The 144,179-nt window shown below is 42.8% G+C and overlaps 4 protein-coding genes across 14 annotated transcripts; 3 read left to right on the top strand and 1 right to left on the bottom strand.

The window, feature by feature from the left end:
- Positions 1 to 46,034: 46,034 nt before the first annotated feature.
- LOC106607485 (chromobox protein homolog 1) lies at positions 46,035 to 85,124 on the top strand. Of its 2 annotated transcripts, none has more exons than XM_014204479.3 (6): positions 46,035 to 46,250; positions 48,417 to 48,569; positions 54,332 to 54,506; positions 77,143 to 77,326; positions 77,432 to 77,526; positions 77,676 to 85,124. In XM_014204479.3, exons 2-6 carry the CDS (start codon positions 48,467 to 48,469, stop codon positions 77,818 to 77,820), a joined length of 702 nt encoding a protein of 233 aa, XP_014059954.1. In that variant the 5' UTR covers positions 46,035 to 46,250; positions 48,417 to 48,466; the 3' UTR covers positions 77,821 to 85,124. The 2 variants fall into 2 exon arrangements, with proteins under 2 accessions (XP_014059954.1, XP_014059955.1); XM_014204480.3 differs by lacking the exon at positions 46,035 to 46,250 and adding an exon at positions 46,279 to 48,173.
- Positions 85,125 to 85,237: 113 nt separating this feature from the next.
- LOC106607482 (endoplasmic reticulum membrane sensor NFE2L1) lies at positions 85,238 to 99,240 on the bottom strand. The gene is made up of 6 exons (XM_014204474.3): positions 98,966 to 99,240; positions 96,664 to 97,431; positions 91,458 to 91,625; positions 88,959 to 89,048; positions 88,704 to 88,859; positions 85,238 to 88,564 (listed from the first exon to the last, which is right to left on the bottom strand). Exons 2-6 carry the CDS (start codon positions 97,180 to 97,182, stop codon positions 87,224 to 87,226), a joined length of 2,274 nt encoding a protein of 757 aa, XP_014059949.1. The 5' UTR covers positions 97,183 to 97,431; positions 98,966 to 99,240; the 3' UTR covers positions 85,238 to 87,223.
- On the top strand, positions 99,196 to 111,254 carry LOC106607483 (coatomer subunit zeta-1). 9 transcript variants are annotated; one of them, XM_014204475.3, is made up of 11 exons: positions 99,196 to 99,399; positions 99,643 to 99,838; positions 101,391 to 101,459; positions 101,615 to 101,699; positions 102,458 to 102,552; positions 105,848 to 105,903; positions 106,839 to 106,916; positions 107,222 to 107,273; positions 108,260 to 108,298; positions 109,137 to 109,169; positions 110,424 to 111,254. In XM_014204475.3, the coding sequence occupies exons 2-11, from the start codon at positions 99,779 to 99,781 to the stop codon at positions 110,469 to 110,471; spliced, it is 615 nt and encodes a 204-aa protein (XP_014059950.1). In that variant the 5' UTR covers positions 99,196 to 99,399; positions 99,643 to 99,778; the 3' UTR covers positions 110,472 to 111,254. The 9 variants fall into 9 exon arrangements, 4 of the variants coding, with proteins under 4 accessions (XP_014059950.1, XP_014059952.1, XP_014059951.1 ...); XR_001329205.3 differs by lacking the exon at positions 99,196 to 99,399 and adding an exon at positions 107,589 to 107,713 and having other exon boundaries at positions 99,715 to 99,838; XR_006770247.2 differs by lacking the exons at positions 99,196 to 99,399; positions 109,137 to 109,169 and adding an exon at positions 107,589 to 107,713 and having other exon boundaries at positions 99,715 to 99,838.
- A 24,993-nt stretch (positions 111,255 to 136,247) lies between these two features.
- Positions 136,248 to 143,022, top strand: LOC106607481 (BEN domain-containing protein 6). 2 transcript variants are annotated; one of them, XM_014204472.3, is made up of 7 exons: positions 136,248 to 136,616; positions 136,751 to 136,849; positions 137,497 to 137,556; positions 137,698 to 137,803; positions 138,010 to 138,281; positions 139,257 to 139,443; positions 142,206 to 143,022. In XM_014204472.3, exons 1-7 carry the CDS (start codon positions 136,500 to 136,502, stop codon positions 142,370 to 142,372), a joined length of 1,008 nt encoding a protein of 335 aa, XP_014059947.3. In that variant the 5' UTR covers positions 136,248 to 136,499; the 3' UTR covers positions 142,373 to 143,022. The 2 variants fall into 2 exon arrangements, with proteins under 2 accessions (XP_014059947.3, XP_014059948.3); XM_014204473.3 differs by lacking the exon at positions 136,248 to 136,616 and having other exon boundaries at positions 136,751 to 137,185.
- The last annotated feature ends 1,157 nt before the right edge of the window (positions 143,023 to 144,179 follow it).

Genomic DNA, 144,179 nt, shown 5'->3' on the forward strand with positions numbered 1-144,179 from the left:
CACCCCTGCCTCGCCCTCCCTCTGACATTTGGAGAGAGGGGGCAGGGGGAGGAGGGATTTTATGATTTCCATTTCTAATTAGAAGTAAGGAGCGAGTTCTCAGGTGGTGAAGTAGAAGAGCTTCTCATCTCCTCTGGCTCCATGGGAGAGAAGGGGAAAGTTGTCTTACGTGTGTAGACTCCCTGTCACAAATTCAAGTTACATTTGACAAAAAGGTTGTCGGTTCTCAATATGATTGAAATGTAACAACTTTTAAAAGTGCATTGCATTTACTAGATACACAGATCTACAACACAACAGCCAATCAGAATTCTGTGAGAAAAGCCAAGCCTCTCTTTCCACCAATGAGCATCTACAGTAGCTCCACATTTGATTGGCAGGTCACCTCTATGAAGAAGGTGGAGCTGAAGAACTCTTCTTTCATACACAAGTTCACCCTGCCACGTCATAGGCCCCTCCGAGGTGTCAGGGTTCTAATTTATGCATGTGGGACTGAAAGGTTCCTCCTCAGAGGGGGCAGGCCAACCGACAGTCTGCATTCCAGCGTTCCCACGGGCCAGATTTACGAGCGGAGGGATCTTGGCCTTCCCAGGTGCAGATTTTACTGAGGTCCCCATAAGACTGTCTTTCTTTCCCCCTGAAATGGCTCCCTGATTGCCCCCTCTATTCTCTCTACCCACCCACCCTCCCCACCACCATTTTGAATGCTCCCAACGTTGGGTGAATACACCAGTTTCAGATAAATACACATTCAAGGGACAAGCTGTGTTGCTATTAAAACCTCTCTTCTCCCCCTTGTGTTCCTCTCGTCTTCCTCTCTTCTTTCTCTTCTCCCTCTCTCCTCTCTTCCCTCTCTCCCCCCTCTTTGCCCTCTCTCCTCTCTCTTCTCCCTCTCTCCCAGCAGGATTTGGTGTCCCTTCAGTGGCTGTCCTGTGAGTCGATACATCAGGCCCATCGATCCAGATAAAGCTGCCATGTTGGATCCCTCAGGCTTTAACTCAGTTACTGGAAGTCCCCACATACACACATCATTTACAGTGTATTTCACGCTGCTCTGCGTTTACCGTAGGGAAGATCCCGTCTTTTAGCTGTGTATATTGGCTGCAGTACTGGCTGAGGCTAGACCAGCATACTACAGTATACACACCCTCTGAAGATCCCGCCTAATGTCAGTGTGATCTTCAGAATAGACATATGGGATCTTGGTCAAGAATAAAGGTTAGACTTTTCTGTTGTCCTCCTCACATTGAAGTGCCCTTGGTCAGTCACTACATGTGTGGTGAACATTCTGATAAAAATGGCTGCCACAAGTGAGCAGGGAGTGTAACAGCAGATATTAGCTGTGTGCTAGCTGGTGTGTAATAGGCAGTAAATCTCTCTGGCGCTCTCCTGGCAGGACCTTGCTCCGCTCATTAGATGGCTGGCCAACTGCCCCTTGGGTCGCTCAGCGACAGGTTGCCCGGGTAACAGTGCCACAGGCAGAGCCCAGAACCCTGGCCACTCCTCATTGGTTGGTTGCAGCAGGGTGAAGTCAAAATGCAGGTGCTGAGGTTAGGGACCAGTACGTTGAAGGTAAACATACACAGAATATGTTCAGAAAAGCTTTGATAATTTTCTTTCTTTTTTTGAAAAAAAAACAACAGAAAAACAATTCAAAACAGTCTATATTCTTATTAATGTAGAGAAATGACTAAGAATGGCACAAGAGGCTATACTTGCAACGTAGAGTGTGTGACTCTTTTTTTTGGCCTGTGACTCAGAATGAGAAGGGTCCCTGTGGAAGCGCATGAGAGGATCATTGTTGGACTAAATCAGAATGAGAGTGAATGAAAGTGGGCTTCTTATGTGAGTCATAATATGTAGTACTGTGAAAGAGACCGTTTGGAACAACACTCCAACGCCACTGTCTCTAACGGTCACTGCTGACACCTAGGGGCCAAACCCAGGCACTGCCTTCCATTGATACATGCTTAAACTGTAGGCCCTTTGTAAAAAAAAAGTGGGTTCATCTGATCTGTGACTGCTTCGGTTTCGCCAGTCATTATTTTCTCTGGCCGTTCTACTCAGTCTGACCCCTTGTGAGGTCAAATGGTCCAAATGGGCAAAGGAACACAGAGCCCATCATGACTGAATGCAAAAATGACAAAACAGGAAACCTCACCTTGACTTGTGTCTCTTTCACTCTGGTATGTCCTTGTTGCTATGTAGCTGGTCTTTGTTCCTATCATCACACAACACCGCTGTAGCCTATGTCAGCCAATGACCGTTAGTCAGTGGCCATGCAATACCGTTCCCCGATGGCGCATCACGCTGGCTCTGTTTCAGCAGCGCTAGTATGTGACGCGGGGCTCTCATTGTACTTAGCATGCAGCGCTGCTCACTGATCTTTCACTGTAATGGTATGCTGATTTTATATGAGGCTACTCTCCACGGTGATATTATTATGGTGTGCATTGCATTGGCATAAATCAGCATACCGTGACACAAAGTGTGACACACACACACACACATAGACGCATTCGTTTCAGTGTCATGATTAGGTTCAGGAGGTTCAAACTCCTGGCCTCAGTCTTTGTGCCCACTCTTCCAAAAAGCCCTCCGAAACACAGACTCTTATACCATAGCCTTGACAGGAAAGAGCCTACCATATTGTGCCAATGTGGTCCAATGAGGCGGCCTCGGTCAGAGGAAGTCCAGGGGTCAGAGGTCAACCCCAACTTATGGCCCAGCAGGAGGTCAGGCGATCTCTCCCTCCCTCACACTGACTCAAAGAATGGACAGAGTAAAAAAACCATGCTCTGACCTTTCACCTCAGGCTTGACTCCTTTCTCTCAAACTTCACTCTCTCTTTCTTGTGCTTTTCTCTTACTCTATCTCCGTGCCCAGTGGAGACCCAGCCTGTGGCCTTTGTGTCCCCTAGTAGACGCCCACAACTCCAAACGTCCACTTTGAGGGGTCAACCATCGGCCATGGCGACGGGGTTGAGTCTGGGGTCGCGCTGTCATCGTGGGGACAAAGATTATCTAACAGTCAGCTCCTCTACCGACCGGGTCAGCCCGGGGTCACCTGCAGGCCAACTACAGCGTCTCATTGTCCGAACACCCCCCCCCCCCCCCCTCCTGGACATAGTACCCACCACCCCTGCCATACCCGTACACCCCCCCCCCCCCACCCCACCCCTCCTCCTCCCTTCCTGGAGCGTTGGTCAGTCCCGAAGGCATGCGGTCCCATCCATCCAGGGCCTAATCATTACAAATGGAGGGGGGAGCAGCGTAAACAGCCATCGTTACAGACACTCTGCAGCGCACTCACGTCCACTTTAAACGGCCATTATGGCTAAGGGGCCATCCGTAATGCCTGCTCAGTAGGCAGGAGAGAGGGAGGGAGGGTGTGTCCAGAGGGAGGAGGAAGAAGGAGTGGGAAAGGGAGGCCTTTGTTGAGGCGTTACTGTGTCCTCTCCCGTGATGTTTTGTCATTGTATTCATGACCGCCTTTAGGCTCAGTCTCCATCTAACCTGTTGACCTGAGTGTTCCTCATTATGGTCAGAGTCCTCCAGAAGAGGGCGCTATCCCCTCAGAGAACTGGGCAAGGCACCGTGACCCGGCCTTCACCCCTCCCCTCCATTCAGGGGGCATCGGAGGAGAGGTCACCAGACGGTCGCACAGAGGCTTCAAAATGGCCTCCATCGTTTTCTTGGGAATTAACGTTGGTGTGCTTACCAAGGTCGAGGGTGCCAAATCATATTAGCCCTCCAAAAAGCTATTTGATGTGTGTTGTCAAATGTTGTCAAAGCATCACATGGACAGCACACAATATCCTAGTTAGCCAAGAAAAAGCAGACATTGTAAAACCTAGAGAGAGAGAGAGAGAGAGAGAAGAGGAGGGAGAGATGCAGGCTGTGGGTTCAACGGCAGGGCAATGACAGACTTACCATTCTCCATCACAACCCAGCCCTGGGGGCAGGCAACGCAACGCAGAGTAGCGCTACTGTTAGCAACCAACTGCTCCGTGTGTGTCGTGTGTGTGTGTGTGTGTGTGTGTGTGTGTGTGTGTGTGTGTGTGTGTGTGTGTGTGTGTGTGTGTGTGTGTGTGTGTGTGTGTGTGTGTGTGTGTGTGTGTGTGTGTGTCTTTTAAGTGTTCAGAGGTACCAAACGAGCCCCATATTGTACAACAGCCGGAACGATCGAGAGAGAACAAGATGGAGGACAGGAAGAGGCTGAATGTAGCGAATGACAAGAGAAGAGGACCAAAGAGGAAAGGAAAGGACATGAGAGTGAATGAGGGCAGAAGGGACTGAGTAAAGACAGGCAAAAAGAAAGGAGAGAGAAGGAAAGAAAGAGGAGAGAGATGGGTGACATTAGAGAGAAATGTTGGAGGGTGACAAGTCACCCTGTGATAAGTGACATCATCCCTCACCATCATCCACCTCCCTACCCTCACCCCCCCCCCCCCCCCCCCCCCCCCACACACACACACACACACACGCCATTACACTTCCAGTGACAACGCACCCCCTCGGCGGTAAATACATGACATCACAGATCCACCATTATAGGCGTTGTCTAGGCGACCGGCACCCCAACCCTCTCCCCTCCCTCTGCCCCCACACCCATCCCTTGATTTCTTCAATACATGCATGGATCCTTCCCTCTTTATACATCCCATTCCATGTCTCTCTCTCTCTCCCTCTCTTTCCACCTGCTTTTCACCCCATCAGCGGTGGGGTCGCTGCGAGGTTGGCAGGAAGAATTAGGCTCCCTTGTGGTGCTACGCTGCACTGCTCTCTGCTCCCTCCGCCGATGAAACGAAAGCCCAACCTCCCTCCCTCGCTCTCTCTCCCCTCACTCCATTTGTTCTCATTCTCCTCTTATCTCCTCCGTACATTCTTCCCCCTTCCACATTCCTCATCCCCCCCCATACTCCCTCCCTGTCTCCCTCCATCCACCCCAAAATGGAGTCACGCCTGTGATGCGGGTTGGTTCCCGTGGTGTCTGTGAGATGAAGAGCCCCTCACTGTTCTAAGAGAAAGTGTTCTGCCACAGCGGGGGGGGGGGATAGGTTTCCTCCAGACGTGACGCTTGGCATTCAGGCCAAAGAGTTAAATCTTGTGATTCCCACATATTTACCCTGATTTAAACTGAGAGAGAGGTGATTTACCACGGTCTGACACGCCATGCCAGGGGGTATCACCTTGATGTATGGTGTTGGGAGATGTGAGGGTTGGTTGACGGGATGGATCTGTCTCGATCACATCAGAAATAAGACCTTTGTAGTCTGGGCTAGTTCAGTAGAAGAGCAGAGTGAATGTTAAGATTGATTTGAATTTGGTTGCTTACGGTACATTGTTTGACTGTGTGTAATAAAGGGTATGTTTGTTTATATGTAATGATGATGTGTGTATATATTGTACACTGTATATACAGTGCATTCGGAAAGTATTCAGACCCCTTGACTCTTTCCACATTTTGTTACGTTACAACTTTATTCTAAAATTGATTGAAATAATTTTTTTCCTTATCAATCTACACACAATACCCCATAATGACAAAGCAAAAACAGGTTCACATTTACATAAGTATTCAGACCCTTTACTCAGGACCTTGTTGAAGCACCTTTGGCAGAGATTACAGCCTCGAGTCTTCTTGGGTATGACGCTACAAGCTTGGAAAACCTGTATTTGGGGAGTATCTCTCATTCCTCTCTGCAGATCCTCTAAAGCTCTGTCAGGTTGGATTGAGAGTGTTGCTGCTCAGCTATTTTCAGGTCTCTCCAGAGATGTTCGCTCGAGTTCAAGTCCACTCAAGGACATTCAGAGACTTGTCCCAAATCCACTCCTGCTTTGTCTTGGCTGTGTGCTTAGGATCGTTGTCCTGTTGGAAGGTGAACCTTCACCCCAGTCTAAGGTCCTGAGTGCTCTGGAGCAGGTTTTCATCAAGGACTTCTCTGTACTTTGCTCCGTTCATCTTTGCCTCGATCCTGACTAGTCTCCCAGTTCCTGCCGCTAAAAAATATCCCCACAGTATGATGCTGCCACCATGGATAGTGACAGGTTTCCTCCAGACGTGACGCTTGGCATTCAGGCCAAATTGTTAAATCTTGATTTCATGAAACTAGAGAATCTTGTTTCTCATGGTCTGACAGTCTTTAGGTGCATTTTGGCAAACTCCAAGCGGGCTGTCATGTGCATTTTACTGAGGAGTGGCTTCCGTCTGGCCACTCTACCATAAAGGCCTGATTGGTGGAGTGCTGCAGAGATGGTTGTCCTTCTGGAAGGTTCTCCCATTTCCACAGAGGAACACTAGAGCTCTGTCAGAGTGACCATCGAGTTCTTCTCCCTCAATTGCTCAGTTTGGCCGGCGGCCAGCTCTTAGAAGAGTCTTGGTGGTTCCAAACTTCTTCCATTTAAGAATGGTGGAGGCCACTGTTCTTGAGGACCGTCAATGCTGCGTAAATGTTTTGGTACCCTTCGCCAGATCTGTGCCTCGACACAATCTTGTCTCGGAGCTCTACAAACAATTCCTTCGACCTAATGGCTTGGTTTTTACGCTGACATGCACTGTCAACTGTGGGATCTTATATAGTCAGGTGTGTGCCTTTCCAAATAATGTCCAATCAATTGATTTTACCACAGGTGGATTCCAATCAAGTTGTAGAAACATCTCAAGGATGATCAATGGAAACAGGATGCACCTGAGCTCAATTTCGAGTCTCATAGCAAAGGGTCTGAATACTTATGTAAATAAGGTATTTGTGTTTTTTATTTCTAATACATTTGAAAAAAAATCGAAGTTTTCACTTTGTCATGATGGGGTATTGTGTGTAGATTTCTGAGGAAAATGTTTTATTTAATCAATTTTAGAATAAGGCTGTAACTTCAGAAAATGTATACAAACTAAAGAGGTCTGAATTATTTTCGGAAGGCACTGTAAATGCATTTGAGAGTATTCAAGGGTGTGTCAGTCTGTGTTTGAGTTGAAAACCATTCTTGACTCTCTTGAAGTTATGCTACGCTGTGCTAAGCCATACGGCTCAGTTTGAGAAACACCAGAGAGAGCCAAAACGTTCGTAAAGCCAGAATCCCATTCAACCCAAAGCCTGACTGATCCCTCATACATAGGTCAAGAGTTCAAGGTCAGAATTCAGCTACATCATCAACATAAAAGCTTGAATGAAGAAAATGAATCCAAAGTGTCTCCAAAAACAGACTTTTGCTTCACCTCGCCTATAGCCCTTTCAGGGAAGAGAAGCTACGGATTTCTAAGGAGGTGTACGTTTTCTCGCTCTTCAGATGATGCATCCATTTACATTCATTTACAGTGGTTCACTCCCTCTGACTGCTCCCAGCATCGAACTGCAGCAGTATTCATCACCACAGAACATTAACCCTACGATTAGCCCTCTAACATACGACATACACTACCATTCAAAAGTTTGGGCTGACTTAGAAATGTCCTTGTTTTTGAAAGAAAAGCACTTTTTTTTTGTCCATTAAAATAACATCAAATTGATCCAAAATATAGTGTAGACATTGTTCATGTTGTAAATGACTATTGTAGCTGGAAACGGCAGATGTTTAATGGAATATCTACATAGGCGTACAGAGGCTCATTATCAGCAACCATCGCTCCTGTGTTCCAATGGCACATTGTGTTAGCTAATCCAGGTTTATCATTTTAAAAGGCTAATTGATCATTAGAAAACCCTTTTGCAATTATGTTAGCACACCTGAAAACTGCTGTGCTGTTTAAAGAAGCAATAAAACTGGCCTTCTTTAGACTAGTTTGAGTATCTGGAGCATCAGCATTTGTGGTTTCAATTGCAGGCTCCAAACTTTCTTCTGAAACTCATCAGTCTATTCTTGTTCTGAGAAATGAAGGCTATTCCATGCGAGAAATTGCCAAGAAACTGAAGATCTCTTTAACAACGCTGTGTACTACTCCCTTCACAGAACAGTGCAAACTGGTTCTAACCAGAATAGAAAGAGGAGTGGGAGGCCCCGGAGCACAACTGAGCAAGATGATAAGTACATTAGAGTGTCTAGTTTGAGAAACAGACGCCTCACAAGTCCTCAACTAGCAGCTTCATTAAATAGTACCCGCAAAACACCAGTCTCAACGTAGATAGTGAAGAGGCGACTCCAGGATGCTGGCCTTTTAGGCAGAGTTGCAAAGAAAAAGCCATATCTCAGACTGGCCAATAAAAATAACAGATTAAGATGGGCAAAACAACACAGACACTGGACACAGGAACTCTGCCTAGAAGGCCAGCATCCCGGAGTCGCCTCTTCACTGTTGACGTTGAGACCTGTGTCTACACTGTATTTCTGATCAATTTGATGTTATTTTAATGGACAAAAAAATGTGCTTTTCTTTCAAAAACAAGGCAATTTCTAAGTGACCCCAAACTTTTGAACGGCAGTGTACATCCTTCTCTACACGTCAATTGCCTTCTCCTCTTGTTGTGTTATGTTTCCTAACACCATCCCCACCTCTCCCTTGACATTCCTAGAACCCCCCTCCTCCTCCCCCACCCCCCGTTGCCCCCTTAACCAAATCAACCTGTTCTCCATCGTCAGGCCCGTCACAGAGCGGCTTATAGACGGTAGTTTAAGAGTCACGCCGATCAGAAGTATTGAGCATAGCGGCAGAGTCAAAATAAGTTCAATTGAGCGGGGATGATGGGTAATGGGTTAGGATGAGGCATGGTGCCAAGGTCCTTCCCCTGGAATGGGATAGGCTGGCTTGGGCTGGAACACAGTGGGGGGGTTAACATGGTGGATAGGGAAAGGGGGGAGTGAAGAGAAGAGGAAGTGAGGGACCATAGGGGCAAGATGGAGTAGTTTTAAGTGCAGCAGGGGAGAGAGTGTGTGTGGGGGTTGGGAGGGGATGACTAGTAGTCACAAAGTGCAAACCGTATGCTCCCAAACTAACGTTGTCAATGTATGTACCCTGCGTGAACTCGCTCAGTCTCAGTGAAAAAGAGCAGGAGAGGGTGAAAGGGAGAGCGAGGGAGTGAGAGGGAGAGTGGGAACAAGAGAGAGCAAGAAAAGGAGAGAGAGGCGAGAGGGATAGAGAAAGGGCATACATCAGTGCCTGGGTGCGTTGGCTCGGTGCATCTGGTGATGTAGAAGCATATTAAAAAAGGCAGTGTTGATCATCAGAAAGCCCTTTTCTCTTGCAGCGGGGGGAATGTAGAGAGAGCAGTGCACAGATGGGCCGGGGAGATGTTAAAACCGCCTGTCACAGCAGAGAGAGGAAAGATGGAGAGAGGGAGCGAGAGAGCAGAGGAGGAGGGGGGATTTGAGAAGGAGAAAAAGAAAAGTCGAGGAGGAAAGAAGGGAACGGAAGGAACGGATTAGGAAAAAAAGGGACTGCGTGTGTGAAACTTTACTTGTGGGAAGAAAAAAACATTTTGTTGGTCCCCACAAGGTCAAATGCTATTTCTAGGGGGTTAAGGATTAAGGTTAGAATTATTGTTAGGGCTAGGTTTAGGGTTAAGGTGAGTGTTAAAGTTAGGTTTAGGGTTATGGAAAACAGGATTTGAATGGGAGTGAATTGGGTATCCCCAGAAGGTTAGTTATACAAGACCGTGTGTGTGTGTGTGTGTGTGTGTGTGTGTGTGTGTGTGTGTGTGTGTGTGTGTGTGTGTGTGTGTGTGTGTGTGTGTGTGTGTGTGTGTGTGTGTGTGTGTCTGTGAGTGTGTGTGTGTGAGGTGTGTGTGTGTGTGTGTGTGTGTGTGTGTGTGTGTCGTCATCTTTTCTGCTCTACCAGTCCCTCTCTTGGCTGCAATTGTTTAATTTGCCATCCTCCTGCTATCTCTTCTCCTCATTCCCTCCATCAGAAGAGAAGGGCAGGATCAATGGTTTGGGATGTGAGAGTTGGGGCGTTCTCTGGTGTATGTCTCTGTCATTACAGCCAGAATCCGTGTTCTGTTTGCTGCATAGGGGTGCTGGGGTTTGTAGCTACATTTATGTGCAGACATTGGGAAACAGCTTTCCCTCTCTAAGTCTTAACCTGTATCCCATACGGGTCGTGAAGTCCAAAAATGACCTTAGATCAGTGTCATGGGGCAAAACATTATATTTTTGTGACTATGTGCTCTAGCTCACACACACACACACACACACACACACACACACACACACACACACACACACACACACACACACACACACACACACACACACACCTTAGTGTTTTTGCAGAATGCTTACACACTGAAAGTGAATGTTTTGACAAAAGCATCAAAACCTTAACTTTTGGTGCCTCAAACAAAGGCACCAAAAGTACACACACGCGCACGTTGCTTCTGCGCCCTTTGCACTTTGTTTGCACTTTGTTTGCAATTCTTCAACACACTTGCAAAACACTACGCACTGTTTCTTACATTAGACACTTCGTTCAAGAATGAAATGTCTTGCAATAATTGGGAAAACAGTTCTATTCAAAATGCAAAACAGACAGAGAGAGAGAGAGGAGAGAGAGAGAGAGAGAGGACAAGAACAAAGAAAGGGACCAGGCAATAGACGGAGACATATTTCCGACGACATTAGGGCCACTTTGGTGGACCGTGTCATAAATCATGGCCTGACGATGAGGGAGGCTGGGCAGAGAGTCCAGCCCAACCTGAGTCGCTACACGGTAGAATCCATAATACAGACATTTAGACTGGAGAACAGGTATGTCTTCAACTTTCTACACTAGACTGTACCTATGGAATTGTTGCACATCATTCTGCATCACAGTACAATACAATGTAGTCCTACAATATTAGGTCTATGCTCCTCAGTGAACAAAAAAATAGGTATAGTACTATGAAGTACATGTAATACAGTTTTGATGTTACTGTGTACAGTATGCGTACAGAGAAGAACCTAACCAATGACATCATATTCTAGACATTTTCTACAGAACTGCCAGACGACCTCCTGAGGGTGGAAGGAAACGTCTGTTCACCATGAACAGGAACTGGCCATTGTCAACCTAGTGTTGGCAAACAACACCATCCACCTACATCAACTAGGAGAGCCAATCATCGCAGATCACACAACATTCCATATTATCAACCGCGTCAGTATGTCGACACTCCGCCGAGTCTTGCTTCAACACCAACCTACGATGAAGCAGCTGTCCAGGGTTCCATTTGAGAGGAACAGCGTTAGAGTCAAAGACCTTCGCTATGACGACGTGAAAGTAAATGTCACTGTACTATACTGTAATACAGTAATGGCAGTAGATTGTGTCCTATTGGAACTGCATAGATACATTCAGACAAAGCAGTACGAGACCTAGGCAGTTGTCTGTGGGGGCACCTGCAGCTTGTAGTGTTGACTGAATATGTCTGACCCAACCCAGCCCCCACCCCCATAGACATTGTTGTCCTGTGTTTTGAGTTACACCATATTCAAGGTACAATGTATGCATTTTCTGTTACAGAGTCCTGGACTTTGATGCAGCTGCACAGCCTCATGAGTTCATTTTCATTGATGAAGCTGGAATCAATCTGGCTAAAACCAGGATTCGGGGCCGAAATGTTACAGGACAAAGAGCCGTTGTGAATGTCCCTGGGCAGCGCAGGGGAAATATCACCTTGTGTGCCGCCATTAGTCTGCAAGGAGTTCTCCATCACCATGCCCCCCTAGGTCCCTACAATACTGCACACATAATCATATTTCTAGATGCACTACATAATGCAGTTGTACAGGATGGACCAGAGCAGCCCAGGTTTGTTGTCATCTGGGATAATGTTAGTTTCCACCGGGCTGCTCTGGTCTGGGACTGGTTCACCAACCACAATAACGTCACAGTTGTAAATTTGCCCCCTTACTCCCCATTTCTCAATCCGATTGAGGAATTACTTTCGGCTTGGCATTGGAAAGTGTATGACCGCCAACCACATGCCCGACTGCCTCTTCTGCAAGCAATGGAAGAGGCATGCGGAGACATTGAGGTGGGGTCAGTCCAGGGTTGGATACGGCACGCAAGGCAATATTTTCCCTGTTGCCTAGCCAGGGATGACATTGCTTTTGATGTGGATGAGGTGATGTGGCCAGACCCTAACAGAAGGTGGGATCCATAAACCATCCACCCCATCCCTTACAATACTATTTTTTGTTTACCATTGCACTGTAATTTTACTGTAATTATTTTTGTTTCTGTGAGTTTACAGTAACATATTGTATTGATTACTGTACTGTAATTCTACTTTTCTTTGTGTTTTTGGTTGTAAAAACCTGCAAGGGCCAAAAAATAAGCTGTATATATTTTTTTCTGAAGCCTTTCTATTTTTTGTGTTCATTGAAATGTGAGTAGATGTACTGTACTGGAACAATATTTCACAGAAGCCTGTATGATAAAAATTAAAGGTATACAAAGTACTAAAGACAGCAGTGTTTTGTATAAAGTACATCAGTGTGTTGTTGCTTTGAAAGAGTTAATCAAATGGTGCATGTGTGTATCATTTTGTTGCAAAAATGCCATTTTGAAAAAGGAGTGTTTGGTTTTGACTGCAGAGTTTCATTTTGACATAGAGATGTTCATCTCTTATTTGGCTTGTGTGTAGCGTTTTGACACAGTGAGCCAAATTCCACAACAAGTGTGTAAGCAATCGCAAAACACTGTAATAATCAGCACCGTCTGAAATGGTTCAGGGTAGATGACATGGCTCCTAGCAGCTGACAAAAAAACTCTGCGACCATGGTAACATTAGACAGAGGGTGTCTTCTCTTGTCTCCCTCCCTCCACCAGAATGGTTGCCACTCGTAAAAACACTGCTCCTGAAACAACTGCGATCCAAGTCATTACAGCATTTGGAGTAGAAAGAGAGGGAAAGAGGGAGAGAGAGAAAGAGAAGACCAAAGCGGAGGAAGTAGGGCGAGGAAGCATATTTTAATTAGATCTGCTACTGTTTGTCTGCATGTTCGGTTATTTCATTTGGCCCCCTTAAGTTTTATGAGAAAATCGTTTTTAATTGTTGTACATAAAATACTGTAAAAAAACACCAGTAAATCACCTCCAAGTGATAACATTTTTGTCAATCTGTTCCAAGTATTCCCACGCAGAATAGTATACAAACGTAAGCATGGTTTGAAATTATGTTTTTGTCAAATATTATATTTGTTTGGGCTTCTTGAGGTCAATTTCCAGTCTATAAAATTATTTGTAATTATGTTCTGGCCCCCGACCATATGCTCAAGACAAAATCGTCCCTCGGCTGAATCTACGTAGTTGACGATCCCTGCCTTACGGTATCGTTACAGTTCTAATCAACCTTGCTCTGAAGCACCACCTCGTGGCCAAAAACAGAAAAGCATATAGCTGTAAAGCATTCAGTATCGGACAGAGAAGGTATATTACGATCCCATTAACGCCTGGGGTGGGATATTCGTATTAAAGCTTGCTATTAGTAGTGGCTCGGGTTTATGGCTTAGACAAGCCAGCTGAGATAATAATGTATTGATTTTTCTTGTTCACTGTACCGACAGTGCAAGGACTCTACACACTAGACTAGATAGTATACTACAGGATAGGGGGAGTGAGGTCCAAAGTGATATAAACTCCCAAGGGCACATAGGCTGAGCATGCACTCTGTTCTGGTAGTGCTCTGCTTGTAAATATTGTTATGTTTGGGAAATGTTTATGTAATATTGCTGTAACTATACCAAAAAGAGGGCAGAAACATTCAGTAAATTGATTGTGTTTGGACACGTTCTCATTTACCATTACTGCTCTTGTGACCAATGCCTGATTCAGAGGGATTGGGTTAAATGCGGAAATTTCCTTTCCATGGGATCTGTACTGAGAGAGTCAGTACCTCGTTTTAACAGCTCACACAAAGGACAGTTTATATCTGTTTCAACTTGTACTTTAATTGCCACTAAGACACGTAAATCATCCAATACTACCTATTGTTACAGCAACATTTTACATGAACCCAATCTCATCAAGCTTCCTTGTTAACATGGGATAACAGCTCCCACAAGCAATCATGATATTCAATTAAAATACCCCTTTAAATCAATTGATATACATGATTACACACACTGAGTATCAAAACATTAAGAACACCTGCTCTTTCCATGACAGGCTGACCCAGATGAATACAGGTAAAAGCTATGATCCCTTATTGATGTCACTTGTTAAATCCACTTCAATCAGTGTAGATGAAGGGGAGGAGACAGGTTAAAGAAGGACTTTTAAGCCTTGAGACAATTGAGACATGATTGTGTGTGTGCCATTCAGAGGTTGAATGGCAAAGGCAAATTATTTAAGTGCCTTTGAACGGGGTATGGTAGTAGGTGCCAGGGTCACTGGTTTGTGTCAAGAACTGCAACGCTGCTGGGGTTTTCACGCTCAACAGTTTCCTGTGTGTATCAAGAATGGTCCACCAACCAAAGGACATCCACCCAACTTGACACAACTGTGGGAAGCATTGGAGTCGACATGAGCCAGCATTCCTGGGTGTGTGTGGGGGGGGGGGGGCAATATTAGGAAAGTGGTCCTAATGCACACTACTATGCAGATGACAGAAAACCCTACAGTCTGCTTTGCCTATGACAATGGTGCCACGGCTTCCCTTGGGCTGTAGTGTGCCAGAACCCTTTACTTCAGTATAATGTTCGGCGAAAAAAATCTTGACAATTTTAATTGCAAATGTTCTACATTTTATTGTGTCAGTGACCACTCTCAGTATTTGTTAAAAGAGAGCACTCAACACTTTTATCCACAAGGTGGCAGCATTGAATAACCTTTGGAACTCATCCTTCCACATTAACCGGTGTGGACAATGCAAATGGCATGTTCAGAAGATGTGCACTGTATTCCAATACTAATTCATGTGTTACTTTCCTCATCTCCTGTAGTGCCTCTTGACCCATGATGCGTACAAAGTACGGGTTTTGAGCACAAAACAGACAGAAGTGGGTGATGCCATAAAGGTATCTCAACATCATGACAACATGCAGTAATCAAAAGAAAACATAGTACTTGAATTCAAACTGAAATCATCCTAGAACGTTATATCACATACAACGTATCCCAACAACACATGGCAACACTAAACATTCTACATTCTAAGAGTGGACCAAAAACTACATTCTATGACAAATCCAACAGCTCTACGTTGCTACCAAAGAGAAAACACTCACTGCAATTTTGTGGATAAGTAAGTCTATTTTTATCATAAATTAGAGCTTCAACAGATTTGACATTTAGCCATAACTCTAGCTCCAGTCTCTAAACTACCATAGCTGACAGGTAATGTTGTGTATGCCTCTGTGTGTCAAAGGATGGGTTCATATACATCCTATCAGCTTTGGGGTCCTCTCTCTGCCTTTGAGAAGTCCCTGTGTGGAATGTGGTGGAGCTTGGCCCTGGAGGAGCCTTCAATGGACAACTCATCGGTCTGGGACCTCCATCCTGTCAACACCACTGATTGGCCAAAGAGCCAATGACCTCAGTTTTTGACCAGGTTGAGCGTGCCATGAAAAGGCCCTCGCCCCTGGCTTTCAGCAGGCCTGTAAAAGGCCTTAGGGAGATGAGCCTCTCTCTCAGCCTCCACTGCTTCAGTGACAGGGCAATACTTCCCACTGACCAGCACTATGGAGACCTTTGCTCACTGTCCCACAACCACACTCCACGAGAGCTCTATATTTAACTAAAACATATATATTCAATAAAACAGAATTGTTCTTTTTACAGTAACAACTGTTTTGTGCTTTTCATTTACTAGCTCTTACATTCAGAATGATGATATTCAGATACATTTCATTTTTATAAATTTATATTAAACAGTATTATAAACTGCGTAGTTTGAGTGCTAGATGGCGCTGCAGTGGATAGCAGCCTTCTTACGGCCCCTGACCAATTCTGCTATTTTGTGTGTTTTTTGTACACTGATCTTAACTTTTTTTTAAATGTCTACTTCAATGAGTCGGCTGCTCCGGACGTTCTGTTTACTCCGGAACAGGCCCTAATCCCAAATACTCGAAAGAGGAAGCGGCGGCGAAAAAGAGGCAGGCCAGTCGATAGCCTGATGAGACAACAATGGCGATCAAACAAGAAAATGCACATTGAAATTTTTCTCTTGGCCGTTCATTTTAATGGAGGGAAACTGAAATCCATTTTACCTCATTTTTACCTGTGCAACTAGATGTGAAAAAACTCTAGATCATCTTTATTAAACACACAGAAACTCATGCAAAGCCCTCCCTCACCATCCTTTTGGAAAATTAGACCATAATTCTATCCTCCTGCTTCCTGTTTACAAGCAAACACTCGAACAGGACGTACCAGTATCAATACGGAAGTGGTCTGATGATGGTTTCCCAAGCACAGATTCATCCGATAACATTGAAGAGTTTACCACATTAGTCACCGGCCTCATTAAAAAGTGCATTGACGACATCGTCCCCACAGTGACTGTACATATCCCAACCAGAAACCATGGACTACAGGCAACATCTGCACTAAGCTAAAGACTAAAGCTGCTGCTTTCAAGGAGTGGGACACTAATCCGCAGTAGTGGTGCGTGGGTAAAATCACTGGAGAAGCCAAGCCAGAAAAAAAGCCATATTACACCTACGTGTTGTGATAATTGCGTTGTTTGCTGTATAACGAGTTTGTTCGTAGGACTTGACACTGTGATATATAGGCCTAAGGCCGAGACTATATGAAGACACAGTGGCAGAATAAATACAACCATACCGGAGAGCAACATCTGTCCAGCTAAGTCCACAAAACATATCGCATGTAACAAACAGTTACATGACCTACAGCATGTTCAAACAAGTTAATGTGTCCAACATTTTCGGGACTACTAAACAACTATTGATTTCGAACCACGGAGAGTTACTGCAAGTCGCAAAGAAAACAGATGCTGCCTCCACTATTCACCACCATTGCAACTTCAACATAATCTAATCACCTATACTAATACAGTGACAACTCAAAGACACCAAAATGATTTAGTCCAATAAACGTAAGTTAAATATGATGTGGCTGTCTATGGTACTTATTTGTGTGTGTGTGTAAGTAGAAAAAAAACTTGTTGACTCACCCTATTTGTAGAGAAACGCCAATGCCAACCTCCTCTTTCCTGTTGCAGTACACACTTTCAGTTTTTGTTGTCCTAGGCTACCTGGCTAAAATGCTTGCTAGCTAGCCTAACTTCCTTTCATGGACAATGATGCGCCAGGCCAGCTAGTTAACATTATGTTAACTAAGCCAGCTAGTTAACATAAAAACTATGGATATTAAACATGTAGGTACAAACTATGCAGACACCTTATCTTCTGTCCACACACACAACCACAATGCACAGGCAGTCCCTGCAACATTTGTACCTCTACGATGTCAAATTAATTCTGTTTTATTTTTTAGTTAACTAGTTAACATAGTGTCATATCGGTTGAAAGCTTAAATTATTGTTAATCTAACTGCACTGTCCGATTTACAGTAGCTATTACAGCAAAAGCATGTAATGCGATTGTTTCAGGACGGCGCCCCACTTCAAAAGATTTTTCCACCAGCACAGGTTTCATAAATTCACAAATAGCGATGAAATATTCACTTACTTTTTGAAAATATTCCTCTGATTTGTCATCCAAAGGGTCCCAGCTATAACATGTAGTGTCGTTTTGTTAGCTTACATTTACATTTACATTTTAGTCATTTAGCAGACGCTCTTATCCAGAGCGACTTACATTGCATACATTTCATACATGTTTTTTTTCCCATACTTTTCCCCCCGTTTTTTTCCCGTACTGGTCCCCCGTGGGAATCGAACCCACAACCCTGGCGTTGCAAACACCATGCTCTACCAATTGAGTCTGTTTAGTTGGCGCCATCGATTTGAGTAATCCACTCATTCAACATGCATAGAAAGGAATCCGAAAATATACCCCTAAACTTTGTTTCAACAAGTCAAAATACGTTTCTATTTACTCCTCAGATACCCTAAAATGTAATCAAACTATAATATTTCTTACAGAAAGAATTATGTTCAATAGGAAAACGATTTTAGCAGGTGTGTCCTTTCTTAATGGCGCACCTAAACACGAATTTCCAAGACTTTGTCCATGTACTAAAACTGATATTTCTTATTTGTTTTGGAAGTTACAAGCTTCAAACCTTTAACAGACTGCTGACACCCTGTGGAAGCTATAGGAATTGCATCCTGGGAGCTATAACTGAGTATGCCCTTATACTTGCCATTGTAAGAACATGGTCTCTCAAAAAATGTATTCTGGTTGGTTTTTCTCCTACCATATCTATTGTGTTATATTCTCCTACATTTTCCTTCCAATGGTACCAATTATATGCATATCCTGGCTTCAGGGCCTGAGCAACAGGCAGTTTACATTGGGCATGTCGTTCTGGCGGAAATTGAGAAAAAAGGGGCCTAGCCCTAAGACGTTTGTAAGGTTTACTTTTGTAAATTACATTCCCTCAAATAAATAAACTCAGTGAGTAGATTGACGGGCGCTTCTTTTTGCTCAGGACCGCTTGCACGTGCTGTGCTCATAGCTATCAACTTCTGTACTGCTCGAGAAGTTGTGAGTGACTCGCGGGAGTTTCGTGGTGCTTGAATGAACGGCCAAACATATTGCTAAATTATAATTAGCACGATTTTTCAGCATGTAGTTTCCAATGGTAGGACTGCAACAGAGCAGGTAAATGTTAAACAGGAACGCAAAAATGCACTGAGAACTGGCCTGGTAGGTGCTGCTGCTTTGTCACCACACCAGATGGAAAAGTACTGGGGTAAATGCGGTCTTGAGCTCCCTGCCATCCAAGACCTCTATATCAAAGATTCCAGTCACTCTAGCCATAGACTGTTCTCTCTGCTACCGCATGGCAAGGGGTACCAGTGCACCATATCTGGAACCAATAGGATCCTGAACAGCTTCTACCCCCAAGCCATAAGACTGCTAAACAAGGCTGCTAAATAGCTAATCAAACGGCTGCCCCAGCTACCTGCATTGACCCTTTTTTTAAACTAAATCTGCACACACACTGGTCTCTACCCACATACTCAAGCTGACACTGCAACACACACCCCCACACAAAACGTGCACACATGCAAACGGACGTCAAACACAAGAACTCCTGCTACAGCTCAGTCTACTATCTATCCTCTTGCCTAGTTCACTTTACTCCTAGCTATATGTACACTGAACAAAAACATAAAACGCAAAACCAAAGTGTTGGTTTCATGAGCTGAAACTGAAAATCCCAGAAATGTTCGATATACACAAAAAGCTGGTTTGTGCATGACAAGTAATTTTTCCAACAATTGTTTAGACAGATTAATTCACCTATAATTCACTGTATCACAACTCCAGTGGGTCAGAAGTTTACATACACTAAATTGACTGTGCCTTTAAACAGTTTGGAAAATTCCAGAAAATGATGTCATGGCTTTAGAAGCTTCTGATAGGCTAATTGACATAATTTGAGTCAATTGGAGGTGTACCTGAGGCCTACCTTCAAACTCAGTGCCTCTTTGCTTGACATCATGGGAAACTCAAAAGAAATCAGCCAAGACCTCAGAAAAAAAGGTAGACCTCCACAAGTCTGGTTCATCCTTGGGAGCAATTTCCAAACACCTGAAGGTACCACGTTCATCTGTACAAACAATAGTACGCAAGTATAAACACCATGGAACCACACAGCCGTCATACCGCTCAGGAACGAGACGCGTTATGTCTCCTAGAGATGAACGTACTTTGGTGCAAAAAGTGCAAATCAATCCCACAACAACAGCAAAGGACCTTGTGAAGATGCTGGAGGAAACAAGTATAAAAGTGTCTATATCCACAGTAAAACGAGTCCTATATCGACATAACCTGAAAGGCCGCTCAGCAAGGAAGAAGCCACTGCTCCAAAACCGCCATAAAAAAGCCAGATTACGGTTTCCAACTGCACATGGGGAGAAACATCGTACTTTTTGGAGAAATGTCCTCTGGTCTGATGAAACAAAAATAGAGCTGTTTGGCCATAATGACCATCGTTATGTTTGGAGGGAAAAGGGGAACGCTTGCAAGCCGAAGAACACCATCCCAACCGTGAAGCACGGGGGTGGCAGCATCATGTTGTGGGGGTGCTTTGCTGCAGGAGGGACTGGTGCACTTCACAAAATAGATGGCATCATGAGGAAAGAAAATGATGTGGATATATTGAAGCAACATCTCAAGACATCAGTCAGGAAGTTAAAGTTTGGTCATAAATGAGTCTTCCAAATGGACAATGACCCCAAGCATACTTCCAAAGTTGTGGCAAAATGGCTTAAGGACAATAAAGTCAAGGTATTGGAGTGGCTATCAAAGCCCTGACCTCAATCCTAAAGAAATTTGTGGGCAGAACTGAAAATGTGTGTGCGAGCAAGGAGGCCTACAAACCTGACTTCCACCAGCTCTGTCAGGAGGAATGGGCCAAAATTCACCCAACTTATTGTGGGAAGCTTGTGGAAGGCTACCAGAAACGTTTTACCCAAGTTAAACAATTTAAAGGCAATGCTACCAAATACATTCACTTAGTATGTAAACTTCTGACCCACTGGGAATGGGATGAAAGAAATAAAAGCTGAAATAAATTATTCTCGCTACCATTATTCTGACATTTCATTCTTAAAATAAAGTGGTGATCCTAACTGACCCAAGACAGGGAATTTTTACTAGGATTAAATGTTAGGAATTGTGAAAAACTGAGTTTAAATGTATTTGGCTAAGGTGTATGTAAACTTCCGACTTCAACTGTACGTACTTAGCAGATGTTATTGCGGGTGTAGCGAAATGCTTGTGTTCCTAGCTCCAACAGTGCAGTACCATCTAACAATTCACAACAATACACACACACACATCTAAAAGTAAAAGAATGGAGTTAAGAAGTATGTCAATATTAGGACGAGCAATGTCGGAGTGGCATTGACTAAAATACAATAGAATACAGTATATACACATGAGATGAGTAAAGCATGTAAACAAATATGTAAACATTAAAGTGACTAGTGTTCCATTATTAAAGTGGCCAGTGATTCCATGTATTTATTTATTTTTTATTTTTTTCACCTTTATTTAACCAGGTAAGCAAGTTGAGAACAAGTTCTCATTTACAATTGCGACCTGGCCAAGATAAAGCAAAGCAGTTCGACAACATACAAAAACACAGAGTTACACATGGAGTAAAACAACATACAATCAGTGATACAGTAGAAAAAAATAAGACTATATACAATGTGAGCAAATGATGTGAGATAAGGGAGGTAAAGGCAAAAAAGGCCATGGTGGCAAAGTAAATAAAGTATACCAAGTAAAACACTGGAATGGTATATTTGTAATTTGAAGAAAGTTCAAACTTAAAATATAAATAATATGGTGCAAAGGAGCAAAATAATAAATCAAATAGATAAATACAGTAGGGTAAGAGGTAGTAGTTTGGGCTAAATTATAGATGGGCTATGTACAGGTGCAGAGATCTGGGAGGTGCTCTGATAGCTGGTGCTTAAAGCTAGTGAGGGAGATAAGTGTTTCCAGTTTCAGAGATTTTTGTCGTTTGTTCCAGTCATTGGCAGCAGAGAACTGGAAGGAGAGACGACCAAAGGAGGAGTTGGCTTTAGGGGTGACCAGAGAGATATACCTGCTGGAGCGCGTGCTACAGGTGGGTGCTGCTATGGTGACCAGTGAGCGGAGATAAGGGGGGACTTTACCTAGCAGGGTCTTGTAGATGACCTGGAGCCAATGTGTTTGGCGACGATTATGAAGCGAAGGCCAGCCAACGAGAGCGTACAGGTCGCAATGGTGGGTGGTATATGGGGCTTTGGTGACAAAACGGATGGCACTGTGATAGACTGCATCCAGCTTGTTGAGTAGGGTATTGGAGGCTATTTTGTAAATGACATCGCTGAAGTCGAGGATTGGTAGGATGGTCAGTTTTACGAGGGTATGTTTGGCAGCATGAGTGAAGGATGCTTTGTTGCGAAATAGGAAGCCAATTCTAGATTTAACTTTGGATTGGAGATGATTGATGTGAGTCTGGAAGGAGAGTTTACAGTCTAACCAGACACCTAGGTATTTGTAGTTGTCCACAAATTCTAAGTCAGAACCGTCCAGAGAAGTGATGCTGGACAGGCGGGCAGGTGCAGGCAGCGATCGGTTGAAGAGCATGCATTTAGTTTTACTTGTATTTAGGAGCAGTTGGAGACCACGGAAGGAGAGTTGTATGGCATTGAAGCTCGTCTGGAGGGTTGTTAACACAGTGTCCAAAGAAGGGCCAGAAGTATACAGAATGGTGTCGTCTGCGTAGAGGTGGATCAGAGATTCACCAGCAGCAAGAGCGACATCATTGATGTATACAGAGAAAAGAGTTGGCCCAAGAATTGAACCCTGTGGTACCCCCATAGAGAGTGCCAGAGGTCCGGACAGCAGGCCCTCCGATTTGACACACTGAACTCTATCAGAGAAGTAGTTGGTGAACCAGGCGAGGCAATCGTTTGAGAAACCAAGGCTACTGAGTCTGCCGATGAGGATGTGGTGATTAACCTCTCTGGGCTAGGCGGGATGAATTCGTCCCACCTACGCAACAGCCAGTGTAATCCAGTGGCGCGACTTTCAAATACCTTAAAAATCCTATTACTTCAATTTCACAAACATATGACTATTTTACAGCTATTTAAAGACAAGACTCTCGTTAATCTAACCACACTGTCCGATTTCAAAAAGAATTTACAATGAAAGCAAAACATTAGATTATGTCAGCAGAGTACCCAGCCAGAAATAATCAGACACCCATTTTTCAAGCTAGCATATAATGTCACAAAAACCCAGAAGACAGCTAAATGCAGCACTAACCTTTGATGATCTTCATCAGATGACAACCCTAGGACATTATGTTATACAATACATGCATGTTTTGTTCAATCAAGTTCATATTTATATCAAAAAACAGCTTTTTACATTAGCATGTGACGTTCAGAACTAGCAAACCCCCCCCGCAAACTTACGGGGAATTTACTAACAATTTACTAAATTCCTCACGATAAATGTTCACAAAAAGCATAAGAATTATTTTAAGAATTATAGATACAGAACTCCTCTATGCACTCGATATGTCCGATTTTAAAATAGCTTTTTGGTGAAAGCACATTTTGCAATATTCTAAGTACATAGCCCAGCCATCACGGGCTAGCTATTTAGACACCCGGCAAGTTTAGCCTTCACCAAAATCAGATTTACTATAACAAAAATGTTATTACCTTTGTTGTCTTCGTCAGAATGCACTCCTAGGACTTCTACTTCAATAACAAATGTTGGTTTGGTCCCAAATAATCCATCGTTATATCCAAATAGCGGCGTTTTGTTCGTGCGTTCCAGACACTATCCGAAATGGTAAATCAGGGTTACGAGCATGGCGCAATTCGTGACAAAAAAATTCTAAATATTCCATTACCGTACTTCGAAGCATGTCAACCGCTGTTTAAAATCAATTTTTATGCAATTTATCTCGTAAAAAAGCGATAATATTCCGACCGGGAATCTGCTTTTCGGTAAACAGAGGAAAAAACAGAAAGACGGGGGCGGCCAGTGCACGCGCCTAAGCCCACTGTCCCTTGATCGGCCATTTGAGAAAGTCGATAATGTGTTTCAGCCTGGGGCTGGAATGACGACATTCAGGTTTTTCCCGGGCTCTGAGAGCCTATTGGAGCCGTGGGAAGTGTCACGTTACCGCAGAGATCCTAAGTTTTGGAAAGAGATGTCAAAGAAAGCCAATAAATGGTCAGACAGGCCACTTCCTGTAAAGGAATCTCTCAGGTTTTGACCTGCCATTTGAGTTCTGCTACACTCACAGACACCATTCAAACAGTTTTAGAAACTTTGGAGTGTTTTCTATCCAAAGCCAATAATTATATGCATATTTTAGTTACTGGGCGGGAGTAGTAACCAGATTAAATCGGGTACGTTTTTTATCCAGCTGTGTCAATACTGCCCCCTACCCCCAACAGGTTAACAGAGTCAAAAGCTTTGGCCAGGTCAATGAATACGGCAGCACAGTATTGTTTCTTATCGATGGCGGTTACGATGTCGTTTAGGACCTTGAGCGTGGCTGAGGTGCACCCATGACCAGCTCTGAAACCAGATTGCATAGCGGAGAGGGTGCGGTGGGATTCGAAATGGTCGGTAATCTGTTTGTTGACTTGGCTTTCGAAGACCTTAGAAAGGCAGGGTAGGATGGATATTGGTCTGTAGCAATTTGGGTCAAGAGTGTCACCTCCTTTGAAGAGGGGGATGACAGCAGCTGCTTTCCAATCTATGGGAATCTCAGACGACATGAAAGAGAGGTTGAACAGGCTAGTAATAGGGGTTGCAATAATTTCGGCAGATAATTTTAGAAAGAAAGGGTCCAGATTGTCAAGCCCAGCTGATTTGTTGGGGTCCAGATTTTGCAGCTCGTTCAGAACATCAGCTGAATGGATTTGGGAGAAGGAGAAATGGGGGAGGCTTGGGCGAGTAGCTGTGGGGGGTGCAGTGCTGTTGAATGCAGTAGGGGTAGTTAGGTGATAAGCATGGCCAGCCGTAAAAAATTCTTACTGATATTCTCAATTATAGTGGGCTTATCGGTGGTGACAGAGTTTCCTATCCTCAGTGCAGTGGGCAGTTGGGAGGAGGTGTTCTTATTCTCCATGGACTTTACAATGTCCCAGAACTTTTTAGAGTTTGAGTTGCAGGAAGCAAATTTCTGTTTGAAAAAGCTAGCCTTGGCCTTTCTAACTGCCTGTGTGTATTGGTTTGTAACTTCCCTGAAAAGTTGCATATTGCGGGGGCAGTTCGATGCTAATGCAGAACGCCACAGGATATTTTTGCGTTGGTTAAGGGCAGTCAGGTCTGGGGAGAAGCAAGGGCTATATCTGTTCCTGGTTCTAAATTTCTTGAAAGGGGCATGCTTATTTAAGATGGTGAGGAAGGCATTTAAAAAAAATAACCAGGCATCCTCTACTGACGGGATGAGGTCAATATCCTTCCAGTATACCAGGGCCAGGTCGATTAGAAAGGCTTGCTCGTTGAAATGTTTCAGGGAGCGTTTGACAGTGATGAGTGGAGGTCGTTTGACCGCTGATCCATTACGGGTGCAGGCAATGAGGCAGTGATCGCTGAGATCTTGGTTGAAAACAGCAGAGGTGTATTTAGAGGGCACGTTGGTTAGGATGATATCTATGAGGGTGCCAGTGTTTGCGGCTTTGGGGTTGTACCTGGTGGGTTCATTAATAATTTGTGTGAGATTGAGGGCATCAAGCTTGGATTGTAGGATGGCTGGGGTGTTAAGCATGTCCCAGTTTAGGTCACCGAGTAGCACGAGCTCTGAAGATAGATGCGGGGCAATCAGTTCACATATGGTGTCCAGAACACAGCTAGGGGCCGAGGGGGGTCTATAGCAGGCGGCGACGGTGAGAGACTTGTTTTTGGAGAGGTGGATTTTTAAAAGTAGAAGTTCAAATTGTTTGAGTACAGACCTGGATAGCAGGACAGAGCTCTGCAGGCTATCTCTGCAGTAGATTGCAACACCGCCCCCTTTGCTCGTTCTATCTTGTCTGAAAACGTTGTAGTTAGGGATGAAGATTTCAGAGTTTTTGGTGGACTTCCTAAGCCAAGATTCAGACACAGCTAGGACATCCGGGTTGGCAGAGTGTTGTCATGACATTGGCCTCTTTTGGTACAGGGAGGACAGTTGACCCCCTCCCTTTTGCACCAACTCCCCCCCTACCTTCCCCCCAATCCACCCTGTGTGTAAAGGGTCGTAAAAACTCTAAAATTCCAGGAGAGTCTCTGGCCACATGGCCCATAGAGAGACACAGGAAATTCTTCCAACTCATAGAATTGGAGAGCCAAGCGACATTTTGTGTTCTGGAGAAGGTATGGAAGATTGGTGAAGAATCCAGCTACGAACTGATCCGCTTGGTACAATTTTGTGATACTCAGAAGAGACAATATAGCCATATTACCATAAAACTGTTTATATAATAGCATCAGCTTGAGACTTGCAACTTAATGGTTGTATAGAATGTATTAATAAGGATAAAGCTTTTGTAGTGCACATCAGATGCTATTGTACTGATGTAATGTGATAGAATTGTATTTCTGTAACCAAATCTAACTCAGTCATAGGCACGCCCCCAGGGACCCATACAGGACCAGGCGTCATTTGACAAGCCTGTTCTATGGGCACTATAAAACACCCCCTGATTTACATTTCTTCAGACCAGGCCTCCACTCCATTGCGAGAAGTGGGCCACATAGGTTTTACCATCTAATTCCTCTACTGAAAGTGAACCATACCACGTGGTTAACTTTTAGACTATCGAGACCGACAGAATAAGAACAAGTCTTTGATATTAATTATTAGTCTGCAGCTAAGTAAATTATATCATTGAACGCGAAGACCAACGAAACAACCATTCGATGACGACATTAATGAATGTCGCTCTGAAAGATCCATTCTAACCGAGAGAGAGAGAGAGAGAGAGAGAGAACGCGGACAAAACTCCCCAACAGAACAGAACTCTCGAACAAGGATCACGATGACACATGAGCGTAAATATGTATTGATTGCAATTGTTCCCGAATGAGTGAGCCTTCAATTGTCAATTGTTAATATTAATGAACTCTGTGTAACTTCTCAGCTGACCGTTTATGACCCATTGTCTAACAGACCAGCCATGCTTGTTAGCCATTAGGGCACATTACTATACCAATCCTTTGTGACGATAATTGCTGTTTGTATGTTTTCTGTTAATTACTTAGTGTAGTAAATAAATGATTTTAAGACAATTGATGTATGGATGATTTTAGTAAAGACTGGGTTCGTGCAGATACAACAATTTACGACGTTTGGAATGAGACTGGACTAGAGGTAAAATACACCATTTAAACCAGAAGATAATCGGCCTATATAATAATATAGGAAAGTTATGTTAGGAAAATTATAACTTTGTAATCTGAATATTCTCCTTGGTGCCCCGATCTCCTAGTTAATTACAATTAAACGATTAATCAGTTTAATCGCGTGATAATAATTACAGGGAGTTAATTGATAAACATGTCTTCCGTTTAATGTTACCCAAAGACACGACATTTGGAGCCCCCGTGCGAGGAATCTAAGATAGAATTGGACTTTGCTGTGAAATTCTATATATCAATTGTGCAAACAGAATTGTACAAACAGCCTGCTATGTAAACAAAGTGATTGTGTGTTTTCCATTGAGAGAAGCTATTTAGAGTAGCTCCGGTCTTATGTCGATAGCAGTGAGGGATAAATTCCAGATTTAGTCCGTTAGGCCAAACGGTACTATTTCTGTCGGTCAATATTAACTTCTAGAGTAAGGTTAGAAATTAGAAGTTAACTGTCCGGTAACCGAGCCGAATAATTTGCCTACCGCACTAAGACAGTGCGGGCAGACCGTATGCGTATCGGTATTTAAGTACCGTGTCGCTCCGGTCAGCATAAACGCCAGCAGAATAGGCTGAAGGGGGTTAAGGTGAGACGTCACTAGAAAACCCACCCTTTCCTATTTTGGTGCTTGGAAGGATACTCCTGAACCAAGTAGCAATAGCTTAGCATTACGGGTAAGCTAACAGAGAGGGAACATTTTACCGTCCCCGTAACACGTTTAAAATTTCTCCGCTAGCGCGACGGAAGTCCGACCTTTGTACTTCCGTTTAATTTCAGCATTCTGCACCCTGGTGGTGAAGAATTGCCAGTACATCTCTAGGGGAAATTCAAACGTGGAGCACGGTGACATATCCAGACAATCACAATTGACTGGATATGACGTCTCATTCAATTTAACTAACAAGTGAAATTGCCAGATTTACCTTTTCAAGTGGATCTTTCAAATAATATCCAAAATTGATTGGGCGTCTACAATGAGACATGATTAACTTTTTCCAAACTTAACTTAGATGAAGCAATGCTCTCAGGTTAATTGAAAGTTAATTCCCAGATAGCCTATACGGGTTTGATTTATCATAAATAGATTAATCAGTAAAATCTGCTTTAGCAAGGCACAGTCAGTAAAACCCCTTTACTGGCGTTCAGCCCCAGGGAGGAGCGTACCCTAGTGGTGAAGGGTCCCAACATTTGAACTACGGTTTACACTTATGATATCCAATCAATGGAGATTGTATGGATTATCGTTTCATTCAATTTATTTAGTTAAATTGTCGAACATACCTTTCTAGGTTCTTCCAATTAAATGAGACAACTTAAACTTTGCATATTAACCTTGATGAAGCAACCTCTCAGGTAATTCAAAGTTAATTCCCAGATAGCCTATACAGGTTTGATATATCATAAATAGATTAATCAGTAAAATCTGCTTTAGCAAAGCACATTCACCAAACCCATTACTGACGGGAGTGAATCCCATGTGGCTTCAGCCCCAGGGAGGAGCGTACCCTAGTGGTGAAGGGTCCCAACATTTGAACTACGGTTTACACTTATGATATCCAATCAATGGAGATTGTATGGATTATCGTCTCATTCAATTTATTTATTTAAATTGTCGAACATACCTTTCTAGGTTCTTCCAATTAAATGAGACAACTTAAACTTTGCATATTAACCGGGATGAAGCAACCTCTCAGGTAATTCAAGTTTAATACCCAGATAGCCTACCCAGGTAGGACTAATCATTGGCATTGATTAATTCAATTTGCTTTGGCAAATTCATTTACGTCCAACTTCCACAGTACTGTACAGTACTGATGGTTCATTAACGTCTATAAATAGATAAAAATCGTCTTTGCAGTTTTCCACATTCCAAAACCAAATTTTGGAAAATAGGGAAAAAACATTTTTTCCTTTCAAATGTTCTAATAATGTGCAGGCTATCAGAGGGGGTGGTCCCCACTCGCCCGCTAATTAGTGAACCTCCACCCGTAAATGGATTGATCTCTGACCTCAGCAGCGATAACAACCCTAATTATGCCATTAGTGGAAAAGCAGACAACAATGTTTTCCAAAATCAACCATCGGGCGCAGGCCTCGTAAAGGTTCTCTCCAGTCTAGCTCTGATGTCTTGCCATCCGAGATTGCCATCTGTCCAATACCGCAGTGCACAGCTGAAGCACGAGCAGGTAACGGTAGACATAAAGGGACAGGTGGAGAGAACCGGGAAACCAATGACCAATGCAGACAAGGGAAAAATTCTGCTAGCTATGGAACTGCGTTCGAAAACTGAACAATTAAATGTAATTGCAAAAACGTATGACGATGAACAAGCACAAGCTCTTCAACAAAATCGTTTTCTACAGGAACAAAATCATATGCTACAGGAACAACTCGATTTAGCCAAAACTAAATACGATGATGTCCACGCCAAACTAGATAAATCCGAAGAGTTATCTACAAACAGGAGCGCTCAACTTGACAACATGCATGCTGTTTTGTTGAATGTTACTCAAAATAACACGGTGCTCCTCAAAGCGCTGCAAACCAAAGACGATCAGTTAATGAACACAATGACAAAGTTGGATGATAAATCAGCAGAACTTATTGAAGTCGCTGACCAAATGAATGATGAGAGAATTCAGGTGATGAGGATGGAAATATTGATTTCTAAGCAAGCAGAGGAAATCTCATCACTGAATCTCTCGCTCCGTACTCAAGACCTCTATCTGCAAACCATGACAGATAAGTTTGAGACCGAAAGGAGCAGGTGTGACACTCACGTGTCCAAAACCAGTACTCTAAGCGCTCAAGTGGACTCTGCAATGCAGCAGAATTCCACCCTTAGGTACCATCTGGAGGAAATCCAACCGGAGCTCTGTACTCACAGGAGTGAAGACTATAGGTTTCAGACCTTGCCTCCCTCATGTGTCCCTCAGTCTTCTCCTCTTGGCCCTTCGGCACTGAGTAATATGGTGCCTCTTGGCCAACAACAACAAGGCTTGGCTTCCTCTCTTGGCCTTTCGGCCCCAATTTCTCCACAGGATGAAGCCAACCCTCTCCGCCCGCTTGGCGCGGAATACCTTGACAAACTCGTCAGGAATTTCCCCACCTTTGACCCCGTTCCAGGTCAGCCAAACGATACTGAGACGTTCCTAGCTGACATAGAGGACGCGTTGGGTGGCTACCCGAATGCTACGGGTTCTGACAGGGTTTACCTGTTGAAGCGAACGTCGAATAGACACGTGACGAGGTTCATTCGTCTACAACAGCAACACGTGCTAAATGACTACGCTAAACGTGCCACAGCTTTGAAATTAGAATTCAGTGGTTCTGCGACTCGCAAACACGATAGCTCACTGGCTAACACCGTCAAACAAGCTCGAAACGAACACCCACAAGCTTACTATCATAGGCTTCGTTCAGCTTACTTTGTCCTACTCACTGAAACAGGAATGGAAGAGCTGTTACCATTCAAACAAATGTTTCTGTCAAACATGTATCCCACCTTCATTACCTACTTGGGCCCTGCAGCCCACGTTGGCTTGCCTATCTTACAACTCAGAGAGCTTGCAAGCACAGCTTTTGAGGCATCAAAAGTTCACAACGCTAAGAGCCCTGACCACTCAGTTTTGAAGTTTAACCAGGAGCACTCACTCCAGTTAGAGGGTGCATTATCAGGTATTGGAGCGTCGAGAGATGACGCACAACAACAGTTTCTACCACGAAACCATGATTCCAATAACCTCCGCGGTCGAAATAACTGTAAAGTGCGTAGCCATCAACATGACTGTCTCAGCCTCCAGTATTTATGCTGCAGTAGTTTATGTGTCGGGGGGCTAGGGTCAGTCTGTTACATCTGGAGTATTTCTCTTGTCTTATCCGGTGTCCTGTGTGAATTTAAATATGCTCTCTCTAATTCTCTCTTTCTCTCTTTCTGTCTTTCTCTCGGAGGACCTGAGCCCTAGGACCATGCCTCAGGACTACCTGGTATGATGACTCCTTGCTGTCCCCAGTCCACCTGGCCGTGCTGCTGCTCCAGTTTCAACTGTTCTGCCTGCGGCTATGGAACCCTGACCTGTTCACCGGACGTGCTTGTTGCACCCTCGACAACTACTATGATTATTATTATTTGACCATGCTGGTCATTTATGAACATTTTAACATCTTGACCATGTTCTGTTATAATATCCACCCTGCACAGCCAGAAGAGGACTGGCCACCCCTCATAGCCTGGTTCCTCTCTAGGTTTCTTCCTAGGTTTTTGGCCTTTCTAGGGAGTTTTTCCTAGGGAGTTTTTCCTAGCCACCGTGCTTCTTTCACATGCTTTGCTTGCTGTTTGGGGTTTTAGGCTGGGTTTCTGTACAGCACTTTGAGATATCAGCTGATGTACGAAGGGCTATATAAAAATAAATTTGATTGATTGATTGATGACTACCGCTACAATCGACCCGTTCGCTACGTTCCTGCACCCAACCCACAAAAAGTGTCAGAGCACAAGGGTAACAAAGGGTTGAAGGACGATCAAAACGTAGACCAATGTTCTCCAGAAGTCCCACTACGGGAAGAACTTAAGCGAGAACAATTTGAGAAAAGGGTAAAAGATAAGTCACAAGGACTAGACGGGGAATTACCGGACACCAGGTCCGCAGGAATTAACACACATAGCATGGACGTTAAAGTTCAAATTTCTCCCGCTCTCATTCAAGACCCTATCCAGGGCCCGCTTGATCAAGAAACAAGCCCCCGGGCTCTGTCTATAGACTCTGATACAAAAGTTGCGAAGAAAAAGGTCAAACGCTTCGTTAAAGCCAAGCCCACTCAAAATCGGAAAAGTCAATCTGCTTCCATCTTGAACAGACATGGCACATCACGTCGTTGCGAACGACCACTCCACTTTGTGGGGAATATGTCCACTAACCACGAATCTAAACGGCCATACCTGGAAACAGTCCTGGAGGACTGCTTAGCTTGTCATGCGCTAATTGATTCGGGTGCGACAATTATCACTCATCTCTCAAACATTGTTTGATGATCTCAAAAGGGCTTTGAAACCAACTAAACGTTGGTTAAAAGTGGAACGATGCGACACTAAACTTCGAGGGGTCACTCAGACTACCTCGCCTCTCACATTGAGAGTCATGCTGAAACTACACTTCCAGGACGTATCGCTCGTTCACCCTGTGTATGTTACCAGCCTCGAAACTGTAACCCTGCTACTTGGCGCAGACTTGATGGATCGGTTACTCCCATTGATGGATTGGAAAACCAACCAGGTATGGTCACAGGCCACAGTGCCTTCTCCACTGACCACACTGTCTTCCCCTAACGCTAGCTGCAACGCAGTCCTTCACGAGGGGTATCTGTCGAAAGCACCCCTCGGGAAAAAGACGTTTAGAAACCTCTTGGTACAGAATCCGATCCATGGAGATAGTACGATATCTCGACACATTCCATCAGCCAACCTGATTGACCATTATTTTCATGATTTCGAGCCAGCTGTCTCTGTGAATAAGCAACTTCCCTCCTCCTTGCAGTCGTGCAATACGATAGTTGAGATGAACTTCTCTTGCCCTTCGGACACTTCCGCAAGCACTGCGGCCGTCTCAGCAAGTAAAACATTGATGCACAGAGTATACTCTGCTTCCGATGATACACCTTCCGCTTTGTTGGGGACTGTCACCCCTTACAATGACACTAATGGCGTCAGTCCAGCAACTGACCCGATGACTCCCACTGGTGAAACACTTTGCGATATCACAGATCGATATCCTCGTCTCAGTTCGCAGGTAATGAAGAGGTTGCCACACACGGACGCGGTGGTGCCTCGACAGCCACTGAGCGTTTTGAAGCACAAACACCAGGAGATTTGGTTGAAAGGTTACAGCCATTCTCATAACAACGCGGCCGCTGACAACTCGTACATAGGGTCCGACCTTTTCATTTGCGCATCGGACACCAACACCACCCGCTGGTGGGGGGGTCCCGAGGCACAAAGGGGGGGAATAGTAGCCCAGAGCCATGATGAGCCTCATCGAGGCCGGTGGGGGGGTCAAGACTACGGACAACACCGTACGAGGCCGCCAGAGCATAAATCAAATCTAGTTGTAAACTCTCCTATGAGCACAGTGAGGAGCAGACAGGCCCCTAGACGGGGATTATCTTACAAGACATCTAAGATAGTACTGAGGTGTACCACACTGGTCGTAAAGGAAGTCCAGTGGACTTGTCCACCTCCAAAACAAATGGCAACAATAATCATTCTTTGCCATGTGTAGGTTCAACTATATATTAATTATTAGTCTGCAGCTAAGTAAATTATATCATTGAACGCGAAGACCAACGAAACAACCATTTGATGACGACATTAATGAATGTCGCTCTGAAAGATCCATTCTAACCGAGAGAGAGAGAGAGAGAGAGAGAGAGAACGCGGACAAAACTCCCCAACAGAACAGAACTCTCGAACAAGGATCACGACGACACATGAGCGTAAATATGTATTGATTGCAATTGTTCCCGAATGAGTGAGCCTTCAATTGTCAATTGTTAATATTAATGAACTCTGTGTAACTTCTCAGCTGACCGTTTATGACCCATTGTCTAACAGACCAGCCATGCTTGTTAGCCATTAGGGCACATTACTATACCAATCCTTTGCGACGATAATTGCTGTTTGTATGTTTTCTGTTAATTACTTAGTGTAGTAAATAAATGATTTTAAGACAATTGATGTATGGATGATTTTAGTAAAGACTGGGTTCGTGCAGATACAACAATTTACGACGTTTGGAATGAGACTGGACTAGAGGTAAAATACACCATTTAAACCAGAAGATAATCGGCCTATATAATAATATAGGAAAGTTATGTTAGGAAAATTATAACTTTGTAATCTGAATATTCTCCTTGGTGCCCCGATCTCCTAGTTAATTACAATTAAACGATTAATCAGTTTAATCGCGTGATAATAATTACAGGGAGTTAATTGATAAACATGTCTTCCGTTTAATGGTACCCAAAGACACGACAGTGTGCTAAAGCAGTGAATAAAACAAACTTAGGGAGGAGGCTTCTAATGTTAACATGCATGAAACCAAGGCTATTAGGGTTACAGAAGTCATCAAAAGAGAGCGCCTGGGGAGTAGGAGTGGAGCCAGGCACTGCAGGGCCTGGATTCACCTCTACATCCCCAGAGGAGCAGAGAAGAATGAGTATGAGGATACGGCTAAAAGCTATAAGAATTGGTCGTCTGTGACGTCCAGAATAAAGAGAAAAAGGCGCAGGTTTCTGGGGCGATAAAATAGCTTCAAGGTATAATGTACAGACAAAGGTATGGTGGGATGTGAATACAGAGGAGGTAAACCTAGGCATTTAGTGATGATGAGAGAGATACTGTCTCTAGAAACATCATTGAAACCAGAAGATGTCATAGCATGTGTGGGTGGAGGAACTGAGAGGTTGGATAAGGTATAATGAGCAGGGCTAGAGGCTCTACAGTGAAATAAGCCAATATTACACAATAAACAGCCAATAAACACTAACCATATATAACCGTATATAGGGCAGCAGTCGATAAGGTACAGGGTTGAATAACCGGATGGTATCCGGCTAGTGATAGCTATTTAAGTCTGATGGCCTTGAAATAGAAGCAGTTTTTCAGTCTCTCGGTCCCAGCTTTGATGCACCTGTACTGACCTCGCCTTCTGGAGGATAGCAGGGTGAACAGGCCGTGGCTCGGGTGGTTGATGTCCTTGACAATCTTTTTGGCCTTCCTGTGACATCAGGTGCTGTAGGTGTCCTGTAGGGCAGGCAGTGTGCCACCGGTGATGCGTTGGGCAGACTGCACCACCCTCTGGAGAGCCCTGCGGTTGAGTGTGGTGCAGTTGCCGTACCAGGTAGTGATACAGCCCGGCAGGATGCTCTCAATTGTGCATCTGTAAAAGTTTGTGAGGGTCTTAGATGCTGTTGCTCTTTCTTCACCACACTGTCTGTGTGGGTGGACCATTTCAGATTGTCAGTGATGTGTATGCCTAGGAACTTGAAGCTTTCCACCTTCTCCACTGCGGTCCTGTCGATGTGGATAGGGGCGTGCTCCCTCTGCGGTTTCCTGAAGTCCACAATCAGCTCCTTCGTTTCGTTGACGTTGAGGGAGTTACCACTGCGCCAGGGCCCTCAACTCCTCCCTGTAGGCTGTCTCGTCATTGTTGGTAATCAGGCCCACCACTGTTTAGTCGTCTGTAAACTTGATGATTGAGTTGGAGGTGTGCGTGGCCACGAAGTAATGGGTTAACAGGGAGTACAGGAGGGGGCTGAGCATGCACCCTTATGGGGCCCCTGTGTTGAGGATCAGCAAAGTGGAGGTGTTGTTTCCTACCTTCATCATCTGGTGGCAGCCCATCAGGAAGTCCAGGACCCAGTTGCACAGGGTGGGGTTCAGACCCATGGCCCCAAACTTAATGATGAGCTTGGAGGGTACTATGGTGTTGAATGCTGAGCTGTAGTCAATAAACAGCATTCTTACATAGGTATTCCTCTTGTCCAGATGAGATAGGAAAGTGTGCAGTGCAATGACAATTGCATCGTCTGTGGATCTATTGGGGCAGTATGCAAATTGAAGTGGGTCTAGGGTGTCAGGTAATGTAGAGGTGATATGATCCCTAACTAGCCTCTCAAAGCACTTCATGATGACAGGAGTGCTACGGGCTTTCTTGGTTAGAGGAACAATGGTGGACATCTTGAAGTAAGTGGGGACAGCAGAGTAGGGATAGGGAGAGATTGAATATGCCCGTAAACACTCCAGCCAGCTGGTCTGCGCATGCTCTGAGGACGCGGCTAGTGATGCCGTCTGGGCCAGCAGCTTAAATTTCTTACTCGCGTCGGCCACAGAGAACGAGTGCCCACAGTCCTTGGGAGCGGGCCGTGTCAGTAGCACTGTGTTATCCTCAAATTGGGCGAAGAAGGTGTTTAGCTTGTTCGGGAGCAAGACGTCTGTGTCCGCGACGTGGCTGGTTTTCCCTTTGTAATCCGTTATTGTCTGTAGACCCTGTAACATACATGAAGACACGTAGGGGAAGACACAAAGGGGAGAAGCTGCTACCTGCTGCAGTTCATACAGTACATAACCAGTCCAAAAATAATAGAATGTAAACTGACATGATAAACCAGCTACTCAAGTTAAAACATGTCAATCAGCTTTATTCACCAAATAAATTAGCATGTACAGGAATTTGAATATGTGAAATCGTGCTACCACAAACACAATATACAGACAAAAAATATACATAGATGCAGATCCACATACAGTATGTACACTAGGAGCACAATAAGCTACATTATAAATGATGCATTTGTAAAGGACATCACGCTGCTTGCTTAGCGAGTTCCACTTCCTCCCGATTTGGTCCATAGCTGGCGGAAACTCAGGACCTCTGCCTCACAAACACACGTCTCTCAAGCGTCTTAGCCAATCGCACCACCTCAAAAGCTAGCTAATAACAGGAGGAATAGGCCAAAAAATGGGCCCAAAAAGGTGACCCTTTTTATTTTTTGCACTTCCTGCAGCCAGTATTGCTCCAAACGTGCATCACTCGTTTACTTACAGCCAGTAGTCATCCAAAGCCCATCGGATCTACATGTATTACATAGGTCACCTATTTTGGATTCAAAACGGCGAATTTCGCCGAAAGGTGACTAGTGTCATCCCTGTAATAAGGCGACACAAACGGGACACTTAAGGCTGAGGATTAAGTTTTATACATCCCCACGTGCTACACATGTACGAGATGTGAGGAGAGTGCAAAGAGCAATGTGCAGTTCTGGGATAAAAGTCCAAGGATTAGTCCAATGCATTCACCAAACATTGCACTGAGGGAAACAGATTTGTTTTATAATAATTGTCTGATTAGGAACTACCATTGTCTATCAATTGTAGAATCTAAAATTATTTCAACTTGGCATTGCAAGTTTTATTGAATATATTACAGGAGTCAAATTGCATAGGGAGTCTCAGATCAGATGTTATCAGCAAGCCAGAGCCATCTGTGGAAAGAGCACAAGTTACAGTGGGGAGAACAAGTATTTGATACACTGCCGATTTTGCAGGTTTTCCTACTTACAAAGCATGTAGAGGTCTGTAATTTTTATCATAGGTACACTTCAACTGTGAGAGACGGAATCTAAAAAAATACAATGCTATTTCACAGTGAACAAATTGACAAACTTCAGCATGCTTATAGGGAAGGACATTCAACAAGCACAGCGCTTACACAAATGACTGATGACTCGCTGAGAGAAATTGATGATAAAAAGATTGTGGGGACTGTTTTGTTAGACTTCAGTGTGGCTTTTCACATTATCGATCATAGTCTGCTGCTGAAAAACGTATGTGTTATGGCTTTACACCCCCTGCTATATTGTGGATAAAGAGTTACCTGTCTAACAGAACGTGTTCTTTAATGGAAGCCACTCAAACATAATCCAGGTAGAATCAGGAATTCCCCAGGTCATCTGTCTAGGCCAATTACTTTTTTCAAATCTTTATTAATGACATGCCACTAGCTTTGAGTAAAGCCAGTGTGTCTATGTATGCGGATGACTCAACACTATACATGTCAGCTACTACAGTGAGTGAAATCACTGCAACACTTAACAAAGAGCTGCAGTTAGTTTCAGAGTGGGTGGCAAGGAATAAGTTAGTCCTAAATATTTCTAAAACTAAAAGCATTGTATTTGGAACAAATCATTCACTAAACCTCAACTAAATCTTGTAAGAAATAATGTGGAAATTTAGCTAGTTGACGTGACTAAACTGCTTGGATTAACCCCGGATTATGAACTGTCATGGTCAAAACATATTGATACAACAGTAGCTAAGATGGGGAGAAGTCTGTCCATAATAAAGCGCTGCTCTACCTTCTTAACAGCACTATCAACAAGGCAGATCCTACAGGCCCTGGTTTTGTCGCACCTGAACTACTGTTCACTCATGTGGTCAGGTGCAATAAAAAGGGATTTAGGAAAATTGCAATTGGCTCAGAACAGGGCAGCACGGTTGGCCCTTGGATGTACACAGAGAGCTGGGTTGGCCCTTGGATGGACACAGAGAGCTCACAGAGAGATTGACTTCATCACTATTTATATTTATGAGAGGTATTGACATGTTGAATGCACCGAGCTGTCTGTTTGAACTACTGGCGCACAGCTCGGACAGCCATGTATACCCCACAAGACATGCCACCAGAGGTCTCTTCAAAGTCCCCAAGTCCAGAACAGACTATGGGAGGAGCACAGTACTACATAGAGCCATGACTACATGGAACTATATTCCACATCTAGGAACTGACGCAAGCAGTAATATTAGATTTAAAAAAACGGATAAAAAATACACCTTATGGAACAGCGGGGACTGAGAAGCAACACAAACACATGCATATACACACACACACGATAACATACACATTATACACACACGTAGGCATGGATTTTGTCATGTAGATATGGGGATAAAAATCTGTTGTTCTGCTTCTGAACAAGGCAGTTAACCCACTGTTCCCCGGTAGGCCATCTTTGTAAACTGACTTGCCTAGTTAAATGAAAGGTTAAATTAAAAAATATTTATAAAATAAAATGTGGTAGTGGTCAGGGGCGGAAATCCCGGGGGGGACGGGGGGGGGCACGACCCCCCCATCCTGGGAAAAATATGATTTGTCCCCTCCAATATATCACTGAAACATAACTATGTAATTTAAATAATATTAATAATACGCAATGAAAGCAATTGTGCTGATTATAGACACTTAATAGCTCGTTTTTAAGTTTCAAAAGATTGCGACCCCCCCACCCTTTGCCTCACAATGGTTTGATCCAGTGCCAGTTCCTTAGCTTGCGAGGTAACGTAGAGGTCGTATCTACTGTCTGAAAGGCACTCAATGCACGTAACTGACGTGAGGTTAATCCAGTCAATCGCGCACACACACTAGCTGAATATGCAGAGCTAGCGCGCAAATATTAACTATTAAGCTAGCTAGTACCTATTCCATTTATGTGGCGTCGTCAAAGATGGAATCTTTGCTATCGTCAATTTATTCCAAGATCAGCATGCATGTAAGTTAGTGCTTCAAAGTCCCTGTGATGAGGTTAGCGATAAACTGAACAGAACTACACTCTCTTCTACCATTGTTTTAAATATATTTAATGGTCTCGTTGCAAAAGCTAAATTGTCGCAAGGGAACTTTTATTTATTTAATTTCACCTTTATTTAACCCGGATAGCAAAGATTATAGCAAACACCACTGAAACTGAATTGGTGCTCGCTAGCTTTGCAAATCCAGCTATTGTTAGAAGCCAGCCAATATGAAACAAACGATTAAAATTACAAAAGGTTGCAGCATATGTTGTGTAAATGGTGAACTCATACAGCTGTCAACTCTTGTCACTGCAATCCGTTTCACATTTGCTAGCTACCTTTTAGATCGAAGCCCATATAGAATGATAGAAGATAAGATGATAGAAGCCCATCTCCTACTGTAAATAACCTACATACTGTGTGTGTGTAGCCAACCAGGTAGAAAAATGGCAGAAAAATGGCAGAAAAAAGACGGACATCAGAGTATTTTTCAGTACACCAAAACGCAAAGTAAGAACCCTAAATGTTCATAAGAAAGAAATGAAATTCTAATGGAAATGTTTCACAATGATGTCATTAGGCAGAGCAGGCAACAGATGGCACACAGACAGCAGAGTTGGGGACAGATATGCAGGGACAGACTGGCAGAGACAGGGAGTCTCAGGTAAGTTTGTTGAGTCTTCGTTTGGCAACATTATGAAAGGTTCTCAATTTTTTTTACTTGTAAAATAGGAACATAATTGGAAAATGCCATGGATACCCCCACTCTCAACTTAAACTGGTGACTGAACTAAGATTTGTTAAAGGCAATGGTATTGCTGTTGTGATTAGTTGTGTAGTTTTGGGTACCGGTAGTTAGGAGTACGGCAAACACCTTATTTCTTTGGTTCCTCAATATACATTTACCATATTAAACGTAGGCTATGTGTTACAGCACTACTTTTGGTGTCCCCCTCAGGAATTGCTCTTGAGAAAATGTAATGTAATTGTCCCCTCCAAAGTTGATATCAGATTTTCGCCCCTGGTGGTGGTGGAGTAGGGGCCTGAGGGCACACAGTGTGTTGTGAAATCTATGAATGTATGATAATGTTTTTAAAAATGTATAAACTGTCTTCATTTTGCTAGGCCCCAGGAATAGTTGCTGCATTGGTAGCAGCTAATGGGGATCCATAATAAATACAAATACTCTGAGACTGTGGAATTTTCCTGTACCAATCCACACTACTTGTCAGTCAGCATGGCTCAGTATTGAACAGCCTGCTGTCATTTCATGCCCAACCCACCTCGTGGAAAGCTATTGTTTAGCAATGGCTATCACATACATTCAGTATAGAACCATTTTCCTAACCAATAGACAGCAGCTGGTCATCATTCTCTCCACGTGACAAATGTCCTATGCACAATGGCTACATACAGCGTCAAAGAAATTTGAGAAACTCTCAGTACCACTAATGATTAAGTTAAATGGGTGATTGGTGGATGTCATGGTTCCCTGCAGGAAGTCTCCAGAGTGCTGTGCATACAGGAGAGCCAAGGTAACCTACTTGGAACAGAATGGGCTCCTGTATCTCCCATCTGTCAGCTGAGCTGAGAACAACTTCACCACTACATTTTGGTGACAGTGGACCTACATGGAAAGAGGGATGGAGAGAGAGCAATGGTTTAAGGTCAATCTCATTTATTTTAACTGCACAAAAAAAAGTGAAAGTTAAACAATCTGATTGAAATAACGTTTGTATCTCAAATTATGCAGTTAGCAGTTTACAATAATGGCTATTATTTGATTAAGAGCCTGACCTAACTTGCCTACCCATCCTCAATCACTGACCTGTTCGACTGTCGGTTCTCACCCTTCCTCTCACCACTCCACTCTTCTGCCACCCCGTCATGCTGGTCTTCTAAGTCCTCCTTTACTAAACCCCTACTCAATTTAGGTACAATGCTAAACCAGAGACGGTATATTAAACTAAACCACATGATTAAACGTTAGCTAGAGAGCTAGCTAGCTAGCTAACAGTTAGCTAATGTTACCTGCTTTAATAACAGAAGACCAAATAACTACTTACTTCAATTTCAATATTGAAATCATAGTTTGTTCCACAAATTATACCCACCCTGTTCATTGTCTAGAATTTCCACCTGTTATAAAATGATATTAAGTAGTAGCGAGAGCTAAATGGATTTTGGAGAGCAAACTGGAAAATTGGTGTGAGAGGGAGAAAAGACATCCGTGTAGGGACGCGCCGTATTTCTGAGTGCAGTCATTTCTGAGTCTTGACATATAGGTATTTCTTCAGGGAAACAAAAATATCTGCTCTGTTATTATTTTACTGCATGCAGAAATGCAGTTGTACTCGCAAGCTCGCAAGTTTAATTTGCGCACCACGCAGGCCTGCGTTCGCCAGTCCCGTACTCTGTTCGCTTGACAAAACATTTATTCTCTTGCAACTCCGGTGTTTGTTCGCGCAATTGTATTTATTTAACTAGGCAAGTAAGGAACTAATTCTTATTTACAATGACGGCCTACACCTGCCAAACCCAGACGACGCTGGGCCAATTGTGCGCCGCACTATGGGACTCCCAATCACGGCCGGTTGTGATACAGCCTGGATTCGAACCATGGTGTCTGTAGTAATACCTCTAGCACTGCGCCACTCAGGAGCCCAATGATGTTTCATTTTTCGTGTGAGCACCATCCCACCCCGTTCGACTTTTGAATTGAATTTGGCACCATGCATGCACTACATGACCAACTACGTGTCGAAAATCTCAATCCAAAATCATGGGCATTAATATGGTGTTGGTCCCCCCTTTGCCGCAATAAAAGCATCCACTCTTCTGGGGAGGCTTTCAACTCTATGCTGGAACATTGCTGCAGGAACTTCCAATTCATCCAAAATGTGTTCAATGAGGTTGAGGTCAGGGCTCTGTGCAGCCCAGGCAAGTTCTTCCACACTGATCTCGACAAGCCATTTCTGTATGGACCTCGCTTTGTGCACAGGAGCATTGTCATGCTGAAACAGGAAAGGTCTTTCTCCAAACTGTTGCAACAAAGTTAAAAGCACAGAAATGTCTAGAATGGCCTTAAGATTTCCTTTCACTGGAACTAAGGGGCCTAGCCCGAAACATGACAGCCCCAAACCATTATTCCTCCTCCACCAAACTTTACAGTTGGCACTATGCATTGGGGCAGGTAGCGTTCACCTGGCATTCGCCAAACCCAGAGTCACCCGTCAGACTGCCAGATGGTGAAGCATATTTCATCACTCCAGAAAACGCTTTTCCCCTGCTCCAGAGTCCAATGGCGGTGAGCTTTACACCACTCCAGCCAACGCTTGGCATTCCCCATGGTGATCTTAGGCTTGTGTGCAGCTGCTCGGCCATGGAAACCCATTTCATGAAATTCCCGACGAACAGTTATTTTGCTGACGTTACTTCCAGAGGCAGTTTGGAACTCGGTAGTGAATGTTGCAACCGAGGACAGACTATTTTCACGCACTACTGGTTTCAGCTCTTGGAGGTCCCTTTCTGTGAGATTGTGTGGCCTACCACTTCATAGCTGAGCCATGGTTGCTCCTAGATGTTTCCAATTCACAATAACTGCACTTACAGTTGACCGGGGAAGCTCTAGCAGGGCAGAAATTTTACAAACTGATTTGTTGGAAAGGTGGCATCCTATGACGATGCCAAGTTGAAAGTCACGGAGCTCTTCAGTAAGGTCATGCTACTGCCAATTTTTGTCTATGGAGATTGCATGTCTGTGTGCTCGATTTTATACACTTGTCAGCAACGGATGTGGCTGAAATAGCCAAATCCACTAATTTGAAGGGGTGTCCACATACTTTTGTATATATAATGTAGCTACCTCAATTACCTAATACCCCTGCACATCGACTCGGTACTCCCTGTATTAGCCATGTTATTTTTACTTGTTATTGTTAATCATTATTCACTGTGTATTTATTCCTCATGTTACTATTTCTATATATATATATATATATATATATACACTGCTCAATTTTTTTTAATAATAATAATATATATATATATATATATATATATATATATATATATATATATATCTTTAACTATGCATTGTTGGAAAGTAAGCATTTCACTGTTAGTCTACACCTATTGTTTATGAAGCATGTGACAGATGGGTCCTTGATGCTGATTGGCTGAAACAGCATTTCAGCCGTGTGTATACCGGACAATATACCACGGCTATTCAAAAATACTTGTTTACTGTTCTATTTATGTTGGTAACCAGTTTATAATAGCGATAAGGCACCTCTGAGGTTTGTGGTATATGGCCAATATACCACGGCAAAGGGCTGTATACAGGCACTCCACTTCGCGCATAAGTATTTAGCTGTGCTATATTGGCAATATACCACACCCCCTCAGTCCTTATTGCTTAATTATAATAGTCATTCCAATGGTAGCACATCATCTCTTGAAAGGTTGATCTCATGCTGTTATCACTGTATGTAGATTGTAGACACTTTTTTTCTACAACACATCACTTTCTCTGTCTTTATTTTTCTCTCTTCATCTGACTCTCTCTTTTCCTATTACTCTGTTTCTCTATATCTACCCTTCTTTGTCTCTGTCTTTCTCTCACCCCCCCCCCAATACCACAGGGCCACTGCTCCTAGTGAGTAATGGGGTAATTAGACCAATCATGCTGCAGAGACAGAAGATGAATTCTGTGTGCTCTCCTCTTTTGTTCTCCGCTAAAACCCAATCAGGTTTCTTTCCTCAACATTACCTGAGAGAGACCCTCTCACCCCTTATCCCCCTCCCTCCTTCCCCACCTCTCCCTTCACCCCTTCTCTCTCTATACCCTCTTTCATCCTACTTGGGTAGACTTCACCCCTCTCAACCTCGGATAACCGAGAGCTCAAACTTTTCCTTGTCATCGTTTCCTCCCAGTTTGTTGACAACTTATTTCAATTTTTGTTCACTTCTTTCCTCTATTGTGAACTGAGATTGCTGGTTGAAGAGAGATAGAGAATGTTCTCTTTTCTACTGTTTTTTGACAGAACATTGTGGCAAGTGGCAGCAACATGCTGATTTGTGAGTGCAACTTACATTTGAATATAACATTGGCAATACTAACTAAAACACAATCATCAACTACATAGACTAAGGACATGGACCAGACAATTGGAGCAGTTCTTTGACCACTATATCATTTTTTCATGTACCATGAGAGTCAACGAAAGTCAACTCCTTCCTACTTGTAATTGACTTGGGATCCTGTGTGAATAATGGGCTTCCTGTTAAAAGGGGTTGCTATTGGCTAATGAAGCTGAACGTGTTGTTTGCCCTGTCCTCCTCCCCCTACCCATCTCCCTCCTCTTCCCACTTACTCATACTTCTAATGCAGACACCGTATGTGTGCATGTGTTTGTGTACATGCAAAAGGGGGTAGGGGTGCAGATGTGTGTTTGAAGGGGGAATAGGTGTGTTTGCATGCATGTGTGTGTGTGTGTGTGTGTGTGTGTGTGTGTGTGTTGTGTGTATTCATGTGTTTGAAGAACACATATGTTACCCAGTCTCAGGAGACAGGGGACATGATCACACCACTTGTCATCCTGCCTGACACTTAACGCTTCGCCACACAGTCAAATCAATTAGGGATCTACATAAACAAATAAACATTATACTGTCCACCTGCCCTAATAGACCTGTGAGTTCATGCCTTCTCCTCTAATGCAATCCTGTCCAATTGATTAAATTCATGGTTTTGATGGGAAATGGAGAGGCATTTGCATTTCCATTCCAAAAGTACAGGTATGGTTGGACACCTCTTTATTTTCAGTGTCAAAGGAACAAAGAGGATATGACCCTATGTGCTTTGACAAGATCACATACTGTAGATGTAGGAGAGCAGAAGATCCTATTTAATGGCTTTGGTTCGTGCATTCGAGATACAAATCATAATATCCCACACACACACACACACACACCCACACACACACACACACACACACACACACACACACACACACACACACACACACACACACACACACACAAACACGTTGGATACAGTGTCAGCCGCAAGGACAAGCTCTGCAGCAGTCTAGTCTTGTTTTTAACAAAACTTTGACTGGTGCATGTGCAGGTAATGCAAGCTTTTTACTGATCTTCTGTTAGTACGCATCACTGCCATGCTCTAAATCCTTTAAACATTACTTTTGTGTTTTTTCATCTGTTCCTTTTGATTTACATGACACCATAATGAATGCACATTTTGGAAGCATTGTTTGTCTGGGCTATTGACTGTAAACTATTATGATTAATCAACAACAACAAAAATGAACAGGAAGGCTTCTAATGATATCCCAGAGGACACAGAGAGGGTGAAGATGGCAGCTCTCATGGGTGACATCTTCATCAGAGGTCTGAGGGTTTTCACATACAGCAGTTTGTCAGTCAGGACATCAAAGATGCTATACCTTCAGAATATGTATGATGCAAGTGTCAGTGCAGTCAGTTAAAAAAAATCTGCCAATGGAGAAGAAGGGAAAGTCTGTCAGTCGCCTTTCTTTCACTGGCTGAAGTCAGTGAAGGCTAACCAGCCAAAGGGAATATAGAGAGAAACATGGAGAGCAAGGTGGGAGGAGACGAGTTCAGGCTTCCACAACTGATCATAGGTTTTTGAATTACTATTGTCTTTCTAAAATTATACATTTTTTATGGTAAATTCATGAATCAATCCTGAAATTCTAGAGTATAGAACCAAGTACAAGACATTGTAAGTAAAGTAATTGCTCTACCCATTGGCATGCTTGACCAATAACTAAACATTGAAAATAAAGATCATCAAAACATCTCTGAATAATATGTTTATAATAGAGAAAAGAAAGAAAGAAAGAAAAATAACATGTTTATTAAAGACTTCATCTCCCATGGTGCCATACAATAACACGTTGCGTAGCCACGCTTTGTCGGAGTTGGCGGGTACGAGGGAGGCACTGGATAGCTATTGTCTATAGCTTTACGCAAAAACGAGAAGAGTGTCCTTTTAAAATATATTACAAGCTGATCTTTACATAAGATAAGCACAACATAAATTTTCTTTTTTAGATAAATCATTGGTATAATACTAGTTTTCATTTGATAAAATTATCTCGATTTCCGACAATTCATTCATTAGAGTCAAATCTCTGTGAAGGTAAGTGGCTAGTTACTTCACCATCGCCTTCTGCTCTTTAGCGGTCCCCCCAACGTTAACGTTAACCTCCTATAATGCACAATGTGTGATAAACATATCTCGATAGGCCAATATATTGACACGGCAATGTGCATCTTGCTACATTGTTGCGTGCGAATTCTGTTTTGAGTATTCAATTGTATTGTTTTTCCGCGCAAAGTTCGTGTAGATTGCTCATGCTATGATTCAGGTCAACATGGACGACTAGTCATTCCATTTCGAGGTGCTCTGGGGGGGAAAACCCCTAGCACCATCATGTGAAACGGGAACGGCTGATGGCATAGTGAACGGGTTGGTTAATACATTGCAATTGTGTGTAGCCCTTTACATTTCCCGTGTATTTGACCCTTTTACGTTGTTGCACTGCGTGATTGCCCGTTATTATTGAAGTAGGAAAACGATTAGGTTGCTACATTTCATTACCCCCTTTCAGGCAGGAATGTGGCTCATCGAATTGGCTACTCATGAAAGAGAGGAAACGTGCTGTAGCAAAGAAAGGACTGCTTATGAGACAAATATATTTGCATCGATTTACAAGTGGCTAAATTCGCATCATTGAACTGCAGCGTGCACCTAAAAGCAATGCTACCCCAATGGAATCAGAAATTATCACCTTCTTGAAATTACTTACATTTTGAAACAAACTGTTGAATTGCACGTCAAAGCTGGCACTCAAATGCGTTGTTTAGCCTACACAATATTTGATGATACTGAAAAACGATATGTCTTATTTAATTATGTTTTTAATACATGTGTGTTTGTGTGATAGTGATGCTTTACCCCTGCTTACCCCAATGTTGAGTTAGGAAGGGGTGGGGTAAGCGTTTTCTTGGTGTGTTCCATAGGGTAAGAATCAGGGTGTCAGTGTGCTCCCCTCCTCCTCCTCCAGACATTCTCTTGTTCTCACCATGTTTGTTTTTTTACCAGTGGTTTGTAGTGATTGTGTGCCCAAGTTGATTTGTCTGTATGTGGCAAAACTGTCCATTGATGTCTAGATTTGAAGCTTGACCCCTTCATGCTGAATCTCATGGAATTTGATGTACTTGACGGTGTGATTGCTGGTCTGATTGATATGATTGTGCTTCTGACATTTTAAACTTTCCAAACATATTAGTAGGTGTGCATTGGTCTACACCACATCAAGGCTACAGCTCAGTGGAATGTTCAAGAACTCGTATAGTCCCTACCCCCTGCCTAAATCATGTATTCTAGACAGGTACCAACCCCTAGGGCTCTCCTCTGGGAATCACACCAACAGTATACCATCATTTAGACTGTCTAGTCATACATATTTCTGGAAGTAGTGATGACAAACCTAGAGGGCTTCTAGTCATATGTGTTTTTCTGTGTATTTGTTTGCGTTAGTTGCAGACATGCAGTACAATCAATGCATGCTAGTTTTTTTTAATAGGAACATAATATGTCGCCACTCCATGCGTTTTAGTACTGACCATGTAGTAGGAACTGTAGTCAAAGATTATTTTATAACTAACCCAAGATGGACCACAGCCTATTTCCAATAGGCGCAAATGATTCATAGTAGGCAGAACAAGCAAGGAGGTGGGTAGAGCCAAGCACGAGCTAGTGAGATCCTATTGGCGCGTTCTAGCATGTATTTGCATGTTTCTGTTAGGGAAAGCCTACTCTGAAGTGCGCATGCAATAACTCATTTTGTCCTGATCAGAATTTAAAACTTTGGCAAGGATAAAGTTTTCAAAGCTTAGTCCATTCTGTTTGTAACAGATTGTAGTTTTGGTCACAGAACTGTATTGAGATCAAATGTTTTATAGATGAGAAAATAAGCAGAATGTCGGCCAAAATCCATCTCGCTCCATCTTCTCCCACTGCCGACCACTGGTCTTCCTCTGGTCACCATATTTGGTGGTGAGTGGAAATGCCAACTGGATGCTTCACATGTATACATCCGCTGAAACATCTGTCTCATTGTTCTATCTGCGCTGTAGTGGTATGCATGCATTACACGTTAGTAATCGATTTGACTGTGAGAGATGATACCGTGTGTTGTTCTTACCAATGCCATTCTCTCCTTCCTAATGTGATTTCCCCCCCCCCCCCCATGCCTAAGTAACCCCCCCCTCTCAACCCCTCCCCTCTCAACCTGTTTAGCTCTGTTGACAAGGAACCCGCTGGTTCCACTGCCTTCTCCCAGCCTGAAAATGAGTGAGCCTACCGCTACAGAACCCCCTAGTGATGTGACCCCCAGTGTTACTACTGGTGTTACCACTGAAGGTGTAGACCAACTTTCTACTAATGCAAACGGTAATCTATTGTTTCTGTCTTATGAATGCCATAGGGGTGGGGGGTGGACTGGCCAACTTTGGCAGAACTTAAATGCCCGCGAGCGGAAATAATTTTTTGGGGGGGGTAAAAGACGATGCCGTAGCTTACCCATGATGTTGCAGAAGGATTTAAGCCAGTCGCTTTAGTCAAAGTATGATATATTTGGGCTTGAAGTGATAACTTCAGATATTTTCTGTGTCAATGCCGTGTGTTTCCCCTATGAGATGACGTGCTAATACTTTTCAGTCATGTTTTTCCACTCCACGTGGAAATCACCTCTGGAAGATCTCAATTGCATAATCCTCGTGTCCTCTCTCCTCGTCTCCTTCTCAAAACCCATTGGAGGATAAGGTCAGAGGGGAAGGACCTCTGGCTTTCTCATCCAATGGGTTTTGAGAAGGAGATGAGGACGTGAGGGTTATGCAATTGAGATTATTCCCTCTACGTTCCTTCTCACCTCCAATTCGTGAATATGTAATGTTGCTTGCGTCATTCTTCAGAGGTGGAACCTAAACAAGCTTTTCCGCTCTAGAAGAGGATTTACCTCCAAATATCTTTTTGTGGGGCCTCCAGAGGATTATCTATTACTTGGCTGCCCACCTTCACCAGATTAGGGGGATATGTACTAGGCTTGGGCGGTATCCAGATTGTCATACCTTCATACAGACCTTGTGCCATACCGGGATATAATACTGGCAATGAACACAAGGGGCCATGTTTTCAAACACCTCTGATACTCGGTAATCTGAAGGTTAGCAATGCTAAAAAGTACATCTAAAATTCCATAGAGAATGCTAACTAAATGCTAACAAGGGCATTGCAAACATTTTGTATAGTTTCTGACCTAAACTATACAAGTAACTCAAAAATGATACTCGGTTTGCTGCACGCGAATAACAAATATTAGCCAGCAAGGCTCTTGATCCCGGAGGGGGTTCTCTGCAGTTACCAAGCGAATGCTTGATTTTGGAAGAAGCTAACCACTTAGCTAGATAGCGAACTAGCTACTAAATCCACAACTGCAGAGCATTTAGCACATTTAGACAGGTAACTTAATAGTTATAAGATATCTAGCTGGCAAACATTTAACTGTGAATTCCATACTGTAATTGGATCACCTGGCGCATGCTGCACAACAGTGAGTGACTCAAGGCTCCGCTCTCTTCTCTTTGTGTGCTTGTAAACAAATCACATGACTGTGACCTAACGTAAGCTTCATAATAATATGACAGCGGAAATCTAACGTATTGCAGAAGTTGACTGCAGGTATTTGCTTAAGTAGCTACAAATATTCAAATTTATTAAAACATTTCAAATAAATAGTTTAAACAGTATTGACGGTATTGGAAAAACCATCCCATAGCTTTTTCCAAGTACCCCAGTATACGGTATAGTGCCCAAGCCTAATATGTAATATGCACTGTGTCCACACTCTACACACACACACACACGCATTCGTCAACTATGCACTCATCTGTGACTGTTTGCTTTGATCGTCATCCTTAACACCATCTTGTCCATCTTCTTTCAGATATCCAAGAATCTTAAAGGTCATGCCCTTTACTTTTTCAAGGGAGCAGACCCGCTCTTTGATGCTATGGTCCAAGCTAGAGGTGCACCATAGTTTCCAAAAAATTGGTAACACTTTTTTTTGGCTAGTCTAAGTGTAGATGCTCTACAGACTATCAGTAACATTTCAACTAATTATCTGCCAAACCTTTATCCTAACTCTAAACCTAGCCTTTACCCTAACCCTTATTCTAAACCTAACCTTACCAAGCAGTTGCTTATCAACAGGTAGTTTGTTGATAGTTCGTCTGTAGGTGCTCTACAGATGATATCCAAATAAAGTGTGACCGAAACCTTTCATTGGCTGTATGACACCTCTTATCCTTTGCCCAACCTGTATGTCTATTTGGGCTTCAAATCAGCAATGACAGTGCATCCCTCTCCATGTATGTACACTACCGTTCAAAAGTTTGGGGTCACTTAGACATGTCCTTGTTTTTGAAAGAAAAGCAAAACATTTTGTCCATTTAAAATAACATCAAATTGATCAGAAATACATTGTAGACATTGTTAGTGTTCTAAATGACTATTGTAGCTGGAAACAGCTGTTTTTCTTTTATGGAATATCTACATAGCAGTACAGATGCCCATTGTCAGCAACCATCACGCCTGTGTTCCAATGGCACATTCTGTTAGCTAATCCAAGTTTTATCATTTTAAAAGTGTAATTGATCATTAGAAAACCCTTTTGCAATTATGTTAGCACAACTGAAAACTGTTGTGTTGATTAAGGAAGCAATAAAACTGGCCTTCTTTCGACTAGTTGTGTAACTGGAGCATCAGCATTTGGTTTCGATTACAGGCTCAAAATGGCCAGAAACAAATAATTTTATTCCCGAAACTCGTCAGTCTATTCTTGTTCTGAGAAACGAAGGCTATCCCATGCGAGAAATTGCCAAGACACGGAAGATCTCGTACAGCGCTGTGTACTACTCCCTTCACAGAACAGCGCAAACTGGCTCTAACCAGAATAGAAAGAGGAGTGGGAGGCCCCGGAGCACAACCGAGGTAGAGGATAAGTACATTAGAGTGTCTAGTTTGAGAAACAGATGCCTCACAAGTCCTCAACTGGCAGCTTCATTAACCTCTATGGGCTAGGTGGGACGCTACTCAACAGCCAGTGTAATCCCGTGGCGCGATATTCAAATACCTTAGAAATGCTATTACTTCAATTTCTCAAACATATGACTATTTTACACCATTTTAAAGACAAGACTCCTGTTAATCTAACCACACTGTCCGATTTCAAAAAGGCTTTACAACGAAAGCAAAACATTAGATTATGTCAGCAGAGTACCCAGCCAGAAATAATCAGACACCCATTTTTCAAGATGGCATATAATGTCACAAAAACCCAAACCACAGCTAAATGCAGCACTAACCTTTGATGATCTTCATCAGATGACAGTCCTAGGACATTATGTTATACAAAACATGCATGTTTTGTTCAATCAAGTTCATATTTATATCAAAAATCAGCTTTTTACATTAGCATGTGACTAGCATTCCCACCGAACACTTCCGGTGAATTTACTAAATTACTCAAGATAAACGTTCACAAAAAACATAACAATTATTTGAAGAATTATAGATACAGAACTCCTTTATGCACTCGCTATGTCCGATTTTAAAATAGCTTTTCGGTGAAAGCACATTTTGCAATATTCTGAGTAGATAGCCCGGCCATCACAGGCTAGCTATTTTGACACCCACCAAGTGTGGTACTCACCAAACTTCGATTTACTATTAGAAAAGTTTGATTACCTTTGCTGTTCTTCGTCAGAATGCACTCCCAGGACTTCTACTTCAATAACAAATGTTGGTTTGGTTCCAAATAATCCATAGTTATATCCAAATAGCGGCGTTTTGTTCGTGCGTTCAAGACACTATCCGAAGGGTAAAGAAGGGTGACGCGCCCGACGCGTTTCGTGACAAACAAATTCTAAATATTCCATTACTGTACTTCGAAGCATGTCAAACGCTGTTTAAAATCAATTTTTATGCGATTTTTCTCGTAAAAAAGCGATAATATTCCAACCGGGAGTCGTTGTTTTCGTTCAGAGAGAGAAAGTAAACATGGTGTCGGCTCGTGCATGCGCCTCCAGTCTCATTGTCCTCAGATCAACCACTATCCAAATGCGCTACTGTTTTTCAGCCATGGCCTGCAAAGTCACCATTCATCGTTCTGGCGCCTTCTGAGAGCCTATGGGAGCGTTAGAAAATGTAACGTTATGCCAGAGATCCCCTGTTTTGGTTAGAGATGATCAAGAAGGCCAAGAAATAGTCAGAGAGAGCGCTTCCTGTTTGGAATCTTCTCAGGTTTTGGCCTGCCAAATGAGTTCTGTTATACTCACAGACACCATTCAAACAGTTTTAGAAACTTTAGGGTGTTTCCTATCCAAATCAAACAATTATATGCATATTCTAGTTACTGGGCAGGAGTAGTAACCAGATTAAATCGGGTACGTTTTTTATCCGGCCGTGCAAATACTGCCCCCTATCCCCAACAGGTTAAATAGTACCCGCAAAACACCAGTCTCAACATCAACAGTGAAGAGGCGACTCCGGGATGCTGGCCTTCTAGGCATAGTTGCAAAGAAAAAGCCATATCTCAGACTGGCCAATAAAAAAACGTTTAAGATGGGCAAAAGAACACAGACACTTGACAGAGGACGATTGGAAAAAAGTGTTGTGGAGAGACAAATCTAAGTTTGAGGTGTTCGGATCACAAAGAAGAACATTCATGAGACGTGGAAAAAATGAAAAGATTCTTGACGCTATCTGTCAAGCATGGTGGAGTAAATGTGATGGTCTGGGGGTGCTTTGGTGGTTGTAAAGTGGGAGAATGGTTCATGGTTAAAGGGATCTTGAAGAAGGAAGGCTATCACTCCATTTTGCCATGCCATACCCAGTGGACGGTGCTTAATTGGAGCCATTTTCCTCCTACAACTGAACAATGACCCAAAGCACAGCTCCAAACTATGCAAGAACTATTTAGAGAAGATGCAGTCAGCTGGTATTCTGTCTATAATGTAGTGGCCAGCATAGTCACCGGATCTCAACCCTGTTGAACTGTTGTGGGAGCAGCTTGACCGTATGGTACGTAAGAAGTGCCCATCGGGGCGGCAGGGTAGCCTAGTGGTTAGAGCATTGGACTCGTAACCGAAAGGTTGCATGTTCAAATCCCCGAGCTGACAAGGTACAAATCTGTCGTTCTGCCCCTGAACAAGGCAGTTCCTAGGCCGTCATTGAAAATAAGAATTTGTTCTTAACTGACTTGCCTAGTTAAATAAAGGTAAAATAAATCAAGCCGATCCAACTTGTGGAAGGTGCTTCAGGAAGCATCTGGTGAATTCTCGACAGATTACCTCAACTAATTGACAACTAGAATGCCAAAGTTCTGCAAGGCTGCAATTGCTGCAAATGGAGGATTCTTTGACGAACGCAAAGTTTGAAGGACACTATTTCAATTAAAAATCATTATTTATTACTTTGTCAACGTCATGACTATTTCCTATTCATTTTGCAACTCATTTCATGTATGTTTTCATGGAAAATAAGGACATTTCTAAGTGACCCCAAACTTTTGAACAGTAGTGTATGTCCTTGAAATGTTAAATCCTTGGGTCCAGTCCCCCATACCGGACCTTTTAAAACTACCCCAGGAGCATACCAAGCTCATCTAACTCCTTCTAAAAACTGTTCCATGAGGGTCAGTTGGAGGATCTCTCTTTGAATACAGAAACCCATTGCCATGGTTTGGTTACATTTACAGAGTTACAAAAACCCAATTTGAAAGTGGATCAGCCAGATGCTAGTGATTCAGAGCCAGAGATCTTGAGGCACACTGACGTCTACATCAGAGAGCCCGTCTCAGCATACATTTCCATGAGCCGTAATGAAGAAAGGGTTGGCAAACAGGGTTGATGATAAAAAGGTACAAAGGTTGCCATGCTGGCACTGCTGCTTAATTGCAAAAAAGACCACCATTTGTATTTTGATTAGCAAATCAAGTCCAACAGATGATTTGGACTTGAATCCTACATTTTGGGACGAATCCCATCTGTGTAATCTGACCATAGTGAAGTGTGCCCATAATAATTGGGGCTTATAGCTGTCAACAAAGTCTTTGGAGTCTAACCAAACTGTTCTGCACTCCTTCCCTTCACCAGAGCCCCCCAAGGAAGAGGTCAAGTTGGCGGCAACAGCAGGGAAGAAGCAGACCAAGAAGAAAGTGGAGGAGGTGGTAGAGGAAGAGGAGGAGGAATATGTGGTGGAGAAGGTGCTGGACCGACGGGTGGTAAAGGGACGCGTGGAGTTTCTGCTCAAATGGAAAGGCTTCTCAGAGTGAGTGAAGACTTAATTCTTGAAATGCTACAGTCACATAAATTAAATTATCATACATTACATACAATCCTGCCTACATATTTTATTATAATTTTGCATCTCTTTATTGGTACCTATGGGGTAGTGGCGCTTGGGGTAGCTGGGGGTCTTGTTGCCATGCAACAGGAGTTGTCGCCATTTTCCTCACAGAGCATATTGTTCAAGGTCTACAATGGTCTCCAATCTCTCTGGCTTGAGACAAGTGGTGGTGTGGAACACTTGCCAGTGGGTGGCAAGTACAGTGCATTTGGAAAGTATTCAGAACCTTTGACTTTTTCCACATTTTGTTACGTTACAGCCTTACTCTAAAATTGATGTGGGACATTTAAAAAAAAAAATCAATCTGCACATAATACCTCATAATGACAAAGCACTTTTTTATTTTGCACATTTTATAAAAAAACTGATGTCACATTTACATAAGTATTCAAACGCTTTACTCAGTACTATGTTGAAGCGCCTTTGGCTGCGTTTAGAGCCTCAAGTCTTCTTGGGTATGACGCTACAAACTTGGCACACCTGTATTCGGAGAGTTTCTCCCATTCTTCTCTGCAGATCCTCTCAAGCTCTGTCAGGTTAGATGGGGAGTGTTGCTGCACAGCTATTTCAAAACAAATGTTATTTGTCATGCGCCGAATACAACACAGTGAAATGCCTACCAAGCCCTTAACCAACAATGCAGTTTTAAGAAAAATAAGTGTGAAGTAACAAATAATTAAAGAGCAGCGGTAAATTAACAGTAGCGGGGCTATATGTAGGGGTACCGGTTAGTTGAGGTAATATGTACATGTAGGTAGAGTTAAAATGACTATGCATAGATAATAAACAGAGTAGCAGCAGTGTTAAAGATGGGGAGGGGGGGAGCAATGCAAATAGTCTGGGTAGTCATTTGATTAGCTGTTCAGGAGTCCTATGGCTTGGGTGTAGAAGCTGTTAATCCTTTTGGACCTAAACTTGGTGCTCCGGTACCTCTTGGTGTGTGGTAGCAGAGAGAAGTCTATGACTAGGGTGGCTGGAGTCTTTGACAATTTTTAGGGTCTTCCTCTGACACCGCCTGGTATAGAGGTCCTGGATGGTAGGAAGCTTGGCCCCAGTTGTATACTGAGCTGTTCGCACTACCCTCTGTGTAGTGCCTTGCGGTCGAGGCCGAGCAGTTGTCATACCAGTCAGGATGTTCTCGATGGGGCAGCTGTATAACTTTTTGAAGATGTGAGGACCCATGCCAAGTCTTTTTAGTCTCCTGAGGGGGAATAGGCTTTGTCGTGCCCTCTTCACGACTGTCTTGGTGTGTTTGGACCATGATAGTTTGGTGATGTGGACACCAAGGAACTTGAAGCTCTCAACCTGCTCCACTACAGCTCCGTCGATGAGAATGGGGGTGTGCTCGGTCCTCCTTTTTCTGTAGTCCACAATCATCTCCTTTGTCTTGATCACGTTGAGGGAGAGGTTGTTGTCCTGGCACCACATGGCCAGGTCTCTGACCTCCTCCCTATAGGCGTCTCATCGTTGTCGGTGATCAGGCCTACGCCTGTTGTGTCATCGGCAAACTTAATGATGGTGTTGGATTCGTGCCTGGCCGTGCAGTCATGAGTGAACGGGGACTGAGCACGCACCACTGAGGGGCCCCTGTGTTGAGGATCAGCTTGGAGTATGTGTTTTTACCTACCCTTCCCACCTGGGGGCGGCCTGTCAGGAAGTCCAGGATCCAGTTGCAGAGAGAGGTGTTTAGTCCCAGGGTCCTTAGCTTCGTGATGAGCTTTGAGGGCCCTATGGTGTTGAATGCTGAGCTGTAGTCAATGAATAGCATTCTCACATAGGTGTTGCACTTGTCCAGGTGGGTAAGGGCAGTGTGGAGTGCAATAGAGATTGCATCATCTGTGGATCTGTTGTGGCGGTATGGAAATTGGGGTGGGTCTAGGGTTTCTGGGATAATGGTGTTGTGAGCCATGACCAGCCTTTCAAAGCACTCCATGGCTACAGACGTGAGTGCTATGGGTCGGTAGTAATATAGGCAGGTTCCCTTAGTGTCCTTGGGCACAGGGACTATGGTCCCGTGTGGCTCGGTTGGTAGAGCATGGTGTTTGCAACGCCAGGGTTGTGGGTTCGATTCCCACGGGGGACCAGTACGGAGAAAATATGAAATGTATGCATTCACTACTGTAAGTCGCTCTGGATAAGAGCATCTGCTAAATGACTAAAATGTAAAAATGTGGTCTGCTTGAAACATGTTGATATTATAGACTCGGTCAAGGACAGGTTGAAAATGTCAGTGAAAACACTTGCCAGTTGGTCAGTGCATGCTCTGGGTACACGTATCCGTAACCTGTCTGGCCCTGCGCCCTTGTGAATGTTGACCTGTTTAAAGGTCTTACTCACATCGGCTACGGAGAGCGTGATCACACAGTTGTCCAGAACAGCTGATGCTCTCCTGCATGTTTCAGTTTTGCTTGCCTCAAAGCGAGCATAGAAGTCATTTAGCTCGTCTGGTAGGCTTGTGTCACTGGGCAGCTTGCGGCTGTACTTCCCTTTTTTAGTTTGTAATAGTTTGTGTGCCCTGCCACATCCGGAAAGCATCGGAGCCGGTGTGGTACCATTCAATCTTAGTTCTGTATTGATGCTTTTGCCTGTTTGATGGTTTTGTAGGAGGGCATAGCGGGATTTCTTATAAGTTTCCAGGTTAGAGTCCCGCTCCTTGAAAGCGGCAGCTCTACCCTTTAGCTTAGTGCGGATGTTGCCTGTAATCCATGACTTCTGGTTGGGGTATGTACGTACAGTCACTGTGGGGACGACGTCATCGACGGACTTATTGATGAAGCCAGTGACTGATGTGGTGACTGATGTCCTCAATAGCATAGGAAGAATCCCGGAACATATTCAAGTCTGTGCACGCAAAATAGTCCTGTAACTTAGCATCTGCTTGATCTGACCACTTTTTTTATTGACTGAGTCACTGGTGCTTCCTGCTTTTTTTGTTTTTGCTTGAAAGCAGGAATCAGGAGGGTAGAATTATGGGCAGATTTGACAAATGGAGGGCGAGTGAGAGCTTTATATGCGTCTCTGTGTGTGGAGTAAAGGTGGTTTAGAAATGTTTTCCCTCTGGTTGCACATTTTGCATGCTAGTAAAACTGATTTAAGTTTCCCTGCATTAAAGTCCCTGGCCACTAGGAGCGCCGCCTCTGGATGAGCGTTTTCCTGTTTGCTTTATGGCCTTATACAGCTCATTGAGTGTGGTCTTGGTGCCAGCATTGGTTTGTGGTGGTGAATAGACAGCTACGAAGAATATAGATGAGAACTCTCTTGGTAGATAGTGTGGGCTACTGCTTATCATGAGATACTCTACCTCAGGTGAGCAAAACCTCAAGACTTCCTTACTATTAGATTTCGTGCACCAGCTGTTGTTTAAAATATACATAGACCGCCACCCCTTGCCTTACCAGAGGTGGCTGTTATATCTTGCCGATGCAGCGTAAAACCTGCCAGCTGTATGTTATTCATGTTGTCGTTCAGCCACGACTCAGTGAAACTTAGGACATTGCAGTTTTTAATGTCTCCTTCGTAGAATATACGTGATCGTAGTTCATCTATTTTATTTTCCAATGACTGAACGTTGGCTAGTAGGACTGATGGTAAAGGCAGATTACTCACTCGCCGTCGGATCCTTACAAGGCACCCCGACCTACGTCACTGATATCTCCGTCTCTTTCTCCTGCGAATGATTAGGATGAGGGCCTTGTCGGGTGTCTGAAGTAAATCCTTTGTGTCGACTCGTTAACCTCTCTAGGGTCGGCGGGACGAATTCGTCCCACCTACTCAACAGCCAGTTGAATCCCGTGGCGCGTTATTCAAATACCTTAGAAATGCTATTACTTCAATTTCTCAAACATATGACTATTTTACACCATTTTAAAGACAAGACTCTCGTTAATCTAACCACACTGTCCAATTTCAAAAAGGCTTTACAACGAAAGCAAAACATTAGATTATGTCAGCAGAGTACCCAGCCAGAAATAATCAGACACCCATTTTTCAAGCTAGCATATAATGTCACATAAACCCAAACCACAGCTAAATGCAGCACTAACCTTTGATGATCTTCATCAGATGACAACCCTAGGACATTATGTTATACAATACATGCATGTTTTGTTCAATCAAGTTCATATTTATATCAAAAACCAGCTTTTTACATTAGCATGTGACGTTCAGAACTAGCATACCCCCCGCAAACTTCCGGTGAATTTACTAAATTACTCACGATAAACGTTCACAAAAAACATAACAATTATTTTAAGAATTATAGATACAGAACTCCTCTATGCACTCGCTATGTCCGATTTTAACCTCTTGACGGTCGCCTAGGATAGGGGGCGCCACAGCGCATTTTGAAAAGAATTCGTGCCCATTTTAAACGGCCTACTACTCAAACTCAGAAGCTAGGATATGCATATTATTAATACTTGTGGATAGAAAACACCCTAAAGTTTCTAAAACTGTTTGAATGGTGTCTGTGAGTATAACAGAACTCATATGGCAGTCAAAACCCCGGGACAGATCGAAACAGGAAGTGGAATTCTGAATTGCGAACTCAACTTCATCACGTTGCCTATTAATCACACCGTGAGCTATGGTTCATTGAGCACTTCCTATTGCTTCCACTAGATGTCCCCAGTCTTTACAAAGTGATTTGAGCCTTCTACTGTGAAAACTGACAGAAGGACACGCTGTGGAACGTGGTCACACGGAGAGGGCCATCACCATTATGACGCCGGCGCCACTGGTTACCCTCCCCTTTCGAAACGTTTTGAAACACAATGCAATCGTCCCCCTCGAATCTTATTGGAGCTCTCGTTGAAAAAGGCCCTACAGATTTATGTTATACAACGTTTGACATGTTTGAACGAATCTAAATAAGAAAAAAGTGCATTTTGTTGAAAGAGTAGCCCCGTGCACGTCGGAACTTTTGGTGAAGCCTTCAGAACGCGCTAACAAGAACAAGCTATTGGGACGTAAAGGATTAACTTTTTCGAACGAAAATACATTTGTTGTGGACCTGGGATTCCTGGAAGTGCCTAAGGATGAAGATAATCAAAGGTAAGGGATTATTGACAATAGTATACAAGACTAGATGTGATATGTGATTGTTCCAAGATGGCTAGCCTATTGCTATTGCTAGCCTATTGTTCTGAGTATCGCATCCCCTTTTATCGCAAAGTGTGATTACCCAGTAAAGTTATTTTTAAATCTGGCATTACAGGTGCTTTCAAGAGATATTCATCTATAAATCTTAGAATGACAATATTACATTTTAAAAATGTTTTCAAATAGTAATTTAGTAAGTTGTAGCACTGTTTCACCGGATGCATTTGAGGGAAAATAGTTAGTCAACCTTACGCGCCGATGTAAAATGCTGTTTTTTTATATAAATATGAACTTTATCGAACAAAAGAATGCATGTATTGTGTAACATGATGTCCTAGGAGTGTCATCTGATGAAGTTTGTAAAAGGTTAGTGCTGCATTTAGCTGTTTTTTGGGTTTATGTGACATTATATGCTATGTGGCTACTTTTACGATATACTCCTCTAACATAATCTGTTTTGCTTTTGCTGTAAAGCCTTTTTGAAATCGGACAACGTGGTTCGATTCAGGAGAGGTGTATCTATAAAACGATATAATTTGGGGAAAAAAATGAAAAAAAATGTATTACATTTTGTTATGCTAATGGCGATATGATTTTTCGCTGGATGTCCGTCCCGTATGCCGCACAGGGGTTAAAATAGCTTTTCGGTGAAAGCACATTTTGCAATATTCTCAGTAGATAGCCCGGCATCACAGGGCTAGCTATTTAGACACCCACCAAGTTTAGCACTCACCAAAATCAGATTTACTATAAGAAAAATGTTATTACCTTTGCTGTCTTCGTCAGAATGCACTCCCAGGACTTCTACTTCAATAACAAATGTTGGTTTGGTTCAAAATAATCCATAGTTATGTTCAAATATCCTCTGTTTTGTTCGTGCGTTCAAGACACTATCCGAATGGTAAAGAAGGGTGACGCGCACAACGCATTTCGTGACAAAAAATGTCTAAATATTCCATTACCGTACTTCGAAGCATGTCAACCGCTGTTTTAAAATCCATTTTTATGGCATTTTTATCGTAAAAAAGCGATAATATTCAGACCGGGAATCTGTGTTTAGGTTCAAAGACGAAAGAAAATAAAAACATGGGGTCGACTCGTGCACGCGCCTCAGCCCATTGTCCTCTGATAGAGCACTTGCCAAAAGCGCTAATGTTTTTCAGCCAGTGGCTGGAATTACATCATTCAGCTTTTTTCCCGCCTTCTGAGAGCCTATGGGAGCCGTAGGAAGTGTCATGTTACAGCAAAGATCCTCAGTCTTCAATAAAAAGAGTCAAGAAGCTCAAGGAATGGTCAGAGAGGGCACTTCCTGTACAGAATCTTCTCAGGTTTTTGCCTGCCATATGAGTTCTGTTATACTCATAGACACCATTCAAACAGTTTTAGAAACTTTAGGGTGTTTTCTATACAAAGCCAATAATTATATGCATCTTCTAGTTTCTGGGCAGTAGTAATAACCAGATTAAATCGGGTACGTTTTTTATCCGGCCGTGTAAATACTGCCCCCTATCCCCAACAGGTTAAAGAGAAAATGTTCTTCCAGTACGAGGTGAGTAATCACTGTCCAGATATCCAGAAGCTCTTTTCGGTCATAAGAGAGAGTGGCAGAAACATTACGTACAAAATAAGTTACAAATAATGCGAAAAACACACTTAAAAGCACCATTCCTTAGGAGACCGTAAAGCGTAAGCCATCTCCTCATGCACCATTTTCAGGTCTCTCGAGATGTTCAATTGAGTTCAAGTCCAAGTTCTTGCTGGGCCACTCAAGGACATTCAGAGACTTGCCCCGAAAGCCATACGTGCGTTGTCTTGGCTGTGTGCTTAGGGTTGTTGTCCTGTTAGAAGGTGAACCTCCACTCCAGTCTGAGGGCCTGAGCACTCTGTAGCAGGTTTTCATCAAGGATCTCTCTGTACTTTGCTCCGTTAATCTTTCCCTCAGTCCTTACTAGTCTCCCAGTCCCTGCTGCTGAAAAACATCCCCACAGCATGATGCTGCCACCACCATGCTTCACCATAGGGATGGTGCCAGTTTTCCTCCAGATGTGACGATTGGCTTTCAGGCCAAAAAGTTAAATCTTGGTTTCATCAGACCAGAGAATCTTTTTTCTCATGGTCTGAAAGTCTTTAGTTGCCTTTTGGCAAACTCCAAGCGGGCTGTCGTGTCTTTTACTGAGGATTGGCTTCCGTCTGGCCACTCTATCATAAAGGCCTAATTGGTGGAGTGCTGCAGAGATGCTTGTCCTTCTAGAATGTTCTCCCATCTCCACAGAGGAACACTAGAGCTAAGTCAGTGTGACCATCGGGTTCTTGGTCACCTCCCTGACCAAGGCCCTTCTCTCCCAATTGCTCAGTTTGGCCAGGCGGCCAGCCCTGGGAAAATCTTTGTGGTTCCAAACTGATTCCATTTAAGGATGCTCTTGGGGACCTTCAATGCTGCAGAAATGTTTTGGTACCCTTCCCCAGATCTGTGCCTCGACACAATCCTGTCTCGGAGCTCTATGGACAATTCCTTCGATCTCATGGCTTGGTTTCTGCTTTGACATTCATTATATAGACAGGTGTGTGCCTTTCCAAATCATGTCCAATCAATTGCATTTACCACTGGTGAACTCCAAGTTGTAGAAACATCAAGGACGATCAAAGGAAACAGGATGCACCTGAGCTCAATTTCAAATCTCATAGCAAAGGGTCTGATTATTTATGTAAATAAGGTATATCTATTTTTTATTTTTAATACATTTGCTAAAATACATCAGAGACCATACCATTACAGCCAATGTCCACATATAGAAACATGTACCTGAGAGAGAATGGTTGTTGACTATTTTTCAACAGAATATTGTACAAGTGGCAGCAACATGCTGAATTGTGGGTACAATACATTTGAATATTAATTAAATTGGCAAAACTAACTTAACCTCTCTCGGGTATGTGGGACAAAATCGTCCCACATACCCGAGTGGCGCGAAATACAAAAACCTTAAAAATGCTATAACTTCAATTTCTCAAACATATGACTATTTTACACCATTTGAAAGATAAGACTCTCGTTAATCCAACCACATTGTCCGATTTCAAAAAGGCTTTACAGCGAAAACAAAACATTAGATTGTTAGGAGAGTACCCAGCCAGAAATAATCACAGCCATTTTTCAAGCTAGCATATATGCCATAAATACCCAAAACACAGCTAAATGCAGCACTAACCTTTGATGATCTTCATCAGATGACACTCCTAGGACATTATGTTATACAATACATGCATGTTTTGTTCAATCAAGTTCATATTTATATCAAAAACCAGCTTTTTACATTAGCATGTGACGTTCAGAACTAGCATATACACCGAAAACTTCCGGTGAATTTACTAAATTACTCTTGATAAACGTTTACAAAATACATAACAATTATTTAAAGAATTATAGATACAGAACTCCTTTATGCAATCGCGGTGTCAGATTTTAAAAGAGCTTTTCGGCAAAAGCACATTTTGCAATATTCTGAGTAGATAGCTCGGCCATCAAGGCTAGCTAAACAGACACATCAACATCGAGGCTCAGTAAACTCAGAATTACTAGTAGAAAAATTGGATTACCTTTGCTGTTCTTCGTCAGAATGCACTCCCAGGACTTCTACTTCAACCACAAATGTTGTTTTGGTTCAAAATAATCCATAGTTATGTTCAAATATCCTCCGTTTTGTTCGTGCGTTCAGGTCCCTATCCGAAGGGTGACGCGCGGACCCATGTCGTGACAAAAAAATTCAAAATATTCCATTACCGTACTTAGAAGCATGTTTAAAATCAATTTTTATGCTATTTTTCTCGTAAAATAGCGATAATATTCCAACCGGGCGACGTTTTCGTTCAAAGGCTGATAGAAAAACATTGCCACTTCTCGGGGCCGCGCATCTCCTGTCTCTGAGCCACCAGCCTGACCACTCACAAACAGCGCTCCTGTACCTAGCCCAGAGACAGCAGAGATCTCATTCCACTTTCTGGTGCCTTCAGAGAGCCTATGGGAGCCTTAGAAATTGTCACGTTACAGCAGAGATGCTGTATTTTCGACAGAGATGCCACAGAAGCACAAGAAATGGTCAGAGAGGGCACTTCCTGTATGGAATCTTCTCAGGTTTTGGCCTGCCATATGAGTTCTGGTATACTCACAGACACCATTCAAACAGTTTTATAAACTTTAGTGTTTTCTATCCAAATCTACCAATTATATGCATATACTCGTTTCTGGAAAAGAGTAGTAACCAGTTTAAATCGGGTACGTTTTTTTATCCGGCCGTGAAAATACTGCCCCCTAGCCCTAAGAAGTTAAATCCAAACAGATGTAGGCAATGAAAGGTTAAAATAAAATACATGCTGTCAGCAATGGCCATGAGGGCAATGGAGAATGTGTTCTTGTAGTATGTACAGTCGTATGAAAAAGTTTGGGCACCCTTGACAATTTCCATGATTTCCATTTATAAATAATTTGGTGTTTGGATCAGCAATTTAATTTTGATCTATCAAATAACTGATGGACACAGTAATATTTCAGTAGTGAAATGAGGTTTATTGGATTAACAGAAAATGTGCAATATGCATCAAAACAAAATTAGACAGGTGCATAAATTTGGGCACCCCAATAGAAAAATCACATCAATATTTAGTAGAGCCTCCTTTTGCTAAAATAATAGCCTCTAGATGCTTCCTATAGCCTCTAATGAGTGTCTGGATTCTGGATGAAGGTATTTTGGACCATTCCTCCTTACAAAACATCTCCAGTTCAGTTAGGTTTGAAGGTTGCCAAGCATGGACAGCCTGCTTCAAATCATCCCACAGATTCTCAATGATATTCAGGTCTGGGGACTGGGATGGCCATTCCAGAACATTGTACTTGTTCCTCTGCATAAATGCCCGGGTAGATTTTGAGCAGTGTTTTGGGTCGTTGTCTTGTTGAAATATCCAGCCCCGGCGTAACTTCAACTTTGTGACTGATTCTTCAACATTATTCACAAGAATCTGCTGATTTTGAATCCATGCGACCCTCAACTTTAACAAGATTCCCAGTACCGGCACTAGCCACACAGCCCCACAGCATGATGGAACCCCCACCAAATTTTACTGTGGGTAGCAAGTGTTTTTCTTGGAACGCTGTGTTCTTTTGCCACCATGCATAACGTCCCTTGTTATGACCAAATAACTCAATCTTTGTTTCATCAGTCCACAGCACCTTATTCCAAAATGAAGCTGGCTTGTCCAAATGTGCGTTTGCATACCTCAAGCGACTCTGTTTGTGGCATGTGTGCAGAAAAGGCTTCTTCCGCATCACTCTCCCATACAGCTTCTCCTTGTGCAAAGTGCGCTGAATTGTTGAACGATGCACAGTGACACCATCTGCAGCAAGATGACGTTGTAAGTCTTTGGAGGTGATCTGTGGGCTGTTTTTGACCATTCTCACCATCCTTCGCCTTTGCCTCTCCGATATTTTAGATGGCCTGCCACTTCTGGCCTTAACAAGAACTGGGCCTGTGGTCTTCCATTTCCTCACTATGTTCCTCACAGTGGACACTGACAGCTTACATCTCTGCGATAGCTTTTTGTAGCCTTCCTCTAAACCATAATGTTGAACAATCTTTGTTTTCAGGTCATTTGAGAGTTGTTTTGAGGCACCCATGTTGCCACTCTTCAGAGGAGAGTCAAAGAGAACAACAACTTGCAATTGGCCACCTTAAATATCTTTTCTCATGATTGGATGCACTTGTTTATGAAGTTCAAGTCTTAATGAGCTCACCAAACCAATTGTGTGTTCCAATTAATCAGTGCTAAGTAGTTACAGGTATTCAAATCAACAGAATGACAAGGGTGCCCAAATTTTTGCATAGCCTACTTTTCGCATCTGATTTAATTTCATACAACGTAATATTGCTACACTAAAAATCTTTGTCTGGACAATACCCCAGCACTCAGCTTTTATTAGAAAATAAATGGCATGCCACTGTGATCATTTTCTGTGACGACAGAGAAAATTATTATGCAGCCTCAGAGGGGTGCCCAAACTTTTTCATACGACTGTATATCCACTGTTTGGTGGGGGCCGTATAGGGATATGTTTCCCATCAAGAGGCCCCAAACAACATAGGAATTCCAACATTCTAATCCACCGGGCAACCTCTTGCCACTGTGGTTGGACACTGGAGGTTGGAAACAAAATGAATATGACTTGAACACAACTGTAACCTATAGCTGGGCAATCAAATGGGTGAACATTTTTGCGTCCCCTGGACTAGAGCACAGAACTATTAAAAGAGTTCAACCTCATGTATAATAAATTACACAATAATTATCTTGTAGGTCTCACCTGCACAAAGACAGCTTACAAAATAAGGGTTACCAACCAAGACAAGTCAACCCAGCTAGCTAGTTAAGTTTGCAGCTAACAGATAGACCTCATGCTTTATTTAGCATTTAGGAGCTCAGAACATTTACATGGACATTGTGAGAAAAAGACAACCATGAAGCCAGCTGGCTATGGATTCCCACGTGCTAGCCAACACCAAACATTTGAAATATAGCTGCAAGAAACATTTTAAATAATGTTAGCTAGCTAGCTGATGTATTGTTTTTATGTTTGATGTGGCTAGCAAGTGAGCATACACAGTCAGCTGGCTAGGTTGTACATAATTAAGGGACGCGAGTGGCATTTCCCGTATGATTGATGAGGATCTCCATATTGCAAATGTACGGTCCCTCACTAGATGTCTGTGGGTGTTATTAAAATAGGCCGACGGCCTAAGGTCTTCCCCCAGGGCCCGGGAAGTCATCAAATAAAGTCTCTAGGACGTTTGGTTTATAAAATTTTACATTTTTGGACATTTTTCTGCTGTGCTGGAAAATTCCACCAGATGGTGACTGGCTGTATATTGCAAATGGACAAAACATAATCAAATGGACATGGCCATTTCTCGTAAGCAGAAAAGAGTTGAGCACACAAAACTCGGTGAGCACAGGTTTGGCCAAATGTACTTTTAGCCCAGAAACAAGATGGCGTTGATGCCTCAACGCTCTGAGTTAATGCCCATTTTCTGGGATTAAAGGTAGAAAACGGTAATACAGCACTAATTTGACCGCTTCACGTCAAAGTACCGAAACCTACGGTGTAAGGAAAAATAGAACCAGCCATTTATCTATCGTAATTTACGAGAAATTGTACAACGTTCGTTTGAGGGTTAAACAAATGTTTAGTTTTTTCAAAAACGTTATAGATCCAGTTACGGCGTGTTAAGGCGAATCCGTTAAGGTGGGTTTCGGAGCTCTACGTGATTTCTGTGATTTTTCTGTACTCACACACAGTCAATGTGGAGTGACACAGTGTGGGGCTTAAAGACACGCAGAGCCTGCAATAGTTACTGGCGTTCACACCATCAAAGAACCGTCAGACCTAGATCTCTGGAACTTTACAAACCTGTTCTAGAGCTTAAGTTGGTAGTGCACGGTGAGTTATGTGGCTCTAGAAGGTTCTCAGGCCGAGAAACAGCCTCGTCCATTTGAAATAATTAACTTCATTTTTAACGTCGCGAAAGTGACGACATTTAGAAAAGTCCCAGAATCACAAGATTAGACGCATTGAAACTGCCTCGGCCCATAGAGACGGACCCTAAAGTTTCTGTCCGATAGTTCTCAGGGACCCCGTTGCAATGCCCAGAAAAAGTGCATTTTCAGCACTAATTAAGGTCGCTGCTCGGTCTCCGAATGACCTATCAAGCTGAAACTCGGGATTCGGGGTCGCCTCAGCTAGGCCCTACACATAATGTCAGAACTGGACCCGCAGCTTGAATGTAACTGTTTTTGAAGTAAAAAAAATTAAAAAGATTTTAACAGGAGGCGCTGTGAATTGTGGGCCGACTCTGAAATATGTGATAGTTGGCTTCTAAAAGAGTTGGACAAAGTGAGTTTGGTGTCAGTATGATATCTTGTTGACTGATGGCTGACCTTATTGCAGTATAATACACTGCTCAAAAGAATTAAGGGAACACTAAAATAACACATCCTAGATCTGAATGAATTAAATAATCTTATTAAATACTTTTTTTCTTTACATAGTTGAATGTGCTGACAACAAAATCACACAAAAATAATCAATGGAAATCCAATTTATCAACCCATAGAGGTCTGGATTTGGAGTCTCACTCAAAATTAAAGTGGAAAACCACACTACAGGCTGATCCAACTTTGATGTAATGTCCTTAAAACAAGTCAAAATGAGGCTCAGTAGTGTGTGTGGCCTCCACGTGCCTGTATGACCTCCCTACAATGCCTGGGAATGCTCCTGATGAGGTGGCGGATGGTCTCCTGAGGGATCTCCTCCCAGACCTGGACTAAAGCATCCGCCAACTCCTGGACAGTCTGTGGTGCAACGTGGCGTTGGTGGATGGAGCGAGACATGATGTCCCAGATGTGCTCAACTGGATTCAGGTCTGGGGAACGGGCGGGCCAGTCCATAGCATCAATGCCTTCCTCTTGCAGGAACTGCTGACACACTCCAGCCACATGAGGTCTAGCATTGTCTTGCATTAGGAGGAACCCAGGGCCAAACGCACCAGCATATGGTCTCACAAGGGGTCTGAGGATCTCATCTCGGTACCTAATGGCAGTCAGGCTACCTCTGGCGAGCACATGGAGGGCTGTGCGGCCCCCAAAGAAATGCCACCCCACACCATGACTGACCCACCGCCAAACCGGTCATGCTGGAGGATGTTGCAGGCAGCAGAACGTTCTCCATGCCGTCTCCAGACTCTGTCACGTCTGTCACATGTGCTCAGTGTGAACCTGCTTCTATCTTTCAAGAGCACAGGGCGCCAGTGGCGAATTTGCCAATCTTGGTGTTCTCTGCCAAATGTCCTGTACGGTGTTGGGCTGTAAGCACAACCCCCACCTGTGGACGTCGGGCCCTCATACCACCCTCATGGAGTCTGTTTCTGACCGTTTGAGCAGACACATGCACATTTGTGGCCTGCTGGAGGTCATTTTGCAGGGCTCTGGCAGTGCTCCTCCTACGGCCTCCTCCACGTCTCCTGATGTACTGGCCTGTCTCCTGGTAGCGCCTCCATGCTCTGGACACTACGCTGACAGCAAACCTTCTTGCCACAGCTCGCATTGCTGTGCCATCCTGGATGAGCTGCACTACCTGAGCCACTTGTGTGGGTTGTAGACTCCGTCTCATGCTACCACTAGAGTGAAAGCACCGCCAGCATTCAAAAGTGACCAAAACATCAGCCAGGAAGCATAGGAACCGACAAGTGGTCTGTGGTCACCACCTGCAGAACCACTCCTTTATTGGGGGTGTCTTGCTAATTGCCTATAATTTCCACCTGTTGTCTAAGTGGACAGTTTGATTTCACAGAAGTGTGATTGACTTGGAATTACATTGTGTTGTTTAAGTGTTCCCTTTTATTTTTTTGAGCAGTGTATATTGGAATTGTACATTTTATATTGGAAATGGACAGTGTACATTTCCAATTTTTATTTTTTATTTAACCAGGTAGGCCAGTTGAGAACAAGTTCTCATTTACAACTGCAACCTGACCAAGATAAAGCAAAGCAGTGCAACAAAAAAAACAAGTTACACACACAAACGTACAGTCAATAACACAATAGAAACATCTATGTACAGTGTGTGCAAATGTAGAAGATTAGGGAGGTAAGGCAAATAGGCCATAGAGGTGAAATAATTACAATTTAGCATTAACACTGGAGTGAAAGATGTGCAGATGATGATGTGCAAGCAGAAATACTGTGGTGCAAAAGAGCAAGAAGATAAATAACAATATGGGGATGAGGTAGTTGGGTGTGCTATTTACAGATTTGCTGTGTACAGGTACAGTGATCGGTAAGCTGCTCTGACAGCTGATGCTTAAAGTTAGAGAGGGAGATATTTTTGCAATTCGTTCTAGTCATTGGAACTGGAAGGAAAGGCGGCAAAAGCAAGTGTTGGCTTTGGATGACCAGTGAAATATACCTGCTGGAGCGAGTGCTACGGGTGGGTGTTGCTATGGTGACCAGTGAGCCGAGATAAGGCGGGGCTTTACCTCGCAGAGACTTATAGGTGACCTGGAGCCACTGGGTTTGGCGACGAATATGTAGTAAAGGCCAGCCAATGAGAGCATACAGGTCGCAGTGGTGGGTAGTATATGGGGCTTTGGTGACAAAACGGATGGCACTGTGATAGACTACATCCAGTTTGCTGAGTAGAGTGTTGGAGGCTATTTTGTAAATGACATCGCCGAAGTCAAAGATGGGTAGGATAGTCAGTTATACGAGGTTATGTTTGGCAGCATGAGTGAAGGAGGCTTTGTTGTGAAATAGGAAGCCGATTTAATTTTGGATTGGAGAGGCTTAATGTGAGTCTGGAAGGAGAGTTTACAGTCTACACAGACACCTAGGTATTTGTAGTTGTCCACTTATTCTAAGTCAGGACTGTCCAGAGTAGTGATGCTAGTGGGGCGGGCGGGTACGGGCAGCAATCGGTTGAAGAGCATACATTTAGTTTTACTAGCAGAGAAAAGAGTCGGCCCGAGAATTGAACCCTGTGCCACCCTCATAGAGACTGCCAGAGGTCTGGACAACAGGCCCTCCGATTTGACACACTGAACTCTATCTGAGAAGTAGTTGGTGAACCAGGCGAGGCAGTCATTTGAGAAGCCAAGCCTATTGAGTTTGTGGTGATTGACAGAGTCGAAAGCCTTGGCCAGGTCGATGAAGACTGTACAGTACTGTCTTTTGTCGATGGCAGTTATGATATCGTTTAGGACCTTGAGCGTGGCTGAGGTGCACCCATGACCAGCTCGGAAGCCAGATTGCATAGTGGAGAAGGTACAGTGGGATTTGAAATGGTCGGTGATCTGTTTAACTTGGCTTTCGAAGATTTTAGAAAGGCAGAGCAGGATGTATATAGATCTATAACAGTTTGGGTCTTGTCTCCCCCTTTGAAAATGGGGATGACCGCGGCGGATTTCCAATCTTTGGGGACCTCAGACGATACGAAAGAGGTTGAATAGGCTAGTAATAGGGGTTGCAACAATTTTTGCTTGCTGTTTTAGAGCGTCTGCTAAATGACTTAAATGTAATGTAATGTAAATGTCTAGCCCAGCTGATTTGTATGGATCCAGATTTTGCAGCTCTTTCAAAACATCAGCTATCTGGATTTTTTAAATTTTACCTTTATTTAACTAGACAAGTCAGTTAAGAACAAATTCTTATTTTCAATGACGGCCTAGGAACAGTGGGTTAACCTGTTGAGGACAGACGTTCCGCTAGCGGAAACCCGTTCCGCCTGCGGAACCCCTAGCCAACAGCCAATGGCATCGCACAGCGCGAAATACAAAACCAACTAAAATACCACAATTCAATTTTCTCAAACAATCAACTATTTTACACCATTTTAAAGATAAGACTCTCATTAATCTAACCACATTGTCCGATTTCAAAAAGGCTTTACAGCGAAAGCAAAACATTAGATTATGTTAGGAGAGTACATAGACACAAATAATCACACAGCCATTTTCCAAGCAAGCATATATGTCACATAAACCCAAACCACAGCTAAATGCTGCACTAACCTTTGATCTTTATCAGATGACACTCCTAGGACATTATGTTATACAATACATGCATGTTTTGTTCAATCAAGTTCATATTTATATCAAAAACCAGCTTTTTACATTAGCATGTGATGTTCAGAACTAGCAAACTTCTGGTGAATTTACTAAATTACTCACGATAAACGTTCACAAAATACATAACAATTATTTTAAGAATTATAGATACAGAACTCCTTTATGCAATCGAGGTGTCAGATATTAAAATAGCTTTTCTGCGAAAGCACATTTTTGCAATATTCTGAGTACATAGCTCGGCCATCACGACTAGCTTTTTTGACACCCACCAAGTTTGGGACAACCTAAACTCAGAATTACTATTAGAAGAATTGGATTACCTTTGGTGTTCTTCGTCAGAATGCACTCCCAGGACTTCTACTTCAACAACAAATGTTGTTTTGGTTCCAAATAATCCATAGTTATATTCAAATAGCTCTGTTTTGTTTGTGCGTTCAGGTCACTATCCGAAGGGTGACGCGTGAGCGCATTTCGTGACCAAAAAATTTCTAAATATTCCATTACCGTACTTAGAAGCATGTCAAACGCTGTTTAAAATACATTTTTATGCTATTTTTCTCGTAAAATAGCAATAATATTCCAACCGGGCAACGTTGTATTCATTCAAAGGCTGAAAGAAAAAAATGGAGTAGTCTCGTGACCGCGCATCTCCAGTATCACTGTCCCCAGGCTGACCACTCACAAATTCTCCTGCTGTTCTTCGCCCAGAGACAGCAGACACCCCATTCCACTTTCTGGCGGCTTTAGAGAGCCAATGGAAGCCTTAGAAAATGTCACGTTACAGCACTAGATGCTGTATTTTCGATAGAGATGCAACAGAAGGACAACAAATTGTCAGACAGGGCACTTCCTGTATGGAATCTTCTCAAGTTTTGGCTTGCCATATGAGTTCTGTTATACTCACAGACACCATTCAATAAGTTTTAGAAACTTTAGTTTTTTCAATCCAAATCTACTAATTATATGCATATTCTAGTTTCTGGGCAGGAGTAGTAACCAGATTAAATCGGGTACGTTTTTTATCCGGCCGTGAAAATACTGTCACCTATCCCAAAGAAGTTAACTGCCTTGTTCAGGGGCAGAACGACAGATTTGCACCTTGTCAACTCGGGGACCTTTCGGTTACTAGTCCAATGCTCTAAGCACTAGGCTACCCTGCCGCCCCTGCCGATTTACGTGTGGGGGGGCTTGGACAAGTTGCTGCAGGGGGGTTTAGAGCTGTTGGCCGGGATAGGGGTAGCCAGGTGGAAAGCATGGACAGCCGTAGAAAAATGCTTATTGCAATTATCGATTATCATAGATTTATCGGTGGTGACAGTGTTTCCTAGCCTCAGTGTAGTGGGCAGCTGGGAGGAGGTGCTCTTATTCTCCATGGACTTCAGTGTTCCAAAACTTTCTGGAATTAGTGCTACAGGATGCAAATTGCTGTTTGAAAAAGCTATCCTTGGCGTTCCTAACTGACTGTGTATATTGGTTCCTGACTTCCCTGAAAAGTTGCATTTCGCGGGGCCAATTCGATGCTAATGCAGAATGCCACAGGATGTTTTTGTGCTGGTCAAGGGCAGTCAAGTCTGGGGTGAACCAAGGGCTATATCTGTTCTTAGTTCTACATTTTTTGAATGGCGCATGCTTATTTAAGATGGTGAGGAAAGCACTTTTGAAGAGCAACCAGGCATCCTCAACTGACGGGATGAGGTCAATATCCTTCCAGGATACCCAGGCCAGGTCGATTTAGAAAGGCCTTCTCGCTGAAGTGTTTTAGTGAGCGTTTGACAGTGCTGAGGGGTGGTCGTTTGACTGCGGACCCATTACGGACGCAGGCAGTGATTCCTGAGAACCTGGTTGAAGACGGCAGAGATGTATTTAGAGGGCAAGTTGGGCAGGATGATATCTATGAGGGTTCCCATGGTTACGGATTTAGGGCTGTACCTGGTAGGTTCCTTGATCATTTGTGTGAGATTGAGGGCATCTTGCTTAGGTTGAAGGACGGCCGGGGTGTTAAGCATATCCCAGTTTATGTCACCTAACAGTACGAACTCTAAAGATAGATGGTGAGCAATCAATTCACATATGCTGTCCAGGGCACAGCTGGGGACTGAGGGGGGTCTATAACAAGCGGCAACAGTGAGAGACTTGTTTCTGGAATGGTGGATTTTTAAAAGTAGAAGCTCGAATTGTTTGTGCACAGACCTGGATAGTATGACAGAACTCTGCAGTAGATTGCAACTCTGCCCCCTTTGGCAGTTCTATTTTGTTGGAAAATGTTGTCGTTGGGGATGGAAATTTCAGGATTTTTGGTGGGCTTCCTAAGCCAGGATTCAGACACGACTAGGACATCAGGGTTGGCGGAGTGTGCTAAAGCAGTGAATAAAACAAACTTAGGGAGGAGGCTTCTGATGTTAACATGCATGAAACCAAGGCTTTTACGATTACAGAAGTCAACAAATAAGAGCACCTGGGGAGTGGGAGTGGTGCTGGGGGCTTCAGGGCCTGGATTAACCTCTACATTACCAGAGGAACAGAGGAGGAGTAGGATAAGGGTACCGCTAAAGGCTATAAGAACTGGTCGTCTAGTGCTTTCGGAACAGAGAGTAAAATGAGCAGATTTCTGGGCACAGAAGAATATATTTAATGTACAGACAAGGGTATGGTAGGATGTGAGTAGGCACCGGTTAAGCCAGGTGAGGTCACTGCATGTGTGGGGGGTGGGACAAAAGGGCTATCTAAGGCATATTGGGCAGGGCTGGGGGCTAGTTGGGACTAGCTAGAGGCTAGCTCAAGGCTAACTGGTGCTTTCTTCGGGACAGAGACGTTAGCCAGGAGTAGCCACTCGGATTGCAGTTAGCTAGCTGCGATGATCCAGTGTAATGGTCCAGAGCTTGCGGTAGGAATCCGGAGATGTGGTAAAGAAAAGCAGTCCGAAATGCTCTGGGTTGATATTGCGCTGTGCAGACTGGCAGGTATTGACCGAGCTGAGGCTGGCTGGTGTCTGAGTTAACGGTGAAGTCCGCTAGCAGTGGCTAACTGCTAGCTTGTAGCTAGTTAGCTGGCTAGCCTCTGATGGGGATTCCGGTTCTAAAGTCTAAAAATAGCAGAACCCTAACACATTGGGTGAGGTGGGTTGCAGGAGAGTATATTCAGTCTGTAGATGGGAAGTGAGATTAAAATATATATGAAAAAATACAAGGAAAACTATATTTACAACGGGACATGATGTGACAAGGACAAAACACACTTCAGACTACTACGCCATCTTAATGAGGGATTTACTGAGGGATTTACCATCACCAAATGGACAGGCAGAAATCAACACCAACGAGCGATGGAGAGGAACCACTATCACTGCTCGGCCATCCCTAATTCAACAAGCCAGTCAATTGGGCATTTCTGCAGCATGTCCAATTCGTGATGGTACAATTGGAAATGTACAACTGAGGGATTTAATATCACCAAATGGACAGGCTGAAATCAACACCAACGAGCGATTGGACAATGCCCATTACACATATGCTATATTGTCAGTGTGACCATGCTCTTCTGCAAGTTGACAGTGTCCACTGCATATTCATAAGGACTTCCCATGGACATGCTGAATCGACATCGAGAAATTCTTACCTCCTATGATCAAACATGACAAATGGACCTTCTGGTTGATTCAGGGCTTAACATAATGATCTATCATTTGGTCAGTATGTATGCCATTTGGACATTTCTTATGCCATTTGGACATGGTTCACTAACTTTTGGGTTCGGAATCCGACTTCCTATGATCATATATGGCAAATGGACAAAACATGGGCCTTATGGAACAACTCAATAAAATAAGACAAATGTATATCCAGAAAATTACCACATATGTATAATTAATCAATTTTTTGGGGGGGTGAAAAACAGTCCTGAAAGAGCTATGAGGTTTTAAAAGTTAGAATTTATTTTGAGATTTTGAAAATGTCACCCTTGGGACCTGACTTTGTGACCATTTCCCATATGGAAAATCTACAGTGGAGCGCACCCGCCACAATTGGGATTTTTGGAGTATGACACTTGGCAGATGCCATGTTCCGCTTGCAATATGTTTTTGAAGAACTGCCGTTTATTTGTGGTATTTGCGATTGTGTATATGGTTCGCCCAATGCCAGTAAGATGCCATTCATTTTTGTCCATTTCATCGGGGTCTTCCCTTACTTGTCTTCATGGTTGTCTCATTGTCATGATGACAATCTAATATCAACATTGAAAAATTAGGTTAGCTATTGCTCACCAGTTGCCAGGAATCGCAGAAATGCTGTCCTTGAAATTTGTGTCTTGCTTCCTGATTTAGAGGGGCCACCAACTCCACTAGCTTATGGAATTCTTCAGGATACAACCGGGAAAGATTATGGAACTGGGGTACATCACCCAATTCCAGCTCCCTACACAAGTTTGCGTATGCTCCTTTAGGGCCCTATAAAATTGCCTAATTCAGTTTGTTTTTCCCCCAATTTTTATATAGAACAAAATTGGATGTTGTAAGTCCACAACAGTGCTTAAACCACACCCGCAGACCCCTTTGAGGTCTGGGAAAAATTGTCATTTTTGGGTGTAGATATACCCTTTATTATATTCACGTGTGCAGGCTGGCACCAGCAAGAGACCTGTAGCACACATGATTTTAGATTTGTTAAACAAATCACCACTGGATTGATGCAAATAATAATTCTTCCAGGTAGGCATAGACTACTTTGTAGTAAACATTTAATTGAGAAGGTTTTTGGGAAAGCCTTTCCATCTACCCGTTGTAGTTAGCATCACCGCTGTTGGCTATGTGGTAGACACAGGGGCATTCCCGGACCATTGCCTCTTCAAAGTTAAAGGAAAATATGAATCCCTTATGCTTTTAGTTCGTCATATTATAATCTTGGGAAAATACATTTTCTAAATGATAGGACATCAACAAAAATACATGTTTGAATATTGTTGAATTCCATTTTAATATCTGGATTCTGTGATTCTGTCCGGCTTCTCCATATCGCAGATTTTATAGGGCCCTACTCTTTGGGCTTGGCACTGCATCAGTGGGCTCCCGAGTGGCGCAGTGGTCTAAGGCACTGCATATCAGTGCTAAAGGCCTCACTACAGACCCTGGTTCGATTCCAGGATGTATCACAACCGGCCGTGATTGGGAGTCCCATAGGACTGCGCACAATTGGCCCAGCGTCGTCCGGTTTGGCCGGGGTAGGCCGTCATTGTAAATAATAATTAATTCTTAACTGACTTGCCTAGTTAAATAAAATGAAAACGTCTACCCATGGCCTGCTACCTAATTCTAGGATTATTTGAACCATTGAGTGAAATCACAAAACTTTACCTTGGGTGAAGTTCTTTTTTACATTTTTCTTTCTTCTTCTATCCTTTGGTTGGTTGTTGTTGCTCTCGTCGTTCTACAAAAAGTCAATAGCCATTACAAACATTTCCATCTTTCTCTGGTCTATGGTGACACAGAGATGGACCAGCTGCTGTACATTTGGCATCCGTCTGTCTTACTACTTAGTCTTCCAGTGTTGCGGTGGTAGTCCTGCCACCTCGGGCCCTGCCCCCTTTTTTTTCATGTGCTATTACGACCACATCGGAATGATCTCAATTGTTAGTTGGTCCATGGGCTGGGGAATTTTCAATCAGTTGGTTCTGGGGGGTTTGGAACCGAATCTGAAGGTTGTAGCCCAGGTATAAATTGACCTTTTACGGGTAGTGTCTTATTTTGGAAATTCAAGCTGTTGTAGCCTTTTTAATGAACCTGTATTTGTTTACCACAGTGAGGACAATACATGGGAACCGCAGGACAATCTGGATTGCCCTGACCTGATTGCGGAGTACATGCAGAATCATCATAACAAAAAAGAAAGTTTCAAGAAAGAGTCTGGTGGCAAGAGGAAAGCTGGCGAGTCTGACACAGAGGCAGGGGGTGAAGAAGGCAGACCCAAGAAGAGGAAAGATGAGGTGAGAGCCTGTACTTGGTTTCAATATTAAAGAACATGCCTGATACTATAGACCGTGAATGTAGCCCTGTACTGAACCTTCTCTCCTTATCCATCACTCTTTCAGGCAGAGAAGCCCAGAGGCTTTGCTCGTGGTCTTGACCCCGAACGGATCATTGGAGCCACAGACTCCAGTGGAGAGCTGATGTTCCTCATGAAATGGTGAGTTCTGGGCTGCATTGGAAATGTTGACACTTTTCGCTATACGGTACTAGGAGAGTGGAAGATTTGTCAAATACTAGTTATCCCCTCCAGAAAAAGTTGGACATAACTGATTGAAGTTGCTTCACCCTTAAATTCTTTCTCCACAGGAAGAATAGTGATGAGGCTGACCTGGTGCCGGCCAAGGAGGCCAACATTAAATGTCCACAGGTGGTCATCTCCTTCTACGAGGAGCGTCTGACATGGCACTCCTACCCCACTGAGGAGGAAGAGAAGAAGGATGATAAGAACTAGTCACAGGTCCAGGATGAAGGGGAAGGGGGTACAGAGGGTGGGGTGGAGGGTGTGGGACAGGGAAGCTGATTTGTCTCAAAACCTTTCTGCAAACCCGGACTGTTAAAACTAAAGCAGAGGTTGACAGATGGGTAGGGATGATAAGACTTGTCAAGGAGGTGGTTTGGGGGGGGGGGGGCATGGGTAAATAGAACTCCTAAGTCTCAAGATCACTTTATCAGGCCTCACTTTTGGGTCTCATTAGCTAGAATCATGGGATAAGTAGTTTTCAGTCCCTGAGCACTGAATTGCTTCAAAATCATCAGCTCCTCTTACTGTAGTTTCGCCTCAGAAAAGCTTTTGTCAAGATACACTTTTGAGTTGGCGAGGTATCACTACAGCAGCTGAGTTTACAAAAAGGAATGGTCAGATTCCAAAACATGATCCAGCAAAAGTTCTCAGCTAATTCAATTGAAATAGCCAATCTTAATCTCCAGTTTTCTTGCGTGAAATGTTGAAGTTGATTTCTTGTCAGAACGTTATCTTGTACCTACACATCCCTCATCGAGCAACTTGCAGTGCATTTTGTTAGTCTTTCTACTTTTTAAGAAACCTGTTTTAAGTGTTGGCACCTGCCTTCCCTTGCCATATCATTATCATATAATGTGTAAATAGTTGTGGTTATATTTGGTTAGTTTTAATTGGTTATTATGAGAGCGAGCTAAGAAGGATTTTATTTGAGTTTTTTGGATGTTCAGACTAGAGTTAACCTAGATTCTGGTCTTTAAGTGTTATGCATAGGTGTATAGAGTTGTGAACAATGGTATGGAGCAGGGTTTCCATTAGGAAAACGTGGTGCTGGATATTTGACTGGCAGCATTTTAATTTACCAGACATTTGAGACATTTTCCCGACCCATATGCATTGTGTGCGTAACCTGATTAGGGCGTACAGCCACGGTGCTCAGAATGACAGATCACATTTTAGATTATGGTGATTTGTTTTAAAAGAACATGCAAATCGAGGATGCAACAGCGTGCATCCTTACCGAATTCCGATGCGCACTTTGAAGATGTTAGAATAACTGTCCACATTTACTTTTCCTCAGCCAACAAGATGAGTAACGAACAGAAAAATCCCTAGCCTATGTCAATATACTATTCCCCATAGTAGAACATTTGACCTATTTATTGGTCAGCTTGTCGTTCTGTGCGAGAAAGAAACGGCCTACTCCAGACAGACTCTGGGACAACAGATCCCAAATGCATATAACCAGTAGGCCTAGGCTACATAACATTTTTTTATAAAAATAACCTTCAAGCAATGAAGCTGATGCAACCGATCAGAACATTTAGCTTAAAATGTTGATTAAACTATTATTTATTCACATACAGTGCCTTGCAAAAGTACTAATCCTCCTTGCCGTTTTTCCTATTTTGTTGCATTGCAACCTGTAATTAAAATTGATTTTTTTATTATTTCATGTAATGGACATACACAAAATAGTCCAAATTTGCGAAGTGAAATGAAAAAAAATTACTTGTTTCAAAAAATTCAAACAACAAAAAACTGAAAGGTTGTGCGTGCATATGTATTCACCCCCTTTGCTATGAAGCCCCTAAATAAGATCTGGTGCAACCAATTACCTTCAGAAGTCACATAATTAGTTAGATTGCACACAGGCGGACTTTAAGTGTCACATGATCTGGCACATGATCGGTCACATGATCTGAGTGTGTGTGTGTGTGTGTGTGTGCGTGTGTGTGTGTGTGTGTATATATATATGTATATATATATAATGTATATATATATGTATATATATATATATATATATATATATATATATATATACACCTGTTCTTAACGGCCCCAGAGTCTGCAACACCACTAAGCAAGGGGCACCACCAAGCAAACGGCACCATGAAGACCAAGGCGCTCTCCAAACAGGTCAAGGACAAATTTGTGGCGAAGTACAGATCAGGGTTGTGTTATAAAACACATCCCACAAAGCACCATTAAATCCATTATAAAACAATGGAAAGAATATAGCACCACAACAAACCTGCCAAGAGGGCCACCCACCAAAACTCACGGACCAGGCAAGGAGGGCATTAATCCGAGGCAACAAAGAGACCAAAGATAACCCTGAAGGAGCTGCAAAGCGCCACAGCGGAGATTGGAGCATCTGTCCATAGGACCAGTTTAAGCCGTACACTCCACAGAGCTGGGCTTTACGGAGGAGTGGCCAGAAAAAAGCCATTGCTTAAAGAAAAAAATAAGCAAACGTTTGGTGTTCGCCAAAAGGCATGTGGGAGAGTCCCCAAACATACGGAAAAAGGTACTCTGGTCAGATGAGACTAAAATTGAGCTTTTTGGCCATCAAGGAAAATGCTATGTCTGGCGCAAACCCAACACCTCCCATCACCCTGAGAAGACCAGCCCCACAGTGAAGCATGGTGGTGGCAGCAACATGCTGTGGGGATGTTTTTCATCGGCAGGGACTGGGAAACTGGTGAGAATTGAAGGAATGATGGATGGCGCTTAATACAGGGAAATTCTTGAGGGAAACCTGTTTGTCTTCCAGAGATTTCAGACTGGGACGGAGGTTCACCTTCCAGCAGGACAATGACCCTAAGCATACTGCTAAAGCAACACTTGAGTGGATTAAGGGGAAACATCTAAATGTCTTGGAATGACCTAGTCAAAGCCCAGACCTCAATCCAATTGAGAATCTGTGGTATGACTTAAAGTTTGCTGTACACCAGTGGAACCCATCCAACTTGAAGGAGCTAGAGCAGTTTTGCCTTGAAGAATGGCCAAAAATCTTAGTGGCAAGCTAATAATAGCGTTCAAAAGGTGGCTCTACAAAGTATTGACTTTGAATAGTTATGCACGCTCAAATTTTCAGTTTTTGGTCTTATTTCTTGTTTGTTTCACCAAATAATATTTGGGATCTTCGAAGTGGTAAGCATGTTGTGTAAATGAAATGATACAAACCCCCAAAAATCTATTTTAATTACTGGTTGTAAGGCAACAAGATAGGAAAAATGCTATGGGGGTGTGAATACTTTCGCAAGCCACTGTATGCGCACCAATGCACACAGGGCAGTAAGCGCCGCGTGACTGTTCGTTCCATAATGCAATTAGCAGGAAAACACTTGTGAAATGCGCACTGCACATGCGAGCGGTTTCATGAGATGAAAATGTCCATTAGATCTCCCCTCTTAATCTAAAAATGCAACAACTAGCATGGGTTGCTAATATGACTAGGATTGTGCCTTTGATTACTGGAAAATGAAAGAGTTGATTTGAAAACCAATAGAACATGAGAGAAATAGGCTACTGGTTTCAATGGCATATGGAACTTTAAAACTGCCTTTACATTTCTATGGTTGGATGTTGGCTAGGCTACTTTGAAGCAAGGGAAGGCAAGTCTCATATGAAGTAAAACATTCAGGTTTCAAACAATTACGAATGTTTTCTAAATGCATACTGCCTCCATTTCATTGCAAAGTGGTGTGTGGCGCACTGAAGCCTGCATACTGTTGCCTAGGCACTTAAAATAAGCACGCTTCAATTACCAGTTAAGAAATACAAATAGTTGCTAATTTTAATGGTGGCCATCAACGTTTTTAACAAGCGATTGCGTTTAGAATTGTTGCGCAATGATTGGTCTTATTAAAGCACGTTTCACTCCAGCAGCAACAAACAGGCGGTTTGAGAAGCTTTACCAGCAGCTCCTCCATTGTCTGACCGATTTTTATGAAAAAAGATTTACCGCTCAAATTAGCCTCTGCATCTCTATGCTGTGTGCCTGTGATAACTAAGATGCATAAAGACTAACGGAAATACACATGCAGCAATTTAATTCCACAAAATTATGCAAATTAACCTATAGACCGATAAGCTTCACCGGTCAAATGTATTTGCATCGACTGGTATTTCCATCAATGAATATGCAAAAGAGCATTATTTTGCAATGGGATTTTTTTTTTCTTTCTCACAGACAATTCGCTGGCGGCAATTTTATTTATCAGCTTTTCACATTTTTTATCGGCCATAAACCGTCTATTACCGGCTAACAGAAACCCTGGTATGGAGCTACTAACTTTGTTGTGGAGCACCAGTATGACCTGTATAACCTGAGTATAACCTGAGTTGTTTGTGGTCTCGTACTCATGGCTAAAACGACTTGATTGGTGTGATCTACTTTCCTGCCAGATAACACACCCTCAGAAAACAGGCACCAAGTAAGAAGCTAGAGATGAAGATGCGAAAGATAGGCTTTCACTCAGATGAATCTTTGGTGGAAAGCTTTATTTACTATAACACCCACATATTCTGTCCTTATTTCTTGTTGAGCTATTCCCATGTGCAGTACATGCTCACCATTCACAGGCTTCCTTGAGGTGATTTTAGGAGGTTTGGTATTGTTGTCAAACTGCACTGGAAATACGTGGATTTGGATTAAGGTGGTGGGAAGGGTTATGCTCAGTCAAGGCCCATGGTTTTAATGTGGTTGCGAAGATGAGGGATGGACAAAGCAAATGGCATTTTTATTTTTATTGCAATGCAACCCAGCAACTCTATCCCAAGAAATATACACAGTGGAAAATGTAGTGTCTATGCCAGGGCTCTCCAACCCTGTTCCTGGAGAGCTACCATCCTTTAGGTTTTCGCTCCAACCCTAATCTAGCGCACCTGATTCTAATAATTATCTGGTTGATAAAGTGAATCAGGTAAATTTAAAACGGGGATTGACGAGAACCTACAGTTGGAGTCATTAAAACAATTTTTTCATCCACTCCACAAATTTCTTGTTAACAAGCTATAGTTTTAGCAACTCGGTTAGGACATCTACTTTGTGCATGAGACAAGTAATTTTTTCCAACAATTGTTTACAGACAGATTATTTCACTTATAATTCACTGTATCACAATTCCAGTGGGTCAGAAGTTTACATACACTAAGTTGACTGTGCCTTTAAACAGCTTGGGAAATTCCAGAAAATTATGTCATGGCTTTAGAAGCTTCTGATCGGCTATTTGACATAATTTGAGTCAATTGGAGGTGTACCTGTGGATGTATTTCAAGGCTTACCTGCAAACTCAGTGACTCTTTGATTAACATCATGGGAAAATCTAAAGAAATCAGCCAAGACCTAAGAAAATAAATTGTAGACCTCCACAAGTCTGGTTCATCCTTGGGAGCAATTTCCAAACGCCTGAAGGTACCACGTTCATCTGTACAAACAATAGTACGCAAGTATAAACACCATGGAACCACGCAGCCGTCATACTGCTCAGGAAGGAGACGCGTTCTGTCTCCTAGAGATGAACGTACTTTGGTGCAAAAAGTGCAAATCAATCCCAGAATAACAGCAAAGGACCTTGTGAGGATGCTGGAGGAAACGGGTACAAAAGTATATCCACAGTAAAAAGTGTCCTATATCGACATAACATGAAAGGCCGCTCAGCAAGAAGCCACTGCTCCAAAACTTCCATTTAAAAAATAAAAGCCAGACTACGGTTTGCAACTGCACATGGGGACAAAGATTGTACTTTTTGGAGAAATGTCCTCTGGTCTGATGAAACAAAAATAGAACTGTTTGGCCATAATGACCATCGTTATGTTTGGAGTAATAAGAGGGAAGCTTGCAAGCCGAAGAACACCATCCCAACCATGAAGCATGGTGGTGGCAGCATCATGTTGTGGGGGTGCTTTGCTGCAGGAGGGACTGGTGCACTTCACAAAATAGATGGCATCATGAGGAAAGAAAATTATGTGGATATATTGAAGCAACATCTCAAGACATCAGTCAGGAAGTTAAAGCTTGGTGCAAATGGGTCTTCCAAATGGACAATGACCCCAAGCATACTTCCAAAGTTGTGGCAAAATGGCTTAAGGACAACAAAGTCAAAGTACTGGAGTGGCCATCACAAAGCCCTGACCTCAATCCTATAGAAAATTTGTGCGAGCAAGGAGGCCTACAAACCTGACTCAGTTACACCAGCTTTGTCAGGAGGAATGGGCCAAAATTCACCCAACTTATTGTGGGAAGCTTGTGGAAGGCTACCTGAAAAGTTTGACCCAAGTTAAACAATTTAAAGGCAATGCTACCAAATACTAATTGAGTGTATGTAAACTTCTGACCCACTGGGAATGTGATGAAAGAAATACAAGCTGAAATAAATCATTCTCTCTTCTATTATTCTGACATTTCACATTCATAAAATAAAGTGGTGATCCTAACTGACGTTAAACAGGGAATTTACTGGGATTAAATGTCAGAAATTGTGAAAAACGGAGTTTAAATGTATTTGGCTCAGGTGTATGTAAACTTCCCACTTCAACTGTACATGACAGTAGCTTTCCAGGAACAGGGTTATAATGCCCTGGTCTATGCACATGCACCTCTGTTTTACTAAACCCCTGTTTTAAATACAGACGACGGGTCCCTAGGTAGTCTATATTGTGATTCAAAGTAAATACAACGGTTTTATGGTGGTCTGTTTTATAGTGTAAAGTAAATCTATCCAAGGTGTTGGCAGCCATGGAATATAGATCAATCTAGCAACTTATTCATCTCACACAACTGACAAACTGAAATTGTAAGACCAGATCAAGACGACCTCTCCAAGTTAATTCTACTTTCAGACTTTACCTTTGAGCTCTGATGTTAATTCTCGCCGTGTCTGGATCTGTTAGATTAAAATGAGTTGCCAATTAAAGAACTGACACCCTCACAGAGGTGGGTGGGTTATACTCAAGTTTGGTTTGTGGGGCTTTGCTACCTCTGGATTAATTGAAGAATTGTTCACTGCTCTATTGCGCCTGAATATCCCTCTTCTGGCATCTTTTAAATCCTAAATTGTTAAGTAATGAATTTAATTGATTCATCACAGCTAACAATAGCTTGTATGAAAAATTGTTCATCGATTTAACTGAGTAATGGTGACTAACATTTAAATGTTTAGATACTGAAAACAACCACCATTACACCAGGGGTTTTACAGCCCTGGTATAGAGCTTGTTGCCTTGGATTGATTTTTAATTGGTATTTTACTGCTCATTTTAACAGGACAAGTCTAAGAGGGCTGCATATCTTTTCTAATATACCAGACCGGAAGATTTCTATATATACAGTATATCCTAGTCAAGTGGCTCATATGTAACCTTTTAGTTATTTTGTCTTTGGCTCTTTCTTGTGTCTACTGAAGATACATCTCTTGTTGCATGTTTCTTGCTTTCAATCAGTCACCATTTGCAGTGGTTACTTTTACTTGTTTAAACGTTTTTGGACAATAAATCTTTTTTGTTAACAATGGTGTTTCATATAATTTGTCGAAACACGTTAACTTGTAATTCTTTAGTACGTATTAGAATTCTTAGTAATATCACTAAATATCGTCAAGGAATTAGGGATCAAAAAGAGATGTAGGTTGAAAATGTTTTATTCACCCAAATGTAACATCCCTTGGTTGCCAGCAAGTATTCAAAAGTATGAAACAGAATGGGGTGAGAACACCTCCTAAAATAAAATCTTGTTCTTTTCAAACCAATAATACAATAAAGCACCTCTAATTCAGTGTTTTTGTTAAATACTTTTCTGTTGCTGATATTGGACACTTGGAAAGTGCTTGACAAAGCATAACAGTAGTGTGAGGACACAATCACAGTACTTGTAGTGGCATTTAATACATTTAAAACTTTTTAACATTATGAAAATGCTGTGATATTTGATGCAGCTTTAACAGTTGTTGTTTTCCAGTATGATACCGGTGATAAGGCATTCAATTTCAACTTGTTACAAATAAAAGTCCACAACTGTATCATTAACACAATATTGTTGGCCCTGGGCCTGAGTAGATAATATTTCCAGGTACTTTAAACTAGTCTATTTCCTGAATATCATTGTACCATGTCATGCAGTCACATCCCCTGAGAACCACAGATAGCTGTGTGGGTAACTAAGGCTTTACTAAAGGCACTATCCAACTCCTTCACTGCCAGTTAATGGCAACTTGTGTTCGATAGGCTTTAGACAGGAGCAAACCTTTTTGGTTCCCTTTTGTTCTCAACCAGGCTCCCCTGTCTTACCCTTTTTACTTGGGTATACACTCACCGGTCAATTTAAGGTACACCACCCCGTTCATTAAAATGGCTCACTCGTTACAGACAGTGAGTCTTGTGGCCGAGGCTTGCTATATAAAGCAGGCAGACGGGCATCGAGCCATTCAGTTACTGTTTGTTTGAACGTTAGAATGGGCAACGAGTGTCCTAACTGACTTTGAGCGTGGCATGATCGTCGGTGCCAGGCTCGCCGGATCCTGTATCTCAAACGTCCACCCTCCTGAGCTTTTCACACACAACGGGGTCTAGGGTTTACCGAGAACAGTGCCACAAATTAAAAAAAACATCCAGTCAGCAGCAGTCCTGTGGGCAAAAACAGCTTGTTGATGAGAGGGGTCAAAGGAGAATTGCATGAATCGTGCAAGCTAACAGTTGGGCCACAAACAGACAAATAACGCTGCAGTACAACAGTGGTGTGCAGAACGGCATCTCGGAACGCACAACTTGTTGATCCTTGTCACGAATGGGCTATTGCAGCAGACAACATACCGGGTTCCACTCCTATTAGCTAAAAACAAGTGACTCCAGTGGGCATGTCATCACCAACACTGGACAATTGAGGACTGGAAAAACATTGCCTAGTCTGCTGAATCCCAGTTCCTGTTGCGTCATGCTCATGTCAGAGTCAGAACTTGGCATCCATGGACCCATCCTGCCTGGTACAGGCGGTTTTAGTTGGTGTACTGGTGTGGGGAATGTTTTTCCTGGCACACGTTAGGTCCCTTGATACCAATTGAGCAACAAAGGTTTCCGACACCTTGTAGAATCCATGCCCAGAAGAGTTTGTGTTGTTCTGGAGGCAAAGGGGGGTCTGAGCCTGTATTAGATGTATACCTAATAAACTGTCCAGTGAGTGATGACTTCAAGGAACCTAGGCCCAACCTCTCAACATATAGGCACTGGAAAACCGGAACGGCAATGTGCCCTCATTGCGGTAAGGGCCCGGTCTTGTGTCTTTTGGCTGAAGGCCTTAGGCTAGCCCTTCTTCCTTGTCACCTTTAGTGTTTTATTTACTGTATTTCTTTGGAAGGCTGACAGGGACCTCCCAACAGTTATTTTGCTCCTGAGACCGGTTTTCCCTTTGTTTTTCCATGATGCTCACAAGATTCTTGCATGATCATATTTGTGCTACATATCCTTTCCAGCAAATAAACTATCAGAGCAGATTAAACCGATTTAGGAAGAACATCCTCTTGCATCTTTTCAGTTCCCTCTTTATTGTGAGAAATTCTTGAAACTTTACAGCCATCCCCTTGTCAATCAACTCCAAACTACACACCCAAATAATTTTTTACTTTTTTCTGTCCTTCTGTTTCTTGTGGGGCTTGCGGTTATGCTCACTGGCTGAACCGTTCCGTGTAGCAAGCAGGACCTGTCCATCATTGCCAAATTGGAGGGTGTAGTCAGTGGCAGGCAAGGGTCTTCCTTGCTCATCCCGCAGACGGGAAAAAACCTCCTGGTACAGACCACTGAGCCGCTGCTTCATTTCCCGGACGGAGCGAAGGTTCTCTGCCTTTTCCTTCAACAGGCGGGCCTTGTGGCGGCATAATCCTTCTACCCCCTCTTCAAGCCCAAACAGGACATCAAGCTTGCGCCGGCGGCAGTTCTGAGCGGCCATCTTGTTTTTCCCCCGCCTGCGAATGTCTCGGATCAGGTTGAGCTGGGCCTCACTGAGACAATGCTTGGTCAGAAGTTCGTTGAACTCTTCCACGGGCAGGTTGACGATGAGATCGTTGGAGAAGGGGATCTTCATGGTGCGAGCCCGGCGCTCATCACGGCCCCAAAGCTTATCGGAAATGTCATGCTCATAGGGTTTGCTGTAACGCGACTTTGGTAGCTTGAGGGATTTTCCCTGCCTGGGAGAGGTGGCCCTAGGCTGGTTGTAGGTATGGTCGTGGCCCACTTGTTCCAACCAAGGGAGGTTGTTGAAACGTCCAGGCTTCTGGTAGCTTGTGCTGCACATCTTGCTGACTTCTGGGGAGTAGCCTCCCACAGCACCCTCCTCTCGCTCCACAATAACCTCCATGTCAGAGCTGTAGCCCACAGCCCCTTCTTCAGAAAACACAGAAGAGTCAGACGATGAAGAGGACGAAGAAGAGGAATAGGATGCCTCTGAGCCGCTAGGGGATGCAGGGCTGTGGCTGAAGTTCAGAGAAAGTCCAGAGTCAGAGTCTAGCTCCTCCTCAAGTTGGGAGGCCTGTGTTGGGTTGAAGCCTTCCTCCAAAGCCAGGTCCAGGAAGCTAAGCTCATCCAGCAAGGCATCATCCAAGAGGGAGCCGAGTGGTCTAGGCAGGACTGGTTCCTCCAGAAAGAGACTTGACTGAATGGAAGGCATGGGGTTGCCAACTGTGCCATTGAGTGCCAAAGGAAGGGCACTATCTGTCAGGTCAGATGGGCCAAAGGTCAAGTTAAGGTCAATGTCAGGTCCGCTGGAGGACTGACTGAGCAGGGCTAGCTGGAGTGGGGCGTCCAGGGGAACACTGCCCCCGAAGCTGGGGTTGAAGGGGTAACTATCCTGGCTGCTTCTGGGCAGGATTGCCTGCTGAAGGCTGACATCCTGGTGAATGGGGTCCATCAAGCTGGAACTCTGAATAGATCCAGATTGCATTACATCTCTGCCAAGGTCCATATCCTTCCAAAATAGTACAAGAAGTTAGATTAGATTTTCTTTTGAATTACTTGCAGGGCAAGGGTATTTCAAAGTTTATACACTTTTCAACATTTTAAATAAATTATGAAGGGGATAAAATCAGAAACCTCTTAGGACTTACTTCTGGCTCCATTATGGCGAGAATATCATGCCACTGCTGCTCCAAGTCCAGAGAGGGATCCTCATGGGATGACAGGGGGGACAGAAGAAGCTCTCGGACAGGGGTTGGGTCCTCTCCGCTGGCTTCCCTCAGATCTATGCCAACTGGGTCTGACGGCTAAAAACAGAAACATCACAATGGTCATCCAATGGTCAACAAACCTATCAATTGTCATCTCTTACCCTAGTACCATCAAATAAAACAACTGTACTGTACCTCTGTCTCCTCTTCAAACGGGAAGGTGTCTTCCAAGAGTTGTAGACATTCCTGGAAGGACATTGAGGACTGAGCTTCCAAGCTGGCAAACTGATGGAGAAGAGAACAGGAGTAAGCAGAGAGCTACCTGGATGTTCTGGATGGTGACAATGGTTCCTTTCTTCTGAGCTGAACTGACACAGATGGTGGAGAGATGGTGGAGATGATTAGGCTTTTACAAAGCATGTTATGGCAAGAGGGTAAACTAAACAGAACAGCGTGGCTTTATCTGAATAATTTTGTAGTGTGGTATCGAATGTCAATTTCATTTCACTATACTGTATTTCTCCTTAGGTCAAGCAATCTCATGCTCCAGCTATACACCACTGAGGAGTGCAAATGCCTTTGTAATGATATGTGGCTGCCCCTGTTCCCAAAATTAGGTATAGCGAATTAGCAAGGGTTTCAGGTCTCTTCTAACCCATAGGAGTGCAAGAGATTGGGGTTAGAAACTGCCCTATAAAAGGGAAGGTTTCTGGGTTATGTTCTTATTTTACACACTTGGGAAGACTGTTTCCTATCTCCACCTCATCTACCCCAAACACCCTATCCTGCTTCACGACGCACAGCCAGGATATTAAACCCATATTTTGTTTCAAGCAACCAGAGTGTTACGCTTTCTCAAAGTGCACCTGTCAGGGCCTCTCACTCGGTCTGTGAGTTGAGGCGGAAAGTTTCCAGTGTTTGGGGAAAGCGGCTCCTATTCCATCTTGAATGCCGGTCTTGCCATGTCTAACATTTCAGCATGTGCGTTTATAACATAATTGAACCAGGATGTCCAAGTGTACAGGTATATATGCCATATGGACATTTATAGTGGCAAGAAAAAGTTTGTGAACCCTTTGGAAATACCTGGATTTCTGCATAAATTTGTCATAAAATTTGATCTGATCTTCATCTAGGTCACAACAATAGACAAACACAGTCTGCTTAAACTAATAACAACCACACAATTATAGGTTTTCATGTCTTTATTTAACAAAACGTGGAAACATTCACAGTGCCGTGTGGGAAAAAATTATGTGAACCCTTGGATTTAATAACTGGTTGACCCTCCTTTGGCAGCAATAACCTCAACCAAATGTTTTCTGTAGTTGCGTATCAGACCTGCACAACGATCAGGAGGAATTTTGGACCATTCCTCTTTACAAAACTGCTTCAGTTCAGCAATATTCTTGGGATGTCTGGCGTGAACTGCTCTCTTGAGGTCATGCCACAGCATCTCAATCGGGTTGAGGTCAGGACTCTGACTGGGCCACTCCAGAAGGTGTATTTTCTTCTGTTGAAGCCATTCTGTTGTTGATTTACTTATGTGTTTTGGGTCGTTGTCCTGTTGCATCACCCAACTTCTGTTGAGCTTCAATTGGTGGACAGATAGCCTAACATTCTTCTGCAAAATGTCTTGATAAACTTGGGAATTCATTTTTCCGTTGATGATAGCAAGCTGTCCAGGCCCTGAGGCAGCAAAGCAGCCCCAAACCATGATGCTCCCTCCACCATGCTTTACAGTTGTGATGAGGTTTTCATATTGGTGTGCTGTGCCTTTTTTTTCCACACATAGTGTTGTTTGTTCCTTCCAAACAACTCAACTGCAGTTTCATCTGTCCACAGAATATTTTTGCCAGTAGCGCTGTGGAACATCCAGGTGCACTTTTGCAAACTTCAGACGTGCAGCAATGTTTTTTTTGGACAGCAGTGGCTTCTTCCCTGGTGTCCTCCCATGAGCATCATTCTAGTTTAGTGTTTTACGTATCGTAGACTTGTCAACAGAGATGTTAGCATGTTCCAGAGATTTCTTGTCCTAGCTGACACTAGGATTCTTCTTAACCTCATTGAGCATTCTGCGCTGTGCTCTTGCTGTCATCTTTACAGGACGGCCACTCTTAGGCAGAGTAGCAACAGTGCTGAACTTTCTCCATTTATAGACCAATTTGTCTTACCGTGGACTGATGAACATCAAGGCTTTTAGAGATACTTTTGTAACCCTTTCCAGCTTTATACAAGTCAACAATTCTTAATCTTAGGACTTCTGAGATCTCTTTTGTTCGAGTCATGGTTCACATCAGGCAATGCTTCTTGTCAATAGCAAACTGAAATTTTGTGAGTGTTTTTTATAGGGCAAGGCAGCTCTAGCCAAAATCTCCAATCTCGTCTCATTGATTGGACTCCATGTTAGCTGACTCCTGACTCCAATTAGCTTTTAGGGAAGTCATTAGCCTAGAGGTTCACATACTTTTTCCAACCTACACTGTGAATGTTTTAAATGATGTATTCAATATAGACAAGAAAAATACAATTAGTTGTGTGTTATTCGTTTAGGTACACTGTTTGTCTATTGTTCTGACTTAGATGAAGATCAGATCAAATTTGATGACCAATTTATGCAGAAATCCAGGTAATTCCAAAGGGTTCACATACTTTTTATTGCCACTGTAAGTAAGCCTCAGGACTGAGTCCCACCTGATCAGATAAATCCTGTGCAAGTTCTCTATTCGCACGGTCGTAAGAGCGTCCACCATCCCTCCAGATTTCGCTCCAGGTGTCCCCAACCAGCTCCTCCTCCTCTCCCTCCTCAGGCCACTGATGGCGTCCACGATCAGAGTGATCCTGCCAAAGCGTATCTGTATCCTGTGAACACACAATAATAATTGAAATGTTAGGCGTAGCATTGTTATCTGCACCTCCTTATTAAGCATAATAACTGACATTCAATCATCCATACAATGCCCTATGTATCCTTGTATGTTTGATTTAAGTTATCGCTGTACTATTTTTAGATGGGACACATGCCAGGGACAAAAAGAGGGGATCGGAGCCACCTTGCGTTTTATCTACTATAGTTTTAATTTTTCCATGAAGGCCCATACATTAGTAGACATTGCATACAAACAGTGAGATGGCTATGAATAGACTTAACCTTTTCCTTAAGTTGGAACTTAGTGATACCAACTGCTCCAGTCATGTCCTGAAAACCAGTTCTAAATTTGCAGCTGATCCTCTCGCCCTCCGCTGAAAGGGACAACTGGAGTTCGGCATGTTGCCCTTTTGTGATGCCTCGATTCTACCTTACAGTACAGCGACCTGAGTGAAACTGACTAACTGTCTTTGGCCTGTCCTTGGCTTTGACACTTTGACTGATTTGGAACATTCTGATCTTGTGACCCCTTGAACCGTATTTGACAACATGTTTGATGTCTGACCAGGGGTTGGAAACGAAATTATATACTACACATTAGGAATATTTTGGTAACAGAAAATAACATTTTTAACCGGTTCTCAAGGTTAGAAAATAACGGTTCTGTTCCTGAAGAATAGAGATCACTTTGGTTCCTGGTTCTGTTTCCCTTCCTCAAAATGTTTTTCTCTGGTTTTCTGTTCTGTTCCCTGAACCGGTTCCAATCCCTGCTTCTGACCATTCCCTGAGGCCTGTGGTCCTGCTACTCTGGCATCACTCTTATGGGTTTGGGACAATGTGTACTTGAATGTGACTGGAAGGGATTGCACAGCATGTTTTCCTCAAGCATAAGCACAACATGAGAAGTGTTAGGTAAGGGGGGTGTGAGGCCAAAGGCAGCAGCTCTGGACAGATTTGGGCAGTGGATTGGGTCCATGGGGCTATGTGTAGAGGGCTCTGGGTATAGGGCTATACATATACATGCACCTGTCTGAAGAGGTCATATACTACTAGCCTAAGTCAGTAAACAAGCGTTGCGAAATCAAAGGTATAACTGTATGCTAGAATGATGCCAACTCGTGTTACAAAACAAACAAGCTGTGGTCACAGGGCCAATGCTCTGATTGTAACAGAACTACAAAGCTCTCTGAGTGCTATTTGAGCTCTGAGTCCAAGTTTCCAAGACAAACATCTGTGGTTTACAGCAGAGCTGGTGAGTCAATACTGATGTTGTCAGTTTGCCACCTTCCACAATATTGACATGTCACAATATTACTGCCCTGAGATGCTCAGTCAAATGAACTTGGCAGCATTTGTGTTTCATTGAGCAAGTCAAGGTAATAGAGCAGAGATTAGTTGTAATAGAACTGAATAACAAGTCTTGGAAGTTAAGACAAATTATAGCACATGGCCTTAGGAGAGGTCCTTGGCCCCCCTCTGTAGGAATGCACAGAGAGAGGGGAGGGCAACGGGTTCACAGAGCACTATCCCAGAGGAAGCGTTGTTGACTTTTCTCCTCTCACATAATACTGTAGGACTGGTGATGTCTGGCACGTTAGACATGTCCAGCCTAGCCCTGTAACAAGACCAACACCTATAAGAGGGGGAGATGTGGTGGCATTCCCCAGACAGTACCACATATTGCTGCCATAATATGACGCAGCCCAGCTGTCTCGGTAGGGTTGCTGCTTCACTGATGAGTTCGTCTGGGTGAAGATCGTTATCAGGGACGCTTAGATCCTTGGAAGGAACGAAGAGTATCGGTATGGGTGAATCGTTACATCACGATTGCAGCACCTAACTTGGTCTCAGATGCTCAGTTCAATATCACTTACTGGAATCTTGGTTGACCCAGAAAGCATAACCATCTATGGTAGGAAAAGCCTCAAGAATATATATTTTTAACTATGTTCCAAAACAAAATATTTGTCAACAGGACTGCATCCATGGGGGGGGGGTTGGTGGGAAAACATGAGGCATGTACATTTTAAACTGAGTACCAGTTAGCAATGCAAAAAAAACATGCCAACCTGTCCAGAAATAGCCAACCCGGGCTACACGTCCAGTCTGGACTGCGTACTTGGTCAACTGTGACAGTGGACAGGCCAAATGCCACCACTTTCTCTGCCCGGAGAGTGACAGCTGATTTGGGAGGCTAAAACTAAAGCCTCCAGTGTCTGTGGATGTCTGCAGTCATCGTGGCTGAGACTGGGTACGCAGTCCAATAACCCGAAAGACCAAAAGCCAGGAGATGACAATGACAAGCGGAGGACTAAAACAAAACATTTCCCAATCCAAAACAAGCTCATTATGGAGTGTTGATGAGTCTAATGAAGGGTGCATACTCAGGCATGTTGCCAAGCAGATATATGTTTAGACCCTGAAGTGACTGAAAACTCCCTACACTCCCAAAGTGACTAATATTGTACCTCAGTGCTAAATGAAAGTGATTTGGGAATTCCCCTTCAAAGTCTAGGTTGGAGCAGAAAAAGCTGTCCCCTGTGTTTGCAATATTCAACAAATGGAGAGTAAATGAATAAATACATGTTTTAACTGTAATATTTTAGGTATCTTCAGATACATTTATTTCCATAGTAAAATCAAGTATTATTGTGATTGCACTTCTAAATATGATTGGTGTACAAATACAATTGTCCTACATGGAATGTGTGTACTCTTACAGTTTATTCCTACACCAAATCTGCTGGGATGTGATGGGCATCGAAAGCTGTATGTATGGGGCAAGACTGAACAGCCAGTGGCTAAAGTGGGACACATTTCTAGTCACACACCCGTCTCTGGCCTACTTTCCCCTGGCAGAGTAGCCGGGGCCCGGCCAGCGTGCCCCTCACAGTTAGTGGAACATGTCAACAAGCAGCTCTCCCTCAGCTGTCGGAAAAACAAGGGGATGTCCAGCCAAGCTTTTGGCATGCTGCTGCAGTAACTCCCCGTGATTCTGTCATTCAATGCCCAACACTGTTGCTCAATGAGTGTTTTGGGTGCCAAAACACAGGCTCGAACAAAAGTGAGCACATGCTAAAACATAATGATGGGGTTGTGACTTGGGTTAATTGTAATTTTTTACAGTTACTGAAATGTAACTGTTGCAATACAGATGGATATCCACACTTATCAAAAATAGACTGGATAAAACAAGACTGTTGATGTTTTTCCTGTCTTTAAAGTGATTTATGTCGTGTTTTCAAGTTCAGCAAGTCCTCAGAGAGGAAATATTGACTACTAATGACCTAAATGGTTTGCCTCGTCATGATACTTCTGCTATTGAAATCTGAAGAGGGCAGCCCACCAAACACCATGCCAAATATACAATCCCTAGGAACTTTTTTACTATAATAAAACAAATGTTAGAACAGGAAAAAAATGTCACTTTAAGGCCTTCCCACCCTGTACGTCGGATTCAGTCTTTTACGATTATTACATGTCACACTGTGAGATGTTAACCAAATCAGATTGTATGATTTGCTTCAGTTTTGTCGTCACATTTCTGCGATTGGCTTGAGAGGTTTACGTCAGCCAACGTAGGCTAGGCCAACCGCAGCGGTGTATTTGATCAGCACATGTGCCGGCACCAGCAGTGCAAACCTCTTTCTACGCTTCTGCACGAGTGAAGTGAAAGTATGTGTCTACTAGTTGTTTTCACATACAAACTTTGTCAGAATCAAATATGCGTCCCAAAAAGAACATGGTCACTGTGGTAAAACATTTATTTTGAGTTGCGATTTTTGTGCATTTATCAAAATCCATTTAGGTAGCCTGATTTTCTGATGTCATGTAAAAGATGAAAGATTATTAGAGAAATCGTTCTTCTTCCAAAGCATGTAAACGTTTAAATCAAACTATTATATTCATCTGACACTTCAATCATATTATTGTGCGCGTACTCCGTGCCGGCTGTGTTCCTATTGGTCAGTCACTGGGATTGGCTCGTAACACCAGCCACACTACACGATAAAGGCTTGACACTTTGTCAGAGCCCACGATCGTACATAGTGGAACTTCATCGGCAGACCTAGACCCTGTCGCGACAACAACCGGATGTTCCGGTTTTCAGGGGAAATGGAAAGAGCCTGTGACGAGACTTCCTCTTTTAGACGTTAACAAGGCTACACTCCATCTTAACAACTCCTCCACATTTACTAGATCAGTGCAGAAGGGAACCTCCCCCCGACATCTTTTTCCCCCCTTCTCGTCAAGATGTAGGGGATCTAATTTCAGGCATGTCTTTTACGCCTGCTAAGTTATGTTGGTCACAATGAATAAGCCAAGACGTCTGACAATCGTTGACGACCTAAGAATTTGCGCACGACGTGGACATTTTGTCTGAGACGGCAAAATTGTGGCGTAAGACGGCTAAAATCGTACAGTCTGCAGGCCTTGAGGATTTGTTATCAGCCACTTATTCTGAAAAATAACCTACACTTCATTCTTGACTTGCAATCTTAGATGCATTCCCTAATGCTGTATATTAAGGGAGTTATAAATAGTAAATATCTTGCCTCGTGTGCGTCGCAATCTCTTAGTTATGCAGGTTTGAAATTAACAGCATGACACAGCAAATACAACCAGGAAGCTTTCGCTTGCTTGAATCCGAGGAGGGTGGGAATCCCCACTCTGTTTACTGAAAGGCTGTTTTCATACAAGGGTGTTCTTCTCTCCCAGTTAAGCCTCTTTTTATAGTGATCTCAGCCTCCGGTAAATCCTGCCCTTGATCCCTAGTGATATATGACCGGTGTATCACTTGCCTACCGTAAATCAACAGTTTGATAGTTGCCTAATTGAACACATTTCTCCAGTGGCAGAGTCTTGGACTGATTTGCAGTAATGTAGTTCACTATTGTGTATTAATTTGTTTAAGGCACTGCATTGTATTTGAACATTGAATAAGCTCTGACACAGCCAATTCTCTTGAACACCACTCTATGCTGCCACTGGTCTTACTGACAGAGTGTAGAAGAGTTCACCATAGTTTACCTCTTCATAGAGATCCTCATCCTTATCCTCCTCCTCATGGCTTCTTCTTAGAAGGGGCGCCATGGTGTCCAGATTGTCCTCTCTGATTGGCCCGTAATCCGACTCCAGCGACCCCGCCACCACGCTTGACCTCATGACCGACCCCACCTGGACACCCGCATGAACCTCCAACCCACCTGCACCTCCCTCCAGGGGGGCTGGCTGGCCAGGAGCCCCCACCACCAGGGCATCAGGTTCACGCCGCACCAGCCAGGTTTCTAGCTCCGAGCTGGGCACCCGGAGGCGGTCCAGGGAGCGGACCCAGCCTAGAAGCCTCCGGGCTGTGAAGAAGCCGTCCAGGTCTACACTCTTGGGGTGGAGGTTGTGGAACTGGGTCTGGGTGAGGGCCGAGGTGGGGCCCAGGATCATCTCGTGCGAGGGGGGAAAGTAAGGGCCCACATCTACCCTGATGCCAACCAGGCTAAGCAGGATGGCTACTTGGATCAAGCCCTCTGTAAAATATTTCTTCAGACACACCATGTCTTGTCTTCAGAGTTTACAGGGTGAGTGCAAGAAATGAGGGAAAGGGAATGGAGACGCGGTGGGTGGAAAAATGCCAAGTGTAAGCCTCAGAAGACTTATTGTCTGTTGATGGGTTATCTATAGCTTCAAGTCAATGTAATAAAGAGGCAAAATAAAGCTATTTTGGATACACTAAAATAGACACTATGGTGAGATAAAAAAAGTGATGTATCCTCTCCTCTTCACTCTTCCAAATATCGTTAAATCCTATACGGACAAACACAACATGAAAGAATAAAGTTAGATAATACAATTAATTGATTAGTTATTTCAAAAGAATATCACATTGAAAAGACCATTCATAAAATAAAAAGTAGTGAATCCAACGTAATTGATGAAATAGCAGAGGAAAAGGCTGCTGAATTCAACACCATGCTAATAGATCAGGGTCGCTTAGGGCCTAAGGCCACTAGGGGGCCCATAACCCAAAAATAACATGTTTTTTGATTGGTAGTTAGTCTAGCCTGCAATCTAGACTTGTAGTAATCATGGCCGAATACTGACTGGGCACGTGGGCCCTGACCTCCATGGGGCCCACAATGATTTTGTTAGTCATTCTCACTCAGAAATTATATTAATATGCCTAAGTCGTTACAAACTGTGTAGAATTGCATGAATGTGCTTTAAAACTGCAGAAATTTCTCTCCACCCCATGGCAAAATGTGTAGAATTGCAGGAAATTTGCTATAAAACAGATTTTTTTTCTATGCTCCATGGCAAAATGTGTAGAGTTGCGGGAAATTAACTTAAAAACAAATAAATGTATCTCCACTGTCAAGAGGGGGGCCACTAAAATGTTTTGAGCGAGGTGGGGGGCCACCCAACCAAATCTTGCTTCGGTGCCCCAAAAGGCTTAAGTGTGCCCTATATATGATTATTGTATACTTAAGAGTATGACCCAAAGCGAATTTAAAAATATATATTCCTAAAGATAACAAACAGGGGAGTGTTCTTGTTATCAACAGATACCAGATAAATCTCCAGATACTTCACTTCCACGTACTTCCTTCTATTCGTTCTAGAAGTTGTTTGGTACAGTAGTTAGCGCCAGGGCGGGTACTAGACAGACAGTGGTGAATGTTACACCACATTATGTGAATCACACTGTTACCCGGGAAATAACAAGCATATTCTGCCAATCAATGAATAACTTGACAACGCAATACTTCGGTAACTGTAGGCAACTGTTTGTAATGTATTACGCCATGTAAATAAACTGGTGACCAGTGGTATTCTGCTAGATGTTTTTAATAGGCATGTCTATTGCAGTTGTTCCTGCATGAAACATCATGTCTTATGAGGCGACCGTTCAACCAAAGATGGTTTAAATGACTGAATTTGAACCTGTCTGACAGGATGAGCGTTGATAATTTAACCTGTAGGCTTCTTCATCAAAGGGCACTGAACGACCCCTCGAAATCATTAGAAGTTCATTTGAAAATATCTGGAATTATGTATGAACGTCAAGGATCTGAAAACCGTTGACAGTAATTGTTCACCCTCATGCTTCAGAAATGTTCCACTTTTATTGGCAAATAGAAATGGGTCGAGCAACTGAATATCCCATGTAAAACTTATGAACTGTACCATAAACTCCACTTCATCTCAATGTAAGGTATACAATGTGTATAGCCTGTTTACATATTTACTTACAGTAATAACACCCATATTAGGCCTACATAACTGCCAAATAACACAAACAAGTGTCGATAATGTTAGTTTCCTGTTTTGACTCTCTTACCGGACTATGGAGACAGAAGTCAAAAATGGGCACATCAGTGGAAACGCAGCAAGCCCAATCCTTTTGGAAGATTTTGTATTCTGACTCTAAATCAGAGAGGGAAGCATTTTAAACCCTGCTCAGCTCACGGAGCAGTTTGCTGTCCCCTCCCTACATGACGTAAAGGCTACCATTTCACTTTTCTGTTCTTCTATAACTTCGCGGCGTCAAAAACCATACCCCGTATATAGGCTATACCGCCAGTCTATATCAACCCTGCCAAATCAACTGAAGACGCACACACACAGCCACACCGTACGCAGGCTCCAAAGTAGAATATCCTACTGTCTGTCTGTCAGTCCATCCCAATGTGCATTGCTGCCATCTGCCGTGCTAGAATGAACTAGAACAGAAAGACATCCACGCTGGCTAATCCAGACGAGCCTCGCAACATGGTTTGAATAACATATATTTTTTTAAATAAAGTAGGCTATCACTTGTAACAAGAGTAGTTCATTTATGACATATTCTATACACATGAGATTAAAGATACTACTGATAGGATGTATATGCATAATGTCCCATAATTCACTACTTGGCCATATGAAGTGGGTGGTCATCGAAACCTTAGCGGTGTTCATTTTGGAGTAACGCGTAAAAACACCACTATAAGAAACTGACGCCATTGTGGTTCCTAGAGAACAAGGACCTAACATCATTCACCAATTGGAGGGAGCCAACATGGCCGAATGAGGGGCTTGGTTTTGCGGAGCCTCTAGGCCAGCAGAGGATCCGCCCACCCATGAGTCAGAGGATTTTGCGAAGTCTACTAGAATGACAGCTCAAACCTGTCCACGTCAACACCAGAGAACCACTATGGAGATCGCGTCTTTGGTAAGCAATCGGTAGGGATATGGAGCTTTTATATATATTTCTAAACGAGTATTACCTTGCAAATGCATGATTAGGCCTCGTTGGCCATTGCTTGAATAGCGTTCATTGTAGCCATTTGCTGCGTAAAATGTTGTATTCGGTATTTCTGCATCATGCCCAGCCTAAGTGATTTTTTTTGAGGTCTCTGACTGGCTGGATCTAATATTTTCAGGTACGATAGCAGACATTAGGAGGTATTGTATTCTGCGTGACTATCGTTGTAATCTGAATGTATTTGAGTGTAGCGTACTGAAATTCCACTACCAGCAGCAACATGTGTTGCACTTTTCCTCGTCAATGAGCAATTGCTGTTGTACAAACTCGAACAGTTGCCAAATTATCCCAGAGAGAGGGGCATACTGTCTAAAAAGCTACCCCGTGTCACATATCTGAGATTATAACCTACTTTGTTATGATTTACACTTAAATGAATGGCATGAGTTGTCGGCTATCCGTTATACTTTTATTATAACTGTGACATCAGCCTGCCCAAGCATTGAAGGGTGAACAGTGAATATATTGTGTGCCACGTCTACGATATTTGGTTTCAACCGGAGGAGCTGCGTTCCGCAGCATTTTACGCTTACCAAAAACTTGATTCCACAGGTGGGTTTTTCAACTAAATATGCATAGAATAATTTTACACTTTTGAACTAAACTCTAGACAGATGATCATTGCACTAAGATAAATTGTTTGTGTTAGTTTTTTTTTTTTTTTTTACTGTAATTTAAACTTAGACTAAATCAAGCAGCGCTGGACAAGGCCGCTATAACTTTTCGTTGATTAACCAACCTGCCGTAACTGACCCTCGGCCTCAAAATACCTCTCTCTATATACATACATATATATAAAACAATTACTGATATAATTTTATCTGATGTATTGCTCAATGTAAATTGGCAGTGTTTTCTGTTAATAGGCAGAGTCATTATGGCTGCACAGTACAGTGTCAGGATGTGGACATAAGTTATGCACTCTTGATATTGATATTCACTGTGCTTAATGCATAAGACAATGTTGCACAAAGGACCATAGGACTGGTTACCTGCACCTCATTGAACTTTTCAAGGAATTAGTTCCACTTATGGACTGTTTCTAATTGGCACAGACATCTGGATGACTGGTTTGCACTTTCCTCCAATTCATCTCAATTCAAGGTCTAAAGTCCTGAATGTGATGTTCCTGGCCCAAGTTCTGTGATACACTTAGGCTCTGAGTCTGTGGTAGTCAGTGCATAACAGAACTTTGGCCTGGTTCAACCAAGCCACCGTGGGATGGAAAGTACTGAAGGATCTGGAACCATCGACATCTACACTCACATCTCTTTCTGATATTGTCATATTCCTCCATGTTTTTGAATAACGTGACTAGATTTTATTGTCATCACCAATATCATCTTCATCATCACTGTTCTATTAATAACGGTTAGGAACGTGTTCAGTATGCCTAGGTCCTATGGAAATGCAAATTGTCCTTTATTCTAGTCAACGTGTTGGTCATACTGTCTTTCAGGAACCCTCGCTGTACACGGTGAAAGCGGTCTTCATTCTGGATAACGATGGCAATAGACTTCTATCAAAGGTATGCTAATAACAGTTGTCCAATAGCGACCCACATTGGCTGTTGTTGTGGAGTCAAGACATTGTGAGAACTTCCCCAAATATCTGCCCCAAATGAGCACTGTTGTAGATGGTGTATTTACCATAACTAATGCATCTGTCTTTGATGCGTTTTAGTACTACGACACAGAGCTCTACCCCTCCATGAAGGAGCAGAAGAACTTTGAAAAGAACGTTTTCAACAAGACACACAAAGCTGACAGTAAGTTTTGCCCAGGAGACTATTGAAGTAGATGGTTGAGCTTGAGGCCTGATATTCTATTCCATGTTATAGTTTTAATGAACCAATAAGATTACAAAAATAAAGCTTATAACAATGTGGTGAGAGAGTTGAGATGTGCACCGTCAGTGAAATCAGTATCAACAGTATCATAATGTAAATCAATGCATATGTGTACCAGTCTTCTTTGGCTTCACGTTAATAGAAAACTGTGTAAATAATGATTTAGTCAGGACCTGTTGTTCACACGCCTTTTGTGTATCCTCCACCATAGAAAAACAAGAGACAGTGTTAGCTGTATAGCATTAGCCTGCGGCTCAACCCTCATTGGTCAGTTTGTCTAAACATGAGAAACAGTATTGGTTCCTCAGGGTTCTTCAGTCCTCCCAAGCTCACGTTACATCGAACAAAAGGGGAGGGAACCAGTTCAGCGACAGACAGCTCTCTCACTCTTTTGTTCCAATGAAATTCACAGCAGTCATCCGAGACCCCGGGGTCCACCTGCCCCTAAGGAGGATGCCCACTCTCTATCTCTAAATCCCTCCTTCCTCTCAATCCCTTCTTCCCCACACACACAGGAGTTGAGCGTTTTTATATGACAAAACTCACATTTAAATTGGAAGACAACCATAAAACCTCTCACTTGGGTATATCTGTAAATGTGAATAAGGTGTGGATGTGCTTTAATGTATACTTGGTGGCTTGATCTCTCTTTCTCTCTCTTCTCTCCTCCCCCCAAGCAGATGAGATTGCCTTTGTGGAGGGGATGACGATCGTGTATAAGTGCAGCATCGACCTATTCTTCTACGTGGTGGGCAGTGCACAGGAGAATGAGGTAGGTAATGTGATGCAGAGGGAGTACAAGGCTAGACTGGTGCTTCAAAGACTATACGTTATGGCCCGGATCCTTTTTTTGCACAAATCGTCCATTGACATCAATGCATAACTCACACAGTCTGAGTTAAGCGCTCACATATCAATTTAGAATTCGGATCTCAGAAAGCAACATGTAATTTGTAGTAGCGGTGCATGGGTAAAATCACTGGGGAAGCCAACCTATGTGTTGTGAAAATTGCATTGTTTTGTCTTTAACCTGTTAATTAATATGCCTTGCGATCATGATATAAGAAGACACAGTGGCAGAATAAATTCAACCACACCTTTTTGTTTTATCACACAACCGGAGAGCGCCCTCTGTCCCGTGAAGTCCACAAAGCGCTGCTTTCACTATTCCAGCACCATTTCAACTTCAACCTTTCATCATCATCAAATCTCCTCTGATTTGTCTAATACGGTGACAACTAAAAGATACCAAAAACAATTTAATCCAGTCAACGTAAGCTAAATAAGTTGTGCCTGTCCATGGTCTGATTTCTGTGTGTGCGTGCGTGCATACGCATTCGTGCAAGTAGGAAATCATGTTGACTCACCCTACTTGTAGTGAAACGCCAATACCATCCTCCTCTCTCATGTTGACGAAATGGTCAATCCCTCTGTCATACAGTACACGCTTTTATTTTTTGTTGTCCCAGACTACCGGGCTAAAATGATTGCTAGCTAGCCTAACTTCCTTTCATGGGCAAGGTTAGCAATTTAGAACACCTACTCATTCAAGGGTTTTTCTTTATTTTGACTATTTAATAGTCAAGACATCAAAACTATGAAATAACACATATGGAATCATGTAGTAACCAGAAAAGTGTTAAACTAATCAAAATATATTTGATATTTGATATTTTTCAAATAGCCACCCTTTGCCTTGATGACAGCTTTGCACACTCTTGCCATTCTCTCAACCAGCTTCACCTCAAATGCTTTTCTGACAGTCTTAAAGGAGTTCCCACATATGCTAAGCAGTTGTTGGCTGCTTTTCCTTCACTCTGCGGTCTACTTCATCCCAAACCATCTCAATTTGGTTGAGGTCAGGGGATTGTGGAGGCCAGGTCATCTGATGCAGCACTCCATCACTCTCCTTCTTGGTAAAATCGCCTTTACACAGCCTGGAGGTGTGTTGGGTCATTGTCCTGTTGAAAAACAAATGATAGTCCTACTAAGCCCAAACCAGATGGGATGGCGTATCACTGCAAAATGCTGTGGTAGCCATGCTGGATAAGATTGGCTTGAATTCTAAATAAATCGAAGACAGTGTCACCAGCAAAGCACCCCCACACCATTACACCTTCTCCTCCATGCTTTACGGTGGGAACCACACATGCTGAGATCATCTGTTCAGCCACACCGCGTCTCACAAAGAAACGGCGGTTGGAACCAAAAATCTCCAATTTGTACTCCAGACCAAAGGACACATTTCCACTGTTCTAATGTCCATTGCTTGTGTTTCTTGACCCAAGCAAGTCTCTTCTTCTTATTGGTGTCCTTTAGTAGTGATTTCTTTGCAGCAATTTGACCATGAAGGCCAGATTCACACAGTCTCCTCTGAACAGTTGATGTTGAGATGTGTCTGTTACTTGAACTCTGTGAAGCATTTATTTGGGCTGCAATTTCTGAGGCTGGTAGCTCTGATGAACTTATCCTATGCAGCAGAGGTAACTCTGGGTCTTCCGTTCCTGTGGCGGTCCTCATAAGAGCCGGTTTCATCATAGCGCTTAATGGTTTTTGCGACTGCACTTGAAGTTCTTGAAATTTTCCTTATTGACTGACCTTCATGTTTTAAAGTAATTATGGACTGTTGTTTCTCTTTGCTTATTTGAGCTGTTCTTGCCATAATATGGACTTGGTCTTTTACCAAATAGGGCTATCTTCTGTATACCCCCCTACCTTGTCACAACACAACTGATTGGCTCAAAGGCATTAAGGAAATACATTCCACAAATTAAGTTTTAAGAAGGCACACCTGTTAATTGAAATGCATTCCAGGTGACTACCTCATGAAGCTGGTTGAGAGAATGCCAAGAGTGTGCAAAGTTGTCATCAAGGCAAAGGGGGGCTATTTTAACAATCTCAAATATAACATTTTGATTTGTTGAACACTTTTTGGGTTACTACATGATTCCATGTGTTATTTCATAGTTTTGATGTCTTCACTATTTTTCTAGAATGTAGAAAATAGTAAAAATAAAGAAAAACCTTTGAATGAGTAGGTGTTCTAAAACTTTTGACCTGTAGCGTATTTTGAACTTCCATCCTCTCAGGCCAAGAGCACAACAATATATAAATTAATGGTTGGATCAGAATCGCCATGGCCAGTACAGAAAATAAATTACAACCACAAGTCCAAATCCCTATTTCCATCCATGGCTAATTTAAGAATGTGCCAATTTGAGCTAGCCAGCTAACCACCGGAAGACAACAATACAATGAGATGTTTCTGTCAATGACATATGCTTTTATTGCAATTTGATAGGAGTGATACCAAAATCCAAACTGGCTTCCTTTGACACTTTTTTTTTGTTGGTGCGCCAGGATCATTCACAGTTGAGCTCGCTCAGTTTAGCTCAACGCTGATTGGCAAATTTTGTATACTTTTTTTAATCGAGGGAGGCCAAATGCTCGTTGGCTTCACTTGCATTCAGTGCTACGGGCGGCAACAATGTCATACTCGTTTGGACCAGACAGTATCAGATAGATGGCCTACACGTAGAGGAACAGAGGGGCGCTGTTTTGCTCGCTCGGATGCCTTCTCCGCTGAGATACATTCAGCCTCTTTTGCAAATTGAAGGAAAATTATGAAACACAGAGAGACGAAAGATAAATTATTGTATGTAAAAAAAAAATAAAAAAAAAATCTAATTGAGAGGGGGGGCTGGCTTCCTTTGGCATCCATGAATACACGCCACTGGTCATTTGTCGGCATGACGTCATCATTGGAGACCCTATATATTGCAAATGCCCATGAGAATAAATGACTGATAATTAGATTTTCTTCAGCACTTCTTGTTGCTATGTACGTTGCTAGCGAAAGACCAGTCCCTTTATGGCAAATTGGCATTTATATTCGACAAGCAGTGTGATTCAACCACACCTGACTTTTCGCTCTCTCTCCCTCTCTCTCTGTCCCTTTCCCACAACCTTTCTCTGTTTACTTCGCCTGGCTTCAATCTATACTTCTCAATTCTCTTGTTTTCCTTTCATCCTCCCCTCATCCACTGCCCTGCTCTCTCTTCCTATAGCTCATGCTCATGGCTGTACTGAACTGTCTGTTTGAGTCCCTCAGTCAAATCCTAAGGTAAGTCTTGTCTATGTTGAAGTAACCTCCCTTTTAAAGTGTGAGGATGTCGGTCACCTTTAGGGGCTAACGATTGTAGAAACATTGAGGAGAAAAATGTAACAAAGTCAACAGCAATGCAAGAAACAATTATTCAAAATTGTTTTGTTAATTATTAGAGAACATCTCTTGTAAATTAAAAAAAAAAAACATGTTAACCTTTATTTAACTAGGCAAGTCAGTTAAGAACAAATTCTTATTTACAATGACGACCTAGGAACAGTGGGTTAACTGCCTTGTTCAGGGACAGAACGACAGATTCTTACCTTGTCAGCTCGGGGATTCGTTCTAGCAACCTTTCGGTTACTGCTCTAGCCACTAGGCTACCTGCCGCCCCAAATATGGGGACAGGTCAACAAAATTAGAAAGAAGTTAATTTCTGATTTGAGTAGCTCTGGTGTAATTGTTTCCTTCATGCATTCAAAATATGGGGAACCGTATCAGTTGAAGGCCGCACACTAAGTTAGTGATCGTTTATCTTGGGTTTATATATATGATGGGATGACAGGAACACACCCTTAGCCTCTCAGCGAAGGGGAACGGCTTGGCAGGGGCTGGTGCCGTTACCATAGTAACCAATGCAGTAGCAATGCAGGGAGGGAGAGGGAGTGAGTGAATCTATTTGCTTCCTCTCTCCACTCCTTTTCATGCAGTTTTCTCCTGTTTTTTTTTTCAAATGCCAACTGTTCGGTATCATTTCAAACCTTGATAACTGGTGCTACAGGAAGTTAATTTAAGTCAGTGTTTGAAATGTACAGAATAGCCTGAGGTGTTATGAGCCCTACATTTCTGGTCCACAAGGCAATCATATGAGACCCAATCACAGGGTTCATCCCTATTGGCTCACACATACTAACTACAATTCAAGTCGGTCAATGAAGTTTTCTTACTCACAGGAAAAATGTGGAGAGAAGGTGTCTATTGGACAACATGGACGGAGTCTTCTTGGTAGTGGATGAAATTATTGACGGGGGGTAACGTATAGATTGCATTTGGATTACTGTTACATTGCTGTTTGGGTTGATAATTGGATTCGTTCCGACATTTCTTGATTTCTTGTTTTGAAAGAAAAAAAAAAAACGGGTTATTTGTGTCCTTGTTTGACATTTTACTACATTGTTAGGCGCTAGAGTAACACTGCACCCGCTATAACGTCTGCTAAATTGTGTATGCGACCAATAAACTTTGATTTGAGGTATCATTCAAGGGATGGAGATGGGAGTTACTGGTACACTATCTTGTGTTCTCTTCATGACTGACCTTACCGTTGTGTTACCAGGGTGATCTTGGAAAGCGACCCCCAGCAGGTCATCCAGAAGGTCAATTACAGGGTAAGACGGCTACAGTCACTGACTGTCTCTACTGTATGGATTAATACATGGATTCTGATATGGGGACAATACTTGAAGACACAGATGACTATAGGAAATGGTGATTCTTTTCAGACCGACAGATGTAGGGATTGTGTCTAGTGGATTGTTGTTGAATCTGATAACCTGTATGTTTGAGGAAAATTTAATGAACTTATTTGATGTCACAACACCAAATGCCAGTCTTCAGCCCCCCCCCACCATCCCCTCAGCACCCAAGTCTATCTTCCTCTTTCATGTGTCCTCTCTCCCCCGACCCCACCCTCACATTGTCAGCTGGATGGTTCAGAGCAAGCCTACGGCTTCGACCTCTTTGATTACATCGTTGGTAACATTGATGGACAGACGGACAGAAGCCAGTGTGCATAGCAACAGACTGCCCCTACAACCAGAGATGACGGGTGAGGGATAGCGGGTGAGGGATAGCGGGTGAGGGATAGCGGGTGAGGGCTAGAGGGTGAGGGATATCCAGTGCAGGTAACTGCGTGGTGAGAGAGCATATCACTTTAGGTTCTGATAACCTCCAGATAACCACCTCACAACGTTGGAACAACTGTCCACTAAGTCTGTCTTGCTGTGGTTTGTCAGTGGTTAGCCTGAGGTTGCCCAGAGTGTTTCAAGGAGTCCGTATGGGGTTGTAGGAAATACCATAGGTGTTGGTACACTAAGAGCAGCAGGGCCCTTTGTTGTACTCCCTTGCACAATGCATGCCTTGTGTGAAGCAGCCATTTTGATTGGATTGTGGTGGTCACTGACATATTTACCAGTGTCCGAGTGAATTTACATTCGCAATGCAAGGCATCAAATTGCTGTTTTAAGGGCATTATGTTATCTTAAACAGTTGTTGCTTGCTTTATGCGTTTGACTCTGTACACACACAGCCCCTAATGGTGTGTGTGCTTGATTGCTATGACGTCATGTCCCCTCTTTTACTGTATCTATTCCAGGCGGATGAGAACCCACTGTCAGAGCAGAGCGTGGCTCAGGTGAGGTCATACACGCGCACCCACACACAAAGCAATGTCACCCTGCATGTATAGTATGATCATCTTTTCTATTGATAGAACTTTAGCCGTTTAATTTCAGCTCACACCTGATGACATAACCTTCTGTTCTACTGTCATATACAGTACATTAATTGCATATAAACTATAACATGATTCTTATCAGGGTTGGGGTCAGTCCCGTTTGAATTCTAGTCAATTCAGGAAGTACACCAAAATTCAAATTCCAATTATCTTCAATGCTTTGAAATGGAATTTGGTTTACTTTCTGAATTGACTGGAATTTAAATGTAATTGGCCCCAACCCTGATTCTTATCTTTCCAGTTACCAATTTTCGTAATTTCTATACTAAATGCTCTGTAGAATAAAGCCACAGTAAACAATATATGGATAATTGTCTCCCAGTGTTGTTCAATTTTAAAATGATCAAATATTACTACTCATAATACCTGGTTGATTTAAATGATAGGGTACAGTTATATGACATGCCATCAATACTACAATAGGTTTTACGTTTGACTAAAGTCACTGCATTCAGTCATAGATTCATCCATTTGAATCATGTATTCTTTATGAATGCCAAACACACTGCATTCATACAGAATGCTTTCAATATCATTTAGGAGAATTGCCAGCTTTGCCAGCGTGTACTAACCTGCATCTGAATTTGATGCCATGCTCACACCTGCATAGTCAATGATGGAATGGCTCACATTGCATGATCAGCATGGCTGCTGAATTGCTCTTACCTTCATGCAATGTTCTGCCTGTTACTTCCTCTTTCCTTCTTCTCCTAACCCTTTGGTTTAACCCTCACAGCACATTACGGACAAATTGGCTATGACCTCCAATGTAAGTCCTCTCACTCCTCACCCTCCGACGTGGAACATTTTGAGTCTCCTGGGGCTTGTTCAGAAGACCAGAATGTCCAGAATGTTGCAGATATAATAATATATATTTTTAAATGTAACGTTTATTTGACTAGGGCAAGTCGGTTAAGAACAAATTCTTATTTACAATGACGGCCTAGGAACAGTGGGTTAACTGCCTTGTTCAGGGGCAGAATGACAGATTTTTACCTTGTCAGCTCGGGGATTCGATCCAGCAACCTTTTAGTTACTGGCCCAATGCTGCCGGCCCTGATAGATAGATAGATAGATAGATAGATAGATAGATAGATAGATAGATAGATAGATAGATAGATAGATAGATAGATAGATAGATAGATAGATAGATAGATAGATAGATAGATAGATAGATAGATATGAAGTATATAGAATGGACACATCATGACTGTTCTATACTGGTCATCTCTATGTGTGACTTTCAGACTGCCCTGTACTCCTGAGTCAGACCCTGCTTGCAAGGAAGGGTTCATATCCAAAGCGATTAATTAACTATTTGCCTTGTGACAGTTTCTCTCCCAAGTTGGAACCAAACTTTAAATGACAATACCTTGAAAAGCCTCTGAGACATGAAATTGTCATGGTGCCTATAAAAAAAAAAAATTGGACCTTGACAATAAACCTAAAACACTGAACTTAACAGTAAACTACTAGACGTAGACACTAAACACTAGACACAAGTTCATAATTTTACCTGGGTTCCTTGCGCCCCCTGGTGCATAGTTTTATGCTATGCATCTCTGTTTCAACAGCCCCCCAAAAATCTGTTTTTCTTGTGGAATTTCATTTTAGCAGGGAGAGTGACGATTATAAATCACCGAGGCCGTTACCGATCAGGTCGTTACGGATCTTAAATAGAATTTAATTGTGTTTCTAAGCTAGGTGAAAATGCATTTAAGTCTGCTCAGAGAAGCTGACTCACTTTTTTGTGTGTCTACTACACGAAATACACAAGTTTGATGTTACACTTACGAAGTTTATGGAGCTCATATTTCATGTAAAATATGAACGTGTGAGGAGTTCCATTCAAATTCACATGAATACAATAGTGACACCTATTGGTTGACTTGTGTCACAATTATCAATAAATATAACACTAACTACTACAGTATACTATAATAGGCTACTATTATTGGTCTGTGATAACGTTGTTTCTCCACACTCAATCTGAAAAGGTGTTTTCTGTTTTTTTTCTCTCCAGATAATGCAGTCTGCCAAAGAACAAATAAAGTGGTCAATACTCAAATGATCTACACTGCCTGTCCGAAGGTCAAATGTCTTACAGTAATGGACACTACGAATTTATGTGTAAATATTAAGGGGTGTATTTAACGTTTATGCTTAAATAGGCTATATTTCTAGTAATTAGTGGCAAATACAGCGTTTTTCCTATTACGGCAAGATGACATTTGTATTTATTATATTGGAAATAATCTGTTTTAATTTATTTGATTTGCAATAAAAATCTGAAGAATTATGCTAGATTATAGCATATGATTTTGTTTATTTCCCTTAACCCACACAAAATACTCTGTAAAGAATGTTTTAACCAAACCAAGAGAACAGAATTTTGTTTTAATATGCGCAGGCCTACACAACTAGGGAAACTGTTGCTTAGGCTTCAATGATTAGGGAGTTATGTTACAGTGTTATACTACATTTTAAAGCTTTGTAGGTTTAACAGAAAAAAGGCAATAGCCTGTGTATTGTTACAGTAGTTCAGTTTCTAGTTGAAAGTCAGGTTACCCCATGTTCATTTTAGAATGATTGTGTTGATAATAAAACGAAGTTGGCATAGCTAGGTAGGCGTATGTTTTTTTCTAAAGCACTGAGAACACCATTAAGACCATAAGAATAAAATATATTTTGTTACTAGCCTGTGATGGACAAATAAACTATTTGAATATTTCCTCATTTTAACGCCAAATAGGAAGATAGGCTAATAATTGTTCGTTTTGTTGATTTATATTGCCATCTGTTTTCTAATTTGAGTCTGCCTGTTGTCAAGCTAATTAAACAATATTTTTTTGTATTTTGTGTTGTCAAAATGTCTCTTGTTCCATATTTATCATATCTAATTTGACACAATGTTTTTTCTTGTTTCCTCGAAAAGGCTTCCTGTGAGCAGTGAAGGCTGTAGCCCAGTGTCTTTTGAAATGAATATTTTGAATGGTAATCTTAGTTGTTAATATTCATGAGACATGGGATGTGGTGTCTGTTTTGATTGGACGTCAGTGTCTGACGTCAACATCCCCGCCTTCATATCAAGAGCCAATGAAGCGTTTCAGATGTTAAATCTCAAAATGTGATTGGATGTGTCTGGTGCAGGGTGGAGCTTTCTGTATTCCATATCATTCTGTGTTAAATATCGTTTTAATTGTTCAATGTAGGTTGTAATTAGGGAAATTCAGCATAGACAATGAAGATGTGAATGTTATAGTATATGTAAAGACATTGAATAGCATACAAAGCTGCTTGTAGGCCTATTTTACATTGCGATGCTTTAGATTTAAGAATTTGTAGAACTAGTTCGCTATTATATAATTGGAAAACATTATTATTATAGGTTTAAGAATTATTTCGATTCTGAAATGATAATGTTTAACGAATTTGATGGCAAGAGGGCATATAGGTCTCTTAAAATGAACACTTGGTCCAAATGTACAAGGAGCACCTGCAACTTTCATATAAGGATGGAGGAAAAGGAAACGGATTATATTTATTTAGCCTACACATCTAAAAATCGAATTAACCCTCTAAATGCAATTTTACTGCCATTCGTGTTTAGCCTATTTTCGTTTGAAAATAATATGCACAATTGCATTATAAATAAAAAATGGTATTATAGGCTACATACGCTTCAAAACGCTTGTCAGTCTGGCGTTTTATAATGTATCTATATGAATATAAATGTGTAATAGTGAAGACAAATGCAACATGTTCACTTCACAGGGTCTGTAAGCTATAAATTCTGTTAGGCTACAGTGGTCCATTCATTAGTTTTAACGACAACAAAAACGAATGAATCTTTATTGAACGCATGCAATTGCCAGCTCATAATTATAATCGGCCTGATGATAAAACCTGTCTGCGTACACTGCCCACCAAGGATTCGTTTCCCCAACCTTGGCATTGCTCCCATCTAGTGGCGTATCACCGCCTTGCAGCATTTCATGTGGAGTAATTTCCTCTCTCCCCACTGAAAAGTCACTGATAGGGATATCATTCACACAATATTGGGATTGACAATCTACCATGACATTTAATCTCATAACCAAACCCAATCAAATAGTTGGGAATATTACCAGAATATTTCCATCTCGTCGTGGATCGCCTAGTACTAGTGCCTTGTAGTAAGGTAGGCTTATACTTATAGCCTATCACGTTTTGTTCATTACCATTAGGCTTGTTACAATTTCCATAAACATAGGCTAATAATAATTGAAAAACCATATAGGCCTAGGTTATTTCAGAACCTTTTATAGTCCAATAATAGGCTTATTGTAATCTGTATTTATCTACAAAGATTGAAACATTTTTATAGCATCGTTCACTTTTCCTCTGTACCGTAGCCAAAGCTTTTATTTCGAATCAAATCAAATGTTATTTGTCACATGCTTCGTAAACAACAGACGTAGACTAACAGTGAAATGCTTACCTACAGGTCCTTTCTCAAAACAATTTAAGATAAAGAAACAAAAAAAAATACAAAATAAAATACAAATATTGACACGGGAATAAATACACAGTGAGTAACAAATCATTTTAAAGAGTCAAAATCACATGGCTATATACAGGGAGTACCAGTACAGAGCCGATGTGCAGGGGTACGAGGTAATTGAGGTAGCTATGTACATATAGGTAAGAGTAAAGTGACTAGGCAACAGATAGATAATAGACAGTACTTGCAGCGTGTGTGTCGTCAGTATGCATGTGCGTGTATGTTATGTGTGTGTATGTTATGTGTGTGTTGGGGTGTCAGTTTAAGTATGCGTGGGTAGAGTCCCGTGTGTGTGCGTAGAGTCAGTGCAAGAGAGTTAGTGCAAAAAAGGGTCAATGCAGGTAGTCCGGGTAGCAATTTCGTTAGCTATTTAGCATTTTGTTTAGTAGTCTTATGGCTTGGCGGTAGAAGCTGTTCAGGGTCCTGTTGGTTCCAGACTTGGTGCACTGGTATTGCTTGCTGTGCGGTAGCAGAGAGAACAGTCTATGGCTTGGATGGCTAGAGTCTTTGACCGCCTGGTATAGTGGTCCTGGATGGCAGGGAGCTCGGCCACAGTGATGTACTAAGTCGTACTCACCATCCTTTTTAGAGCCTTGCGGTCGGGTGCTTTGCAGTTGCCGTACCAAGCGGTGATGCAGCCAGTCAAGACTCTCAATGGTGCAGCTGGAAAACTTTTTGAGGATCTGAGGGCCCATGCTAAATCTTTTCAGAGGGGGGAGAGGCGCTGTCGTGCCCTCTTCACGACTGTGTGGGTGTGTGTGCACCATGTTAATTCCTTAGTGATGTGGACACCGAGGAACTTGAAGCTCTGCCTCATCGTCGTTGGTGATCAGTCCTACCACCGTCGTGTCGTCAGCAAACTTGATGATGGTGTTGGAGTCGTGCGCGGCCATGGAGTCATGGCTGAACAGGTATTACAGGAGGGGACCAAGCAGCGCACACCCCTGAGGGGCCCCCAGTTGATGGTCAGCGTGGCGGATGTGTTGTTGCCTACCCTCACCGTCTGGGGGCGGCTCGTCAGGAAGTTAACGATCCTGTTGCAGTGGGAGATGTTCAGTCCCAGAGTCCTGAGCTTGGTGATGAGCTTTGCTGGGAATCTTGCGGCTGCGTTTCCCTTTGTAATCCGTGATAGTTTTCAAGCCCTACCACATTCGTTGAGCGTCAGAGGTCGGCATAGTAGGATTGGATCTTAGTCCTGTAATTGACGGTTTGCCTGTTTGATGGCTCGTCAGGAGGTCATAGCTGGATTTCTTATAAGCGTCTGGAATAGTGTCCCGCTCCTTGAAAGCGGCAGCTCTATCCTTTAGCTCAGTGTGGATGTTGCCTGTAATCCATAGCTTCTGGTTGGGGTATGTACGTACGGTAACTGTGGGATGACAACGTAGATGCACTTATTAATGGAGCCGGTGACTGATGTGGTGAACTCCTCCATGTTATCAGATGAATCCCAGAATATATTCCAGTCTGTGGCATTACATGGCATTAATCGGTTAATTACGTGGGATGATACATTTCCTGAGCGAAAGGGTCAATCACAACATCCTCTCTTTTCCTTAGCTGCAGTCAGCACCAGCTATCGTCATCAACGCACCAGTTGACTGTGAGCACGCGACGCACGTGTGCCACATCCTCAGGAAACTCGCAACATCAATTATGGCCTTTTAGAAGCGAGGCGTGAGTGCTAATAGATATCACATACATCTCCATCTGTCACGGCGAACTCAAAAGCAACCCAGCTGGCCTTTTATGAGATTTTTTTTTTTTTAGCCTTCTGTTTTCCAGATGTTTTCTCAAATGCGTTCACGTCCCGCCACTGTCTGAACTGTATGGGGAAATAAAACACACACGAACACGTGGTCCCATCATCTCATATCAGACAGAGGCAGAAGAGAACGCTGTAAGGTCAGCCGTAGTTCAAATTCACGAGGAGATGAAGAATAAAATAACATCTGTAGGCTGGGCAAATGCCCCATAATTAAATGAAAACAGACACTTTAACACACATCAGATATGAAAAGTTTTTTTTATAGCTTGATAGACCAATAGGCTTACCAAGTAAAACGATGAATTCATATTGGTTTCAGCCACAGAGCTAATCAGAGAAAAGTAAAATATGAAAATATATATACATATATGGAGAGAGAGAGAGAGAAAATAAAAAAAATGCCTTTCACACCACCCTTTCCCATAAATAACTAAAAAGACAACATCTTATTTAGGTTGTATGATCTTCTAGCAGCTTGAGTTCAGAGAAGTGGCCATATCATCAGTCAAAATGTGCCCTCAAACAGCTGCCAGTGACTGGTGAGAGGATGAATGAGGAGGGCTCTGGCAACAACCTCCCTAGCCCCCATCCCTGTGACGCCCACTGACAAAGCCTAAGTGGGAGTGGGAGTTTGACAAGGGGTTTTCACACAGGAATAGGCTACAATATGAGAGAGTGAGTGAGAAAGAAAAATAGAGAGAAATGGAATGAGAGAGAAAATACACAGGGAGGGACATTGAGAGGGAGTGAGGGAGGAAAGCAGTGATAGGAGAGAGAGAGAGGGACTATGAACAATAGACACACACACACACACACACACACACACACCACACACACACACACACTGGCTCTGCAGCCCCATGGTCTGGCCTCCATCAAAGCAGGTGTGACGCAGAGGTCTGAGGCTCTGAGCACAAGTGGGAAGCGCACACTTACACACATTCAACCCCCTTTGTGAGAGAGCCAAGTCAAACAGGGTGAATTATGTTACACAGCTCTGAGTGACAGGGGGTGATATGTACAAGCCAGGCAGAGGCAGTGCATGGCCATGATGGGGCCATGGTGCTCTGGGTAATGGGAGGGGTTCAGGAGGAGTGTAAGGGAGTAGAATGGGGATTTGAGGCTGAGATTGCTGAGATACATGGACTGCAGTTGGGCCGTTGGGTCAGATTCTCCCAAAACTGGGTCATAGGATTATCTAGGGTGCACTTAGCTAAGACAACACTGGACAGTGTTACAGACAGACATAGAATGTAGTTATGTCATCCCGTAAATCCTGCCCTTGTCCACTCTATCAATGTATTTTCAGGCTGTTGTGTTGTGTAATGTTACTAATGTGTTATTAACGTTTTTAATGTTCTTAATGTAGGATACTTAAGTAGTTGGTATTGACAAAATACAATTCAGAAAGGACACCCACATAAATAGGTGTATATCCTTTCTTTCTGCCTTTCTGTTCCCCTAAGATAGGCCTACATCCCAATACAAAAGTAATCTAGCTCGATCAACTCCATGCCTGGTCTCCATCAATACGCCTATAACATCAGCCTCAAGGTTTGTTCTGCTCAGTTTCATTTAGTTCCATACGATGATCCAGCTGGCTCCCAACTGTCTATGTGACAGATGCAGCCCAGGTCCAATATATATATATAGCCATGGAGCACAAAGGCTGACTCTTATTGGCTCGAATGTATTACCATATCTTTCGCTGATTGGTGCGTGACCTGACATTGACAAATTGGTCTCCAGCTGATTGGATATTCCAGTGATGATGTAAAAGTGGGCTGAGCTGGATGGAGACAGGGAAGGGTGGGGTGGAATAGGGGGGCACACTGTCAATCATCAACTGTGATCAAAGGAAGACATGCTTTTTTTTTGTTTTCTTTAAATAAGATTGTGGGATTACATATAGGTTGTATCATGTTCTGCAGTCTAACATCTTGTTATGTGTTGTCTATAACAGTATAAATAAAGAATACAAATGGAAAGTGCTTTACTGATTAACTGGCCTATGAGAACTAAAACCCCTTATGGAATTACAATTTATATAAGATTGTAACATTTTCATGAACTACATTGTATTTCCTAGGCTATAACTGTCAAATGCCTCTCTGCCTTATTGCGGTAAACTTTAATGTGAGCCCTTCTACCCTGTAGGTCTATTGTTGACGGTCTGTGGAGTATAGACCATCATCATTTTGGGACTATAATTTGACTATATCTATTATGTTTTAAGGAGTGCATTTGTTTTTATTGAACAATCAATAACCCCCTTCCCAATCTAATTATCTTGCAAAGATTGAATTCGTTCAACACGAAAGTTTAATTTCATATTTTCACCTGCGATATAGAAGCAGAAGATGTCCTACAATTAGCACATTTTAAACTCTACAATATTTTTCCATTGTCCAATGCTTTAGCCTGTGAAATGTCATATTTCATGTAATCTTGAAATGCAATTATATTTATATGAAGTTCCAGCTGGACATATAAAATTCATTATCACATCCACACGGGGTTGCGAACGACGCCATAAAGACTACCGAGAGCCAACAGCCCACACTCGAGGCCAGTCAGTCTCTGTGCCCGGCGCCCGGCGTCGTGGAAACAGGCGGGTCTGTTTCAACAGAACACCAGTCCTGTCTCCTGCATCTTGTCAAAAAGCCGAGCTGCCAAACTCTCGTCTCTCAATCAGCGACGGAGGACCACATGCTCCTTGGGGCCGTTTTGTACCCTAGCGTGCCACATGCTCCATTTCAAATAAACACGTAGCCCTGTTTGGCGCACCAAATCCCACCATCTGCCCAAACAGAGAGCGCGGGATATAAATGATGGCCCATTCTTAAACAAATAAACTCGCACACAATCTCAGACCGCGGACGCACAGTCTTCGTAAAATGGAGCCAAATTAGAAAAAAAAATAAAACGATTAATCGTCTTGAAAGGTAAACAAGCGACAGGTTTCTGAAAATATTAGGTGACATGCGGAGCTGAGAGGTTTCACCAAAAATATAATTAACAGGAAGTCAATCAAGCGAAAGTAAATTCGAGCCTTATGTTGGAAAATAAAGGCTGAAGTAGGCTAACCTAGACGACCTTGTTTTGAAAATGGGATTCTCAATGCCATATAAGGCCGAAGTTTGTAGCATGGGGTGTTGGAGACCGACTGGCCAGGTCCAATATTGGGGAAATAGTCACTAAAAGGCCCAGAGCGTCCAATAGGCCTCTATATTTAGGCTATGTCACCATAATTTGATGTGCTTCATTATATATATATATATATATATATATATATATATATATATATATATATATATATATATATATATATATATAAATATATAAATAAAACATTAAACATAGCCTATAGCCTTGCTTTAGGGCTATACTTTACACATAAACTTTGAATTCCGTTTCAAATGAATTCAAATTATGTAATGTATATGGTAAGCTATCTGAAAAATAAACATGTAGGCATCAGTTACATTTGCTAATCTATTGAAACTAAAAAAAAAGGCCTATATTTCCCCAAATCTGGACATTGCAGTTGTTTTGCCTACCAACTGTTTATGTTTATAATAGTTCACATCGAGGTCCATTTCATGCAAAATACTGAGGGCCAATTATGGAGTTTTTATTCCTTCAATGCATACACTCTAACACACATGTTTGACAACGATGAAATAAGTGTTTGGTACGCTATCATTTGTTTGTTTATAACTAAGTAACCCCTAATCAATTAGTAAAATGTATTACACTTACATATTTAAAGGCTTATTCATAATTATTTGATTTTGGGGAACAATAAAGAATTTGTAGTATCTCATAGAAAACAAGAGCTGTTTTCCCTATACACTGAGTATACCAAACATTAAGAACACCTGCTCTTTCCATGACAGGCCACTCAATATTGAGATGTTCTTAATATTTGTATTCTCAGTGTATAGATAGGCTACGTAAACATGATGGGCAAGCAAGTGGTACTTCCTTTTGGCCAGTAGATGGTAGAAGAGTACAATGGTCTTTAGAAAAGCCAAGCACACTAAAATCACTCCTCAGTCTTTAAAAATAAATAAAAATGCACCTTTATATAACCAAGTAGGCCAGTTGAGAACAAGTTATCATTTACAACTGTGACCTGGCCAAGATAAAGCAAAGCAGTGTGACAAAACAACAACACAGAGTTACACATTAACAAACGTACAGTCAATAACGCAATAGAAGAATCTATGTACAGTGTGTGCAAATGTAGAAGAGTAAGGAGGTAAGGTGATAAATAGGCCATAGAGGTAAATAATTACAATTTAGCATTACCACTGGAATGACAGATGTGCAAGTAGAGAATAGAGATACTGGCCGGGAAAAAGAGCTAGAGGATAAGTAACAATATGGGGATGAGGTAGTTGGGTGTGCTATTTACGGATTGGCTGTGTACAGGTACAGTGATCAGTAAGCTGCTCTGGCAGCCGATGCTTAAAGTTAGAGCGGGAGATATAAGTCTCCAGCTTCAGTGATTTTTGCAATTCGTTCCAGTCATTGGCAGCATAGAACTGGAAGGAAAGGCGGCCAAAGGAAGTGTTGGCTTTGGGGGTGACCAGTGAAATATACCTGCTGGAGCGTGTGCTACGGGTGGGTGTTGTTATGGTGACCAGTGAGCTGAGGTAAGGCGGGGCTTTACCTAGCATAGACTTATAGGTGACCTGGAGCCAGTGGGTTTGGCGATGAATATGTAGCAAGGGCCAGCCAGCAAGTTGCTGCAGGGGGTGCTGAGATGTTGGCCGGGGTAGGGGTAGCCAGATGGAAAGCATGGCCAGCCGTATAAAAATGCTTATTGAAATTGTGGATTATTGTAGTTTTATCGGTGGTGACAGTGTTTCATACCCTCAGTGCAGTGGGCAGCTGGGAGGAGGTGCTCTTATTCTCCATGGACTTTACAGTCTCTGGCCGGCACATCTCTCACTCAATCTGAACGTAAAATAAAACTGGTAATGTGTGTTACATACAAACGACACTAAGAGGAACCAACGTGGGCTCATATATTTATCATGAGATATAATGATGGTATCCACCTTGACTGAGAATGCATCTTCAGAGCTTCTTTCTTACATTCATTGGCTTACGTTCAGTCCAAAGTATGAACACAGACATAACAAACCTGTATTCAATAGCAAATGTGGTCACTGTCATTCCAGAAGAATCTTCCCAAAACAAAGACATTCACTTCAAACATGAGACAGTTTGAAGACAAAGGAGGAGGATTAAAACATAAACAGCTACACAGTGTGGGAAACACAAGGTAAACATACAAAGTAAACATACATGGTAGAGGTTTACATAGCTATAGTGTATTTATTATGTTCTTTCCAGTACGATTACAAACCATTGGTTTACAATGCATATCAATTGCCAGAGTTTTATCAAAATGTCATGGTGTGCGTTATGTAAACAAGCACTCAAACACCAACCCCCATCCTATACTCCCATGAGAAACTCAATAGGAAGGCATACGTGGAATGCAGCGTTCTTAAAACGTTGCCATGACGTTACTTTGGGGTTTGACACCCATGGGTCTAGTCTGATCGGGTCAGATGGGGACCAAAGCTTATTCAAACTTTCAAACGCTGCCGCTGTCAAATGCTTTCAATGGCCATCACATGCCTTCAACTGCAGTTATTTAGCTGGACCAAATAGTGGCGGTGACTGAGAAGTGAAGGCTTCTCGCTTTGCTGTGGCTGGCTATGATTGACAAAGCATGGCAGTTAGGGCGGTTGTGTGGGAGACTGATGTCGCCTCAGTACCCGGTCACTGGTCAGATTTACAAAGGCCCACAAGAGCCAACAAAGGCTTGTCAGAATGCTCACACAGGCACAAACAAACACATTTTTCTGTCTTTGCTCGTCTGTCTGTCTGTCTGTCTGTCTGTCTGTCTGTCTGTCTGTCTGTCTGTCTGTCTGTCTGTCTGTCTGTCTGTCTGTCTCCTTGGGAAATAGGGCGGAGAAATTGGTGGAGGGCTGTCTGAGTGTTGCGATGTCAGACAGTGGGTGGGACTATCAGACAGACATGTAATTGGTGGCAGGCCTTGGCAAGAGAGAGAGGGGGGAGAGGGATGTTAGCGACAGAGAAAAAGGTTTGAGAGGGAAACCAAAAGTGATAGCGAGAGAGGTTTAACACAGCGCCCAGGTTACACTGGGGCGACAGGTAGCCCAGTGGTTAGAGCGTTGGACTAGTAACCAAAAGGTTGCAAGATTGAATCCCCGAGCTGACAAGGTAAAAAATCTGTCGTCCTGAACAAGGCAGTTAACCCACTGTTCCTAGGCCGTCATTGAAAATAAGAATTTGTTCTTAACTGACTTGCCTAGTTAAATAAATATTAAACATTTTTTTAATTTAAAACACACCTGCTGAATGAAGAAGTCCCCATTCAGAGGTTACAGTAGTCCAAGCTGTTACATATCTTTGGAGATTGTTGCAGGGCCACATAGAGGCCCATGAGGCACCCCTGGGAGTATAGTGAACTTAGAGTAAGATTATTAACCACTGGTCTGGAGAAGCATAAATATTTAGCATGACACTGTTATCAAATGCTTTATTAGTCCTGGAAATTGTAAAGACAATGGTCTCTGTAAGTGTTTGAGAAGAGTTCACAAGCAGACACTGTGGCAATTACAGAACACTACATTCAGACACGCAGAGATCCTTAGAAAGTTGGACATACACAAAAGCAGCCCCAAGGATGTTCATTCTCATGTACTGTGCTTGACATATAGCCTCTTCTTTATCAGACTGTGTAAAGGAAGAGTAAGATATGTTTCTACGCATTCTGTGGACAACAGTACCAGATAGAGTTAATATCGAAGAGCATGTTTTGCTCAAGTACGTAAACTACCTCAGCTTTGCACGGAGGGTGCGGTAACGCTCAGTGTAAAAAATGGATGACACACTCTCGACTATGTGTCCTTTGTCTATTTCTGCTAACTGGTGAATCAGCTGCCTCACTCTGGGTGGAACTGCTCTGCTCTTCTAGGAAATCAGATGCCATGAGTGGCTAGCGTGTACCAGGAATCATCCACCACAGACAGTAAAGGTCTCCCCACTCGGAGACTTTGACGAGTTCATCTTTTTTCTGTCTTGTCCCGTTTCTTCTAACTAACTATCTAAACCGTTCACTTACATGTAAGACAAATATATAAAAATAGCGTTTGATATGGTAGCATGAGGATTTGAAAATCACTTGAAGGACAACAGATGGAATTGAATACTAAATATTTCAATTGGCTCACATGCTGCACGAATGGGGGACAAAGACCCTTTTGTTTTAGGTTACATATAGAGGTACAAGGTCAGCAAAATAACCCCTCCAGGTGTGATGTGACCGAGCACAGCCTGCCTCCCAAGTCCTCTTGAGGCCATGCCAACACTGGAAAGCTGGAGACCAAAATGGCTGTCACAAAATGGAAAAACAACTAACCGATGTTCCTCCCTGAAAAGAAAGAAGATGACCTGAGATGTGACTAGAGGTAGAAGGTAGAAGAAAAGGTAATGCCGATACACTGGTGGATAAAAAAAAGACGGGGCGAGTGAGTGGGTGCTCTTCAATAACGTCAACCTGTCACGCTCAGCGGATCACTTAATAAGGCACATGAAGGGGGCGAGACCTGCCGTGACACTAAATCAATCCGCCAACCACGCTTCATCCCGGGGCCTCTGGTGCTGTATTATGACACGCTAGGCAGCTCACACGGGTGTCCGCCATGTTGCCGACTCCTCTGGCCTCCTCTCCTTCCCCTGTGCAAACTCCTACCTTTAAGGACCCGATCAATTCCGCCACCCCCGTAGGGTTTTGACAAGGCGCAGTCTAGCGTGGTTGTTTATGGTCGAGGGGACCGTGGTCGGTGATTAAGGCTGATCCGAAGGATGGACGGGGATCAATGGAAGAGGGTCGGAGTGGCAGAGGAGCAGAGGACGGTCCAGGGTTTAATGGGCGTTGGGGGAGAAGGGGGCGGGGGTTCTAATTGAGCTAATCGCGTAGCAGGCTCCTGTTATGATATTAGAATGGATCCAATGTGCAAGAAGCTACGAGGTATGAGGGATGAGGATCAATGAGCAGGACGGGATGGGACAGGAGGCCCTAGAGTGCAGGTCGACATACTGAGAACTCTGAGGAGAACCATGGAGGAAAGCACAGGCAGGCAGTTACATGAAGGAGTGTGCGAGGCTGAGTGAGAGTCGAGGACGTATTCCCGCCTGAAGGAAGAGCAAACTCCGGACATATGTCAGACGTGCTTTTGATAGTAAATGCACGTCATGAAGCGACTGACTTGATTGTCACGGAGTAGCCCAAACTGTCAAGTGAATCTATTGGCATCGGTGCATAATATGTAGCCTATGCTGATGTCAGTGGAAGATTTGATTGAAAGCTTGACTTACTGGCACATCTCAAGTCAATGGACCTCCGAGAGTGTGTGCCTGAGTCTAAGTACAAGCAGGCGTTAGTATCAGTGTCTGAGGCCATACTGTGGAGGGCTGAGAGAGATTTATGATCAAAATGATGCAAATTGCGCCCAGCAGTGTGAGGCTGGAGCTGTCTCTAGTCTTCTCTTAACCCCACGTCAGCTCTCCACTTATGAAACCATTACGCGCTGTAAAGGATCCAACCTCCATTGGTTGGAACACTTGTTTATGTCATACAGGAATAAAAAATACACCTCTACGACTGACACAGGTCACACATCCCACCGTGGGTCTTTCTTCTCTCTCTCGACGCAGAGTCGTGTTTCTGCTAATCAGGACCCCGCGTGAGCTTGCAATAAATCTCCGGGTCTTGACGGGCCTTGTAAATAAAGCAAACAGCCCCCATGGGTCTGTCGTGATGTTTGATTTCCATCCGCCCACTGGAAAGTAGGCCCAGCCATCTATCACCCGCTGGATCTGCCTGCCTCTCAATCTCTCAGCACTTACCAGAAACGAGACCCAGCCTGATTGGGCTTAATGTCAAACACATGGCCCTGGTTGGCCAGCGCAACTTTCCCACCAGAGCTCCAGAAGAGGCGCCCTCTCTGATCAAGAGAGGAACCAACCAAAAGCCAAGCGTCGTAGACCACCGCTTTGGCAAGCGGTAAACAAAACAATATTTTTTTCTCAGGGATTTTGACATGTGGTTTGGTTCGGGCCTTGGGAATGTTTTTGCCTTTGCGTTTTTGTTAGCTATGGTGGTGGGTTGGATTCCGATGAATAGGAAAATAATTTATGTTTGGATGGATGGTGTTTGAAGGAATTGGTGTGTGTGTGTCTATTGTCTATAGTCCTGACTAAGGGATCTTGATTGAACCTCCCAGCATCCCCCCCCTCTCTCTCTCTTTCATTAATTCACAGTGAGGAAGGCCTTTGGTGGGCAGTAGAAGCCTTTTAACCTGGAAGTGCTCTGATTGGACCAGGGGTCAGTCTGTAGACCTCTAAAGCCGCTCTGCCCCATCCGTCAGTGTCACACCAATATTAGTGCTATTATCATCAAAGTCACACTGTGAATTATAGCACATGCAAAAAGCCCGCTGTCCGGATTCTGCAGTGACCTGCGCCAAATGATATAACAGGGGTGAAACTCCCATTGGTGACATCACTGAGGGGAGAGGAAAAAAGGACTCTGCTAAGATGCTTACACAGAGGCTAAGATGGCTGACATAGAGGCTAAGATGGCTGACATAAAACACGACAGGCTGGCTGACAGGGTTTTGGCGGGGTGAATGGCATCTGGACAACTAAAGCACCCAAAACTATACTACTAGTCAGACACCTGAAGACAAAATGGCTAACTTCTCTAAGACATTTGTAGTCATGTACTGTATCTGGGACGTTTGGGGTCAATCCAGTCTCAATATCAATTAATTCAGCAGATTCATTTAAATTCTCTTCAGATTTATACCAAGGCCACACATTACCATATAGTATTTTTTAGATGACTGTGCTCACAACTATCACAATAGTGCACCTTGGCCAACCAAACCACATCCCTATATTTTCAACCAAACTACCTCCATACATTTACAACCAAACCACCTCCAAACATTTTCAAACAAACAAACTTCATACATTTACAACCAAACCACCTCCATACATTTTCCAACAAAATACCTCCATATATTTTCAAACAGCATTAGTCCCATTTGAGAAATTATCTTTATAAGGGTTGCTGAGCAGCTGGAGCTTCTGCTCTCCACATGGTTTCTCATGTCTGAGGCCTTTCCCTTTACTTGTCTCTCAGGAAGAGACGTTCACTGTTCACAGCCTGGCCATGCCTGTGTCAGTCTTAGTTATGGCGAGAGCATGCTTCTCCCAGAAAACATTATCATCCCCTCAAATCAGCCGCTGCATATTCATGAGGGGCAAACAAAACGGTGTCAGCGGAGAGGAAGAATCGGCATGGTGGGGGTCTGATCTGAGAGACAGAGCGTGGAACGTTCTCTAAACATTAGCTTTCAACCTGTCCATCAACGCTAGGCCTGTGGACTTAAATCACAGCAGGTAGCCACAGACTCACTCATGCTACACTCAGAGAAGCACAGGCAGCCAGGCACAGACATAGATATAAACTACGATCACAGACACATATGCCCAACAGAATGAAACAAATAGACTCACATTTCTTTGATTCACAATCACACACTAGATAGAAATAAAAGAAAGAGAGTAACAAATGATTAGATACATCTATGTTGGATTGTGTTATGTCTATAAGCATCAATTCTTGCATTCATGTGTAATTTACAGTGCACTCGGAAAGTATTCAGAGCACTTGACTTTTCCCACATTTTGTTACGTTACAGCCTGATTCTAAAATGGATTAAATGAAAAAATGTCCTCATCGATCTACACACAATACACCATAATGACAAAGCAGAAACAGGTTTTTAGAAATTTTAGCAAATGTATTAAAAATTAAAACAGTAACACCTAATTTATTTACATTTTTGCTATGAGACTCGAAATTGAGCTCAGGTGAATCCTGTTTCCCTTAATCGTCCTTGAGATGTATCTACAACTTGATTGGAGTCCACTTGTGGTAAACTCAATTGATTGGAGGTGATTTGGAAAGGCAAACACTTGTCTATATAAGGTCCCACAGTTGACAGTGCCTGTCGGAGCAAAAACCAAGCTATGAGGTCGAAGGAATTGGCCCTAGAGCTCTGAGACAGAAGTATGTCGAGGCACAGATCTGGGGAAGGATACTAATAAATGTCTGCAGAATTGAAGGTCCCCAAGAACACAGTGGCCTCTATAATTCTTAAATGGAAGAAGTTTGGACCAACCAAGACTCTTCCTAGGGCTGACCGCCCGGCCAAACTGAGCAATCGGGGGAGAAGGGCCTTGGTCAGGGAGGTGACCAAGAATCCAATAGTCAGTCTGACAGAACTCCAGATTTCCTCTGTGGTAATGGGAGAACCTTCCAGAAGGACAACCATCTCTGCAGCCCTCCACCAATCAGGCCTTTATGGTAAAGTGGCCAGACGGAAGCCACTCCTCAGTAAAAGGCACATAACAGCCTGCTTAGAGTTTACCAAAAGGCACCTAAAGAACTCTCAGACCATGAGAACCAAGATTGAACTCTTTGGCCTGAATGCCAAGCGTGGGAATGTTTTTCAGAGGCAGGGACTGGGAGACTAGTCAGGATCGAGGGAAAGATGAACGGAGCGAAGTACGGCGAGATCCTTGATGAAAACCTGCTCCAGAGCGTCCAGGACCTCAGACTGGGACGAAGGTTCCCCTTCCAACAGGACAATGACCCTAAGCACATGGCCAAGACAAGGCAGGAGTGGCTTCAGGACAAGTCTCTGAATGTCCTTGAGTGGCCCAGCCAGAGCCCGGTCTTCAACCCGATCGAGCATCTCTGGGGAGACCTGAAAATAGCTGTGCAGCGACGCTCCCCATCCAACCTGACAAAGCTTGAGAGGATCTTCAGAGAAGAATGGGAGAAACTCCCCAAATACAGGTGTGCCAAGCTTGTAGCGCCATACATAAGAAGACTCGAGGCTGTAATCGCTGCCAAAGGTGCTTCTTCAATGTACTGAGTAAAGGGAGTGAATACTTATGTAAATGGGATATTTCAGTTTTTTATTTTTGATACATTTGCAAATAAAATTTAAAGCCCGTTTTTGCTTTGTCATTATGGGGTATTGTGTGTAGATTGATGAGGGAAAAAAACAATTGAATCAATTTTAGAATAAGGCTGTAACGTAACAAAATGTGGAAAAAGTCAAGGGGTCTGAATACTTTCCGAATGCACTGTATGTGTTCTCGTGTGTGTGTGTGTGTGTGTGTGATTCTATGTGTAAGTGTCTAGGCCTCAGCAGTGGTCATTGATCCCATGTGAATATGTGTTTGTATATATGTGTGTGTGTGTGTGTGTGTGTTTGTATAATCGTGCTTGTGTGTGTCTACCTCGGCCACCACCGGCTCTGTTCATCAGCACAAAAATCATTTACAGCCCTCCAGGGCTGCTGGGGGAAGGGGTCAAAGTTCAACCCTGACGCCCCCGTCTGGTCAATCAAAACCCACTCAATGCCAAAGTCCAGCCTCTCTCTTTATGGCCCCATTCATTCTATCAATCTGTAACGGGGGCCAGGCCGGGGAGGGAGGGAAAACGTCCTGCTTCTGTTGGATGGAGCCTTCGTTTTTCAATTATCTCTAGGGGCATGGGGCCACAGTTTCAATTTCACTCCGGAGGAGAGGTTCTGTGTGTAACCTTATCGCCGCCTGATAAACATGACTTTTTCCTTTGAACCCCCACTTTGGCCCCACTAATATCGCTGTAATCTGTGTTTGGCTCTTCAGCTGTCAATAGGGACACCCCTGAGTGGGGCAGTCAGGGGCCCTGAGCAGGGGCCAGTCACCTGGCTTGGTGGAGATAGGCTTCTAAAAATAAGTGTGATTGCATGGGAAGGAGGGAGCTGAAGCAAACAAGCTATAACTGTGGTTGGGTTTGTGTGTTTTGTGTGTGCTCTCGCTCTCTCTCTCTCTCTCTCTCTCTCTCTCTCTCTCTCTCTCTCTCTCTCAAAGACAGGAGGCAAAGTATAGATTCGATGGCTTGATGGTGCTCTGCAGACGAATCTTCCTCAGAGAGAACAGTAGATGTCGATGCATTATCAATATTCCTGCTTTTTCTGTGTCAGACCCACTTAAGTGTGAAAAATATGCAGTGGATGGATCAATAGGTTATTCCCAGGGGGAGCCGCTCTGTGCTATGTGAGACACAATTGCTACAAGGGAAAGGGACTGTTACATTTATGTAAATCCTTTATGTCTAGCTAGAGTCAAAATATACACTTCTTGGATATACTTATTCAATATTCATGTCATAGTTCAATGCCACACGTTATATAAATTCTGGCATTTTAGGTCACAATGAGATTAAGTTCTACAAACATTTGATTAGAAGGACACAAAGGGAACTATCAGGATATCAGGAATGAACTGGGCATGAATGAAAAGGCTATTGATTCATATTGCACATCAGGAGACAAGTTGTGGGTCATATTGTTTACTTCAGTGGTTATTATGAGTCACTACCCACTGGGCACAAACATCATTTCAACGTCTATTTTGGATTGACATTTGGTTGACTTGTCAACTAACATCAATTCCACTTTATATCAACAAAAAATGTCACCATGACATTGGATTTAGGTTAAAAGTTGGGTGAAAAAAAGACACAATTCTTAACTTTGGTTACTTTTTGCAAATCCAATCCGTTTTCCACATTGACTCAACATCATCACGTTGAATTTCTTTGTTGAAATTACATGGAAACAATGTTGATTCAACCAGTTTTTGCCCAGTGTCTAGAAAATACCAAGAACACATTGGCACCATGATAAGATCTCGATAAACCACACAACATGCATCTGGTCACAAGTTACAACCCAGGAATTGGCTACACATCACCAGTTAGGGAACTCTGATGCAAAGTATTGTGGTGCCGTTGTGTTTTGTTCTTTAAGAAGAGGAACCACTGATAGTGATCTGTTTCCAATTCAACAAATGGATCCCAGACAGTTTCTCTTTCTATAGCAACCATCAGAACAGGGGTACCAAAACGACCGGACAGAGTTCTTATGAGAAGCTACATTATGGTGCCAAACACACACACACACACACACACACACACACACACACACACACACACACACACACACACACACACACACACACACACACACACACACACACACACACACACACACACACACACACACACACACTCTCTCTCTCTCCTCTGATCTCTGAATCTGTTTCCTCTTTTGAAAGCTCACACAAGTGCGTGGTACATTTTCATAACTCTTAGCAGAAAACTCAAAACAGATCATCAAAAAGGCAGTTGTTACAAAACTCTAAGCACATTTTCAACTGACTAAGTACAGCACATAAAATCATAGTCACTTTTTCATCTCGAAATCCATGTTTCACATTGCAATACATATAAAGTAATTGCCTTTCATAATGCGACACTCGCAGTACTTTTGATATGATTATCTTCTCTTTTGTTAAAATACATTTTACTTTTACTTCATCAGACGGCTCTTAATTGATGATCACTTAATCATTTGGTAAACCTATAGATGTTAAGTCTACTATAGATTTTATGTCTACTATAATTTTGAGAAGTACATAATGAAAACCTATTTCTGTAAAGTAGAAACATAAAAAGTATGATATATACTCAGATGTACTACTATGATGATGACTGTCATGATTTTACTCCACAGTAAGTAAAAAAAAAACATATTGACAAGACCAGAGATGTATTGTATGTAACAAATCAAATCAAAGTTTATTGGTCAGACACATAGATCAGCAGATGTTACAGCAGCTACAGCGAAATGCTTGTGTTTCTATATCAACACAATGCAATACCAATACGCAAATTAAAGTGTGGCTGCTTTTGCAAGCCATACTAATGATCCAGAAAGTCCAAAATAAGAAAGACGTGCGACCCCTAGTCATGCGACCCCCTAGTCATGTATCCAAAATGAAGTAGCTTTACTAAAATTGCATAGGCCAACACAGTACTGTAATAACTGCCAATTACGTAGCAGACACTTTTATACAAAATGATAACAGTCCACACATCTTGGTATGTGACCCCAGTGGGAATCGAACCCACAAATCTGGTGTTGCTAGTGCCATGCTCTTACGAACTGAGCCACGTACAGGACCCCTACAGTACATATGTACAATACAATACTGTAAAATACAATACACAATTACAATACAGGTGGACGTAGCCGCGAGAAGTAGGAGTGCAGAGGGTGCTACAGCAACCACAGATAAATAAATTAATATGAAGGGGAAAAAAATGAAAAACAAATGTTCATGTGAAAACAAAAGAGACACGTGAGGTCAGTTGTTCACATGTGAAACCATATGTTCACATGTATTTAATATAGAGTTCACATGTTAACACCAACGTTTCAGATGTGAGGAGGATAACATGTTTTCACGTCACGTGAATTGCAGATTCACATGTGAAATTTGCCATTTTACATGTGAAAACCTAACTCTCACATGTGTATTTGCAGTTTCACATGTGGAAAAATGTCACATGAAAATCTAACTCTTACATGTGGAATTGCATTTTCACATGTGAAAAATGTTTAAATGTTGTCACGTGTAGTGTCACATGTTGATATTTTGCATCCCCATGTTGTTTTCGTAAGGGACAGTAGCCTAGCGTAAACTGTAGGGTACAAGGGGGTAACTAGCCCCCTGGGGTAACTGCCCCCCCCCCCCCCCCCCGTAATTCACATTAACAACACCAAATTATTTTTCCAACACGCCCTGGCTGCCACTGCTCTTGCTCAACAAAACATTTCCTCTGTGCCATCACAACTTTTGGAGATATTTAAACAAAACGGTTTTGTGGTAAGTCGATCTAATTTCTTGAAAATTAGAAATAAATGTAGATATATTCCAATGAAGTTAGATCTATATATAGTACCAGTCAAAAGTTGGGACCCACCTACTCATTCAAGGGTTTTTCTTTATTTTTACTATTTTCTACATTGTAGAATAATAAATCAAATCAAATTTTATTTGTCACATACACATGGTTAGCAGATGTTAATGGGAGTGTAGCGAAATGCTTGTGCTTCTAGTTCCGACCATGCAGTAATATCTAACAAGCAATCTAACCTAACAATTTCACAACAACTACCTTATACACACAAGTGTAAAGGAATGAATAAGAATATGTACATAAAAATATATGAATGAGTGATGGCCGAACGGCATAGGCAAGATGCAGTAGATGGTATAGAGTATAGTATATACATATGAGATGAGTAATGTAGGGTATGTAAACATTATATAAAGTGGCATTGTTTAAAGTGGCTAGTGATACATTTATTACATCAATTTTCCCATTATTAAAGTGGATAGAGTGAGTCAGTATGTTGGCAGCAGCCACTCAATGTTAATGATGGCTGTTTAACAGTCTGATGGCCTTGAGATAGAAGCTGTTTTTCAGTCTCTCGGTCCCCGCTTTGATGCATCTGTACTGACCTTGTTTTCTGGATGATAGCGGGGTGAACAGGCAGTGACACCGGGTGGTGTAGGTGTCCTGGAGGGCAGGTAGTTTGCACCCGGTGATGCGTGGTGCAGACCTCACTACCCTCTGGAGAGCCTTGTGGTTGTGGGCTGAGCAGTTGCCGTACCAGGCGGTGATACAGCCTGACAGGATGCTCTCGATTGTGCATCTGTAAAAGTTTGTGAGTGTTTTTGGTGACAAGCCGAATTTCTTCAGCCTCCTGAGGTTGAAGAGGCGCTGCTGCGCTTTCTTCACCATGCTGTCTGTGTGGGTGGACCATTTCAGTTTGTCCGTGATGTGTACGCCGAGGAACTTAAAACTTTCCACCCTCTCCATTACTGTCCCGACGATGTGGATAGGGGGCTGCTCCCTCTGCTGTTTCCTGAAGTCCACGATCATCTCCTTTGTTTTGTTGACATTGAGTGTGAGGTTATTTTCCTGACACCATACTCCGAGGGCCCTCACCTCCTCTCTGTAGGCGGTCTCGTCGTTGTTGGTAATCAAGCACACCACTGTAGTGTCGTTACAAACTCGATGATTGAGTTGGAGGTGTGCATGGCCACGCAGGCATGGGTGAACAGGGAGTACAGGAGAGGGCTGAGAACGCACCCTTGTGGGGCCCCAGTGTTGAGGATCAGCGGGATGGAGATGTTGTTACCTACCCTCACCACCTGGGGGCGGCCCGTCAGGAAGTCCAGGACCCAGTTGCACAGGGCGGGGTCGAGACCCAGGGTCTCGAGCTTAATGACGGGTTTGGAGGGTACTATGGTGTTAAATGCTGAGCTGTAGTCGATGAACAGCATACTTACATAGGTATTCCTCTTGTCCAGGTGGGTTAGTGAAGACATCAAAACTATGAAATAACACATGGAATCATGTACAGTTGAAGTCGGAAGTTTACATACACCTTTGCCAAAAACATTTAAACTCAGTTATTCACAATTCCTGACATTTCATCCTAGTAAACATTCCCTGTCTTAGGTCAGTTAGGATCCCCACTTTATTTTAAGAATGTGAAATATCAGAATAATAGTAGAAAGAATTATTTATTTCCACTTTTATTTCTTTCATCACATTCCCAGTTGGTCAGAAGTTTACATACACTCAATTAGGATTTGGTAGCATTGCCTTTAAATTGTTTAACTTGGGTCAAACGTTTCAGGTAGCCTTCCACAAGCTTCCCACAATAAGTTGGGTGAATTTTGGCCCATTCCTCCTGACAGAACTGGTGTAACTGAGTCAGGTTTGTAGGCCTCCTTGCTCGCACACACTTTTTCAGTTCTGCCCACAAATTTTCTATAGGATTGAGGTCAGGGCTTTGTGATGGCCATTCCAATACCTTGACTTTGTTGTCCTTTTGACACAACTTTGGAAGTATGCTTGGGGTCATTGTCCATTTAGAAGACCCATTTGTGACCAAGCTTTCAACTTCCTGACTGATGTCTTGAGATGTTGCTTCAATATATGCACATAATTTTCCTACCTCATGATGCCATCTATTTTGTGAAGTGCACCAGTCCCTCCTGCAGCAAAGCACCCCCACAACATGATGCTGCCACCCCCGTGCTTCACGGTTGTGATGGTGTTCTTCGGCTTGCCAGCTTCCCCCTTTTTCCTCCAAACATAGCGATGGTCATTATGGCCAAACAGTTCTATTGTTGTTTCATCCGACCAGAGGATTTGTCCCCATGTGCAGTTGCAAACCATAGTCTGGCTTTTTTTATGGCGGTTATGGAGCAGTGGCTTCTTCCTTGCTGAGCGGCCTGTCAGGTTATGTCGATATAGGACTCGTTTTACTGTGGATATAGATACTTTTGTACCTGTTTCCTCCAGCATCTTCACAAGGTCCTTTGCTGTTGTTCTGGGATTGATTTGTACTTTTCGTACCACGTACATTCATCTCTAGGAGACAGAACACGTATCCTTCCTGAGTGGTATGACAGCTGCGTGGTCCCATGGTGTTTATACTTGCGTATTATTGTTTGTACAGATGAACGTGGTACCTTCAGGCGTTTGGAAATTGCTCCCAAGAATGAACCAGACAATTTATTTATGAGGTCTTGGCTGATTTCTTTAGATTTTCCCATGATGTCAAGCAAAGAGTCACAGAATTTGAAGGTAGGCCTTGAAATACATCCACAGGTACACCTCCAATTGACTCAAATGATCTCAGTTAGCCTATCAGAAGCTTCTAAAGCCATGACATCCTTTTCTGGAATTTTCCAAACTGTTTAAAGGCACAGTCAACTTAGTGTATGTAAACTTCTGACTCACTGGAATTGTGACACAGTGAATTATAAGTGAAATAATCTGTCTGTAAAAAATTGTTGGAAAAATTACTTGTGTCATGCACAAAGTAGATGTCCTAACCGACTTGCCAAAACTATAGTTTGTTAACAAGAAATTTGTGGAGTGGTTTAAAAACGAGTTTTAATGACTCCAACCTAAGTGTATATAAACTTCCGACTTCAACTGTAGTAACTAAAAAAGTGTTAAACAAATCTAAATATAGTTTATATTTTAGATTATTCAAAGAAGCCACCCTTTGCCTTGATGACAGCTTTGCACACTCTTGGCATTCTCTCAACCAGCTTCATGAGGAATGCTTTTCCAACAGTCTTGAAGGAGTTTCCACATATGCTGAGCATTTGTTGGCTGCTTTTCCTTCACTCTGCGGTCCAACTCATCCCAACCATCTCAATTGGATTGAGGTTGGGTGATTGTGGAGGCCAGGTCATCTGAGGCTGCACTTCATCACTCTCCTTCTTGGTCAAATAGCCCTTACAAAGCCTGGAGGTGTGTTTTGGGTCATTGTTCTGTTGAAAAACAAATGATTTTCCCACTAAGCGCAAACTAAATTGGATGGTGTATCACTGCAGAATGCTGTGGTAGCCGTGCTGGTTAAGTGTGCCTTGAATTCTAAATAAATCACTGACAGTGTCATCAGCAAAGCACCTCCACACCATCTCACCTCCTCCTGCATGCTACATGGTGCGAACCACACATGCAGAGATCATCTGTTCACCTACTCTGCATCTCACAAAGACACCGCGGTTGGAACCAAAAATCTCAAAGGACAGATTTCCACCAGTCTAATGTCCATTGCTCGTGTTTCTTGGCCCAAACAAGTCTCTTCTTATTATTGGTGTCCTTTGGTAGCGGTTTCTTTGCAGCAATTCGACTATGTAGCCCTGAATCACACAGTCTCCTCTGATGTTGAGATGTGTCTGTTACTTGAACTCTGTGAAGCATTTATTTGGGCTGCAATTTCTGAGGCTGGTAACTGTAATGAACTTATCCTCTGCAGCAGAGGTAAGTCTGGGTCTTCCTTTATTGTGGTGGTCCTCATGAGAGCCAGTTTCATCATAGCGCTTGATGGTTTTTGCGACTGCACTTGAAGAAACCAAAGTTCATGAGATTTTCCAGATTGACTTAAAGTAATGATGGATTGTTGTTTCTCTTTGCTTATTTGAGCTGTTCTTGCCATAATATGGACTTGGTCTTCTACCAAATAGGGCCATCTTATGTATACCAACCTTACCTTGTCACAACACAACTGATTGGCTCAAACACATTAAAAAGGAAAGAAATTCCACAAATTAACTTTTAACAAGGCACACCTGTTAATTGAAATGCATTCCAAGTGACTACCTCATGAACCTGGTTGAGAGAGTGTGCAAAGCTGTCATCAAGCAAAGGGTGGCTACTTTAAAGAATCTCAAATATTTATTTTGGTTTGTTTAACACTTTTTTGTTTACTACATAATTCCATATGTGCTATTTCATAGTTTTGATGTCTTCACTATTATTCTACGCCAGCCAGCAAGTTAGTTAGCATGAGCTGCTAGGAGTGCTAACTAGCAACCTTACTACTAGATCATCTGAGGTAAAATACATAAAAAAAGATAACGTGACTTAATTGCAGTTGTTAATGTTTCCACTAGTGACTGATAGCTTTACAGTTAATGTTACTTTATAGCCTTTTAGCTATTTTACGCAGCAATTTTATGTCATATAGCTAAATAGCTAGCTACGTTTTTAAGAGAGAGCTTTCAATTGGCATCTCACCCCCTGTTTTCAGTCACAGGTGGGGACTGAATTAGGTGTGAGCAGTGCAGGAGGTGGTCTCATGAGTTGTGCTCCAATTTTACCGGGGATAGCTTTATTTGTGACCTATGTACAAATTAGAATTGAGCAATAGCAGAGCATAAGAGAGTTGCCACATCAATGTTAGACTGAATTTATAAGTTAAGTTACGAGTTATTCTTATTAATGGTTATATTCCAATGTTATTTAATGTTATTAGATATATTCCATTCCAATATTCCAATTAATATTTTTTTTATGAACTAAAAACAAGTATTGAAAACCTTTTGCTCCTGAATGTCATTTTAAAGACAGCTGGGATAAAACATATTGCAATATTCAAATAATATTTTGTGCAATTGTACATAATGGATTGTATTGAAAAGGAACAACAAAGAAAGAACAAAGGAAATTAATGTGCAGGTGAGTTAAAAAGAGGGACTTTACATCATATCTGCTCATAGTGCGTATATTAATTGTGACATGTGCAACAACATTTCCCCCCATATTTTATTTAAATAATTAAAATAAGACAACTAGACTTAGCTTTTAAGTATTACTTACTAAATCATTTCTTAATATAATGGATTCAATTTATTTTAACACACTTGCGTGAAACCCTATCCCATAATCTTCTACTGGGGTAACTTTTTTTTAGAAAAGCCCCTTTTCAGAAAAATCTTGGGGGGGGGGCTAGTTACCCCCTAGTACCCTATAGCCTAGTAATGCAATTGAAATTCACATAGAGCACTTCTTCGAATAAACCCTCCCATTCACATAATTGTTAAATAATTAAACAATAAATGTACTTGAAAGTCATGATCACGCCCAAAGCTATAACTGCTGCTTTCATCTTGAGCAGGCTTTGTCCAATCTTGCCATGTCATGCCACGGTACATTTCACCGAAAAACAGCTTAAATCAAGTGTGTTGAACACAGTTCTACTAAGTGAGATGCAATAAGTACATTAAGTAGAACAACCGTAACAAATATTGTTCCCCGCACCACGGTTGATGCGGGTGCCTACCCAGCATTGACGCGAAAGTCGGGGAGCCGAGCACAGTGTATTGACCAGCATGTTCAAGAAGCAGCCAGTGTTTCAGTGGGGGGAAAGGATAATGGGAGAAAGATGAGAAGGAAAACAATAGCAAAGCGCATTTTCGACCTCGAATATGAAGAAGAGGAGGAGGAAGACCCCAAATATGAAGACTTTGGCAACACGACATCGCACAGCCAGCCTCTATGTGTACGTAAACGTTTTAACGGTTATTTGTAGTGTGGTCGTCATACAGTAACGATAACTGCCCATTCCGTGAGGGGCGAGTATTTGTCGCTCACGATTTATGTCGCTAATTACCCTACCCGGACTGTCTATTACAGCACAGACTGCAGAAGAGAAGAAAGCACACACACCCGGTGAATGAGAACGTAGAAGAGAATCCACCATGCAACATCGCTCTCCAGAAGTTGAAAACAAGGGTTTGGGTCGACTATTAATATATCATATTTCTTTGCGACAAAGTTTTCTCTATTATCTGTCGGGGTTGGCACGCGTCTGCTCATTGTGGTGCCATCATATTCGCATGTTGACCGACCGACATAAATCCAGTTTGTACGTTAGTAATATAGGACCCCACCTCCTCACTTAAGGGGTTACAACTTGGAACCACAAGGTTGTAGTAGTCGTGGCACAGAGAGCATTCACCTCTCAGCTGTGTTTTGTCCTAATGGCGCTTATGTGAGAGAGGGGCATGATGAGGGCAGCCATTGATCTCAATGACGGAGAGGAGGAGGAGAGCACAAGCCTTTGGCAAGGTGAGGTGGTGAAAAGAACGACAAGCCAAGACAGCAACAAGTAACATGTTGTTGCTACTCCTAAATAAAGGAAGGATGCTGAATCATAGCTTGACAATGAAACTTTATTTACTTTTTGTCAAGACAAAATAATTTATGAAGAAGAATAGGGTATCGTCACAGGGATTTTCTGATGTTTCAACCTGGCTATGATTTTTCACCATAGCAGACCATAGCTGACTATACATAATATAATAAATAAAATAAAAAACACTGTGACAATTACATACAAGTGAGACAATGTATATGAGTGATTTCTTATCTCCAAACAGGTACCAGTGTCTGACAACCCCAGTGTGGAACGCATAGAGGAGGGTGACTTCATGGCAGAGGTACACTGGCTGATGGCGGTGTGAGTGCGTGTGAGTGCACGTGTGTGTGTGTGAGTGCATGTGTGTGAGTGCGTGCGTGCGTGCGTGCATGTGGCTTAGACTTTCAATGTATGACTTTTTGACTTCTTAATGTCTCTAAAGGGTCTTGGAGGCCTACAGTCACGTTCAAAGGCTGACCTGGTTGCCATGGTGCTGAGCATGCAGCGAGAGATGGACAACCTGAGGGAGCAAATCAGATGCCTCACAGGTGAGGGCCAGGCATGAGAGGTAGGAGGAAGTTGCCCTTAGACACTGATCTAAGTTCAGTTTTAAATTTTCCCTGCTAATGATTAAGGTCATGAGTCAGGGAGGGTAAGCTGTTCCTACATCTGTGCCTAAGAGCAATCCAGGATGCTTTAATCACTTGAATTTTGTGGGATTCATGCTATTGACTGCCATACTATCGTATGCTAGCGTGTGGAAAGTTGGCACGTAACCTGGAGGCCCTGATCGAGAGGACGGAGGTGTGGTCGAGCAGCACGGACCGCAGAACTACATCTCCCAGCATGCCTGAGATCCTGGTGAGGAGTGGTGCCATGACAACGTCGGCCCTGCTGGCCTCTCCAGGGGTGCTGAACGGGTGCTGGGCAGCCAAACTAGAGCCCCTCCACCCCCACCAGAATGGACAACCTCCTGGGTCTCATGAGGGGGGTTCCCAGATCAACGGACCACCTCTCTATCAGGAGGTGATGAACCACTTTAAGTTTTCGGGAGAGGTTAAAAACTGTACTAGAAGTCACTTTTGATGTCATGCAATATACAAAATGATATGTTTTCTTTGAAGTTGACTGAATAGGCCTGTGGTCTTGGTCTTATGGCAGAATGTCAATATACAGCGGGGTCCATAATTATTGGCACCCTTGATAAAGATGAGCAAAAAAGACTGTATAAAATAAATTATACAAATACTGAGCTATATTGTATGCAACAAAAAAATGGGAAAGGTAATTATTTTATACTAATACAATTGCTCAGAGAAAGAGATTTTGTTTAACAAGTAATAAAATAAAATATAGGTGTCAAAATTATTGGCACCCCTGTTTTCAATACTCTAGCACTCTCCCCTTGTGAGAATAATGACACAGACTTTTTATAAAATGGGAGGGATCTTAGACCGTTGGGAGGGATCTTAGACCGTTCCTCCATACAGAATCTTTCCAGATCCTTGATATCCTTTAAACCACAGGTTTTCAACGAGGTTCAAGTCCGGAGACTGAGATGGCCATTGCAAAATGTTGATTTTGTGGTCAATTAACCATTTATTTGTGGATTTTGATTAGTGCTTGGGGTTATTGTCTTGCTGGAAGATCCACTTAAGGCCAAGTGTCAGCCTCCTGGAAGAGGCAACCGGGTTTTTGGCTAAAATGTCCTGGTACTGAGTAAAGCTCATGATGCCGTTGACCATAACAAGGGCCCCAGGAACAGTGGAAGCAAAATCATTTTGACCCCTATCTCTTTCTCTGAGCAATTGTATTAGTATAAAATAATATAATTTCCATTTTGTTTTAGCATACAGTATAGCTCAGTATTTGTATAATTTCTACAGTCTTTTTTTGCTCATCTTTATCAAGGGTGCAATAATTACAGACCCCACTGTATCTCTAAAATGGGATGGGCCACTACAATTTTAAAGATGCAACTTAATGTCTTATACCTTCCAGTTCATCACTGCGGAGCTGCTTGACCGCTGTAACACGGGGACCACTGCCCAGAAGCTGACCAATGACCTGCTCCGGGGCCTCTATGAAAGGGACTGCCTGGCCTCTCACTCCATCTCCGGCATCGTCAACAACAAGAGGGGCCAACCCAAGCCTGCCCTGCCTGCAGACGAGATCCAGGCAATACTGAGTAAGGTCTCGTCTGTACTGCAGCCTGAGACAGCTAGACACACCCCCCCATAAAAGCTAGACACAAACATTCATAACAGCTAGGCACACCCCCATACCGCAGTTGAACATGTCACACTTCCCGCCCTGACCTCGTGCTACAGTGTAAATACTTTTCACATCAACTATTAAAGTTATGTGAAAGCAGTGACTGTAAGTCGATCTGGATAAGAGCGTCGGCTAAATGACTACTGTAACAGTGTTGTTATTTCCGTTTGACTTCAGCCATTGCCTGGGACTCGAACTGTCGTTTATAGACCGCGATAATCTTGGTACAGGCATAGAGATGTATAGAGATCTCAACTTTGTATCTGTGCCGTTATGGCATCTGACAACATGGGCAGCGCCATTGAGGCTCTCTCCATTTTACAGATTTTGATGTGTTTGATGTTTGAAAAAAAGTGTCAAGCTAATATTGGTGATTTATCGCCACCTGCAGTGCTGGAGTCTTAAACCAAATCTTATCATTCATTTATTGTGCCCGCAAGATACAGCTTAAAGCCATTTACAAACTAGGCAAAACGATTTGCTGACGAAGACACCATCGTGCCCACAAAGCTTATCACCAAGCTAAGGACCCTGAGACTAAACACCTCCCTCTGCAACTGGATCCTGGACTTCCTGACCGGCTGGCCCCAGGTAGTAAGAGCAGGCAACAACACATCTGCCACGCTGATCCTCAACCCTGGGCCCCTCAGAGGTGCATGCTTAGTCCCCTCCTGTACTCCCTGATCACCCACGACTGCGTGGCCAAGCAGGACTCCAACACCATCACTAAGTTTGCTGATGACACAACAGTGGTAGGCCTGATCACCGACAACGATGAGACAGCGTATAGGGAGGAGGTCAGAGACCTGGCAGTGTGGTGCCAGGACAACAACCTCTCCCTCAATGTGAGCAAGACAAAGGAGATGATCGTGGACTGTAGGAAAAGGAGGGCCGAACAGGCCCCCATTAACATCGACAGGGTTGAAGTGGAGCGGGTCGAGAGTTTCAAGTTCCTTGGTGTCCACATCACCAACAAACTATCATGGTCCAAATACACCAATACAGTTGTGAAGAGGGTACTCAACACCTTTCCCCCACAGGAGAATAAAAAGATTTGGCATGGGTCCCCAGATCCTTAAAAAGTTCTACATCTGCACCATCGAGAGTATCCTGACCGGTTGCATCACCGCCTGGTATAGCAACTGCTCGGCATCCGACCGTAAGGCGCTACAGAGGGTAATGCGTACGGCCCAGTATTTCACTCGTGCCAATCTTCCTGACATCCATGACCTATATACTAGATGGTGTCAGAGGAAGGCCCAAAAAACTGTCAAAGACTCTAGTCACCCAAGTCATAGACTGTTTTCTCTGCTACCGCACGGAAAGCGGTACCGGAGCGCCAAGTCTAGGACCAAAAGGCTCCTTAACAGCTTCTACCCCCAATCCATAAGACAACTGAACAATTAATCAAATGGCCACCCAGACTATTTACATTGACCCCCCCTCTCTGTTTTTACACTGCTGCTACTCGCTGTTTATTATCTATGCATAGTCACTTTACAAATTACCTCGACTAACCTGTATCCCCGCACATTGACTCAGTACCAGTACCACCTGTATGTACACTACCATTCAAAAGTTTGGGGTCACTTAGAAATGTCCTTGTTTTTGAAAGAAAAGCAATTTTTTATCCATTAAAATATTTTTTTTATCCATCAAATTGATCAGAAATACAGTGTAGACATTGTTAATGTTGTAAATGACTATTGTAGCTGGAAATGGCAGATTCTTAATGGAATATCTACTAAGGCGTACAGAGGCCCATTATCAGCAACCATCACTGTTCCAATGGCACGTTGTGTTAGCTAATCCAAGTCGATCATTTTAAAAGGCTGATTGATCATTAGAAAACCCTTTTGCAATTATGTTAGCACAGCTGAAAACTGTTGTGCTAATTAAAGAAGCAATACAACTGGCCTTCTTTAGACTAGTTGAGTATCTGGAGCATCAGCATTTGTGGGTTCGATTACAGACTCAAAATGGCCAGAAACAAATACATTTCTTCTGAAACTCGTCAGCCTTCTTGTTCTAAGAAATGAAGGCTATTCCATGCGAGAAATTGCCAAGAAACTGAAGATCTCGTACAACACTGTGTACTACTCCCTTCACAGAACAGCGCAAACTGGCTCCAACCAGAATAGAAAGAGGAGAGGGAGGCCCCGGTGCACAACTGAGCAAGAGGACAAGTACATTAGAGTGTCTAGTTTGAGAAACAGACACCTCACAAGTCCTCAACTGGCAGCTTCATTAAATAGTACCCGCAAAAGACCAGTCTCAACGTCAACAGTGAAGGGGCGACTCCGGGATGCTGGCCTTCTAGGCAGAGTTTCTCTGTCCAGTGTCTGTGTTCTTTTGCCCATCTTAATTTTTTATTTTTATTGGCCAGTCTGAGATATGGCTTTTTCTTTGCAACTCTGCCTAGAAGGTCAGCATCCCGGAGTCGCCTCTTCGTTGTTTTATTCGGCGCATGTGACAAATGCATTTTGATTTGATTTGATTTGCCAATGCTCTGATCATTGGCTGATCGCTCCCAACCCATAGGAATCCCCACCCAGTTGACTCCTTTAAAATGGTGGAACCCCTCAATGGCAATGTCCATGCAAAAACGGGTTATTTCCAAAGTAATGATAACTTTACATCTCTATAGGTTTCTGATCTTTGACCTCTCACCCACAGGGGCGGTGCAGCACTACTTCCCAGGGAAGACAGACTCGGAGATCAAGGGCTACATCCGCCAGAAGCTGCAGAACGAAGCCAAGCGGCTCCGCAAGAAGCCTCATCTGGCCGTGAAGGTGGAGCCAGAGGCCGGGGCTGAGGGGGCGGAGACTACTTTCTACACCTAAGCGGTGTGGCCCCGCCGAACCCCACCCCCTGTTCCACCCAGGGAGTGAAGTGCCCCGCCTCTGTCCAGGTTAAAGTGCAATTATGGGAGGGAGACTCGCGTAAAAACTGCTGTGAGAGGGAACCAAAATGGAGCAGCCTTATCAACACCAGTCTAGTCTATCTGTTTGTCTGTCCATTCCCAGCCACGTCTCTGGGCTGGGGGAGAAATAGGCTAGTGAGGGAGGAGTCTATTTGTCTGACAACGTGATCATTCCAGGGGAAGTGTTATGGACTCCAGTCTGATCAAGACTAGTTACTGCTCAGGTGAAGTTAGATGATACTGTAGCTTATTCTTCCTCTGCCCTCTGGCATCGTTGTCAAGCCTCAGCCAGCTAGCCAGCCAGCAGTAGTAGGCCTAGTAGATGGCAAGTGATTTGTTACCAAGTTTAGTACTCTTGTTTCTGTGAAAGGGGTAGCAGTCAGTTGGTGCTCTATAGAGAAGTCGTAACAGAAGTCCTGAACAGCATAGCCGTCAGCGAAGCTGCGCTGCACTCTGTGTCACTTCAGTTTGATTTACAGTATTGTCATTGACCTCGTGAAATGAACCTAGCCTTAGTATTGAATTAATTTCAATTTTGCTGAATAAAAAAATGACTGTTTTTTTCCCAAAGCATCATTGTGCTTTTTTTAAAACAATTTTTTAAACATTATTCTGTTAGAACTAGACGAAACTAGAACTGATACTTTCGCGTCATGCTATCATAGCAGCGATACCCTCGAGACATTTTAGAAATGGTATCTTGTAAAACAAACAATTATTTTCTAATGATTACTCTTTACGTTGTATGCTGCATCAAAATGAACCCCTAATTATTACCTAACAATTATGCCAATGCAACTGGAGACCAATAACTTTACCAGATATTGGCCACAAGATTCAGCTGTCTTTCAAAAGGACCTGTGTTCTTCCTGAAGCCCCAGGATGAACAGGAGTTTTCCCCGGGTCCTCAGAGGAACCCAGCCTCGTCCTCACTCACCAGCTGTGCTCCTCACAAAAGACCCACAACGGAGAGGCTCCCACCAGGAACAAAGGATGGCGTGGGAACCACATATGCTTCATAATCAATACACCCCTATGCTATCTCTCTTATCCCACACCCACACACACTCAGACAGACATATGTACGCCACAAATGTGCATCATTATCTGTGCTGCATGAAGCTAATCCATTTAGGTGTCAATAACACCATAGATAAGTGTGTGACAATGGTTTGTGTAGGACCAGGGTTGATTTAGACCTGGGTGGGACAAGGGAGTGTCTCTTTTTGGACAATCGGTTATCTCAGCCATCAAATCAAATTATATTTGTCACATGCGTCAAATACAACAGGTGTAGACTTTACCGGGAAATGCTTACTTACGAGCCCTTTCCCAACAATGCAGAGTTTAAAAAATATATGATTTGGTAATAAAATAACAATAACGGGGCTGTATGCAAGGAGCATGGTGCAGGGGGTAGGAGGTAGTTGAGGTAATATCTACATGTAGGTAGGGGTAAAAGTGACTTGGCAATCAGGATAGATAAACAGAGTAGCAGTAGCTTATGTGAAGTGTGTGTGTGTGTGCGTGCGTGCGTGCGTGTGTGTGTGTGTGTGTGTGTTTGGAGTGTCAGTGCAGTATGTGTGAGTGTGTGGGTAAAGTCCAGTGGGTGTGTATAGAGCCAGTGCAATAATCAATCCCGTTTCCTGAAATCGAACCCCTCTCTGTGGATTTAATTCCTTTGTTATGAGCATCTGCCTTGTTTTGCCACTGTATCTCTGTCCTGC

The sequence above is a fragment of the Salmo salar genome, chromosome 06 (genome assembly GCF_965601325.2).
Source record: "Salmo salar chromosome 06, fSalSal1, whole genome shotgun sequence".
NCBI lineage: Eukaryota > Metazoa > Chordata > Actinopteri > Salmoniformes > Salmonidae > Salmo > Salmo salar.

What these genes read in the sequence shown, in the direction of transcription:
- LOC106607485 (XM_014204479.3), top strand. Translation starts at nt 48,467, where the DNA reads ATGAGTGAGCCTACCGCTACAGAACCCCCTAGTGATGTGACCCCCAGT. An exon ending in ACTTTCTACTAATGCAAACG is followed by an intron (nt 48,570 to 54,331) that starts GTAATCTATTGT and finishes TCCCTTCACCAG; the next exon opens with AGCCCCCCAAGGAAGAGGTC. An exon ending in AAATGGAAAGGCTTCTCAGA is followed by an intron (nt 54,507 to 77,142) that starts GTGAGTGAAGAC and finishes TGTTTACCACAG; the next exon opens with TGAGGACAATACATGGGAAC.
- LOC106607482 (XM_014204474.3), bottom strand. Translation starts at nt 97,182, where the DNA reads ATGGTGTGTCTGAAGAAATATTTTACAGAGGGCTTGATCCAAGTAGCC. An exon ending in ATGAGGATCTCTATGAAGAG is followed by an intron (nt 91,626 to 96,663) that starts GTAAACTATGGT and finishes GTGTGTTCACAG; the next exon opens with GATACAGATACGCTTTGGCA. An exon ending in CACAGGATTTATCTGATCAG is followed by an intron (nt 89,049 to 91,457) that starts GTGGGACTCAGT and finishes CTTCTCCATCAG; the next exon opens with TTTGCCAGCTTGGAAGCTCA.
- LOC106607483 (XM_014204475.3), top strand. Translation starts at nt 99,779, where the DNA reads ATGACAGCTCAAACCTGTCCACGTCAACACCAGAGAACCACTATGGAG. An exon ending in GATGAAATTATTGACGGGGG is followed by an intron (nt 106,917 to 107,221) that starts GTAACGTATAGA and finishes TTGTGTTACCAG; the next exon opens with GGTGATCTTGGAAAGCGACC. An exon ending in AATTGGCTATGACCTCCAAT is followed by an intron (nt 109,170 to 110,423) that starts GTAAGTCCTCTC and finishes TTTTCTCTCCAG; the next exon opens with ATAATGCAGTCTGCCAAAGA.
- LOC106607481 (XM_014204472.3), top strand. Translation starts at nt 136,500, where the DNA reads ATGAGAAGGAAAACAATAGCAAAGCGCATTTTCGACCTCGAATATGAA. An exon ending in CGCACAGCCAGCCTCTATGT is followed by an intron (nt 136,617 to 136,750) that starts GTACGTAAACGT and finishes TGTCTATTACAG; the next exon opens with CACAGACTGCAGAAGAGAAG. An exon ending in GCAAATCAGATGCCTCACAG is followed by an intron (nt 137,804 to 138,009) that starts GTGAGGGCCAGG and finishes ATCGTATGCTAG; the next exon opens with CGTGTGGAAAGTTGGCACGT.